The sequence below is a fragment of the Diceros bicornis genome, chromosome 23, assembly GCF_020826845.1.
Source record: "Diceros bicornis minor isolate mBicDic1 chromosome 23, mDicBic1.mat.cur, whole genome shotgun sequence".
Taxonomy (NCBI): domain Eukaryota; kingdom Metazoa; phylum Chordata; class Mammalia; order Perissodactyla; family Rhinocerotidae; genus Diceros; species Diceros bicornis.
The window spans coordinates 55,290,249-55,434,427 of NC_080762.1; the positions used below are offsets into that span (position 1 = coordinate 55,290,249).

General features: G+C 40.5%; 1 protein-coding gene and 1 long non-coding RNA gene across 2 annotated transcripts; one reads left to right on the forward strand and one right to left on the reverse strand.

Moving 5' to 3' along the window:
• Nucleotides 1–18,780: 18,780 nt before the first annotated feature.
• Nucleotides 18,781–114,779, forward strand: FILIP1 (filamin A interacting protein 1). Its single transcript, XM_058566760.1, has 5 exons — nucleotides 18,781–19,056; nucleotides 61,259–61,432; nucleotides 69,133–69,311; nucleotides 108,093–110,898; nucleotides 113,868–114,779. The coding sequence occupies exons 1-5, from the start codon at nucleotides 18,781–18,783 to the stop codon at nucleotides 114,069–114,071; spliced, it is 3,639 nt and encodes a 1,212-aa protein (XP_058422743.1). The 3' UTR covers nucleotides 114,072–114,779.
• On the reverse strand, nucleotides 43,739–73,335 carry LOC131420588 (uncharacterized). The gene is made up of 3 exons (XR_009223572.1): nucleotides 73,221–73,335; nucleotides 69,289–69,449; nucleotides 43,739–44,087 (listed from the first exon to the last, which is right to left on the reverse strand). It is a non-coding gene; the product is annotated as an uncharacterized LOC131420588 (long non-coding RNA).
• Nucleotides 114,780–144,179: the final 29,400 nt, after the last annotated feature.

Sequence of the window (144,179 nt, forward strand, 5' to 3'; positions counted from 1 at the left end):
TACATAACCTATGATGAAGGTTATCATCTTCATCTTAGACTAATATTTTCTGCCCAAAAGGATCCACTGGAGGCATACAACTAAGCACAGCTGGAAGAAGCATATTCTTGAGTTCATGACAGTAAAACCGGTTGTCTTTGGACTGTCACTGTGCCACAGTAATAGACTGTAACAGAGATGAGGCAGGAGTTGTTGCAATGCAACATGGTGAGGACTGCTGTCCTACACAGGGCCTTGTCTCTAAAATCTTTCTTTTCCATAAACTAATTCATGAAATCTCATAGTTTACCCCTATGAAAAAGATAACATTTAGTGATCTCCTGCCTTAGATGGAGAAACTGAGGCATAAAGCAGGCAGTTAATTTCTTTGACATGTCCAGTCAGCAGTTAATTTCTTTGGAATGTCCAGTGAGCCTCTTAGCCAACATTGCTGGTGACTAATCCTTGGTTCTTGACAACAGTTCTTCCCCAGCTCAAATATGTTCTCAGCGAATCCTGAAGCTCATGACCAATGAGCATTGCCCTGCTTGTTGCATTCGAGATGCATTAGCAGTCTTCACGGTCACTATTTGTCTGTATATGTCTTTGACGTCATCCTTTTGGACTGTGCTGAGGCAATTACCTCATGGTGAGCACGGCGAGATCCCTGACTGCGCCAACACATCAGGGACTGTTACCGAAATATCGCAGACGTAGGCTCTCCTGTGAGGCCTTTCTGGCCCAGAGGACTGCTGAAATGGGGAGTGTGAGGAAGACGAGGAAGCCAATGTCCTTGTGAACTCAGCTTTATTTCTAATAAAAGAAAAAACAAGAACAAAGTATTGACTTCAGTTCAAAATCTAGCTTCTTTCTTCACAGAGGCCGCTTTAAGTTTGTCCATACAAACTTGCATATTTTCTCGCCAGCTTATTGTCACATACTTTAAGAAGACAAATTCTTTCTTTGTGATTTTTTCCTTTTTCTACCTGCTTTTCTGCTTTGAAACACCACAATCCTGTGGACTGATTAGAACTAATTTAATCAGGCGTGGCTGATTAGAATGGGCTTTGTCCTTGTCAGGCAGACAGAGGGTTAAATGAAGGCAGCAGCAAGTGATGCTAGGTTTATCTGATATATCTGTCTTTCCTGCTTCTGCCTTCACAATGTCTTACGAGGAAAGGAAGGGGAATTTCTCCAGTCTGATTCTGCCCACATGGAAAGGTAAGAGCAGGGGTGGAGGCTGCAGCAGGGACTTGGCCCTCTCTCAGTGGTGTGCTCCAGCCAACCCACCCTGGCTTGCAGGAGCTGACTTCACTCATCTCTTCTCAATTCTGCATCCAGTGATGTCATTTTTGGTAGCTTGAAATTGGCCATGATGGGGGTATTTACACCACGGAAATCTGCAAATGCTACCACCAGGGATATATATTTTTTTCTTTCTCTGGAAAGCTGGCTTACCAGCACATCACTGCCCTTTGTCCTTCTTAACCTATACCGGAAGGATTTCTGCCAGTGTCCAGTAAAACGTCACCAAACCTCTGACATATTGTGAGCACAAGATGACAATCCAAAATGAGTTAGAAAGAGATGAATTCTCCACCTGGGCCTTCATCAAAAGATAGCTTGGGGGCAGGGCTTTTTCTGTCCTATAATCTCCATGAACAACCCTTTAAAGCCCCACCAAATAAGTATCAGTATATGACACAAGTGTACTTTCTAAGCAAATGCAGCCTCAAGATAATCTGTGATCCCTTGTGACTTCTGTGACTCTTGTGGCTTCAGTGATCTTCAGGGCTTTAGGAGCATCAGGAATTCTGGCCGCACCATTGCCTTAAGCGTGTGGGAAGTTAGGTGGGTGTGTGAGCGTTGAGGCTGCACCTTCCTGTTGCACCATTGGGAAGGCTTCAGCACCTTCCTGAGAGCTCTTCTGTGTGGCCTTTGATAACATCTCAGCAGCTTCAATGATGATAGGAGAGGCCACTGGCAGCAAGAGCAAGAGGGAAGGAAGTGCCAGAAAGTGTCCTGGCAGCTGTCAGGACAGCGTTGAGGAGACAACTATTCACCCTCCCCCTTGGGGAGTTCTAGAAATAGCTGAATGAGGGTCTCTGAGGAGAACCTGCAGGTCCCCAGTCATGCTGGGAGCAGAGTTGGAGAGGCCATCATTTTACTTCCAGGTTACTGTATTCCAGGGGACCTGATTTTAAGTCCTCAACCTGTGAAACGGCAGAGGCACAAAAACGTGGAATCTGAATTCAGTCAGACATGATTTATCTATTGATTAAGCCCCTAACAATCACTTATCCATTCATTCATATTCCAAGGTAAAAAAAGTGAAGAAATCCCTCAATGACTCAAAATCCTCCCCCGAAGAAAAGTAAACAAAGTCGAAGGGTCCTCTGAGTTGCCATTGCACGTGGTATAATTTTGTGCTTTGAAAAAAATCAAGTGCTAGAATACAGAGTACTTTTTCCATTTTTTTAGAGATCACATTAAACATTCACCCTCTTTGAGCCGTCGTGGATGAAATCTGTGCCGCTGTGCAGAGAGAAGGTGCTCGGTGACATTCTTGTGGAGTTAGCTTTGAGATAGGAATATCAACTCATTTTATGTAATACATTTTTAAAAACTGATCTGGAAATAACTCATTCAGCCCATCAGCTAGCACAGGCCAAAGATGTTACCAGCTTCCCCAGCTCCCTCCGTGACTTATCCACTCACCTGAACCATTTTACTAGACTGTGAGGTCCGTGAGGACGCAAACCACCTTGAAGTCTTTTCTTTACCCAGTCCTCTCACTTTGAAATCACTTAATAAGTATATATTGAATGAAAATAATAAAGTGGATCCTGAAAATAATTTCACTGATGACAGTAACATGAATTCTATCTTTAAATTTAGTTTTGAGCAATAAATTTGAAGTGGCAAAAAAAGGTTTATTCTAAAATTTATTTTCAATGATATATTCATGTATAGGGTATGATATTTATAAGTATATAAGTGACAAAACTGTTTAATGAAAACAGTGGGGCTGTTTTGGTAAAATCTAAACAGCCTACCCAATGTAGGGTGTGGCTGATTTCTAACCTAAGTGAAATCTGTAGAGAAATAGAAAACCTTTAAGTCTTTGGTCCTGGCTAGGACTTTTGTTTAAGTGAAATCCAGCTACTTATAATCCTTAGGAGAGAAACTCTATTTTCACACAATTCACATATGTCAATATCTTTTGCAATATTTCTCACAATATGTTATTGTGAGAGATTTTTTAAAAGTAGTTCTCTATCTTCTGAGGTTTCGATTTTTTTGGTTTTTCTGTTTTATATTTCTTCTTATGCTCCCACTGGTCATTGGGCACCTTTCCTCAAAGCAGAGGTGTAGACAGCACAGAGGAATGTTTAGTCCCATTACCTCAGTCAGCCCAGCAGTCCACTAGTGCCGGCCCCTTCCCTGCCTAGGACAGCTGGCTCTGCACCTTGTTGGGGGAAACGCTTTGTTCACAGGCTACGCCACCTCTGGTTTGTCAGCTGCCTGGCAAATCTTTGTCCTTGGCCACAAGTGCCATTTGGTGAGAGAGTATGGATGACTGAAAGCAAACACATCACCACTCTGAGAAAAGCAGTTCTCAGTTTGTGTTCTATGGATGGTGAGTCACGCTAGCATGCTAAGAACAGAGGAGGATGGAAAACAAGGGGAAGGAGGGTAAAGGACACCCTCCCTGGTTACAAATTTGGAAAATACTCACTTTGGGCATTTTTGTTGGCTTGAATGGCAGCTGATGAAAATGAAACGTCAACAAAATAAGAAGGTAGTATTGAATTACTGGGAAAGTATTTTTTCTCATGGCTACATGAGAAACAGACTTTACTATTTATGTACATCTTAATTTTTAGACATTAAAATTATAGGAACATAGCCAAAATTAAAAATAACCTGTGTTTTGTACTTTCTTGATGTGTAAGTATAGAACATTCCTTGACCTTCCTCTGCCCTCGCTCCCACTATTTAGTTACCGTGGCGACCACCAAGGTTCACGATTTTCTTTTTGTGTCGTGATGTGAAAGGATAACAGCGCCATATAAAGGACAAACTGAAGGTTGGGCATGCAAACACACAGTTTGGTTTCACTATAAGACGCAACTTGCCTGATTAATCCATTTTGTTTGGTTACACACATAGTATCTTGCTGCACTTATCCTCCATTTTGAACTTCTCCTAAGTGCACATCAGGCCACTGAACAGCTATGTACTTTTGTTTATACTCTTCCCTCTGCCTGGAAGGAGAGTACTCATCCCCAGGGCCCAGCTGGAGTACCAGCATCTGAGAAGTGCTCTGGCCTCAGAGCTTGCCCCTCTGCCCTAATCTACAGCCATTTGTCTTTGCATGTTTCCAATTTTTTATGATCTCAGGAGTTATTCAGGATCAGGTCTAGTTAATCCTCACATCCAAGACTGCTATTAAAGCATTTCCCAAGCTTACTTTTGTTTTTAAAATCTGTTTAAAAGTCTGTTTTGTAGACCAATTGTCACATGAGAAGTCGCTGGGGAATGAGCTTCCATTATATTTATTTATAATGTTTATCATTATTTATTTAGTTAGTTTTTTTCTATTTTGGGATATAATTTGTAGTATGCCTAATACATTAGGAGATTAGCATAACAGTTATAATTTATAAATAAATATACAAATATTGGGATAAGTGATTATATTTTAAAATAATGGATTGAATTGTCAAAAAAATTTAGAGATCACTATCTTGGACTATGACATTGTTGAGGGAACATTTTTTATTTTTGTGTGTGTCCTCGCGCCCAGCATGGTTCTCATGCACTTGGTATTTGGTATAGTGGTGCACAAAAAAATCTGTAGAATGAACTATGACCCACAGTTTTCAAGCTGAGAAAGCCAGGGGGTTAGTAGTAAGAGATTGGTGTGGTATTTCCTTGTCTTAGCTTCTACCTAAGAAAGTCCTCCTACTAGAAGGGCTTTATCAGGCCCTCCAAACACTGTCCTGCCCCTGAGCTGGCTTGAAGATCTACTGATGCTCTGCCACCTCTGCTGGTTCCAACAGTGACCACACAGAAGTTCTCCATATCTGCCCCCTGCCTCCTGAGTGGCCCATTCTCAGAGCAAAAGCCCTCACAGAGCCTCTCCTGCTGCATCTCTTTGTCTCCATTTAGGGCCTTAGTGCAGGCCCCTGTTGGTGGAGGCATCCCCAGGAGGACGCTCCTGCTGTGCACGACATCCCTGCTTCCCTTGAGAAGCGACCTTGTGCTTGGATCAAGCTTGTGACGGACTGCAGCTTCTTCCTTTTGGACAATTCCTTCCCAGGAGGTTTCTTTGACCACCCTGACACAGAGTCTGCCTCTTGCCTCTTACCCCCTGCCCCATGCATTTCTGCTTGCCATCAGGCACGTCCAGACTGGACCCAAACTCAAATGGTTATTACAGGCGGGTAATAAAGAGGCAACGCCGGCAGAACGTGCGCATTAAGACTGCGCTGATAGTCAGCACTCAATATTCTCTCCTTTTTCTCTTGAAACACTAAACTCTCTTGGTGTAGCTTTTGTTTTGCCCCTTAGGTACAGAGAAGAATTTCTGTGCAAGCAGAAAAATGTAGTGCAAATGTAGTAATAAATACATGGCAATTGACTCTTGGGTCTCAGTGCTCAAGCGATAACAGAGAGTGGTAAGGACAGGTGGTGAACTAGCGAGTAAATGCTCCGTCTACACGGGTCAGCGGGACTCAACTCCAGCTAATGTAGCTATGTGAGAAGGTGGACTCAGTAGTTCCAGATCTTCTGATTTTTTCAATAAAATCTGAAAATCTAGATTATTTTGTTAATTTTCTGATAAAAGAAAAGTCTTGTTACACACACACACACACACACACACACACACACACACACACCCCATAGCTGCAGAGAGGTTTTGGCATGTAGGGCATCATTTTGTAACCTGAACGTCTAAATCCCCAAACAGGGCCCCTGCTGGAGGATGAATGACAATTAGGCATGTAACAGTCGCGTAAGCAGTTTCAATTAATATTATTTTTTCCAGCCAAGCTAAGTATTGCCAGTTTAGTTATGGGAAGGGAAGAGTTTCCAGTTGAAATAGGTAGATATTCTGAGGCCTCTTTGCAGTTTTCTAGACCTAACTTTGTCCTCCTTAGTCCAAGAGCAGTGGCAGCAGCAGCACCTGGGAACTTGTTAGAAATGCAAATTCTCCAGCTCCACCCCAGACCTCCTGCCTCAGAACTCTGGGGTTTGCCCAGCAATCTAGGTGTTCATAAGCCCTCCAGGTGATTCTGATGCTTTCTGAAGTTTGAGAACCACTGCCCTAGGCTTTCAGAGGAGCGTCTCTGCCTGCATTATGCTCCTAGAGCCCTGGCAGGTTGGTACAATCCTGGTCTTCCTGCTCCCCTTTCCTCAACACTGGGTTTTGGGAGCCAAGAGATGTCTGCTGTGTGAACTCTGGGTTCGTCTTGGCTCTCCAAAAAAGGAATATTGGACCGAGACACAGCAGAGGATGCTGGCACTTAGCAGTGCAGTAAAGGGGAGTTGGGAATTAAGCATGTTGAGAGGGAAGAGGAGAAAAAGATTTGTTCCCAGATTTCTTCTTGCCCTCCTTCTGCCGTGGCTTGTTTTGCATCAGAGAATAGCCCAGTGGTATGAATTAAAGAAATATTGTCCTTACCCTGCCTTCAACCCAGCCTCTCAAAAATGACTACTTCTGTTTTAATTTCAATCAAAGACTCACTAGGGTTAATAAAGACCGAGGTGGTGATGCTGTTATGTGATACAAGTTCAGCCGGGTTGATTTCTTAACACCGTCCTGAGATTCTGGAGGAATCAGTAGACGGGTGAGGCCATGTGTGGGCTTGGGGCACACTTCAAGCAAGTCCAGGCTGGGAAGGCCCCTTGTGCAGCAGAACGAGATCGCTGGGATCTCATTTTTATAATTTCAGGGAAAGGCATAGGTGAGGCAGACGGGAAAACAGAAAAGGTGCCTAAAAGAGGGCGACGAGGAGGGACAGAGACAGGCGACGGAGAGCTTTGGGGCATTGTACCATGTCAATTCCCTCATCAGCCTCCTGTCAGAGGGGCTGCAGAATTTCATTGCTGGAGGTTCTCTGAGTGCTGGTTGTCTTCAGGCCCCATGTATGAGTCTTATTTTTTGCGTTTCTTTTTCAGAGCTAGAGCAGGAGCAGCAGTGATGCAATTTAAAAGAAAACCCTTTTACATATATTGCCTGCAAGTCCTGTAGTGCTTTATGGCTTCTAACACTGTAGTCAGTGTTATAGCTCATAGTTAAGACACCCTGTAACGTTCGAGGATGTAATTCTAATCCTTCATTTCTTTATGACTGCGTTCAACTCTGCTCCTTAGTTACCTCTCCTACACTCCTCCCCTCCAATCCCCGCCTCAGGTAGAGGACTTAACCCGGGTAGTTCCTGGTAAATTCAATTTTATCTGGTGATTTTTTTTTTCAGTTAAACTCAATATACATAGCTCAATCCTAGAACAAATCAGAATTCCATTTCAGTCTTTCTTTTCCCTCCTCCCAAGCTCTTCTTGTCCGCATTTTGGAGGTATCACACAAACACTGTGCCTCCTCTGGGGGTGGGTTGGGGAGTTTGCTAATGTGACTAGCCTGGTGGACATGGCAGGGTGGGGGCACCTCCAGTGTCTCGTTCGGATTGACTGCCCTGCTGCTGTCAGGAGTGGCGCTTCACTTAGGGGGCCTAGTGTATAATGGAAATGTGGGGCCTCTGGGTCAAAAATAATTAAGAGTTTCAATACAGCAACAGCAGAGCATTACACTGAGTGCAGGGCCCTGGGCACCCACACGGGTCACATGCACACGGAGCTGGTCCTACCTGTGTTCTCTGCTGTCATCTCCCAGCCTGGCTCTTGGAAAGTGGTGGCTGTGGCTCTTTCTGGGGAAGTGCCTTGTCTCTCCTGCTGTCTTGGAACCCTACGGTAGCTCTCACAGTTGCCGCAGATTCCCTGCAGTGTGCTGCGCCTTCTATTGCATCCTGGATTTGGGTGCTTTGAAGCGCTGTGCTGTGGTGACGCTTCTACTGATGGCGTGCTGGCCTCTCTCCTCGCTGCCTTCCACCCTCGCTGGGCACTTGGCCTCTTCTGTATCTCCTCCACATAGTTGGTGGACGGCAGTCTTCATTGCTGCCTTTGTACAGACTCATGCTGCTAAATCTCTATTGTCTGCACATCCCATGGCATGACTAATGCCAGCGGGAATCCTACTCTCCAAGGTCGTCTTTCAACTTATCTGGAAGAGAAGAGGAGAGGTGGGTAGATGGCATAGCTACTACATTATCTTTTCCCTCATGTTTTTCTTCTCTCTTATTTTCAGCCACTTTTTGAATTACTGTAAACTGGGTGGGGGGTGGGGAGCGGCAGAAACCATTTCCGTGTCTCCAGTTTAAATGCACCCATCCATTGTATTTGTTATACAGTCTAAATCAGGGTTGGCGAGTGGAGCGCTGGGGTCAACTCTGGGCACACCCATCCCTTTATGTATTGTCTAGGCCTGCTTTCCTGCTACAACAGCAGAGCTGAGTAGAAGCAGCAGAGACCACATGGCCTGCAAAGCTCAAAATATTTAATATTTACCCCTTTACAAAAGAAGTTTGCTGATCCCTATGCTAGACGGTCACAGTTGAAAGTAAGGTGTCTTTGTCTCTGCTGGTACCAACCTATATGGGGGTGTTGGGAGGTGTTTGATGAACCCAATAGTTAATTTGCCACAGATTAATGCTTCCAGCCTTACTCTTGCAGTAAATACTCTCACATACACACAGGGTAGACAGGTGTTATGATTTCACACACACACACACGGGGGGTGGAACAGGCGTTATTGTTCTCATTTTACAGATGAGAAAACCACAGTCAGAGAGTTGAAGTAACTTGTCCAGGATTACAGAATCAGTGAGTGTGGGTTTAGCAGTGGGGACATGGCTCTCTGCACTCCTCAGGGTTAACGGCAAACATCTCCAGGAGGATTCAGCCTGTCACGAAAACAAATGTTAGAGATGTTGAGGTGTGAGGCTGTAGGACACCGTAGGTCCACGTGGGGCTGGGTGATGTGCTGAGGTAGGGTGGCTGGAGGGTGTAGAAGAGAGGTGGCTTACTCCGAAAGCTGATGACTCATTTTCTTACATAATTCCTGCCCACACACTGAGTCTGAAACTTCTGCATTGTGGTAGCATGGCGTTGTAGATGAATTAAGTTCCTTATGTACCTTAATTAGCTAATCACAAAGTTCTCCTCTTTACTGTTAATGCCAGCCTTTGCATTCACATAGCAACTATGTTTATGAAGATTGGTTGATTGATATAGAATTCATAGCCTCTTCACACAGTGTCAGAGTGATAAGTCTTTAAACATCAGGTAAACATCTTTGACAACCATGTTGCTTCAGTTGCATTCATAGAATGTGTTTCAACAGGAGTAATTTTTACTTCTCTCCTTGCTTGGTTTATAAAGCTCTGCTCTGCTCTGTTTTCTGTTTTCGATTTAGACTTCCTATATTCTGATCTAACCCAAGACAAGGGATGCTCAGGGACAATTAGAAAAGACAGAAGTCAGGAGGAGTTCAAAACAGACACAATCCAGTACTCCCTATATTACAACTGACTTTAAGTTCTTTAATGTTAAGAAATGGTCTAGAGATTTAAAAGAAAAGGCATTTAAAGGACGCCTGAATACAGGTGACAAAAGGGCAGGCAATTAGAGCACATGAAGTCATTGTTAGCACACAGCCGGGGTGATCTGTGTGATACCGAACCAGGTGGGCCCGCCTCCTGGTGAGTCAAGCAAGACTCTACACCAGTGGAAGCTGTCTCACAAAGTAAAGTGTATTTGCAGCAAATAGGAGGCCATGAGGAATCATTTCCAAAGTCATGGTGTCCCCGAACAAAGGGAAGGAGGAACTTTTATTTGGTTGGGGAATGACTATTCAAAAGGGAGAGGCGGGTATTCACTTGCACAGGCTCAGTTGGAGAACATGCTTCCACATAATGAGGCCTAAGCTCCTCCTGGAGAGATCTTTGCGTTAAAAATAAGGCAAAGGTCATGGGCGTAGCTCTTGTGGTGAGGCTTGGTCAGTCTCAGGATGGCTGGTGGTTACATCTCCTTAACATACAAAGGAAAAGAAACAACTTAGAAAAACAGTTAATTGCTTCCATACCCACCTTTGAGTTTCTCAGGGCACCTAATTGGTGACATGAGCAGCATTTCATCTTGTCCCTTGTCAGCGTGAAGCAGTGATGTTGTCGGGGAAGAGGGAGAATCTCCCTCTGCCCTTTCCCTTAAGGTTCTTCTGGCTGGCCAAATAATCAACAAGACAGGTTAGCAGGAGAAAATAATACCAAGTTTAATAACATGTATACATGGGAGAAAGCAGGAACACTGCGTTTCTCAACACAATAGCAGAAATTCTCGTCTTAAATATCATTTTCAGCCAATGACAAAGGAGGATTTTGGGGGTGGGGGGAGTCAGTTACAGGAGATTACCACTAAAGCACAGTAAACAAGAGTAAGGTTTATTATGTAGCTCAAGGCCTCACCTTCCACATTGATAAGTCACTAGAAATGAGCTCATCTTCCTCTCTTCTCCAAACAGAGAGGGAGATACCTTTACAAATGGAGATTTCCCTTATAAATGTAAATGATTGTCTGGAAACTCTTCGCAGGGTCATCCAGAGAATGTGGCCAGAGAGACAGAACTTCTGATAAGAGGGGCTTGTTGGTGCCTTTCCTATTGTAACATTTACCCTACGTTATCTTTACAGCCATCATGATAGATCTGTTCCAGGAAGGAGCTACAATGTCAAATTCTTTAGGCAGTTAGTGGGGGAGGTCAAATGTCCCTAGAGAAAACAACCAAGGTAAAGAGATAGATTTCAGGGTGGCCAAATCTTGATCTCCCACAATGTCATGCAAACCACTGCTGGTCTTTCTCCTCGACGAGGTTAACCTGTCTTGTTAACGTTGACCAGCAATTGTGATTTGCCTCACCTTTCTTGAAAATGCAATAAAATTATTTGAGAATATTTGCTGCATAAAGACAAACTTTTTTCTAAGGGAAAATTTTGTGCAGTTGGCTTATGAAAATAATTAGCTACTACACAAACGGGTTTTTCTTAATTTGCATAATTTTAAAAATCAGTTCAGTTCATATCCAGCTGCATAACAATTATGTTTCTGGAGTGTTAGTGACTTTTCCAATTCAAAAAATCAGAAGTCAAAGCTGCGAGGGCAGTTCCTCTTCAGCCCCTTTGGAAACCTCAAGCCCTGAGGAGTAGAAGGCAGTGTGAGGGGGCAGTGGGGGCAGAGAATGTGGTCTTAGAAGAGTTAGGTATCACACAAGTAGAAATTAGAGAAAGAATCTCCTGGAATGGTAGAATTCTATATGGATCATTGTAGTTTGAGACTAGCTGGTGGATGCTATACTCCATGACTAACCTTATTTCAGCCCATGAAAGGGTGATGATGAATTTGTATTCAGCAGTTCTGATGAGGTGGTAAAGCTTCCATTCGGATTTCTCCTTCTACACGGAGAATCCAAATAGGCCTGCTAGTTCTAGTTCAGGCTTTCCCAGGTACTGGCCATACTATTTTAGCAAATGTCTAAATATTTCTAAGCCTCACTTTCCTTCACTTTATAAGAGGAATAATTATAGTACCTGCTTTATGGATTGTGATCAGGATTTCATGAGATGATCCTATATATGTCAGATTCTTAACCTAATGCTCAGAGCATAGTAAGCTCTTTAGTAAATGTCAGCTGTTATTATTGTGAGTAGAGGTAATATTTAAGAATAATTCATGAAATATAGACTGCTGAGATAAAGTCTAAGGTATTTGTCTTTCTGGCTACAGATAGGTCTCTTCTGTTAGTGGAAGGGAAATGACCGATTCTTATACAGTTCTGGGGCTGGACCTTTTTAGGAGTGATGAAATACAGGAAGGAATTCTAGTCCCGGCTAGCCAGGAGTCTGGTAATTTTCCAGAGATGTTCTCTTTGTCAGACGATAAAGCACATATTTAGTAACTCTAAGTAAACTGAATGGTAACATTCTTCAGGGGCCACAGGTACTACCAAAATGTTTGAAAAAATTATAATGGTAAAGTAGAAAGAATATGAGTAAAATTTACCAGAAAACTAGAGCATTGTCTTAATAACTTAAATTTGAGGGCCTTACTCTTTTTATGTAATCAAAGACTATGTATTATATACTACATCTAGCAAAATAGTGACATCAGAATTACAAGAATAAAGTATTATAAATATAAAAATATTTAAAATGTATCTGAGATTCCAGAATGAGTCATTGATGTTGAAAATGCCAGAAAAAACTGTTATGTCATTATTACTTGATATAATAGTATACTTCTAGATACTTAAATGCTTTTCTCTTTTATATAATTGATAGTAGCTTTATTTCTGTGAAGGAAGTGAAAAAGAAAAAAAAACACCCCCAAACCCTGTTACAGATGCTAGAAATAAGTTTAAAGAGGTAAACTGATACCCCTTTTTATCAAAATGTTGGTAAGAGAGGTCACCCTATTTTACATTCAAAGTTTTAAAACCCTCAAATTGTACATTCCTTCAGACCCAGGCATCTAATCTAAAAAGATATCTTATTTCATGGCAGTTCTCTGATCCATTCTCTTGTTATTTGTTTATTTTCTGGAAACCTTTTCCAGGTCTGCCATTATCTTCCTTGAAGGATATTAAACAGAACTTCATAAAATATTTTACCATAGTTTTAGGCTAGGGTAGAATAATATTTTTCTATTTTGCCACAGTTATAATATTTTCCTTGAATTTAGATTACAACATCACTGCAGTGGCTCCAGGAGAATCCCCTTTCTTGAATTCTAACATTCTGTGAAATGATTAGAAGAATTTCAGTTGGTCTGGATAGATCTATCCTAATAGAATGAAAATGCCTTAAATAAATAAAAACTTTGGTTATTTTGAGGATTTTATGAGTGTAGGTAACAAGAAGTGGAAAATCATTTAACATGGTTTGTTGCATAAATGGGATGAAGAAAATGAAAGAAAATTGTAAAGAAAATTTAAGTGCAAACCTGGGAACATTTATGGACAGCCTGTGCTATTAGAATGAGTGATAATCTCATGAGAAATGTTTGAACATTTCATGAGTTGAGATATTTATAACTAGACTTAACCAAGTAAATAAGGTATGCAGAGGGAATAATCTGGCATTGATAGAGAATAATTGATTTGATTGGTCTTTTACAGCTTAAAATTCACGTAAAACTAGAACAGATGTTTTCTTTTGCCTTTAGTTGCGGGTGCTTTGGGTATTGTTTGTGCTTAAAAGAGAGAATCAGGACAATTCCAGGCTCATGTTCTGAAGCCACACTGGCAGCAGGCCTTTTGCCAGGCCACACTGTAAAAAGTAGGCTTTCTGTAATTATGTGCTTTCCTTTTTACTATGTACTATAATTTTTCCCTATAATTCTATAAAGTAATTTAAAAATAGAAATTATATAAATAAAATTATTCTGACATCTTACTTTATACACTAGGTAAGTTCTTGAAAAAGTATGTAGATAAAATAAAGCCAGGAACAGACAGGGGTTGGGTACTTAAGAAACATAGGAAAGATGCCAAAACCTAATTTATGCAGGAGAGAAGTTTTTGTTGGTGGTAGGGACGGGAAGTATTGTGACCAGTGTGGAGTCATAACATGAGGAGACAAGTCTGAAAAGAGGCGGGAGCAGCAGTGCGAGTGGTGGGAAGTCAAGGTGAAGTTCGTCAGCCGGAGCTGACAAAGGTGGGCGCCAGAGGGGGTATTTGATTGATGTCGACTTCTGTTTTTGTCCTTTTCTCTTTGCTTGTTCAAATGCTCTAGAAATACTTGTTAGTTCAGCACAAGTGACTCAAAGTCTTTATAAATGTTCTTAGGATATTATTCATCTGACACTATGCTCTGGTTATTGCCCAATATATGCGGGAAAAAATGAAGAGCAGAGATGACCATAGATAAAAGAGAGAGGTTTGGAATAACATTTGGTCTTTCCTTTCTTCACACCCTAGTCAGCAAATTCCATGTAAGTACTGCTGACTAATTATTACAAAAGGAAAGGTAAGTGTTTCATGAGCTATGTTAGGATAATTTGCTTATTAAAAAGAATCTGTGCCCCGAATAACATTGATCAAAAAAGAAAAGTTTACAAATCTCATATGAATGTTCAGTTTATTTACACCTTTTTGTTGAGGAGAACTTTCTTTAAGGCATATACACTGAGATGAAGCAAAGGCATTTTTTGCTTCTTTCAGAAAGTTTGTTATCTGCGTGTCCTAAACTTGCAGCCGTACAGTCAACTACTGAGAAGCCTGCAGAGGAGCAGCGGGGTTGCCTGGTACCTGCCTGGCACCCCTGTCAGCAGAAGCTACCGCACCTGGCCAGCTCTGCTGAGATGTTTACTGCTGTTCGGGTCCCGGGCTTCTGACACAATAAGTCTGTGAAGGTCCTTGTTCAGATTTTGCATCCTGTTTTCATAACCCATATCCTTAATAATTGGCTAGGTTGCTTCTCAGGAACAATTTTAAATGACTCATCATTTTGCAAGTTCTGAAGCAGGTTAATGATTTTGGAAAAAGTATTTTTGCTTAGCAACCTAATTTCAATTGTTGTGTGAGTTTTGCAAGAGTGTCTATGGAGGAAGACACATGAATGGATTTCTCCAACTCTGTAGTATGAAGTGAAAAAATATTGTCTTAGTAAGCATTTGTAAATTTTTCTGGATCATCTGACTTATGGGGTGTTCCCCCTGCCCCCCTCACTCCTTCCAACTTGCATGTGTTTAAGAACTTAGAGGAGGGCCGGCCCCGTGGCTTAGCGGTTAAGTGCCCGAGCTGCGCTACTGGCGGCCCGGGTTCGGATCCCAGGCGCGCACCGACGCACTGCTTCTCGAGCTGTGCTGTGGCCGCGTCCCACATACAGCAACCGGAAGGGTGTGCAACTATGACATACAACTATCTGCTAGGGCTTTGGGGAAAAAAAAGGAGGAGGATTGGCGATGGATGTTACCTCAGGGCTGATCTTCCTCACAAAAAAAAAAAAAAAGGAACTTAGAGGAAAGCTATATACACAGTGAACAGGTATTTGGAATCAGACTTGGGTTCAAATCCTAGCTCTTCTATTCACTAGGAGGAGCTGTGTGATCCAGAAAAAGATATTTAATCTCTTTAAAGAGAGGCCTCACCTCAGTGGCCTCATCTGTAAATAAGGATAATAGCACCTACTTCATAGGCTTGATGTGAATGTTAATTTAAATGAAATGCTGTATGTAAAATGCTTAGCACACTGTGTCGTGCTTCAGAAACAGTGTGAGAGCTGTCAGAATAACGAAGAGTTGAATGGCACTGAATGTGACACACAGAAGTCCGTTATTGTCTGGACATTTTCTCCCTACAAAATAGAATCAAGAGACTCAAAGTGGGCTTCACTGATGGCAGACTTGGTTACACTATTGAGAAATTCTGTTTTTTTCCCTCATACGTGTTGTCTAACTCCTTCCTAAAACATTTCTTGACTAGTTTGCTGTCTCTGCTTACTTCTGCGTTCCTGAGATAGAACAGGCACTGACTGTTGACTTTGCTGTGTAGACAAAGACAGTAGACCCTATTTGGATCACTGAGAAAGGACTAAAATCCATGTGCACATGTCAGAGGAAAAGCAATTAATGGGAAATTTCAGTGTCACAGAGGAAAAATATTTGCTAAGAAACAATTAATATCATGGGTCTAGCATATGAGATTTTCCATCAGCCAAAGTGAATTAATGTGGAAGAGAATAGGGAACTCACGCTTTCGACCTGATTAGTGATAGAAAATAATTAGATAATTCTAAAATGTGTTGTTTTTCTGTAATTAATTAAAGTAATAAATTCTGTAATTAACTGTAATTAATGTTCATTAATTAATGTAATTCTGTAAAAGCTATTCATACTACAATAAAATTTATTTCAAAATGTTAACATCAGACTGAAATTTTTAGCAAGAACTAAATATAAAGAGTTGGTACTAAGTAGACTCCATTTTCTGTATGTTTGCAAATACAATTGATTGAGTAAATGCATGTAACATGTAGATAGCTATGCATTTGTCCTACTTTAGGAGTAGCCTAATGCTGTAGCTGCTGTAAAAGGTATAGAAAACAGGGAAACAAGACACAAACACATGATACAGTCAAATACGAATGCTGTGTATGATTCAGGCTGTGTTTGATTAAGTTTAAAACATTACCACTTCACTTCCTGTGCTTTGGTGTCTGGAATTTCCATTAACGCATGATCTAAATTGAAGTTGTCAAATCAATATTTGATGTACCATCCCAAAGAGCCTTAAGATCTTGTAGAGAAAATTATTTCAGATCAAAAGAATTCACATGTGGTATGGAGTTCCAGGGAGTCAAATTCAATCTGGGAAGCCCATGTGTCTTGCTTGTGATGTGTTAACAGGTCAAGAGTTAAATCTGAAACTTTCTATCTATTACCTCTTTTTTTTTTTTTTTTTTTTTTCCTGACGTGGGGCATAAGTCAGCCCACTCTGCCCACAAACAGGCTGTGATGAAAGACAGTAGGACTGCTCTGAGGTGCTCTGGCTTCCACTATAAAGAAACATCCATTCTTTGTTCACCAGAGAAGCACAAAAGATGCTCTAAAATCCAAGAAAGAATCACTGAGTGAACCAGAAAACAGGGTACCAGTGTCAAGGACCACTTCTCCAGTTTATGTTGTTTGAAGTTAGGGTGCTGTTGAAAGTTCGCGAATACACTAAGGGTCCATTTGGTTGTAAGAGTTCAGTTCAAAAGGAGCATGCACGAATGTAGATTTCAATATTTGTTGGAAGAATTAAATATTCACTATCTGAAAGGAAACATCACACTGTATTCATTTTTCTATTATAAATCTAGTCTTCTGAAAGCTTTCCTTAGTTTCTTAAGTATTGTTGGGTTCATAAAGAAAATTTACTTTCAGAAAACAAAGTCCCTGTATTTTATCTGGAATGACTAATGAAAATCTTGCTGGTTAGCTGTTCAAGGAACAGACTGTTTATACTGTGAGTTTTAAATAAGCCCATGCACTAAGCTACTATATTTAAGGGTTTAGACGCATTTCTGTAGCACAGCCCCCAGGATACTGTAGCTCTCTTCACAGAACTTGGAGGCCCAGCCCTTCAGTCTGGTGTGTTTGCAACCTACCTGCTGGTCACGTTCTTTTGCTCAGAGACGGACAGAGTCTGTAGAGCATTCATCCTGCAATGATTCAAATGTGCTCCCCATGGGACAAGTTAGCTGTTGCTTTGCCTTTTTTCTTTATTTTACCTTAAAAATATTCTTTTAAATTTTGATTTTGAATGGATCTGTTTTCTCCCATTCTTTGTTTGTTCTTATTTCTGTAAATGACTGACATAAAAAGACCTAATTTTGAAAAAAAGGCTCTGGAAAAATTCCATATCACTAAAAACTACACCACCCTCTTCCCTTTGCTTTTCCCTTTTCCTCTCTCCATTTCAAGCCCCCTCCACCTTATGTGGATTTTTCTGTACATTGTGATTTCCAGCTGGTTCCTGGCAGGGTTTGAGGTTTGATTTTTCTGATAGACTTAATTTAGAATCACTTTTTAAAAAATAAACTTTTAATTTTACAACTGCTTTAGATTAACAGAATTATTGCAAAGATAAGATTGGGGGTTCCCATATACCCCACAGCCAGTTTCCTCTATAATTAACATCTTATATTAGTATAGTACATTTGTTATAATTAATGAACCAACATTGATACATTCTTATTGACTAAAGTCCATGCTTTATTCATATTTTCTCAGTTTTTCCATAACGTCTTTTTTCTGTTCCAGGATCCCATCCAGGATACCATATTACATTGACGCATCGTGTGTCCTGAGGCTCCTTTTGGCTATGACAGTTTTTCAGATTTTCCTTGTTTTTGATGACCTTGATAGTTTTAAGTATTACTGGTCAGGAAGTTTATAGAGTGTCTCTCAGTTGGGACCTGTCTGATGTTTCTCTTGTTGTTAGACTTGGGTAACGTCTTGGGGAGAGGAAGACCACAAAGATAAAGTGCCATTCTTGTCACTGGTAGCAAAGATTCACACCATCAACATGACTTAGCACTGCTGATGTTGACCTTGATCATTTGGCTTGAGATGTTTGTTAGGTTAAAATCACATTTTCACTTTTTTTCCTTTTTTATATGACAATGATGGGTGGGACCCTCGAATCAGCACATTTAACAAGCTGGTAGTTGATGTTTTTTTTTTGAGGAAGATTGGCCCTGCACTAACATCTGTTGCCAATCTTCCTCTTTTTTCTTTTTTTCCTCCCCAAAGCCCCAGTACATAGTTGTGTATCATAGTTGTAGAGTTGTAACTCTTCTATGTGGGACACCACCTCGGCGTGGCTTGATGAGTGGTGAGTAGGTCCCTGCCCAGGATCCGAACCGGCGAACCCCAGGCCACTGAAGGGGAGCGCCTGAACTTAACTGCTACGCTGCCAGGCCGGCCCCACATTTTCACTTTTTCCTGAGGACCATCAAAGCATTTTCCTGAAGATTTTAAGGACACATTCATTAAAGCTATAAGGAAGCTAAGTGGGACTGATCTTTTGTTTTTTATTTAGTGGTGGTATTGTAAAGCTTCTATAAGTTTGTAAATATTTAGACAAAAATAATTTCAGTGGTGGTAAAAACATCTTATCTTTTTCATGTGTTGTAGGTGGGAATGAGATCCCGAAACCAGGGTGGTGAAAGTTCATCCAATGGGCATGTCTCCTGCCCCAAGTCCTCCATCATCAGCGATGCTGATGATAAAAGTCTCTCAGAAGATGCAAAAAAGAAGAACAAATCCAATAGAAAGGAGGATAATGTCATGGCCTCAGGAACTGTCAAACGACACCTAAAACCATCTGGAGAAAGTGAACGAAAGAATAAGAAATCCTTGGAGTTATCCAAAGAAGACCTCATCCAGCTGCTCAGTATCATGGAGGGGGAGCTGCAGGTAGAGTCAGATTTTCTCAGCTATTGTGTTTCTAGCTTCAAGGCTGTAATATAAGAGACTGTGAACCTGTCTCCCTCACGGGATTGTGAACTCCATAGGGAAAAGGGGCTGTTTTCTTACTCATTTCTGAATCTCTAGTGCCTGGCACAAGTTTGCACTAAATAAATATTTGTTGAATGAATGAAAAAATGAATAGATACTGATTCCAACTTCAAGCTTCTCTAGAAGCAGAAAATTTATGATATTATTTTGGTAATAATTTAACACAGGCCTCTGTATTTAGCGGTAGGTAATGAATGAGGTTATCTAATTTAGCCATTGACTGTGGTTGAAAACTGTGGAAAATCATGATTATTAGAAGGCAGAGTTAAGATCAATTGTTACTTTTGCTTTTTTCCAGAAGGTAGAGTAAAAGAGAGAGAGAAAGAGATAGAGGGAAAGAGAGAGGGAGAGAGAAAGAGAGGGAAAGAGAAAAATGCTTTGTTAAAACCAGCCTTACTCTTTTCTCGTAACTTTCAGCTTTAATTTTTTACAACATCGTAGGAGTTGAGACGCACACAAATAAGCAGAGCATTGCACTGTGGAGAACCTAATACTTTCACAGAGTGTTTTCAAGCATATGATCTATCTCATTCCATCTCAATAGAAGTGTGGGTATCGTCTGTATTTTATAGTGAGGAAACTGAGGCCCAGAAGGACTAAGGGTGTGTCCAGATCTCATGTTGGGCCTCCTGATTCTTGGTCCACTGCTCTTTCCACTGACCACCATCACCAACCTTCTTTAGCTGCCACGAGCCAGGTCCCCCATTCAGTGTGTTTTTAGGGATCCAGGAGAGAGTTGGGATTCTTCTGTGTTTCTGAGCCCTGGAGAGTTGTATTTCTGGAAGTGGGAAAACAATAACTTTTTTTTTGTGGAGGAGAGGCTGACTTAAAAGTGAAGTTGCTGTTTTCCTTTTTATTTTTGTTAGGTTCTCAGCTTGCAAGAGCCTCTAGGGGAGACTAACAATAGCGTGAGATGAAATGTTAGCTCACTGCTGCGCTTAGCATCAGAGATATTATTTGCAACCGACCCTACACTAGGGTGGGCTAGCCTGATCTGTTCCTGTTCTCATCTGTGTGTGCATGCATATAATGAAACCCTTGGGGTAAAGAGAAATAGAAAACATATGAAAACTCAAATTTAAAAAAACAAACAAAACATGATTGAGCTTACCATTTACGGGCTGAGAAAAATCACGTTGCATTTCACAGCAAAAGATGAAATTTTCCAGAGCACTACCATTACAAAAATAGCTTCACCACTCACAGAAATGTAGTTAATGTTTTGTCTGTTAACAGTTATTGTGCAAGGAAGTAGAATATATTACTCCAGCTTTTTAAGCTGCCCCCAGCCAACAGCTATTGACCTGAGCGGAAGGTCCAAATGGTCGCCTTGGAATCTTCACACAGCAATGCTATCAGCTCACTTCTCTCCAGCCATGGTGGCTTGTGTGAAGCCCATGGCTCTTCCAGACTCTAATTTCTGTAGAAGGCTGTTATATCATGGTGGATTCTGGAAGGTATTTAAGGTTCATGTGACTTTTATGTTCATGGTGTTGCGAGGTATGGTTCCAGAGCCTAAGCATGCAAAATATAAGCCTCACACACCGAGGCCATTAAAGAAATTAGCCAGAAGCCTCCAAAGAAATGCATTTTGCTTTCCATTAATCTTTATGAATACAGGACATTTCACCTTACACAATGAGGGTATTCCTGAATAGCAATAAATAACTAAAAAGTATAAGATATTTGGGGGTAAGGCAGTGATGGAAAAGAGAAATTAAGAACCTGGTATTTTAAAGAATTCCATGGTGAATTCATTTGCAAAGCAAATAACCCATCTCCATGTATTTATATGCACACACATATACCTGTAAGTATATGTACTTATAAATGCAGATTTTTCAATATTAGATTTTTAAATTTTTTAAGTTTTTTAAGTTTTTTAATTTTTTCCCCCAAAGCACCAGTAGATAGTTGTATGTCATAGCTGCACATCCTTCTAGTTGCTGTGTGTGGGACGCGGCCTCAGCATGGCTGGAGAAGTGGTGCGTCAGTGCGCGCTGGGGATCCGAACCCGGGCCGCCAGCAGCAGAGCGTGCACACTTAACCGCTAAGCCACGGGGCAGGCCCAGTATTAGATTTTTTTAAAAAGAGAGTGTACCTGTGTTTAGAGCTGTAGATATTTATTCTTGTAGCAGACACCTGTCTTTTATTAGCATTGTCACATGAGGGGTTGTAGTAAGAGTGGGAGGCAGTTGGCATTAGCAAATGTGAGTGGGCTGGTGAAAACGTGGCAGCTATGTGCCAGGTTTCCCAGACTAGAGATAAGGAAGAAAATCTATCTAAAGATCTGGTGCTGAGAGGACAGGCAGGAACATGCCTTGTGAGGTAAGTTACCTCAGCTCAGGCCTATATACCATTCAGCTCGACATGTATGAGCATTAAGTGAGGCGTCTCCCAGACCTCCGAAGGCCACCTATTCCTCTCTCTTCAGGGAGTGACCATGTGACTCAAATACCTTACTCTAGAGATGGTGTTCCAAGGTTTTATCAAATACTGGCACAGACAGGCATCTTTGAGCTGTCTTATCCACCTCCTTTATATTACAAATGTGAAACTGACATTCAGACAAGTTTTGTGACTTGCCCAAAGTTGCATGGCAATTTAGTTACATTTGCTCTAGACCCAAATTCCCTGTCTCTCAGTCCAACGTCCCTCCCATTTTATCATTTACACTCTGGAGATGTTCAAGGGTGGGCTCCAGGACCTTTATATTTATTCTTCATCTTCTGAATTTCTTTCAAGTAAACTCACATTGCGAACTCTGGGACCAAAGCCATTTTGTGAAAAGATGAAACTTTTTAGGTAAGAGAAATTGAGTAAGGTTTCTTTCACATCAAGAAGATGGAATATGATCTGAGCCTTGAAGTTCGGTGTGATCTGGATAGTGAGAAAAATGAGGGAAGGCAAGGGTGCTACATGGCCATGGGCTAGGTGCTACACAGCTCTGGGTGTCTTCATATTCACTACTCTATGAGGGTTGTGCCCTGGAGTTGTGCAACAGCTTAGCTGTGGGGTGGACTGGAACTACTGGTCAAAAGAATTAGGGTGACACCCAGAGAAAAAGGGCTTATCATATTAGGGAGATAAGACTGAGATCAAGTCTGCCTATAGGAGATGTACCCTGGACGTGCCTTGGGGAAAAGGAGGAGATGGAGGCGCACCCAGGCTTTTCGTGCTAATTTCCTCTTTCTCTGACTCTTTTTTGATCTGTCTCATTCTCTCCAACTCCATATCCAAGGTTTTGGACAATGTAGACAGTTCTGTGTGTTTTCTGGTACCAGTGGCTTGCCACCTTTGAAATATGTTGTGTGATCTCTGGGAATTGGTCAAACCAACGTTGTAAACAGCATGACCTTTATTGTTAGCGTTGGCTCTTTGCAAGATTTGCAAATTGCTGTTATGTTTGCCAGTCCAGGTATTCAGTGAACCCTTAAAGTGCACCTTTAATGGACATGTACTAGAAATGGAGTTGCCCTTCCCAGGGATGTTTGTATTTTAAGAAGTCTTGTCTAGAATTGGCGATGTCGTGACCCTTGTCTTGGAGAGGGACACTTTCCAGACTTTTCAAGCCACACCTCAGCAGATGCAGGCCTGTTGTTTCAGCACAATGACTGGCCAGCATTGCCTGCATAGAAGTAGCTGGAGTGGTTTCCATGATTACACTTCTGTCGCTGACTGCTTCCAATAACAAGTGCTTTCTAATAAATTGGAACATTTTTACTCTCTGGGTGAAAAATTGGTTACATATTTCCCAGACTAAACTGAAAATAATGAAATAGGACACCCAGACCATCATTTGGGCACCATGATTAATTTCCCCTTGTATTTGTCCAAAAATAGCACTTTAACGAAGCCAGTCAACTTGGCTGTACTAAAAACGACAAAAGTTCAAAGGAAATGGTACTCACATCAAAAAGCCATAGTACAGAAAACCTGGCAGAAGGATATTCTTGTAAAATGATTCAAAAACAGGATACAAATTAATTCTTTTTCTTCATCCAAAAGAATAAAAGTAGCTATTTTTTATAGTAGATTGCCTTGATATAGCCACTTGAATGCAGTTTAGAAAAACCAACCTCATATTGGGTTTTATCGTTTTTCCCTTTGTCGTTATAGTTAGTTCTCTTCTACCTGTGTGTAAGGAGGCTCAGAGAAAGCCAGATAATGTAACTAGATAATGCACCCCCATACCATTTGGCATTGGTGTTCTCCAGGCTGAGTCAGAGACAGTGTCATGGAAACATTGAGAAATCTACCTTCGTCCTGTGTGACTGGCAGAAGAAGGTGGTGTATTTCAAAGATAATTTAAAAAATAGAAAATATGCCTGGTGGATTGTTAGAAGTTTCCTCTATTCTCTCCTTTTGGGGTTCCTAGCCATCTTCTTTAATATTGTTCACTAGTTTCTCTTTACCTCTCTACCACCTACTATGAGTGAGCACTCTGTCTGCTCTTCTTTCTTCCCAAGAGATTTCATTCATTCTTAGGACATTAATTAATTAATCAATTCTAAATTGATTGATCCTACAATATTTAAGAAACACTGCTGTGCTAGAGGGCTGAGGAATGCAAAGATGAATAATAATAATAGTTGTTTAGCTTCTACTGTGTGCCAAGCATGGTTTTGTGCACTGGGTATCACAGCAGTCATGAAGAAAGAGCTCATGACCTGGTAGAATAGATGAGAACGTACAGGAATGAATATTCTATAGGGTAATTGCAATGCAAATTATGAGAATACAAAGGAGGGAAAGATTATGAAAATCTCAGGAGATGAGTGAAAGCTTCACTAAAGACTTGGACGTTGAAGAACTGGTGGGTTTGGACAGGTAGAGATGAGCATAGGGACCAACGTGATCAGAATCAAACATAGGGTGGGAAAGTATGAGCCATGTTCTTCAGTGAATGGTCTTGCTTCAGTGGAGAAGTATGTAGTGGAGGTCAAACTACACCTCCATTTGGAGATGACAAATAAGACATCTGAAAAAGCAGTTCAGAAGGTGTGAAGATCCCGGAGGCATGGAGTGATGCAGAAGCCAAGGGAGTCAAGCCTGTCAAGAAGAGAGAAGTTGCATCAGGCAAATCAGCAGAAAGTTCAGCTGAAGGGTATTCTTTGGGTTTGTGAATCTAGAGGTCATTGTGTTTTGAGAAGTGAAAGGAAGTTAAAGAAATAGACTAACTTGTTCTGTTGAAAATCCAGGAATTTAAAAATCTTTTTTTTTTTTTTTTTGGTAAGAGTTAATCAGATTTTCTGGTTGTTTTGGACACAGCCAAAGAAGCCAAATTTCCCTTTTCTTTAGCATAGCAGTAAATTATTTGTCTGGCACAGAGTATGTCCTTAGTACACATTTATTGACCTCTTGCTTTGAAATTACCAGGTTGCTGTCCTCTACTTTTGGGTTTTAAGTGAAACATAGGATTATTAAAAAGTAAAAGGCCAAAACAGTGTGTCTCAAATGCCAAGTCCTATGGGAAAGTGTTGTAGAATCTGAAAGATTGGTAGTTGACCTTATTAGTGTTGACCGGGGGCCCAGCTTACTCCCTATCTGTAAGACGAGTATACCTTCTACCTTCTGGCTTGTTGTGACTACCACACTTAGCCGGCATAGATGTTATTTGGGGAACTTTGGATGAGAAAGGAGGAGAAAGGTAGGAGAGTAGCTAAAGGAAAATTCAGGTCATGGGAGGGTTTTCAATGAGCAAAGAGACTTTAGTGTGTTCAGGGTTAAGGGGTTGGGGACCAGAAGGGAGCAGGGTCAAGGATATAGGAAACAGCAAGGATTTTTGATGAATCCCTGTCTTGGAGGAGGCAGGAGACGAGGAATCAAAGGTATGGTTTGGGGCTGGCCTTGGGTTTGCCCTTGAAAAGGAGAGAGACCCTTCATCTTCTGTGACAGAAGGAGAGAGAATGGATGGGGGTGAAGATAACATTTGTAGCGGAGGGTGGGCAGTGAGGAAGATCTCCCTAAAGCCTCAGCTTTCCCAGCAAAGAAAAGACAAAGTTATGTTCTGCTGAATATGAGGAGACCTAGGCCAAGTGGTAGTCTTAGGGATAATTATGTGCATGCCATCATTGCTGACGAGAGTGTTAGAGGAAGGTGATAGTGGACAAATAGGAGCAACAATGAGTGGAGTCTAGGATTCAGCCAGCAGAGACCATGTGTTTGCAGTGGCACCAGTCTGTTTAGAAGCCTGAGCATCAAAGGGGAGATATATTTTATAGCACCGGATCTAGGGTTGCAGTTGTCCAAGTGGGCGCAGTGGAAGGAGAGAAGTGAAGGACAGTGCGGTGTGTTGGTGAGACAGCGCCCAGCAAGGAAAAGGTTTCAGGAGGAATAAGCAGGTCACAGGAGGAGGGGCATGAAAGGTCTGGACAGACTTGAAATTGGGCCATTTTCTATGTAGTGTGGTTTTAACCTACACAAGGTCTTGGGTATGGTCCTTGGAGTGGAAGCGAAGGCAATTAGAGTTAATGAGGTCAGGGAATGGTAAAGTTAGGATAGTGGCTAAATCTTCTACATGAATATTGAAACCTCCTGGGATGATGGTAGGATTTGGAGTGGAGAGCAAGTCTGCGTCATTTAAGAAATATGACAATTGGGGACCAGAAGGTCAGCAGATAACTGCTGCCAGAGTCCTTCCTCTAAAATGTTTCTCTGATCATGGCAGGCTATTGCTTAGGAATTTACAAGAGGTCTCTAGACCCTATCAGATTGAAATCTAAATTGCTCAGACAGATCTGCAGAAGCTTTTATTAACAGGCTCCCCCTTAGCTATTAAAGCTCGTCTTTAGTGTTCCTTAACATGACCATTGCTGTCCAATCAGACAGTCTGTACATTCTTCCCCAACCCTGACACGTACACTCACACATGCAACCTCAAACACTATCACCATCCCAGTGATTTTTTTTCCTTATGTTTTCCTTATGTTTCTTTATATTTCTTCCACCTTACAAGAACTTACAAGACAGAAATTGGGGCTCTTTAGGAAAATTCAGAATATGTATTTGTCCGTGTTCTAACCCATACTTCCCTCATGTACCAGTCAATATTTCTTTTTTCTTTTTTTATTAAAGACTTTATTTTTTTTAGAGCAGTTTTACGATCACAGCAAAATTGAGAGGAAGGTACAGAGATTTCCCGTATATCTTCTGCCCCTACACGTGCATGGCCTCCCCCATTATTACCATCCCCCACCAGGGTGGTACATCTGTGACAACTGATGAACCTACACTGACACAGCGTAATCACCCAAGGCCCGCAGTTTACCTTAGGGTTCACTCTTGGTGTTGTATATTCCATGGGTTTGGATAAATGTATAAGGACATGTATCTACCATTGTAGCATCATACAGAGTATTTTTACTGCCCTAAAAATCCTCTGCACTCCACCTGATCATCCCTCCCCCAACACACCACAGTATTTCTTTTAGAGACCACTGAAGACTTACCTCCTCTGTGAAGTCTTTTCTAGTTGCTTGCTCTCCAAAACACTTTCACCCGTCCTGAAATCCTACATTATTTTGATACAAGTGTAAACCACAGCATCCCATACCCATACATACACATTTCCTAAGCGTTTTAGGTACTTACTTATAGCTGTTGGCTGAAACAACTTGAGAGAAGGGGTCGTGACTTCTGCTTCTTTCATATGCCTCATTGCACCTAGAAAAGGGCTTGGCATTTTATTGTTAGTCTGTTGGTAACTGATAATTAATCTCAGAATGTCCTAATATTTATATATCCTATGAGGCAATCATAAAATTAATTTTTTAATGTCAGCAAAAGACTTTGAACTATATAGAGAAAGTATAATTATCACAGTATACATAATGTTATTGAATTAACAGTAATGGTCCCAAATATTTGCAACGATATTCCTACTATAATACTATTATAATACTATAATACTATATTACTTTTCTGTCATCTTTAATAAGGGATATCATAACTCCATTGGGGATGGTGATGATCAGTTCAGATGGAATTACCTAGTGCAATCTGGCACAATAGGTTTATCCTACAGGGGTATCATTTATAACTTTTTTCTTTAGAGATGGCTTTTCTTTTCCTATGTGAGTTCCATTTGTCACATGGTAAGGCCTCCCATGGAATCTCCATGCTTCTAAAGAATGAGGCTTTTAGTTACCCTGTATGACTTTTTAAATTGATGACTCATGTGTACTTAATATGCTCCATCTTTAGAATCTCGGGCTGAGGTCACCCTAAGCAAGGCTGCCCAGTGAAACCTCACACCACGAAAATGGTCAGCGTGCTGAGAATGGTATGTCTTTGCTAAGTTTAGGAGGCAGCAGAGAGACAGGTTGCTTTCCGATTAAAATCAGGGCCAGATCTGATTCTTTGTTGAATACGATGCTTCAGAGTCTCACGTGTCCAGGAGTATCGTCAATATTTTGGCAAAGAGTTTTGGTGTCTGATTTTCATCGTTCAGGTGGAATATTTGTAGTGCTTTTAATAGAATCAGAGGTTGCCTTCTCTGCAGTAAGAATAATGTACTCGTTGGCGCTATAGGGGAGAACCTTGGTTTTACTGAGAAATGTAAAAAAAATATATTAATAAAGAAAATGTCCCATAAAATAAATCTTTTTATTATGTTATGAAACTCTGGACATGGGAAAATACTATATACGGGTAATATGTGAAAGATGGAGATTTCCCCCTAAATGGCTGTAGCCTATATTTTTCTCAGTGAAAATGGTCTCTGTTACTTTCATAAACAAAACTGTATCTAAATATCTAACTTACCTGTGTAAATATTTCTCAATTATTCAGACATATGCTCTTGTTACATGGAGCCAACTTTTTTGAAGTCTGAATATTTCTTTTATTTTTATTGAGGTAACATTGGTTTATAACATTATATAAATTTCAGGTGTACATTGTTACATTTCAATTTCTGTGTAGACTACATCATGTTCACCACCCAAAGACTAATTATCATCTATTACTGTACACATGTGCCCTGTCACCTCTTTTGCTCTCCTCCCTCCCTCTTTCCCCTCCGGTAACCACATGGAGCCATTTATAAGTAAAACTGGAGTTTATACAGATAACTCTTACGAGAAATATATGCTAAATGGAGTAGGGTTTGGGGCATAATGAATTTGTGATTCCAGAAGGGCTTCCTGGAGAGATGTTAGGTAGAACACTGCTAGGCGTCAAGCTCAGGGGAGAGGTGGGATCTAGGGCTCTGTGTCCAAAAGAACTTTCTATGAAGGAAATGTTTATATCTGCTGTCCTGTATGGTAGCCTGGTTGCCACTAGCCACATGTGGCTTGTGAGCATTTGAAATATGGCCAAAATCCTGAAGAACTGAACTTTAAATTTTATTTAATGATAATTAATTTAAATTTAAATAGCCACATGTGGCTAGTGGCTGCTGTATCAACATCACGGATACAGAGACACAAACACAGCACTCGTCTAAAGAGACTGTAGTTGAAGCCAAGGGAGAGAGAGTAAAAGGAGAAAGTCAAGTCCACAGACAGATGGTTAGAGAATGCCTGTGGTTAAGAGTGGGAGAGAGAAAAGAACTGGCCAAAGATGAAGAGAGGACATTGCCCAAGAGAAGGGAAGACAGATGAGAACGGGGAGTGTCACCAGCGCAGGGGAGAGAATTTCAGGAAGAAGACATTTGTAGTCCCAGTGGTGCTGCAGAGCTGCAGGATGAAAACTGAGAACAGGCCATTTACTGAGCTGCCATTTAAAAGGTGGAGTTTCAGGGGCTGGCCCGGTGGCGCAGCGGTTGAGTGCGCGCCCTCTGCTGCGGCGGCCCGGGTTCGCCGGTTCGGATCCTGGGCGCGCACCGATGCGCTGCTTGGCAAGCCATGCTGTGGCAGCGTCCCATATAGAGTGGAGGAAGATGGGCATGGATGTTAGCCCAGGGCTAGTCTTCCTCAGCAAAAAAAGAGGAGGATTGGCAGATGTTAGCACAGGGCTGATCTCCTCACAAACTAACAAACAAACAAAATAATAATAAAATAAATAAATAAAAGGTGGAGTTTCAAAGGAATGCTGAGTGTTGATATCAGGTTGTTGGTGTCCAGAGGTGCTTGGCCAAACTTCACTTTTAAGAAGTTTGTGGACAAAGACGGCAGAGCTGGATCTAAGGGAACAGTGGGGCAGAGGGTAGGTTTTTTTGCATTTTTTTTTTGGAAGAGGACAGTAAACAGGCCTATAGATGGAGATACACACTTCTCCTCTCATAACTCCCGGCCTGCCCTCGCTCCCTTTATCCCCGATAGACGCTTTGATCTTCCATTTCACTTGGGAGATTGAGGTCTTCTCAACTTCTCCCCATCCCCCAAATCTCCATTCCTTGCCTTCCCTTTCTCCCCTTTCCACTTCACCAAGACAGGATGCCTTTCTATTAAGATTCGTTCTGTTGACCTGATGCTACCACCTTCCCAGACTACCTCAGACACCTCTTTACTCATCCCTCCCCCACCCCGGAATCACCCTCTCTCCTCCCCCTGCTAGCTCTCCCAGGCTCTTTATCACCAGCTTCATGGGGCCTGGAAACTTTCCCATAGAAGGAGGTAGGTTGATCAAAGTTCCTGGGGTTCTTTAGATATGGAATTATTGTCAGCAAGGTCTTGAAATATTTAGGACCCATTTTTTCTAATCTTCTCCTGACTACACACCTACTCCCCTTCTCTCCCTCCACCCTGTTCAGGTACCTATATCCTCACATAAGTTAATTCATCTCCACCATTTTCTATATTGTTTGACTATTTTTATTTTTTATTTATTTATTTATTATTTTTTTTTGTGATGAAGATTCACCCCAACATCTGTTGCCAATCTTCCTCTTTTTTTGCTTAAGATTGTCTCTGAGCTAACATTTGTGCCAGGCTCCCTTTATTTTGTATGTGGGTTGCTTCCACAGCATGGCTGACAAGTGGTGTAGGCCTGCTCCTGGGATCTGAACCTGCAAACCTGGGCCGCCGAAGCAGAGTGTGTGAACTTAACCACTGTGCCACTGGGCTGGCCCTTCCGTGTCTTTCTTTTTAAGAACTGTTTTAAATTACACACTTCCAGAGGACAGACTCTGTCTATGAGGCACTTGATAGATGTTTTTTGAAAATTACTTTGTAGTTCCAATTAGTTAATAGAAAGGTTTTTTTGTTTTGTTTTAAAAAGTGGATTACCATTTAAATATTTTCTAAAAGTATTGAATGTTAAATCCAGAGATTGGCTTTGCAGACCCTTCAGCACAGTGACTAATACATAAATGACTATGAGTGAGGATGTTCCAAGGAAACATCAGGTGACAGTGAACGTCCTAGCTTCATTTTCTGCCTGTCCCAGTACCTTACCGTGTGTCACTTCATATATTTTCTTGTTGGATGTGTTAGGCCAATATTAGTGGCAGAACTGTCTCTCAACCAGGGACCAGACAGTATCCTGCCCTGAAAACACTGTCATTGTGATCTCCTAATTGCTGGGTGAAATGTTAGGGTGTCTGGAATTCCCTTTAAAATGCTCCAGCATCTCCTCCCAAAAAAAGTATGTGAGGAGGTAGATAGGTGGTTCGTTAACACTAGTTTATTTGGGGCCGGCCCCGTGGCTTAGCGGTTAAGTGTGAGCGCTCCGCTGCTGGTGGCCCGGGTTTGGATCCCGGGCCCGCACCTACGCACCGCCTCTCCGGCCATGCTGAGGCCGCATCCCACATACAGCAACTAGAAGGATGTGCAACTATGACATACAACTATTTACTGGGGCTTTGGGGGAAAAAAATAAATAAATAAAAATTAAAAAAATAATAAAAAATAAAACAACAGTTTAAAAAAAAAATACTAGTTTGTTCACTTTGGTGTATGTTTAAAACTTTTCCATAATGCAAAGTTAAAAAAACAAATAAATGACAAAAGAAAAATGATAATGTCTATATTGACCATTTGTCCTTCCTGTGCTGCCTGCTATCTGCCAGGATCTTCATTATTTTATCTAATAATCACAATAGCCCTAAAGAGTTAGATGAGGGGTAAGTGGAGGCTTCAATGGCTTAAGTAAACTCCCCTGAGGACGCCCCAGTGAGGTGTGCTGTGCCTGTCTGGTCCCCAGAGCCCCTGCCTATTGTCTGCCAGGAAAGTGATACACCGCAGCTGTGCTCCTCCAAACGGAGGAGCAGACTCGCTGAGAAGGGAAACCTACTCCACAGATAAGGAGAAGAAGCATCTACTATTTGCCAACAAAACTGTTTCCATACAAAACAACAAATATCGAAATTTACAACTTGGGATCATTTTTTTGGTCTCTAAATCATGGCTTGAATTGATGTTTAGGTTCCTTTCAGGAGACTGCCTCCTCTCCTCACCTGTATCTTGCTCTTTTTTCATACTTTTCAGTAGGATGATAACAAGCTGAAAAATAGAAATCACTTGTAATGGATCCAGCCGTGACTGACGCCAATGTGATTGTTGGACTGGTGATTGAAAACTAAAGTCAAATCTTCACTTTAATTTAGGTACATTTTTCTGGTTTACACTATTAATTCATACAAAAAATTTTTTAGTTATTAAATTTTTTAAAGAGTAAAATGCAGAAGTACCTATCTAGACCATGGTGAATTTAAATTGATGGTGTACAAATTAGTGAGACGTCACTGTCCGGACACTGCTTACAACCGCTAGCAACTTGGTATTGTTTACTAACTCCCATGCCAGCCTCTAACCTCTTTTTTATTCCCTTCTCTTTTCTGAGCAATTCCGGGGACACTCCTGAAAGTCACTGAGCAAAGACTTGCTAGATCAAGAATTGCCTTTTTTAGGCACTTCCTTTCTCGTGATCTTCCCTTGTTTCAGCCCCAGTGATCCTCAGGAAACCTTTCCTGATGGTGATGGAAGATTTGTTCTGAACCTCGTGTGACCTGTGGCATCCTTGGGTTTGCACACAAGTGCACACAAGGTGTGGAATATTTTTCTTTGCAAAGCTAACTGGCCCAGGTAGGACTTGAAATCTGACTTCATAGGTATGACGTCAACCAGTCATAGACCAGCCTCAAAACACATGAAGGGCTCAAAGAGACTCACGTCATATGGTTGTCCACAGAGAAATATTTTTGTCCAAACCGTCTGTACTTAAAAGAGAAGCAGGGCGCTGATGAAAAGTGCTGAAATCATTTCACTGTGATGTGCGTGCGTTATTGAAAGAAAGGATGGAAACTCTGATTTGAGAAGAGCTTTGTCACTCGGGTCTTTTCAGCTAACATGCAATCCTATCCATGGTCTTGTGCTTTGACAATGTATGTGTTTTTATTGGCAGGAAAGAACTTCTATAGACCTTTCCAAACAGCAGCCACTGGTCTCTAGCAGTACTTACTCCCATGTTAAACATTTCCTGATCAAGAGCCTGAAAGGAAACAGGAAACAATGTGCACAAATTTAGCAGACTCTGCTCTCCCTCTGCCTTTTTAAAGTCATAATAATGAAAGCACATTTGCGAGTCTGGGCTCTGTGGGGAACAGCTAAGTTATGAGGAAAACAAGCGATAAACCAAGGGTTTGTATGTTCCTAAACAGTTGTAGGAAATGGTCTCATAGGCTCAACACCAACACTTGCACGGATAAGAGTGAGGGTCCGTTGAACAGTGGTGTTCTGTTTTTGGACCTTAAATGGTCCGTCCTGAGATGGCACATAAGAGCCCCTGCCATCTTGGAATAGTTCAAAAAATGTTTTATATGTTATATATATGTGTGTATGTGTGTGTATATATTATATATGTATACACATACCTATATGCATATAATTTTTAAATTAGGAAACTCTTTTTTTAACCTGAAAACAAGCAATAAGTCAGATGAGCTGTGTTTTGAAATGGTCAAAATGTGCATGCCTTTTTTCTTTAATGGAATGTAAATTCCTGGCTTTGAATTTACAAAGGACAGTGATTTGAGTGCAGATAAGATCACAGTTGCATGCAGAGCATGAGCCCTGAATGTTTGTTGTCTTTGCAATATCTGACATGACTTGTTTATAGGTGGTTGTGGCACAACATGTCAGCCTGAAGTGCCAGGTTTGCTGACTGCAAAATACCTGGGCAAAGACCTCTCCTGAAAAGAAGCTTGCACATCCTGACTGGGAGACACTTCTGGGGTCACTGAAGAATTGAGCACAGGAAGCTCTGAACACTGCACTTCCTTTCTTCCCTCCAGAGCTGTAATTGCTAAGTGGGAAAGCATACAGGCTCCCCCCTTCCCCTGTGAGACAAGACGCAGGTGATTGTAAGATCCCATCTCCCTGAGTTGCACCATTGTCTACTATAGCAGAGGGGTCAACAACCTGGTCATTCTTGTTGATTATCTGCCACCATATACCAGTGGCCCCAACTGACAAGAGAATAATTGACAAGCAATTAGGAATGGTGGCTAGGTGGTGGAGGGAATGTGAGGGGGCAGAATAAGCCACAGAGGCCCAGACCTCACGTAGCTGGAGAGACATGATCTCCACAGTCACCACTTCACTCAGGCATCTCTGCCACCTTTCACATGGTTTATTGCAATAGCCTCCTAATTGGTATGCCCTTCTGGCAATCTTTTCACCCATAATTCTCCATATCTCGGTGACATTGAGCTTTTTAAAATTCAAAATTGACCAAGTCTTTCCTCTTCTTAAAACACTCAGAGGCTCCCTATTGCTCTGAGAGGCTTCTGTGGATGGCCCCTCCTCCCCACTCGAGCCTCATCTTTCACTGCATGCCCCAATCTATGTTACGCTGACTTGTCTGCAGTCCCTTGAACATTTCCTCTCTTCAATAGTGTTGGAAGCCTTTTCTTATTGGGGACTATTCTCTTTCATTATGTATTCTGCAAATGATTTGAAAGAAAGGCACTAATATTCCACATGTTCAAGGTTGGCTGATGGGAGCAGTGCATTGATTCTATTCATTGATTTTTGTTCTACTTTATTTTTAATGTTGTTTCTACATCAAGTAAAGGTCGTTAGGCCGTACACACACCTCCTGTTAGGCTAGTGCTTAAAAGCTTATTGCATTACTTGTTATAACTTGCTCACGTTTCTTCAAGGACTTCATGGGAGAGCACTTCCGTTCTCTCCAGGTGTTCAGAGATTTTTATATTTTGATAGAGTGTCATTCCTGTATCTCTTCCAAGGTGGGGTCTTATTGTAATTACATGCTCAGGAATCCTGTTGTAATCATAGGACAAGACAAGTATATAGAGGGAGCCGTGCTCTGATTCAGTAGTAAATCTGAGTCCAAAAATAAGGTCAAACATGAAAATGTAAGTCTAAAGGTAAAGTTTATATATTTTTAAAATTTTGTGTTATAAATATTTTATTTAAAATTTTGAATGGTTAATTCACACATATGATTGAAAAGCTAGAAAAGGGATAATGTATGCAAGTATGTGTATATTCTTTTTGTTTTTCACACAAATGGAGCATATTATAGACACTGTTCAGCAGTTGGCCTTTGTCAGACATCAAATATGCCTTGGAAATCTTTCCCTATTAGAACATGGGGAGGGGCCGGCCCCGTGGTTTAGCGGTTAAGTGCGCGCACTCCGCTGCTGGCGGCCCGGGTTCGGATCCCAGGCGCGCACTGACGCACCGCTTCTCTGGCCATGCTGAGGCCGCATCCCACATACAGCAACTAGAAGGATGTGCAGCTATGACATACAACAATCTGCTGGGGCTTTGGGGGGAAAAATAAATAAATAAATAAAATCTTAAAAAAAAAAAAAAGAACATGGGGAGATTTTCCATGCTTTTTAGTGGCTTCACCGTACACAATAAGTGGTGTACCCTAGTGCCGTCCCCTCTTGATGGACATTTAAGCTGTGGCTGGTCTTTTGCTATCCCAATCCGTGCTGCACGAATACATTATACACACATCTTATCACACATGTGAGAGTATTTCTCTTGGTTATCTTCCCAGCATTGGAACTGCTGAGTCAAGTGTATATAAATTTGCAGTAGATTTTGCTAAGTTGCCCTTCATTGGTCTGTTTTCTCACACTCTTGCCAACACAGTATATTATTGATTGTTTTGCCAATCTGATGTTTTAATTCCTTTGCCAATCTGATGGGTGAAATGGGTATCTCCTTGTAGTTTTAATTTACATTTCTCTTATGAGTAAGGTTGAGCGTCTTGTCAAATATATATATATATATATATTTTTGTGAGGAAGATCAGCCCTGAGTTAACATCCATGCTAATCCTCCTCTTTTTTTTTGCTGAGGAAGACCAGCTCTGAGCTAACATCTATTGCCAATCCTCCTCCTTTTTTTTCCCCCCAAAGCCCCAGTAGATAGTTGTATGTCATAGTTGCACATCCTTCTAGTTGCTCTATGTGGGACACGGCCTCAGCATGGCCGGAGAAGCGGTGCGTCCGTGCGCGCCAGGGATCTGAACCCGGGCCGTCAGTAGCAGAGCACGCGCACCTAACTGCTAAGCCACGGGGCCTGCCCCCTTGTCAAATATTTTTAAAGATATTTGTGTTTCCTTTTCTGTGACTAGTCTGTTCGTATTCTTTGCCTGTTTTTCTGTTGGATTGTTGGTTTTTTATTGATTAATAAAAGCTCTTTACATAGTAAAGAAATTAGTTCTTTGTGAAGTGAGCTGTAAATCAAATATTTTTCCCTTCTCATTATTATTATTTTGCCTTTACTTTTGGCATTTCTTGCTATACATTATTTATTATTACTATTATTAGTCAGACATCAATCTTTTTTTTATGGCTTCTGATTTGGATCTGACTTAGAAAGGCCTTCTCACTCTTAGATTATGAAAAATTTCTTTCAAATTTTCTTCTAGTACTTTTTTCCCCCAGTTTTCCCACTTAAATATTTTCTCCATCTGGAATTCAAATTCATCTTTGTTTAAGGTGAGCCACTTTGGCTTTTTTATAGATGGCTGTTGAATCAGTCAGGGTCCAGTCAGGAAGACAGACACCACTCTAAATATTTCAAACAGAGAGGAGTTAACAAAGGGATTTGGTTACACAGAGGATGGAAAACTGAAAGAGTCAAAGGAGAATGCTGAGGTAACCAGAGACAGTGACTCCAGGAAGCAGCTACTGCCTCCAGAGCTGGGGACACGGGGGCAGAGGGATAATTACTGGACCACAGGCGTTCAGGAGGCAGCTCCTGCTGTACCTCCGAGGGAGCTTGACGAGGCCAGTTCTGGAAGGTCTGAAGAAGCTGGAACCAGAATAACTGCTACTGCTAGAGCAACACAGTCACAAACAGGACAAAACAGAAAGGGACTCCCTTTCTCCCCTTCCCACCTTTTCATATCCCTCTAATGATGCCTATTGGCAGAACCTGATAGGAAGCAGCAGGCACAGGAGTCTGGGAAATGCAATTTGCAGATTTCCAGACTCAGTATCACAGAGTAGAATAAAGATAAATGGTTTTACAATTGAGAGATAATAAGTAAATAACCAGTAATTGAACAATCAGTTTTTCCCTATGATTTGAAATGTCATTTTTATCCTATAATATAATATTTGAGTCTATTTCTGGATTATAGTTGAGTCCATAGATTTCTCTATTTCATGCTCTAGTACCACACTGTTTTAATTATTGTAGCAGTATAATATACTTTCACATATGGAAAGGTCAGTCTTTTCTCATTACACTTTTTCTGAATTTTCCCAGCTATTCTTATTTACTTTAGAAAGAGATAACTTTATACTCACAGGATCTTTAAAGGAATTTAAAGATCAGAACCGTTTTTTAAAAAAAAAGACAGTTTTTTTTTGTGGACATTTTTCATTTTTCATGGTAATCAGAACCTCCATATATTTGCAGAATAACTACCTAAAAATTTTAAATGTCATTATGTCTTTTTAAATTCTATTCCTGTGAACTCCAAACCAGTTTTAGTGTTATTGTATTGACAGTGGTTGAGTGTGTAGAGAAAGTGCAGAGATCTTTTCCTTTGTCAGCAGTTCTTTCTTTACTTCCCTACTTCTAAGTTGATGTGAATCACGAGAAACAGGGACCCAGCTACGAAGCTTTGTGTAATCCAGGTGAGAGCTGGTGATGGCTCGAAGCAGGGTGGTGAAAAGTACTCAGATTCTATACAAATTTTGTAGGTGAGCTGATGGTATTTGATGGCGGGCTGAATGTCAGTATGTGAGAAAGAGATTAGGTCAGGCTGTCTCTAGTTTGTTTGACTCAGCAAATGGAAAACAAGGGTTGCCATTTACTGAGATGGGGAAGACTACAGGTGGAGCAGAGTAGACAAGTGGAGACCAGAAATGTAGTTTTGCACGTGTTGTGTTTGAGATGCTGTTAGACATTCAAGTACAGAGAAATATCTAGCAGCATTTGGATATGAGTCTGGAGTTCAGGGGGAAGGTCTGGGCTGGCGTTATCAATTTGGGAGTCACCTGTATGCAGATGGTATTTAATGCCATGAAACTGGGTGAAATCATGAAGAAAATTAATTTAGATGGAAAAGATAAGAGGTCCAAGGACTGAGCCCTGAGGAATTCCCTGAGAGGTTGGGAAGATGAGCAGGATTAACAAAGGAGAAAAAGAATGAGCAGCTAGAGAGATAGGAGGGAAATTAGCAAACTAGATGTTCTGGAATCAAAGTGAAGAATTTTTCAAGGTGGAGAGAAAGATTAAATGTGTCAGATGCTGCTGATGGATCAAAGAAAATGAAGAATGAGAATTGGCCATTGGATTTAGCAACAGCAAGGTCATGGTTTACCTTAATAAGAGGTTTCAGTGGAGTGATAGGGGCAGAAACCCGATTGGAGTGGGCTCAAATGAGTCCTACTCATTTGGCGGAGAGAATATTGGAGGCAGTAAGTATAGGCAACTCTTTCAAAGAGTTCTGTTTACAGAGAAGGAGAAAAATGAAGTGGAACCTGTAGGAGTCAAGAGAGGGTTTTGTTATGATGGTAGAAATAACAGTATGTTTGTATGCTGATGAGGATGAACTAGTACGGGAGGGAAACTTTGATGATGGACAAAAGGCTGGAGCAATGTCTCAGGTAGTAGAGAGAGAATGGGATCTAATGGGTAAGTCAAGGAGTTAGTGTTAACTAGAAGCACAAACAGTTCACTTCTAGTAACAGAAGAGAAGATTATGTATATGGACAAAGTGCAGTAGGGGTATAGAGATGGTGGGAGATTGTGGATGTTCTTCTATAGTTGTTTCAATTTTCTTGGTGAGCAAGATAGCAAGAGGGAAGATGTGTGAAATATTTGATAAGAGAGAAGTTATAAAATGGTAGTATACGAGAGTAGACTAGAGGAATATAGCGTGATTTTTGGGTAGCATTAGTAGCCCAGTTAAGGTTAGTGATCATGAATTTAAAGTGAGATCAGTTGGCATGATATGTTTTCTCTACCTATGGGTCCAGGCATTAGAGTTGGGATTTAACCAAGAGTTAGATTTAACCAAGGCGGTGGTTTGACCAAGAGTATAATCAAGTGAGAGAAGGGGCATGAAATTGAGGGTGTATGCAACTGAAATTGAAGCTCAATGAGAAGGAAAATGAGCACAGGGGGGAAGGGAGGGTGAAGGCCAGTGAAAATACGGTAAAATAAATGGATTGTAGATTCTGTTGCCATCCAATGATTGTTAGTTTGGGTTCTAGAAGGGAGTGAGCTAGAAATAGAGGAGGTGGTGGTGGAGGGTTGAAATTATAGTTGGTTGCAATATTTGGTAATAACGACAAGGACTAGAGTATGAGCATAGCAGTGAGGAGCTGAAGTAGCATGAAGGACAGAATAATTAGAAGAGAGAAGCTCAGGGAACTGGGAGGTCAGGGCATCAGAATAATCGTCCAAGGGAATATTGAAATCACCAAGAAATTTGACAGATGTAGTGTTAGAGAGCGTAATGGCAATCCAGGAGCTAAAATCTTCAAGAAAGGAAGGGCAGTGAATGACCCAGGGATGTGAATGGCACATGACTACAAACAGAAAGGATACAAACTGATATTGTCATGAGATTCAAAGCCAGGGCATTTTAGGGAAGAAGAAGAGAGAATGGTGTGAAAGCAGTGATGGGGAGCAAGGTGGAAATCTGTCCCACCTCCAGGCCCACTGGGACAAGGACAGTGGGAAAGAAACTATCCATTCCTTCTTCTGAGGGCTCTTGGAGAAAGTGGTTCTCAAACTTGGCTGCAGATGCCTGGGCCACACCTCAGACAAATTAAATAATAACCTCTGGATGTAGGAGGTAGGCATCAGTATTTTTTTAAAGGCCTCATATGAGTCCAATGTGCAGCCAAATTTGAGAATCACTGCCATAGAGCAAGGTGGTGAAGGGAACATTCTCAGAAGAATTTGTGAACTTAGAAGAAGTGGCTTATGGTTGAATGTGAGTTTCAAAGAGCACAGTGAAAGAGTTTCAGGAGGTGGGGATAGGGGAGATAAAGGATTAGGAAAGATAATGGCAGGACCAAATGCAGATTTGAGTCTGGGAGATGAGGGGGATGTGTTTTCTCTGGGTTTTACTTGGGGTACCTAAAGTACCAAGTCCCTCCACTTCAGCAGCTGTAATATCAGAAGTACATGATCATTTTCTTATTTATGGCTTTGGTGAGTCCTTAGGAGCTGTGGCTAGAAAAAGCAACGTCAGGAAGAGATATTTCAAATGGTTTTTCTGTGGTTAAGTCATCTTGGGATATAAGCCTTCAGAATTGATTCCCATGAGTATGACACCATTTATGAGATGGCCACTAGAACTTCAGCTGGAAAGAGTGAGACCATGTTGCTGTAGCTCCATGGTGTCTTGCTAAATTAGCTCTTGGGATTTAGCATGTATGAAGAGTGGCTGCAGAAAGAGGGTATTCAGATTACATACTTGTTGGCCTTGAAGGTCATAGAGAAATTGAAAGGAAATCTAGGGATAGTCTCATAATATTATTTAAGACTGGCCGCTGTTGAACATGAAATGATGAGTTCAGCATTGAGAAATCTGGTAACACTGGTTGTCTGACCTCATCCACCTACGTCTTGTGTTTAGTCATCTTCACCATGCTTTCATCTGACCATTGGCTTGTGGATGATGAAGCATGATGATGACAGCTCAGATAAGGTTCTTAACCACAAAAACCCAGTAGAGGTCAATGCATATCAGTTGTCTGAAACAACAATGTTTGGCAACTTGATAACTACAAATAAGCAGCAGGAGTTTGAAATAAACTGGGGGGACCATGAGCCATTTTATTGACTCAATCATAATCAAGAAAGTTCTTTCCCTGAAAGTTCCCAGCTATTAATATGAATCTTGGCCAGTGGTTCTTGGTTATGGGAAAGCTTTTGCATTGGGAACATTATACAAGCTAGTAACGCAGAGATTTTTAAACATCTGAATCAACATCGTGCTATCAGATAGATTAGCTCAGGCTTAGGCTATCATGAAAAAATTCCTAAGGAGCTGTAAATAATGAGACCATGATATGCAACATGCTTGACCAGAGTGCTCCCCACTTTGAATGATGATTGGTTATTGAGAGTAGTTATTGATACGCTTATAACAAAATCAAGTTTTTCCAACATCTTCCCTCAAGAAGACTATAAAAAATTGGTTGACTAGAGGAACTGCATATGGGAAGAAAGCATGCTATAAATAATACTTTACATATGCACTGATCTGAAAATTAAGGTAAAAATATTGAATCAAATATTTTGAGCTCAGTAACCACATTCATTCCTATTGCTAATGGACAAGTAATGTATTTGAATACACAGTCAAATTTCAGTAAAATGTCAATTACTGTTTTAGAACATTGATTTTATAGCATGTCAGGATTCCCTCACCTGTGCCCAATGGCATTCAAATGCTTATTTAAAAAATTGATCTGGCAAAAATTATTGCTCATTTGCCATTTTAAATACTAATTAGTTAGCATACGGATTAATTCCTACTTGAGATTGTTGCAGTGTATTCACTAGTGATTTAATATAATGGAGATCTCTGGTCTGGTCTGAGAATCATGAGACCTGGTTTCTAATATATAATCAACAATCAGTTGTATCTCTTTGGAAAATCATTGGCTTGTCTGGACCTCTGTTTCCCTAGCTGTAAATTAAGGGGTTAAAGTTCTTTCCTACTCCAAACTCCTATGATTCTATGAATCAAATGTTCTGCTAAGGCTTGGAGCCATCTAGGTTGGCCAAAAAACTGGAAGCAAAGTTAATCATACCTCATGACTTCTCTGTGCTATCCCATGCTCTAGAACTTTCCTCCTATCCTTCCTTCCAAAGGTGGCTTGATGAATAATTAGCTATAGGAGTTACCTTTCCAAATCTCATTCCTACTGGATTATAAAGTCATGCAAGGATTGTGCCTTACTCATGTGGGATCCATCACAACAACTAGCAGAATAGCAGCTTTACACATAGCTGCTAAATGAATAAATTAGTAAAAAGAAGGAAGCAAGGAATGGAGGGAGGGAAGGAGGAAGGAAGGTAGAGAGAGAGGGAGGGAGGGAAGAAGGAAGGAAGGAAGGAAGAGAAGGAGAGAGAAAGGAAGGGAGGAAAGAAGGAAGGAGGGAGGGAAGAAGGAATGCAATAACTAACTGCTTCATCCGTGGTGTGTGCTGGTGCCAGTGGAAATAGAAGCAGTAGCCAGGCCCTTCAACTTTCATCGAAAGAAGGGAACAGGACAAATTAAAGAGATGTTTGGTAAAGATTTTATTTAATTACTACAGGCATAATCACAGTAGAGATCTTTATTTTAAACAATAAATTCAACACAATGGAATTCTAGTCCAACACAATTATTTAATCTTTCCCTTGGATTTTTTTTTTTGGTATTAGAGTGTGATCCAAACCTTGGGTCACAGATTCAAGTAAGAAGAATTGGGAAAACTGAAAAGACTCAATTGAAAGATGGGACATGTAAAAATAGAGGAGACTCGATCAATTTATTGAAAAACAAGACATAACTGTTAGTTCTAGTGAAATGAGTATTAGCATCAATAGAATTTCATCCTTCTTGAGCTTTCCATTCTACGTGAATAAAAAAATAAAGTGGTACATATTTGAGAAGTTCTATATTGATAGGTATATAGAGAATTCGTAACATATGATACTATTAAGAGTGCCAGCTCTGGAGTTAGACTGCCTAGATTTCACCCTGACACCACCAGTTATTAGTTGTCTGACTTTGGGCAAATCACTGAACTTCTTTGTACCTGCCTCAGATCCCTCATCTGCAAAATGGTGATAATCATATACCTATCTGATAAAGTTATTGTGAGGTTTAAGTGAGATCATGTTTGAAAAGCACTTTGCACATTTCCTGGCATATAGTAAGGGCTCAATAATATCAGACACAGAGACAGAGAGAATGTGTGTGTGTTGACTTCTGTATTTATGTGTCTATTGAGAAAAACAATTCTGAAAAGATCTACTTCAAATTATTAATAGAATTGGCCCTGGGGAGGGGAATTTGGGAGGATGTGACATATACCTTCAGTTTTTCTTTAATGTTGATTCTGTAATGTTATTATTTTTTTTTCTGAGGAAGATTTGCCCTGAGCTAACATCTGTGCCAGTATTCCTCTGTATGTGTGTTGCTGCCACAGCATGGCTGCCAACAAGTGGTTTATGTCTGTGCCTGGGAACCTGACCCTGGCCGCTAAAGTGGAGTGCCCTGACCTAAACCACTAGGCCACGGGGCCAGCCTGTTGATTTTTTTTTATCATCATTTATTACATTATAATTTTGAATCTTCAAAAATTTTGATAGTAGATCTAAAGAGGTAATTTACCAAAGTAAATTGATCTGGCGAGAACACAATTTAAACTAGTTTATGCAGGATCATGGCAGCAGAAGAGGCCATAAATAACAATTCCTTTTATGACAGGGCAATATTTATATGCACCTTCAAATCTCCGGTCTCAGTTAATCCTTTGGGTTAGGACGCTGCTGTTTCCACCAGCCCAGCGCGGGTTGAGCGCGCGCCTGGCTCCTGCCCTACCCTCACCTGGAGAAGGGCGGGCGCAGCTCACACGTGCCGGCTGCCGCCAGCGCCTCACGACTCCGCCATGTGGGTCCTTCCCCGCCGGCCCCAGTTTAAAAGAGACAAATAATAACTTATTCACATAAGCTTGAAACCCAGTAGAGTGGAGAGGGAACATTTTCTGATGAACTGGCTAATTTGCTTTAGATTTATATACAGACATGGGTGAAAACTCTCAAAATACGTGGTATCCATTCTGGTAATTTCTTATATCTTGTAAAGTTTAAATATATTGATGTTTTAGGCTTTTGTGGCTGGTAAACTAAAGCTTTTCACCTTGTGGGTAATTGAACATGGTTAGCTGTGGTTGAGATCTCATTTTCTGGCTGCAGATTCACAAGATCCCCGTCACTAACTGTGATGCATTCCTGTAGCTTTAAGACTCAGCCCTGAAAGCTGTGCTTTGTGTACTTGGTCTGCAGCGACCTTGGGAGTGTGCTGCCCGGTGAACCAAAGGTCTTCCTCGTGAAATCATGGAACAGTGCCCCAGTTCACTTTCTGTTGCTTGATATCACTGAACAAAAATACCATTATCAGTGTCTGAGGGAAAAAAAAAGATATGGTACCCTGTCTCTTTAAACGTTGAAGGATAGCGAGCACAGTAGAGTTCATTCTGTTGGGGGCTTGTGCCTGGAGAAGTTTCCGGCCCAGAATCAAGCTAGTATCAAGCTAGATAATTAATTATGTCAGTGAAAAGCTCTGATGGTCTGTTCTCTTCAGAGAAAAGTGACGTCATCCATAGAATTCTCTGGTAATAGAGAAGCACAAAGCTGCGAGTACAGGAAATAACAGACAGATGTCCACGAGCCCATATTTTATCCATTTCAAAGTGCGTTGCAAGAAGTCATGCTCCAGGCTGTTTCCGAGTAGCGGTGGCTTGGCAGGGGGCTTGGAGAGTCAGAGAAGTAAGTTCACAGGATTGGGGTCACTGCCTCACGTGCTCTGGGCTGGAGATAGAAGCAGCATTTTTAGAAAGTTATGAAAAAGATGACAGCGCTCAAAAAATGTTGGCAAGACCATACAAACCAGTCAAGCTGGGGAAATTGGAGCAGATGGTAGCGGCGCCGTTAGTGGATGACTGTTAGCACAGGAAGCATTACCCAGCCAGTGTCATCCCAGGGCCTTCCCTTGCTTTGTGCTTATAATCAGGTTTTCACAGAAAACTTGTACTGAATGCCACAGCAACTTGTAGTGGAAAGAATAAATATTTTGGAGTCAGATAACTCTGTTTCTTATGAATCATGTGACCTTGGGCAAGCTATTTAATGTCTTTGAGCTTTATTTTTTTATCTATAGAATGGAGTTGAGAAATAAATTAAATAATACCCCTGAAAAGAATTTTGTTCACACTAGCATACAATGTAAGTATTGGTTGTTATTAAACTCAACTCTGTCCTTCCCTGAAAAATATGTTAGTTTCATATTACACATAGAGAACCAGACATATTAGTTGGAATAGATGTTTACTTACACAAGCAATTTTAGGCATGGTAGAATAATCATTGTTTCAAAACTTCAGGTACCAGAGGACCAGAAAATATACCATTAGAGATTTATTCCTCTGAGTTGAAAATACCCATTCCAGAACTTTCTTTTAAAAAATATTTTATCTGATTATTAAAGTAAAGCCAGTTCAATATACATCATTTAGAACATGCATTCTCAGTGAGAGCACTGCTGTTCCCAACAGGGTGAAAATTGGTTCTCAGAAAAAAATTTTAGATGTTACAATGGTTTGTGGCCGTCGAGAAGACCACAATACTTAAACAGTTATACAGTATATCTGTATAAAATTTAAATTTTTAAATTTTGTTTTAAATGAAATTTTTAAAATTTCTTAAGGGGGGATGATTAGGAAAATAAAATCTAAAAAGTCTCCTTAGGAGGGTGAAACTGAAAAAAGTTTGAGAAACACTGATTTAGAAATATTAAAAAATTACAAAGAAAAATATCAATCACCCATAATTCTACCAATCTGAAAAAACAAAAGTGAATATTTTGGTGAGCTTTTTTCTTCACATATATTTTTTACGTAATTGCAAGCACAATATACATACAAATTTGAATATATATTTTTATAAGCATTTCCCATATCATTCAACATCAGTTGAGATATAATTTTTTTTTGCTGAGGAAGATTCGCCCTGAGCTAACATCCATTGCCAATCTTCCTCTTTTTGCTTGAGGAAGATTGTCCCTGAGCTAATATCTGTGCCCATCTTCCTCTACTTTGTATGTGGGTTGCCACCACAGCATGACTTGACGAATGGTGTAGGTCTATGCCTAGGATCCACACCCGAGAACCCAGACCACCGAAGCGGAATGTGTGGAACTTTAACCACTTGGCCACAGGGCCAGCCCCTTAAAATATAATTTTTAAAGTCTATAATATTTTATCCTATGGATGTATTATATTTTACTCAACTATTTTCTTATTATTGAATATTTAGGTTGTTTACAATTTTTCCTGTTATAAATAACATCATAATGAACATATTTGTGCACCAATCTTTGTCTTTCTTGTTAAACTCCTCAATTAAAAGGTATGACTATTTTTAAAGTCTCTTGTGTGCTTCTGTTGCCAAATTGTATTCCAGAACCCATATATCCTGCTAACAAAATTATGAGAAAGCCCATTAATCAAACTCTCACTTGTAATAACTATTATAGTCCTAAAATGTGTCCTGATCTATGGGGGAGCAATGGTATCTCATTATTGCTTTAATTGACATTTCCTTGGCTGTGTCGAGGGAAGAGGGAGAATCTCCCTCTGCCCTTTCCCTTAAGGTTCTTCTGGCTGGCCAAATAATCAACAAGACAGGTTAGCAGGAGAAAATAATACCAAGTTTAATAACATGTATACATGGGAGAAACTCAGAAATGAGCAACTCGTCCCTCTGTCTAAGCTGCTTGCTTAAGTACTGCAGCTAAAGGCGAGGAGCGTGTTGGGGGTAGGTAGTGGCTTGGGACTTCAGAGGGCAGGAGGACAATTCTTTTCAGGGTCATCTATAGATAATGTGGTCAGGGAGAGACAAAGTTTTTGATAAAAGAGGCTTGGTGCCTTTGCTATTGTAACCTCTATCCTACATTATCTTTACAGCCATCATGCTAGAAGATCTGTTCCAGGAAGGAGCCACCATGACAAATTCTTTAGGCAGTTAGTGGGGGAGGTCAAATGTCCTTCAGAGAAAACAATCAAGGTAAAGAGATATATTTCAGGGTGGCCAAATCTTGATCTCCCACAGCTGTTAGTTAAGTTGAACTGTTTCCTAATGGACACTTTATATAACAGCAAATTGTCTATTTGTACCTTTCGTACATTTTCCTAGTGAGCCTTCAGGTCTTTTTCTCTGATTCGTGTGAACTCTTCATAGTTGAGGAGTTACCCCCTGTCTGTCATGGTTGTTACAGATATTTCCTTTTTCTTGCCATTTAATTGGCTATAATTTTTTTTTACACATAGGCTCTCTAATCTTTTTCTTTGTCATTTCAAAAAAGTCTTTCCCCATGCAGCAGTCAGATAGCTACTCGTGTATATTGATCCATTCATTCATTCATTCGTCTTCAAACAGAAAAACCCACAAGACAAGGTTATGTGTTGATGGGCTGGTGAAGGTGCTGTGAGGAGCGGCTGGTGAGAGGCGACTCTGAAGCCCCGGAGCAGTGCCTCAGTGCTCTCTAATGCAGTGCTTGTGGTGACCTCACAGGAAATACCCGCTGCGGATGATGAGAACCCACTGTCGTTCATTTCTCATATACAACAAGGAACCTGAATCATGCGGAGATTTGACAGGGATTTCATGAACATAAATGAAAGTAATAAGCCAATATCTTTTGGAATCTAAACTTTCTCTAGTGAAAGGTAAAAGGTAGATTTTTAAAAAGCTGTTCTGTCCTCAAATGAGAAAATGTACATGCTTAGAAAAGGCGAAAAAAAGGCCGTTCTCAAATCGCAGAGCATCGCGTAGCTCCTATAAACTCCAACAGTATTAGATGCAATACACACAAGGTTTTCTTGTTTAAAATTTTTTGAATGTGCCCCATCTCTGGTCCATAGAGTGAAAAAGCAAGATAATTTTATGAGCAGATGTAATCACCTGCATTTTTCTCGTTGAAAGGGTAGTTTTGGCATTCCGAACCCAGACACGGTCCCAGAAGGCCCAGTGGTGACCGTGAAAAGCAGTTGGCAAATCACAGATAGCTAGAAGTCTGTGGCTTTTTCAGGGACCTCCCTTCTGTGAACAAGGACATTCTAAGTAGGAGCTCTTATAAGAATTTTATTAAATATTAAAGATGCAATGTTTAAAAAAAATTATCATTTCTACTTTTTGTACTTTCGTTTTCTTTCCCTAAGTCGGAGGGCTTGACTTTTGTTCCACCTTCGTTTACAGGAAGGCCTGCTTTCAGCAGGAGTGCTAGCGCAAGCCGCTCTCTGTGACATTGTTTCTTACTGACGCCAGGTTTTAAATAGAATACTAAGAAAAGTTTAGAGAAAATGTTAAGTCATTTCTGCTGTAATATAATCTTTTGACAGTGGTGATGAAGGAACTGCAGACTCGAGGGTAAACAGTGTGGTCCAGGTTCTTGAGTTAGAGAAGGAGCTGCTCCTTCAAATCTCATCAACAAACAGTGCAGCCCGAGCAGGAAGAAGCACAGGCCAAGCGGGCGGGGCCAGGGGGCCTCGGGGCTGTGGCGTGGGACTCACAGATGTTGTTAGGAGTGGTTTGGGCAGTCACGGGATATTGAGAGCAACGGGGACAAGAAAACTGCCTCATCCTTTGACTTATTCGTCAGTCTGTGGAAAGGCTTCTGGTTATGTTGCCCAGTCAACCCCACAGTTCCACCTCAGCCAACTCACTCTTACAAGAAAAGAAAAGAGAAAATTGCCTTTTATTAGGCATCTATTGTATTCTAGGCACTATGTTAGTCACTTCACATATACTTCATTCTCCTACAGGTGGGAGACTGAGGTTCAGAGCCCTGGCCCAAGGTCACATAGCTATAGTAAATGGCAGAGCCACAGTTTGTCTGACTCCTAAAGTGCAGTGTAACCAACATTTGCCAGGTACCTTTATACATCAGCTCACATAAAACCCGTGAGGTAGCTACTGCTGTGCTGGTTTTACAGATGAAGAAACTGATTTCAGAGAGGCTGACTCACTTGTTCAAGGTCACACTAGCAGTAGTGCTGATGTGTGTTTCTAACTCAAGATTCCTAAGCGCATGCTCTTTCTACCACATTGCTTCTCTTGAGGATGGGTAAAAATAAGAAAAAACCAGCTCTAATTTACCTCAGGAACTTGTTTAAAGAGAAAGACAAAAATCAAGTCGGTTTAGGAACTACATAACAACATACATCTTCAGGACATCAGAACAATTGATCCTTAGAATGGCCACTCTGAGTTCTCATAAAGACATTTACTTCTGTGCTTGATACTCTTTCTAAGAGAAGGGACGTTACAATACATTTGAGGATGTTCCTTTTCCCATCCCCTCAAAATGAAAAACTCTAATGTTTAAAGTACTAACTCTCGATTACTTATAAAAGTAAATATCCAGTGTGACATTCCCTGTAGGTTCATAATGGCTGAGATATTCTTGTATTTTTGTTCAAAAAATTAAACTCTAGCTGTTTTAAGTGGGTCGAATGTATGTTATAAATATAAAATTCACTTTGGTCAGAGGCTGAAATGAATACATCAAAACCCACAGCAAATCCAAAGGAATTCAATGTTATGTGATTCAAATAAACCTCACGTATAACTTCCCTCTGGACGATGTAGTCCTATCTTGTTTGATTGAAATATTTTCCCTTTTGAAAAAGTATTACTCATGTTTCCCAGGCCTTACCAGTCAGGGGATAAAAACAAGATCAAAGAAACTTCACCCAGCTGTCTCTCCCTCTCCTGCCTCTGCGCCCACCTGCTCTGTGGATGCCAGGCTGCCTTGGTTCCTCCCGTAATGGCCAGAAGTCCCCAGAGGATGACCCACACATGTTCCACACCCTCTTCGGGACTGCCCTTTGCCATCCGCCATTTTGCCATTTTTCCTCCTCCAGCCCGCTGTGGTAATGATGGCTGCCCTGTGCGTGCCTGCTGGAAGCACGGCCAACACTGCTGTGTGCGTCCCGAAGGCTTGCTCTTCTGTTTATGTCAGTTGACGTCTACTTGGAGGCTGCTCTGGCTGATGTCTACTCTGAGAGCAGGATACAGATACGGAGAGGGCTGCCCCTCCCCACTTCGCCCCTTGCTACTGAAGCTGCGATGCCTTGAATTCTAATTTACCAATTCCTCCAGTTTTTATTTGGGTCTTTTATGGCAGTCCCTCACCCTGGGACTTAGGCATGGATCAATGGGGGTGAGCTGGAGGGGGGTCTGAGTGACAGACACTGTGCTGCCCTCAGACTCACCCTTCCCCTCTGACCCTGCACCGTTGTCCTTCAACCAAAATGGTGCTGTTCCTCCCTTGGGATGAGTTCTTTCCCAGGAAGAGCCTTGGTGCCTCGTGCAAATAGCCCTGTGGCAAGGCCACCCTGCCAGTCATTTCTCCAGTCGGGATTACATGGAAGGATTTCACTCAAGCTTGAAAAATAACTTCCAGAGACCATCTGAAAAGGAGATAATCATAGGAAAAAGTAAGGTGGTGAAGAAAATTTAATCTAATAAGCTGAGTTGTACCAGGGATGTCTGTACAGAGCTGTCTGGTACCAGATCTGGTACAGATGCTCTGTCTCTCTCCGGTCTCATCTAGATGGTTTATGTTGAAGGGATTAAATTTACGGAGCTGTATAAACAATTACAGTAGGAAGATAATCATCTAGTTGTGCCTTAGCAATGGCTTCTCCCATGTTCTAAAGAATTCAATTTCTCCACTGGTTCGCGGCAAGCTGGACCCATCTGCAGGACCTGATACGTACAGAAGTGGGCAGTTTAGGGGCTCTGCCCAAGGCCTTTATTAACACAGGACAAAAAGCTTGTAGTATTTTGGAATTTAAGAAATTATACACTGTAGAGTCAGAGCACTGCATAGGGGCACCTGTGACCTTATCTAATTTCTACTCTGGGACATGGCAGCTGTCATACTATTAATAGCCCAACATGTGTAAAAAAGAAAAAAGAAGAAAACCACACAAGTAATGAAAATGTATTTAAATCCATGGATGACTGTGATGTTTAGCTAACTAATCTCAAGAAAAATGTGACTGTACTTTTGTAATTTATTACATGGAATTTTACTTTTTTTTTTAAGTGGTAATCTCTAGATAAAGGATAGGGGATGATTTTTATTTTCTTTTCTTATTTGAATTTTTTGGGGGTGAACAAGATACTTCTAATTTTTTTTAAAAAACTGTGGTAAAATATACATAACATAAAATTTACCATTTTAACCATTTTTAAGTGTACAGTTCATTGCCATTAAATGCATTCACCTTGTGCACCATCACCACCATCCATCTCCAGAACTTTTTTCATCTTCCAAACCTGAAACTCTGTCCCCGTTGAACACTAACTCTCCATCCTCCCTTCCCTCTGACAACCACTGTTCTATTCTCTGTCTCTATGAATTTGACTATTCTAAGTACCTCATATAGTATTTGTTCTTTTGTGACTGGCTTATTTCTCTAAACACAATGTCTTCAAGGTTCATCCATGTTGTAGCATGTGTCAGAATTTCCTTCCTTTTTAAGGCTGAATAATATTGCATTATATGTATATACCACATTTTGTTTATCCATTCATCTGTCAGTGGACACTTGGGTTGCTTCCACCTTTTGTCTATTGTGAATAATGCTGCTATGAACATGAGTGTCCCTGCTTTCAATTCTTTTGGGTATATACCCAGAAGTGGAATTGCTGGGTCATATGGTAGTTCTATTTTTAATTTTTTGAGGAACCACCAGACTGTTTTCCATAGTGGCTGCATCATTTTACATTTTCACCAGGAGTGCAATTTCTCCACATCCCTGCCAATGATTGTTATTTTCTGTTTTTTTTTTAATGATAGCCATCTTCATTTTATTTTATTTTTTAAATTTTTTGTTTATTGCAGTAACATTGGTTTATAACATTGTATAAATTTCAGGTGTACATCATTATACTTCTATTTCTGCATAGATTACATCATGTTCACCACCCAAATACTAATTACAACCCATCACCACACACATGTGCCGAATTATCCCTTTTGCCCTCCTCCCTCCGCCCTTCCCCTTGGGTAACCACCAATCCAATCTCTGTCTCTATGTGTTTGTTTATTGTTGTTATTATCTACTACTTAATGAAGGAAATCATACGGTATTTGACCTTCTGTCTCTGACTTATTTCACTTTGCATAATACCCTCAATGTCCATCCATGTTGTCACAAATGGCTGGATTTCATCATTTCTTATGGCTGAGTAGTATTCCATTGTGTATATATACCACAGCTTCTTTATCCATTCGTCCCTTGATGGGCACTTAGGTTGCGTCCAAGTCTTGGCTATTGTGAATAACACTGCAATGAACACAGAGGTGCCTGTATCTTTACGCATTGGTGTTTTCAAGTTCTTTGGATAAATACCCAGCAGTGGGAAGGCTGGATCATATGGTAGTTCTATCCTTGATTTTTTGAGGAATCTCCATACTGTTTTCCATGGTGGCTGCACCAGTTTGCACTCCCACCAGCAGTGTATGAGAGTTCCCTTCTCTCCACATCCTCTCCAACATATGTTGTTTCCTGTCTTGTTAATTATAGCCATTCTGACGGGCATGAGGTGATATCTCATTGTAGTTTTGATTTGCATTTCCCTGATAGTTAATGATTTTGAACATCTTTTCGTGTGTCTGTAGGCCATCTGTATATATTCTTTGGAGCAATGTCTGTTCAGGTCTTTTGCCATTTTATGATAGCCATCTTAATGGGTGTGAAGTGGTATCTCACTGTGGTATTCTGTGGGTTATTTTTTTTTTTTCGGTGAGGAAGGTTGGCCCTGAGCTAACATCTGTTGAGAATCTTCCTCGTTTTGCTTGAATAAGATTGTCCCTGCGCTAATATCTGTGCCAATCTTCCTCTATTTTGTATATGGAATGCCACCACAGCATGGCTTGATGAGCGGTGTGTAGGTCTGTGCCCGGGATCTGAACACACAAACCCCAGGCTGCCGAAGCAGAGTGCACGAACTTAACCACTATGCCACCAGGCGGGCCCCTCACTGTGGTTTTGATTTGCATTTCCTTAATGATTAGTGATACTGAGCATTTTTTCATGTGCTTGTTGGCCATTTATGTATCTTCTTTAGAGAAATGTCTGTTAAGTCCTTTGCCCACTTTTAAATCAGTTTGTTTGTTTTTTTTTTGTTGAGTTTTAGGAGTTCTTTATATATTCTAGATATTAATCCTTAATCACACATGTGATTTGCAAGTATTTTCTCCCATTCTGTGGGTTGCTTTTCACTCTGTTGATTGTGTTCTTCAATACACAGATGTTTTTTAATTTTGACGTAGTTCAGTTTATTTATTTTTTCTTTTGTTGCCTTTGCTATTGCTGGTGTCATATCCAAGAAATCATTGCCAAATCTAATGCCACGAAGTTTTTTCTCTATGTTTTCTTCTAAGAATTTTAGCTCTTGCATTTAGGTCTTTGATTCATTTTGAGCTAATTTTTGTATCTGGAGTAAGGTCAGGGTCCAACGTCATTCTTTTGCACATGGATATCCAGTTTTCCCAACATCATTTGTTAAAAAGACTGTCCTTTCCCCATTGAAGGGTCTTGGCATCCTTGTTGAAAATCATTTGATCATATACTGGAGAGTTTATTTGTGGGTTCTCTATTCGATTCCACTGGTCTATATGTTGTCTTCATGCCAGTACCACAATGTTTTGATTACTGTAGCTTTGTAGTTTGTAGTAAGTTTTGAAACCAGAAAGTATGAGAACTCCAGCTTCATTCTTCAAGATTGTTTTGGCTATTTTGTGTCCCTTGAAATTCCACATGAATTTTAGGATGGACTTTTTTGTTTCTGCAAAAACATCATTGGAATTTTGAGAATTTTACTTTTAAAAATTCAAGCTATGATGGTGATAATAAAAGCAAGTTTTAACATGAAAAAATAGCATCTGCTTGTGATATTTTAATAAAAGATTTCTTTTGGATGATATTCAGTCTGAAGTGCTAGAAAGGAATGGTCTTTAATGAAAAAGATGTATAGAGACTTTTAGGCTACTATTGACCCTATGGTTGTGAAGAGAAATTTCTCCAGAGAAACCAAAAGACACATTTTTAGCCCCAATGGCCCTTTAAACTAACCGTGTCTGAATCTTCTTCTTATATGTTGTTGTATTACTAATCATGTTAACTTTGCTTTCTAAAATTCAGGAGAAAAAAGTGGGCTTAATTTCTATAGTAATAGCTAATAACATTATAAATTACGTAGGTTTTTTTCTTCCACTACATTTATAACATTTGTATTTACCTAAGTAGGGTAAATAGTATAATTCAATTTGTATGAGTTTTAAAGATAGTCCATTTCCTGTTGCAACATTCTGGTGGAATGAACTGTTTTTCCTTATTCAGTTTACATATTTTCTTTTTGGAATAAACTTAAGAAGAACAAAGTGACTCCTAAATTGTAGACAAGAATGTCAGATGAAAGAGTAGAAGTTGACAAAATGTAATTGTTTAGATCTTTTTAACAAGGCTAAGTAGTTAAGGTTGTTCTGAGATTTTTAGTGCCCTTTTATGCCTCTCTGACTTTACATCACTTAATTTTACTTTTCTTTATTTCAACAAATATTTACTGAGTGCCTATCATGTGGGCAGGCACTCTTAGTAGATATTGTAGATACACTCCCTGTCCTCAAAACAGCTCACAGCCTGAGAAACAAATAGAGAAGTAAGCTAATAAATTACCATATGTAAATAGATAAAGAATACTGAATTGAGTTCCCAGAATGGGAAAGCATTCACAGAATGGGCATGCAGTGGTCTTCCAGGACCATTTTTTCTAGGGCTTTTTGGTTCACTGCAGCAAAAGGACCATATTTAGGTAGTTCACTAAATAAGATAAAGAAGTGATAGTGTTTAGGAATTGTGACATTCTGGTTCTTCCATAAGCATAGAAATGGATTTACTTTTTCCTCAACGTGCGTCCTCCATTTAACGCCAGCAGCTCCTAGCAGAGAGTGCCTTGTTTGAGGTGTGCAGTGTCAGTAGGTAAGGGCAGGCTTCTCAAACTTCCTACTGGATGTGCTGCCTCTCAACCTAAGTGAGTGGACCACCATGCTGGCGATCCTGGCAGCATCACCTAAAAATCTGTCGCAAGCTCTCCGCCTCAAGCAAATGTTTTTTAAGTCTTGTGTTTTGTCCTAAACATAAAAGTGAATATTAAATTTGTATTAATGTTTTGAGTTTTAAACTACTTATCACCCACCGCCTAGTCTTTAGGTAATCTGAGTGCTTCAGGAGGATGCACCATGTTTAACTGGAGGCTCCAAGGCTCATTTTGACTCCATCCTGTCCTCCCAGAGTTAGACACATAGCCATTTTAGAAGTGTGGAAAAAACTATGTCACATGAGCATAAGAACTAAGCATTCTTTCCTACTAGTTATGGCCTTTTCCCCAAACATTAAAAAATCCCACAACTTTAAAAAATATTTAAAATTGTCATCAGGCATAATCGTCAATAATGTCATTTTGCTTTTAAAGAAAGTTAAGTTTTGGAAACGCTGTCAATAATATTCGGTTCCTAAGTATGGTAAGTCCACTATGGCTTCCCTGGACATTTTGGAATATCCAGTATCCTGCCTACTTGGTGTTTGCCCCAGGATGACAAACTCATCCCAGTTTGCCTGGGACTGTCCTGATTTTGAAAAGTCCAGCTTTGTGGGCCCCTGCTCTTCTTAGTCTCAGGAAAACTGGGACAGTTGGTTACCCTGCTTTGTCCAGAACTGGCAATCACTTCCAACAATTTCCAGGGACGCTCCTGGTATAGGCTGCTGGTCTGAGGCGACCAGGACTTCTTGCTGAACTGATAAGACAGCGAGAACACTGGGACACCTGTGGGGTCAGCAAGTCCCTGGGAATCAGACAACGCTGCCGAGGGGGCCTCGAGCGGACACAGCAGCCAGTTCAGGGCTTTTGGTGCTCAATCAGTTGGTCTGCCTTAAAGCCGTGATTCCCAAGTGTGGCTGCGCTTGAGAATCACCTGCACAGGCATTTTAAATAGCAATCCCTGGGCTACACCAACAGGCCTGCTGATTCAGAATGTCTGTGTTTTCAACACAGCAGATGAACGATCTTTCCACACACACGTCTGACCGTGTCGCTGTCCTGCTGCGCAAGGACTCCAAGGCTTCTTGCTGTTCCATGATAAAATGCAAACTCACAGCCTCGGTTCCAAGGCCTTACATGAGTTGCCCATTGTTTTATCACGCCAGCCTCATATTGCCCCAGCCCTGCATCTAAATCTGCTTGGCCTTTGACGCAGTCTTCTTCTGGCCTAGAACACTCTCTCCCTAACCCCTCCCCTCTTTCTCTGGCTCCAGCCCTCACTGGGAGATTTAGAGTCACTTCCTCCAGGATACCTCCTCCGTTGGCTCAGATTTCAAGTCCAGTGTGCTTCCAGATGGAGATCTTAGCCCCTGTGTCTCCTCCATCCTAAGGCTTATCATGTTATATTGTAAATGCGTTTCGATCGTTTGTCTGTATCCCTCTAGATTAATGCCTGAGGATGCAATTATATCTCTAATACTGAATGTAATGCATTGCACAAAGAAAATGTGCACAAATATTTATTGAACGAATGATTGAATTCAGCCCTCTTTTGAACTATGCCACCTGTGTGGGCTTTACCTGTCCTGTGTCTTATCCTGTCCCCGCTGATCCCTGCTCTTCTGACGAAGCCCAGATACCCTCCTGTGACTTTATACGATGACTCACACACGCACTTGTTGGCCCTGGGCTTTGCAGAGCAGCTCTTTGCTGCCCCCACATGTTTTGAGTCACCTCCTTGTGAAGCCAGTTGAGACAAGCCCTTGCCCCACCTGGAGCGGTTTCAGTTTCGCAGGCACGTCTTTGTTCTCGGCTTCCACTTGCCTGCCTTGGCACAAAGAGGAACCATGCTGGGTGGACGAGAAGGATGTGATCCCTCTTTGTCTGTTTCTATACTCTAATCTCATATTTATTCTCCTCCATCATCAGGATTAATAAATTGAACATTTTTATGAAAGCTCTTCCTCCTGTGACTCCCTTTCTCCCCCTTTCTGGAGTCCTCTTCAGAGCACTCGTCCTCCAGGTCCTTTCACAGATATTTCAAGGCAGTGGTCTACTGAGCAGCTCCCCAGCATCCCGGGACTTTAACCACCTGCTTCTGATAAAACTTCTGTGTGAAAATAGCAATGTTCAAAGACAGGAACTTCTTACATTTTGAATTTCATTCTTTTATACAAAAATTAATATGGTTCTCAAAATGGAGATGTAAAGTGTTTTTATCCCCCAAATGTAGGATCTTATTTACATCAATTCAATCATATGTTTAAAGTAGTGAAAAAGCTTATTGTGATCACATAGTCATCTTGGTTAACCCATTAATTAAACAAACACCACAATATTAATGATGGATTTACTATATTACACTATTTTAAATAACAATAATTTAAAGGCAACATTTGTATTTCTTCCATGCTTATTATGATAGCAATGAAAAAGCTTTTAGTAAGTTCACGATGAACGTGTGGGTCTAAATACATGACGCACAGTGTCACGTCACCACGGCCTCTTTCCTTGCGTCATTAGTGTCTCGTAATTAAACTCAGAATGAACGTGTCATATGTGTAGCATCTCACAACTAATACAGTTCAAGTATAAGCACACTTTTAGGGAAAGAAGAAATAGGTGTTTTGCATCAGTTGGAACAAAAGAAGCTGTTTTCTTCTGGGAGAATTAGGAAGATTTGGTCAAGAAGATCAAGACCGATAATATTTACGTATTTTTAAACTGAAACTGAAATAGCTACTTATCTATAGTTTCAAAAGCTCTTTATTTACATTATCTGGTTAGAGCCTTGCATGGTCCCTGTGATGTAGAGTGGTTGGCATCCCCACTTTACAGACAAGGAAATTGAGTCAGGGAGATTAAGTAACTTTTGGAAAGAGGCTGCTCTGGATTTAAAAATTCCTTTTTGAAAGAATGTTAAGGGCAAATTGTGAAATTTCTAGACAGTTAAACTTTATCAGTCTTAAATGTTATATTTGGTTAGGGAGAAATATATCTGATAAAATTCCTTTTCTCCCCATGCAGCAAAAAGGCATCTAATGATGGGGACCTAATAGAAACTGTTGTAAATTGTCATTATTGACTCGGCACCTACTCTGTGCCAAGTTCTATACTAGGGATGTCACATATTTATGTCTGATTTCATCCTAACAACAATTGTATAAGAGAGTTATTATGATCCTATTTCAGACAATAAAATTAGGTCAAAACAATGTCAGCAACTTGTACAAATCACATAGCACCGCTGGGATTGGAAACGAATGCTGAGTTTCTTCAAAGCTGGGCTCACTCTACTATTTCATGCTGTGAATTTTGTTTCCAGGTTTAATTCAAATTTTTATTTGCCTGATAGCTTTAAGATTTATTTCATTTCCTTTATGCTCAGATCATATAAACTTAAGCTGACTAGCAATGCAATTTATGCACTCAGATTATTTGATTTAGTTTACATTTGAGAACCTCTTTCTGATTACCTTAATCCACAATTAGGGACAAACATTTTTTCAGAATGTCATTTGTGGAATGCCACATGGAAATAGTTCTGCTGTGATTCCTTCAGCTGTCCAGTTGGAATGTGACTAGCCAGAGAAAATACTAGGTGGGAAAACCTGCAATCTCGACACCACCCTGCATTCAGTTCACTCACTTGGCCCAGCAGCTGTTCTCTGTGTGGCTCCACTGCTGTGTTTGAAATAATTCTAAAAGGAATCAAGACAGTGTCAAAAACAGAACATAGGATAATCATTTGGGCAGTTTGGGTTTTCCGTCCTCCTTTGTTTTAAGCCCCGGAGCCACTACGCATAGGCTCGTCTATAACCAGAAGGAAGGCAGCTTTCCCAGCACTGGGTACATGAGGAAGAGAGAACTTTCTGTTACATTGTTCTTCTTTATTTCATTTATGTGAAATAGGAATGATGAAGTATTTCTTCTTTCTTTATAAAAGTACAGCTTTGTTTCTCTTTATAAAATTAATTACGTGTTCACCGTAGAAAATTTAGAAAATATATATAAGCAAATAGAAGAGAATAAAAACAGCCCTTCATCTCACTACGCAATATTTTAGTTCCTATCTTCTAAGCCATTTTCTTTTGGTCTTTCAATTTTTTTTTTAATTACCCAAGTGCTATATGATCAAGTCTATTTTCTAAGCCTCTGTAATGATTTTCTTTCTGAAGATTTTGAGTTCTGCTTTTTTTCTACTCCTTTCTTAAACATCGACTGTAATCTGTTTCAGAGAGCAGGGGAGCAGACGATATGAAATATCTACATTTCATGATGAATCAGTATCTCAATTTATTATACAAAAGACAATACATTCTATGTCTGCCCTCCAAGTCTTTATGTTTCACATGTTAAAATGAGAACTTTAGAAAACAGGCTTTACTTCATCTGATTTAAAAACGGAAAAGAGACGGTAGCCTGTTATGGAGATTCTAGCTCACCAATCTTCCATTGTCACCATTTTTTTCACTTCCAAATGCAATTCTAAATTTCCTTCCTGTCATTCTGTAAGTCACTACATTCACAACCCTGTGTTTCTTCTTTCAAGACTACTCTTTCTCCTTCAGCTTTGGCCAAAGCACAAGGTTGACCCCAGGTGTGAGTGTGATTTAAAGGAGTAAGGTGATGACACCCATCTATGAACAGTAAAAGGAAATGCACTTGAAGATGGGGAAGATGAGAAATGTACTGAAATGGGGACGTTTAGATTGGATAATGCCAAGGATTTGTCTTCAGTGTGGTTGCTAGGTCTCTCAACTGATGAGTGTGCAACAGTACACTCAACTCTGGAATCACCTGGAGAGCTTTAAAAGTTCCTTCTCCTAAAGATTTGGATATAATTGGTCTGGGATGGCCTGGGCATTGAGATGTTTTAAAGTTCCCCAGGAGATCTCAATGCAGTCAGGTTTGAGACCCACTATTTTAGAAGATGCTATGTATATTCACCTGTGTAAGGTGAACATAAGGAGTACTTCCTGCCTGAAGACCAATAACAATTGACATACTTAGGCCCCTTCAGTACAGGGCCACCATATACAGATGTGGGGTTATGCCCTGCACAAGGGTGCCTGGGAGAGAGGATAAATAGGAGCTGAAATACGCCCATTCTTTGCTTGCTAGGCAATCTGCACTCTGACTCAGGGCTGTATCTCCTGGATGAAGTGAGCACCCTTTACTAATTTGCACAAAGAAACTGTACAAGCTAGGCTGACACTGCATCTGTGCTATGTCTTTTTGCCCTGCTTGGAGACACACTGCCTTTCCATGAAACTATTTTCTGACTTTAACTTTCTTGCTAATTCCAAACCACTAGTTTCTTCAAAATTAATATTTTCCATTTTTGTCTTGAAATGAGCACATGTATATGTGGCAGAGACAACATGGGAAAAATCCGCAAATTCCAGTCCATTGACGTTTCTGTAATAAATTAGTTTTTAGCCATCTGGAATTAGATTAATTTGGAGACTATGAAAAAGCAATAAAAGTGAGAAACCTCAAGAAAGACAAACTTTATAATGGTTCTATCTCAGGGCTAACTGGTTGGCTCCCATGTTTAGAAAACCATGATAATGAGCCAGATTTATAATTACAAACCCATAGTTTGCATAACACAGGGGAAAACTATTCCATTGTCACAGGGTGAAACTCTGTTGCCAACCAGTTTGTTCTTTAGTACAAGTTGGAATGATGTCAGGATACTTCATACTCCTCGCCATTACTGGAAAAACAAGTATGTGACGGGATGGGAATACATTTAGCAAATGTCAGGTCCATCATCATTAGAAAGATCATCACAACTAACCAATAGTAAGATACATCCAGGGCCGGCCCCGTGGCTTAGCGGTTAAGTGCGCACGCTCCGCTGCTGGCGGCCCGGGTTCAGATCCCAGGCGCGCACCTACGCACCGCTTCTCCGGCCACGCTGAGGCCGCGTCCCACATAACAGCAACTAGAAGGATGTGCAGCTATGACATACAACTATCTACTGGGGCTTTGGGGGGAAAAAAAAGGGAGGAGGATTGGCAATAGATGTTAGCTCAGAGCCGGTCTTCCTCAGCAAAAAGAGGAAGATTAGCATGGATGTTAGCTCAGGGCTGATCTTCCTCACAAAAAAAAAAAAAAGATACATCCAGATGAATTTGCATTATGTGATGCGGACCATAGTCAATAAGACAGAAAACCTATAATTATGTGGTTTTCTCAAGAGCTTCAACAAGATGCTAAAATTTTGCTAAGAAATCAGAAGAATAACTCTGACCCCACCAACCTGACTCATCTAATTGGCAGTCTGTATATTAACGCAGTTCAATTTCACCCTCAGTGTGAGTACATTAGATTGAAAAGCCCAGCCCAGCACCATGTGAGTTCCCAACCATGTGTTTCTGTGCAAAATGAATCACTTGGTGGGAAACAGGAAATCACTAATAAAGCCTGTCTTTGTTAATTACACATAGAGTTATAACTAGAACGGGGAGAGCAGGGTTTTATTTTAAACCAGATTTGAATACTACGTTAAGAGCATAAATAGAAAACTAGAATCATCGACCCCATGTGCACTGAAACGGGGTAAGTATCCCAGGAGCAGTCCTACTCCCTCTCAGAATCATTGCTTCTTAGATAAAGCAATTTTTATGTAGTTAATATTAGCACAAACTCTTTTTCTGCTTGCCTGCTTCCTAGCAACCTGAAGGAGAGTATCTGCTTGCCAATCTGCTTTTGGTAAAAAATAAGAACAGAACACCCAGTGAATTTGCCAATAGCCCTAAAGAGACACGGATGTATTCAATAAGCTCTGTGTTGATTTGTGAGCCCAGCACATGATTTCTGTTGTCAACCCTCTGACCTCACTGCACTCTCCGCCACAGGCCCGGGAAGATGTGATCCACATGCTGAAGACAGAGAAAACCAAGCCTGAAGTTCTGGAGGCTCATTATGGGTCTGCGGAGCCGGAGAAAGTGCTGCGGGTCCTGCACCGAGACGCCATCCTAGCCCAGGAGAAGTCCATAGGCGAGGATGTCTATGAGAAACCGATTTCAGAGGTAAAAATATGACACCAACAAGTCCCCCTAGAAGGGACCCTCAGAGTAATAGCTGCACATTCTTCCACTTTACATGCTTTAACATTTTCTTTCAAAAGCAAAATTTTTATGATACATTAATATAGAATTAGTGTAATTAAATAATTCATGAATTATAGTGCATACATTTCAATGATAAGAATTCTAGAAGCATTTCCTTAAATATACTTAAAGCCCAAAATATATTTCTCATTTGATTATGACAGTTACGTTCTTTTGCAGTCTTTGTTTTATTTCTCTAAGAGATGATGTGTGTAAAAATTTGAAGTGTTTATCAGTTTTAACATTGAGTTGTCAGGATTAATATCGAATTGCTAACCTAAAATTAAATTGATTTTATGATTGATATTTATGGTTATATAGCCACTGTGTTTTGCTATCTTATAGATTCTGTCATAATTAAAATGGTCTCACATGAGTAGCTAAAATACAATGGTTGAGGCAAAATCAAGGAGAAAGGAAATCTAATAGGGCTATATTTCATCATTTTTATATAAGATTGTATTAGGAACTATTGACTACTGTTATTAATTACCCATGATACTTCATGTAAAAAATACTGTCACATTGTAGTAGAATTTCAGTGCTGAATTAGGGAACCAGTTGATGGATCTAGCCATATTGACTCTTCAAAATTCATGTAAAAAAATTCATAGAAGTGAATATTAGTATAGACATGTGTCACTTAAAAATGGGGATATATTCTAAGAAATGCTTTGTTAGGCCATTTCATTGTTGTGTGAACATCATAGAGTGTACTGAAGAGGAACAAAACTTGCCACTTCAAAATGTGTCTCTTTAACATGAGGATATTTTAGGCTGGCTATTTTTAAGAAACAAAAGACTCAGAAAGTTTTTGTTACCTCCCACTTAACTGCTTAAAAGAATTCAGATAAAAGAACCTGTCTCAGGAAGTGAGCTATCACCTTAGGATACCATGAACTAGGCGGTAGACAGGGAGGAACCTAGAAAAGCCTGTTTGTTGGGCTCCCCTCTGTGTTCTTCTGTTTCTGTGTGGCCAAACACTTGTTTTCCAAATGTTTGCTACTTTGCACCTACCTGTGAATTGCCTTCCTTGCCTTTGAAGTCCCTGACTCTCCCCACCCTCAACATCTTTTGTCTTTAGCTGAGGATGGTATTTAAGGTGAGGGCTTCAGCCATTTTGGTGAGTTATTCCGTTTTCCTGGGTTTCTCTCATGTACACATGTTGTTAAACTTTTGTCTGTTTTTCTCCTGTTAATCTGTCTCATGTCAATTTAATTCTTAGATCAGCCAGAAGAACCTAAAAGAGTAGAGGAAAATTTCATCCTCCCCTACAGTACTTACACTAACCTAAATGGTACAGCCTACTACACACCTGGTCTTTATGGTACTAATCTTATGGGACCACCATCGTATATGCAGTCTGTTGTTGACCAAAATGTTGTTATGCAGTGCATGACTGTATCATAAGTGAAAGAACACAGAAATTAAAAGTCTGAACAATTTATTATAATTTAACTTTTAATTTATGTCAAGCCTTTGCCGTCGCTCAGTGTGACAGATCTCAGATAAGATCTGCTTTAGACAGTATTCACAATAGACTGATGGTGCCATAGTTTTCTGATTTCTGCAACAAGGATAAACTGGAGCTCTGTTCTCATCTTTTAAAATGTTAAGAGATAGTTATATGATAGGATGCAGTCAACAGGCTGGATCCACTTTCATGTCTGAGATCCACGGTTACTAGCTGCATGTGGCTTTGGGCAGGTCCCTTCAGCTCTTTATGCCTCAGTTTCCTTGTCTGCCAGGTGGGAGTAACAACAACGCACCTCTCAGAGTTGTGAGGGTTAAATGAAGCAATGCTTGAAAAACTCTTGATACAGTGTCTGGTACATACTATGTACTCAACAAATATTAGCCATTAGTATTTTCTGGGATATGAGGGTGATAATTGCTCACACCCTAATTAGTTCCAAATTTGGAGGGTTTTTAGCAGTAAATGACATATGCAGGCCAAAATATCAGTTACATATTATTATTATAACCACCTGGAATGGAGAACTCAGTTTGGATAAATGGTATCATATGGGCTTCCCAATTCTTTTCTGCCAAGTTAGAGCTCGGGATGACCTCTTAACAGAGAGGTAGGTCTGCAGAGCACACACATGTACCCAGAATCACTGCTTGCACAGAGGAGCAGAGCAGAAAACACCCACCCTGTGGGTTGTCCATTTAGAATTGGCTAAGCTGAGCATGCTTACTGGTTCCTTTCTCCCTTCAACTCAACAATCTGAAGAGTTATTTCTCCCTTGGGGAGGAGTGAGTGAGGAGGTAGAGAGAAAGACAGAAGGTACTTTTTCTAATACTGGAAAAATGGTGAAGTCCTGCTCTGAGAGAGAAATAGAATGGTAGAAGGAGAAAAGATTTGTCTTCCACCATCTAGAGATTTTTGGTCTCTTAATGACCAAGTTCTTGTTACCCAGGAGCAGGAGTCCTACTTTCCACTTGATGAGGCAAGAATCCCAGTATACCACTGGTCTGTTAGCCTCCTGGAACCGTGAGCAGATAGTCTGGCTCTCATTCCTAGAAGCCATGCTGCACCTCAAGCCAAACACTCACTGCTCATTCTCATTTCCACGGAACATCGGTCCCAGCTAGGCTGTCCATCAGAACTCCCCGGAGGTCAAGCAGTGAACCCAATGTAGTGGACCCACCACCTTGCCAAATATCTGGGGAGAAATTAAGCGGCAAATATTAAATCCCCCTGAACTTCCTTGTAAATTAAAGTCCGGGCTATCAAAGTTCATAATTCTTAAGCAAAAGTCCCAAGAACTTAAGGTTTCAGTTTCTTTCCTTCCCAAATTCTTATTCTGCTTAGCCTTGGCCAGAGAAATCTTAATCTTAAGCATTTTTAAAGTTGAAGTATACACCCTGAAGTCCCTCTGTTCCACTTTTTTTCAAAGAGTCTAAAGAATTATTAAGACACGTGCTGTCATCATAATACCAACCTCATACTCATGAATTTTGAGAATACAGGAAAATCTCTAGCTCCACAGTCAATTTATCTCAAGTGAAATGTTACTCCTTGACCCCAGGACTCAGCACAGTGCAGGCCTATGTTACTCTTACCAAGACCAAAGCAGAGACTTAGGGACATCTAAGGAAAGGGGGGTAGATGAGAAAATCTTTAGCTACAACAGGATCCTGGTCTGTCTGGGGCAGTTGCCTATATCGGACAGAGCCTGTTACCGTTGAAAGGTTAATGATTGTGGGGAAGGGCGCACCCTAGGTTGGTGGAGGAATTGTTGTGCATGCACTCTCCTTGTCCTCAGTGTGTGGCATTTGAAACTTACCTGTCTTTTGGCAAAGTTTAGGGATTTGCAGTGGTGACATCCTCCATGTCTAGGTCTTAATTTTAGGTGCTCTACTTTTCCACCTGCATATTTAAAACTTCTCTAATCTTTTTTTTTTTTTTCAGCCCCTGTGCCCAGGCCTGGGAAACCCATCTCTTACCAGTGATTTTCCTTACTGTCCCCTTGTTTCAGCTGAGTATCACCCCCTCCCCCAAGTGACCCTTCTGAAGCCTGTGTACCTTGGGGGCTAGTGGGAACCATACCATTCCTTCCCTCATGTTTGAACTTTCTAATCCTTGAGTAACTCGTACTACTTAAGGCAACAAAAATATTTTCTTGTGTCACACTTTTTCTTCAGTAAGAAGGCTCAGCTGAGTTGTTTTTTAACATTTTGACCGGTTTCTTTAAGTGGTCCCCTTCTTTCTCTATCACTATTTTGTGGATTTCAGAGTTTTTGATTTGTTTGTATGCTTCTACTTGCCCTATGCTTTCATTTGTTTTGCTACCTTCAATATTCTGTATTATGTGGTCTTCCTCAGTGGGAGAAGCAAAATCAAGGAGTTATAGGTCTGCCAAGAGGACCCTTTGTTCAACACAAATCTTATCTACTTGTATGTCCTTGAGTTGGATAATCCTCACTAAGGAGCCTTGCCCATCACACCACATCCATATTTGGACTGTTTCTGGTGCTGTTTTGCCTGAATCCTCTTTTGTTTGTCTCATCTTTCCTTCATACTCTACGTCTCCAAGTTTCTTGAGCATATTCACTCAGGGCCCATTTACAATAGTGGACACCCTGAAATTCACCAAATAATGCTTCAAATAGCCTACCCTGATCTTCTCAGACTTTACTTCTGAAATCTGTCTGCATTTTATGTAACTGCTTTGAATAGCTGTGGCAGTCTTTAAGAGAAGGGCTCCCAACTGATCCCATGAAGAACTCTCTGCAGTTTTACAGCATGCTCCTCAAACATGTCCTGGATCCCAACACCCTCTTTGTGGGAGGAGTCACATTGCTCTGTTCTCTGTGCTCTCCTGTCTCTACCTCCTCTGGTCACTCATTCTGATTCAACAATGACTGAAATATCTCCCTTCTTTATAGCCATATCTTTAAGAGCACTTAGATCCTTCTTCCTTTTGTGTAAATCCAGTTTGGTCTTTAAGACCTCATATTTCCGTTTAAGTAGATTTCTCTCCTCCTAAATTCCTTAATACTTCTCCACTTGGCCCTCTGCTGATAACAGAGCTAAAGTTATTTCCTGAACCATGATCCTTTTGTCTAAAACCTACTAAAATTTCTCCCCATCTCCAGTCTTTGAACTTCTCCACCAACTTGATTTACTAGAATAGGACTTCCAGGTACACTGTTTCCTTAGTAAATTTTGGCCTTTGGCATTATGATGATCTCATTCAATTTTCCTTCTACCTCCATCCAAGAGGGAGCTATATTTCCAGAGTAAGCTGTGCCCATTTCACTTTCACTGTTCATTAATAAGAGCTACCATTCCTCTGTGGTTGAGCCACAGTTGGGATCCTGCCGCACAAAGGTCATGGACACAGTCTACATGGTTAGTGAACCTACAGAGCCCAGAGTTACCGGAGGCGGTCCTCAGAGTCTCTGGACAAGCCACACAGATTCCAGAGGTTAGCCCACCTCAGTTCTCTCCTAGGAGTTAGATATAGTTCCAAACAAAATAACAAGAAACAGAGTCTGGCACAGCTGATCTATTGCTACCTATGTTCTTACATCCAGAATTTAAAATTGAAGGCTAGATCCTCATATGCTAATGCTTTATTGCTAAAGAGGAATTGACTACCTCTGCAGTTTAAAGTCTGGGTCTGCAGTTCTATGTGAAAAGTGCAGTGCACACATCAATGTCTTAGCATCCTTCCTATGCTTTAAGACACAAAAAAACTGTCTTCCTGATTATGTCATCAGTACTGAGGTCCAGCTGTGTTAGTGTAGGTGAGGTGGACATTGCCCACAGAGACCCCAGCTACTACTCCAGTGGCCTAGCCTCAGAACTGTAGCTGCTGAGAACAACCAAGCTCAAAGGCCCACATGGACAGAACATGTTAAAGCTAAGGCCTATCTCCTGCCTCGGCTGTCCCAGAACACTAATACCAACATATCTGTTTTTCAGATGCCCCTACAATGTCTATCTCTCTGGATATATCAGTCAGCTATCCAATTAATAATGCCCCTCCAGAGTTCCTTGAGTGGATTGAGGGATAACTGCAGGAGTCTGATAGATGACTTAAAACGTTAGATAAATGACCACCACTGGGTTTTCTATTACTTTCCATATTAGACTCTGGAGAAATCACTTGAGGGAGAGTTTGGGTCTTCAGAACACAATGTACTATCTTATGGCAAGCAGGGTAAATAGTAAGAAATGAAAAGGCTGGGCTGTTCATGCCCAGTTTCCTATCCCAAATACAACCTTCACATAAGTCACCCTCTTCCTCAGGAAGGAGTGGGGGAGAGTATGAAGAAAAGGCAGAAGCCATTCTTCCAAATACTTTCAAAAGGAGGGAGAGTCCTACTTTATGATAGAGTGGGAAGGATCAAAAAAGGGAAAAAGTTTTTCCTTCTACATTTCTGATGATGATGGTTTAGCAGTGCTTGACCAATCTATAATATATGGTGAAAATCACATTTGTAGAAAGGTAGGTGAGTTCTTGGGGAGAATATTTTGTAATAGAGAGATATTCCACTGAGAAAATCTCTTGTATAGATGGTCCCTTTAAAACTACAGAAATTTATCACAACACGTAAACATACAATTTGCCAGTGCCTGAGGGTCTCAAATATTATCAGCCACTCATTAACCTGGGCTTTTCCACCAGTCTGTCTTGTCACCTGTGCCTAGGCAAAGAGAGGGGAGATCTAGTCAGAAGACACTGAGGAGTAGGGGGCAGTATCTCTTTTATTTTAGGCCCCAGTAATGATTCATTCACAGTGAAGATATCACACAATTGTGGAGGGGACCTCGGATCCTCCTTAAGACTGAGGGGCAACATGGAAAGCCCGGGGCGACAGCTCTGATGCTGACACCTGTGGAGCCCCCCACAGGGAGCTGCCTGTGGGCTTGAGAATGGATTTTAAATAGATCTGTTTCAACTAGAGAAGCGATTTTTCCCTCCAGGGGATATTTGGCAATGTCTGGGGCCAGTTTTGTCACAACTGGAGGTGGTACTACTGGCATTTAGGGGGCAGGGGCCAGGGATGCTGCTAAACATCCTCCAATGCACAGGACAGCCCCCCAAAATAAAGAATTATCTGGCCTAAAATGTCGGTAGTGCTGAGGTTGATTAACTCTGAACTGTGGTTTGAACAGGAGAGGAAGATGGGGACCAACGATACTGTAGGGTTTGTCCAACATAACAACATTCACCGAACACTTAGCTCCACTCACTGTGCTGGGCCCTTGGGACTGAAAAAGCCATCAAAGCGCGAGCCCTTAAAGATCTCCGAGCCCGGCCAGACAAGGCGACACAGGAGGCCTGTGGTAATATTTGATAGTATTTCTTCTAGTCTGAGATACGGGCTTTCTACAAGTTCTGAAATTCTCCCTATATTTAGCATCTTTTGAAAAAAGAGGACTATGTGTCCTTCATATTCTTTTCCTAAAGATGTACATAACTGGAAGTCTTAAAAAAAACATTGTGGAGCCGGCCGGTGGCGTAGCGGTTAAGTTCGTGCGCTCTGCTGCGGCGGCCCGGGGTGCGCAGGTTCAGATCCTGGGCGCGCACCAACGCACCACTTGTCAAGCCATGCTGTGGCGGCGTCCCATATAAAGTAGAGGAAGATGGGCACAGATGTTAGCTGAGGGCCAGTCTTCCTCAGCAAAAAAGAGGAGGATTGGCGATGGATGTTAGCTCAGGGCTGTTCTTCCTCACACACACACAAAACAGATTGTGATGACGATAATTACTTCCCAGGGGAGGAGTTTGTACATGTACATGCTGAGCTCTTACTTTTTCTGAGATCAGCAGGGATGGTAGCCTCTTTCTTTTCTGAGCATAGAGCTTTGTGCCATCTCATTAAAACAGAGAAAGAGTTTGTTCTCCTGAAAGTTTAGGAACCATATATATGTTCACAGAAAAAAGCCAGAAGGCCAGAAGTTACTGCAGCCTTATTATGGCTAGTTTATAAAGCCAAAGGCCTAGAGAAAATGACGGAATGGGGAAAATGGCAGAGAATACCAGGCTCGATGTTCTCCCTTTCAGGTAAAAAATCACTGGACCAATGAAAACAAATTATTTAGAGTCACATGCAAATGAAATAAAATATTAAGCTCTTTCCCATGTTTGCTTACTCAGCTGGACAGACTTGAGGAAAAACAGAAAGAAACCTACCGGCGCATGCTGGAGCAGCTGCTGCTGGCCGAGAAGTGTCACAGGCGCACGGTGTACGAGCTAGAGAATGAGAAGCACAAACACACCGACTACATGAACAAGAGCGACGATTTCACCAACCTGCTGGAGCAGGAGCGGGAGAGGTAACGAGCAGCACCCCCGCGGGAGGCCGCAGGCCTCTCTCCTCTGTTCCTCCTGTCAATTCAGTGACACCACGGCCAGCTGCCCAGCGTCGAAGTCCCATTTCTGAGTGGTTTGTAAAGAGTGAGACAGACTTCTACCTGGAATTATGAATGTGAATATGTTAGGGGGTGCATATAAGTAGGATCCCACATTCCCACTGGGGTGTTGAAAGCCATAAAACCACAAAGCTGGAAACAAACCTAGGGAGCTTATATTTGAACTTGATCAATGAAACACCTACATTTGAAAAGTCTCTCTCCTAACTGCCTTCTATTGGGAATAATCTAGTTTTCTCTTTGAGGTTGAAATCCACTTATTCAGGAATGCAAATTATTAAACTTAACCATGTAAAATGAATCCTATTCATTCTTAATGCTACTAGAGAAAATCTTAATATTTGGTTGTGCATAAATTACTTAATGACTAGGACTATCTGCTTAACTTTCCAAGGGTTGCATAACTGTTAAAACTCAATGTGAGGGGCCGGCCCCATGGCCTAGCGGTTAAGTGCACGCGCTCTGCTGCTGGTGGCCTGGGTTCAGATCCCGGGCGCACACCGACGCACTGCTTCTCTGGCCATGCTGAGGCCGCGTCCCACGTACAGCAACTAGAAGGATGTGCAGCTATGACATACAACTATCTACTGGGGCTTTGGGGGAAAATAAATAAATAAAATTATTAAAAAAAAAAAAAACTCAATGTGAAAAAACAGAAACAAAACCAAAGTAAAACACAAGCTCACTGTGTTGAGCCTTGATATCTATCCTCGCGGGTAATTTTCCCAGACCAGGGATCACCACATTTGAAGTAGAGACTCCAAATTGAAAAGCTTTGTAATTAACTCTTCTACACTATCTAGCCTTTTCCAGCATCTTCTTTTTAGCTTGTTCTCTCCTTTCCTTCCCTCAGCTGAATGGTTATGTCTGTGAATTCCACAGTCTTTGAAACCAATGACACTGAATCCCGCCCGATGCTTTGACTTACCAAGTGTGTCTGCTTCTGTGTTTAGGACTTGCAAATTAAGAGCCACTTGGGAACAGCTTTACAAATCCCAGCTTTGTTATCTATTTAGTTACAAAAAAGAGATCTAGTTTTCCCAGATTAGTTTACTTATAAGAAAAAGCTGTCACAATAAGAGAGTAAATAAAAGCATGAAACAGGACAGGTTCGTGTTAATTTTTTTTAAATTATTGGTAATGTTTACTTATTATTGGACTTAGCACATCCCTTGGGGAAGGAGAAATGGAAAAGAGAACAGTGGCTGGAGTGTTATGTACCATACTCTCAATTTATTATTTTTTTAAGCCTGTCTTCTGCTCCTGTAAGCTAAGGTTTATCAGCTTCATGTTTGAACAAACAGATGATCTAGTTTGACATTAACCAAAGAGTGAGGTTAAACTCCACCTCCTCTGTGAACTTTCCAAACTTGAGAACTGATATTGCAAAGTTCTAAGGACAGTATAAATTACGTATATCTATAGCAGCCCTCCGGTTAGGTGTGCTGTGTTGGAATGTGGTCAGGAAAAAGAGTAGCAGTTTGCCTGGTATTGACTTTTTAAAAGATCTGAAATCAAATAATTTTAAAGAACACCTGTGTGAATTAATTATTTTAAGATCACTTTGTAAATTATTTGATTTAGAACCAGACCAGGTATGTCTTCTTTTGACAGTTTACCCCCTAAGCGAAATGGCTGAGGGGCACCAGTCCACTTACAGAGTTGTTGGTTTAAATGAAATGTGTGGATGGAGAGATGGTACTTATCTAGGCTGTTTCTTTTTCTTTCTTTTTTGTCTTCCTAATTTTTGTGTTCTATGAGAGTCATTGAAATAGTAATAGAGGATGGAGAGCTTTATAGTTTACGAAGTACTTTTTTTTTTTTTCTTTTTTTTTTTTTTTTTTTTTTGTTTTTTTTTGTGAGGAGATCAGCCCTGAGCTAACAACCGCCAATCCTCCTCTTTTTTTTTTGCTGAGGAAGACGGCCCTGGGCTAACATCGGTGCCCATCTTCCTCCACTTTATATGGGACGCCGCCACAGCATGGCTTACCAAGCAGTGCGTCGGTGCGCGCCCGGGATCCGAACCAGCAAACCCCGGGCCGCCGCAGCGGAGCACGCGCACTTAACCGCTTGCGCCACCGGGCCGGCCCCTACGAAGTACTTTTATGTTCATTACACAGTGAGCCCATCCCAGATGTGTTTATTTTCTAGCTTCATGTGATTCACTCTAGATGAGCAGTTCCAATGCCCTGCCTCCTTTCTGGAGTTGTTTAATTTTACTAAAATGACTACACCAACCATTTCTCCGGAGCAAAGTACTATGTAGGTTTTTAAAATCAAAGTAAAATTAAGAAAAAATTATCTTAAGGTGCTTGTGATAGTTTGACCGGCACCACTGGGCTACGTCACCAAACTTTCATGCTTCAGATAAGAATTCACTAAGAGACCTTTGACTCTCATTTAAAACATTAAACCTCTTTAAGGTTTTGAAATAGTATTTTTGACTCAACAAGTTGTACTTTAGTGCTTTATATTTTTTGCTGTCAGTGTTTTTTCCCAGCTCCAGTCCCCTGTCTGACCGCCAGTGCACAGTTGCCTGGGCGCACCCTGACCCAGGCTTTCTGCTAAATGAAACACCCCCACTCGGACCCTGATAACTTAAGTTGGCATCTCTGAGTATCTCTGCAATCTGAGGCATCCACCATGACCGGCTCACCTCCCGGGGCAGGGAAGCCTTTAAGAATTTTCTCAAAGGTCAGGTCTGGTATTCCTGCTGCCCTTTGGAAACTTCCCTGCTAAATCTGCTTTGGGTTAGATCCTCTTTTTGAAGTAAACGGTCACAATTAGATCTACTTATGGGGGCTGGCGGTTTGCTGACCCCGAGGCTCTCTTTCCCATGGGCCAAGTGGCCCAGGGGCCCCTTGGCACCAGGAGCCGAGACTGCAGCGGGCGCCGGTGCCTCCAGGCGGCCCTCTTGGGCGCCACGTGGCTGCAGCTTTCTGAGCACAAGTGGGAGTCCTCGGGCAGGCTGTTTCAAGTCCTTTGTTTGCTTCTTTGTTTTGCACTCCCTTCCCCTTTTCCGGAAAGGTCTCTTTTGTGAGGGGGAGAAAAAGGAGCCAAGAACTTTCCTCAGGAAACATTTCCCTTTGTTTCTACCGGGAGCACGAGTAAAGGAAGGAAGGTAGTGAGACTTGAGATAAGCCTAAGTGGTTTGCTTCTTATAATCACCCAGCTTCTCCCACTGAGCGTGCAACTCTGCAGGCTGTCTCCACGCCGGGCAGCTTGCCATTTGGTGCAGTGGGGTGAGGAAGGGGCGCACAGCCAAAGGACCGTCCTGACACTGGGGGCATCTAGGCTCCTTTCTCTGTAATTATCCTGCTCTGTAAGGGTTTCTTATGTTCTCGGGGCAAAATGGTTAAAGATAACAAGAAGGAATCCAGGTATAAAGGATCTGTAGCAGGTGTTGGTAAGCAATCCAGATTCAGATATTTGATGAAACCAGGAATCCGAGGCTCTCAGCATTGGAAAGGACTTCTGAGATTAGCCGTTTCAAGTCCTTCAAAAGGTTGAGAAATTGAGGCCCAGAAAAATTATGTAGTTTAACTAAGATCACAGTGCAGGCCACTGGTCTACCACTTTTGGGCAAATGAGGCCCTTGTGCAAAATGGCTTGTTTTCTTTTTATGTGTGTGGGCTCCCCACCTCCATGCTCTTATGCCCAAACTATGACACAAAATCTTCAAAGGCAGAAAGATGTTTATCGAGCGGATATGAACACAGAGACATTAGGACCAGTGGTGTATCTAGACCGTCAAGACAGGAGAAGCTTGGAGACAGCATCTGTTGGGAGGTGCGGCCTGGGAACTTGTCTCACCTGAGTTTGAACAGCACGCAGCGTTCTACCTGGGTTGCATTCTGTTTGGGGTAATTATGATGAGAGGCTGATGATGGTTATGGGGGTGCTAAATAAAGCCCCCCTCCAAGCTACCGCCTTGCTATGGCCACTGACCCAGAACCTGCAAGTGAAAAAACTACAGAAGAAGAAATTATTTTTCACTTTTCAGGAGTTGTTAAATTCATCTTGAATAAAAATTCCACAAATTAAGTACCTAAAATGGGCAGGATATTGTTTGGGGCTTCCTTTATTCTAAGTCAACAGACTATGATTATAATTTGTTGCCATCTTTTACCGCATATTTTTACAAATAGTCATATTCCCAAACTAAAAAGAGGAAATAGCGTGAAAAACTGCATTGTCTTAACTAGCATTGTTAATAATAAAGATGAAAATATTCCTCATTGCATTAATTAAGATTGGGTAAAGAAAGCTCCCTTTCTAAACGCTATATTCGTATTTTAAGTCAACGTGACCTTTAAAGGCATAATTCTGAACACATGAGATCACCTTCAGAGTTTATACTTTATTCCCTGTCTGGACTACAAGACTTGTGATTTTAATCTTAAGCTTCAAGAATGTCAAAATAGAGAGAACACAGTTACATCAAAAAGTGGTCTGGAACTTAAAGCAATATTTGAGGGGGTGATGTGTGTGTGACTGACGGAGGGGAGTGCTGTCTAAATCTATAACTGTAGATATAGATTTTAAAGCTTTTGGACTCTATAGGCTCAGCTGGGACCACATAAATAATTACATCATCATATAATATTGCAGCAAGCCTTCCAAGTATAAGTTCTTTTATTTTTCAGTACAAATCAGCATCTCAAGAGAAATCTCTTAGCTTGTGAAGCAGAGGGTGCAGGAGCAGGGGCTTGCATGGAAGGAAGCTCTCCAGCCCCACTTTAGTGGTGTCTGTTTAGGTCAGTGTGAACGGAATGGGCTTTTGCCTGCTGGCCCTGGGGATGGGCTGTGATGTTACACTTGCCCGTGTGGGGTAGTGACCAGTCCGTGGCTCTAGTGGCTTGGGATCCTGGGAAATATTCTTGGCCCACTTTATACAAAAAGATTCATGTCTGGTTCCCTGGCATAATATCCTGAAGCTTTTTAGACTTAGCTACCTTATCTCTAAAGTATGGCAATAAAATTGACTTTTCTCAATAAAGTACTTTGTAGAAAAAGATTGCTGATAATGTGTAAATGATCAAGTCTTATCAAGCAGAGAGTCATCAAGGTGGAACATAGCAGAAAACAACGGAGCCTCTTCTGCAGGCTTATCCCTCTGCTAGACGCTGTTCAAAGCAGCGGTAGCTTTTATTGACCTTCCCCAGATGCTGGACACATATGCAACCTGTGTAATTCTTCTAAAACTATGTGATGCATCATTACTATCCCTATTTGGCAGACAGGGAAGCAGACACGTTAAGTTCCTTCCACCAACGTCACTACCAATAGTTAATTGGAAGAATCAATGTTTGAGTTTATAGTAAAAAAATAACCATTTCTACCTCCAAGTTCTTACCTTCTGATTAAAATGAATGCCTCGTTTCCCCAGTACATGGAGGAAGAAAAGATGATTTGGAAGGTTGGCCAGTGACTTCTCGGACTGCACATCTGTTCTGTTGCAGGTTCAGGATTCAAATTCACAGATCTTAACTTAGTCACAAGATACACCACTTACAATCCTACCAGTATCCTACTGGCCAAGAAAACTGCTGGGAGTAGACAGTTTTTAAGAAAGGAGAGGAATTAGAATTCAGAGACTCAATCACAGAAGGAATATGTTTTACAGTTGATTTTCTGAAAGAACACCAGGATCAAACTCCACCTTCCAATTCCTCTTTACCCTTGCAATATACAAATCCCACTTCCTACTGGAAAATGTGATTGAGGTGAAGGAGACTAGGTGATGCAGGGTCACCCCTAGCACACAGCTTGGGTATTTGTGTTCGAAGATGGAATGGGCAGGGATAGCGTAAAGGAAGTGATATTAAAGGGACCAGGCAATCACTGACTCAAAAAGACAGCTTTCCAGTGTTGGAAGTTTGGAGTTAGAAGAGGAGTTGATCTTCTTAAAAGACCCAGGATATTAATGTATCTACTAGGAGCATGTCACTCATCTTTAGGCACTCCCTAGATTAAATATGAACAAGCCCATTAAAAATGCCCTTGAGATTCAGTTCATCAGATCCCACCTGTACAGAAATGCTGGGTCTTGGGTGGATGTGATCATTTCCCCAAGCTTCATAGCACCCTCATTCTCAAGGTTGAGATTGAGTTAGCAGCCTCTGATCTAAGACTCTTCAGTCTTAGTAATATAACTTGAACAGACATGCCTAGGAAAATAGGTTATCTGATCAAAATTTTATGATTAATCAAAGGTTATGATATGAATTAATTTACTTCTACTGTTACAGGAAATATTTCTCAAGTGCAGTTTACTTTCCTTTAGAAATTTTTTAATATACCATGGAATCCAGTTAAATCATATTTGACAATTCAGGATCTTGTGGTGCTGCTGGCTGGGTGACTCTGTATCCTACAGCCTCAGCCTATTAGATTATATGCAAATCTAAATGTCAATTAAGCTTGCATTTTACTGTAGATAAAGATGGTGAAGATGGTTTCCAGAGTTTAGGGCTTAGCCTGACTCATGGAGAGTTTTAGTCAATTAGATTCAATGTATTTGGACTTTTACAACAACAACAGAACTTGAACCGGGAAGGACTCTAATATTATAAAAGGGGTGGGATAATAATCACAGAAAACTGGCCACAAGAAAGGAAAAGCATTGAGAAGGAGGACTTGAGAGACAATGGGCAAGAAACACACTTGACTGTTTAAGATTTTAACGCATAAGAATGCCTCAGTCCTGGTATTTGAAACCCCTTATTCTGGAAAAGTCCTACCGAAGGTGGGGATGTTGGGTGGTATTTGGAATTTAAATATGAGAGGTAAAGAGTGAGAACTCAGGGGTGGCAGGTATCAGGTGGTCAGAGTCTTTCTGGATCTGAACCAGTCATCGAGTTGTTCTCTTTCAGAAAGCTTTCAGAACATTGCTAGATATGTTCTGAAACTCTATGTACCTGGTTCACTGAAGGGGCCTCTTCTGAGAGAAATAGAGGCAGTTCCTTTCACATAACTGTTATTCTTTCTGTCATATGACTCTGTAAACGCTGGTCACAACCAATTAGACCAGAAGTAGACAACTGTCCTAGACAAAGTTCTCAGAGGTCCCAAACTCGAAAGCTGCCAGGGCTGGGCAGTAACTGAAAGAAACAGATCCAGCTCTGTAGCACACTCTGCATGAGTGGCAGGGACTTCGAGGCTGGAGATAGTAAGCTCTGATACCAGGGAAAGTCACCAGTCAGCGCAGGCTGACCCCATTTTAGACTGGGGGCCCAGTGTTGCCAATTCTGGTTTTTCAGGAAAAGACGGAGCTCTGATTTTAGTAAGATCTAGTTTTTCAATGTTGTCTCAAATTTATAAAACAATGTGTGGTGAGCAAAACCCATCTCTTGGCTATTTAGTTTCTAATGTGACTAGTTTGTAAACTTTGATGGAGCACACAGTGTGCTCTGTTTGACAGCGACCAACTAATCTGATGAGACACTTTCTTGGGGGATATGAAACAGACAGAATTAAAGGCAACAGAAGCCAAGAAAAAACCAGCAGAGACATAGAAATTCTGAGTGAAAATAGCCACATCAGAGGTCTGGGGTTTCAATGGACACCTATTTCTGAGGGGATGACAAGCACTGGGTGGCAAGCATTGCTGTTGGGTCACTAGAACTGTAGGTGTGTACTATGCAGTGACGACAGTACTCCAGTTCTCCCTGGGCTTGTTTGGCTGTGGGGACAGTTTTCTGCATTAATTTACTCGGGGTATTCTTTTTAGGAAATGCCATCATCTTAGGTAACCTGGGTGACCCTGTCCCTTACAACCTCAGAGACTAAATAACTCAATTATGATATTGTTACAGCTTTGACATTTTCATTTGCCCATGCTCAGTTATAAAAATTTATTATAGTATGATAATAATTGGATTTTTTAACCTAATATTTTCTGTTACCCTATGACCTGTCCTCATTTGAGCAGCCAGCCAAAAGCAATCTCTGCCTCAGGGAAAAGTTGTCACAGCTAAAGGAGAGAAGTCAATATGTTGTCTTTTGGATTTCAGAGGCGAGGATCTAGGTATAGCTTTAGAAATAATATATAATCAAGTGGATCCAATTTTTATCACCCTCTTTTTTCCTGTTTAGATAAGATGCTTCTCTCAGAGAGAAGCAAGAAAGCAAGTGAGGTCTATGTTGTGGGAGGAGGTAGTGCAAAAGAAGAGGCTCTGTATGAGCTTTTTGTGGGGGTGGGAGGTGGTGAGTAGTATGACCCTAGGTGGATGTGATGTGGAGAATTTGAGAAGGAAGAGATTATTAGGTGGAGTCCAGGGGTGGCTTAGTCTGCTTGGGTTGTCATAACAATAGATGGAGAGGCTTAAACAACAGAACTCTATTTCTCACAGTTCTGGAGGCTGGAAGTCTGAGATCAGGGTGACAGGATGGTTGGGTTTTGCTGAGGCCTCTCTTCCTGGCTTGCAGACAGCCATCTTCTCGTTGTGTGCTCACGTGGCCTTTCCTATGTGCGTGTACATGGAGAGAGACAGATCCTTTTATAAGGTCTCCAATCCTATCACATTAGGACTCTACCCTATGACTTCATTTAACCTTAATTACCTCCTAAAAGCTGTATCTCCAAATACAGTCACATTGGGCGTTAGGGCTTCAACATATGAATTGGGGGGGGCGGGGGATGCAATTAAGTTCATAGCAAAGGGCATAGCAAAACTTGTGGTTCTCCCTCTAATAATTGAGGAGAAATAGAGTAAAACTTGGTGTCTGATATGTCCAGTTGGAGAGAGCTTGATACAGCTTCAGTATCTTGCAACTCGAAAAGAATATTTAGTCTTTTCCCATGTCCCTGAAAGGCCATGGGAATAGCTGAGGCAGGGCTGGATATGAGGACAGAACTGTGACCCACTTGGATCAGCAACCTGAGCAGATCAACACCTGAGAGCAGAGACCACGGTATGCATCTCCGAGGATGCCAGTGTGGAAGGATGATGACCAGATGACCTCCCATCTGCCTTCCTCATGGGAACAGAATTTGGTCCCAACTCCAGAAATGGGGTCCTGCAGCCCTAGAATTAACTCAGGAGACCCTGTCTTGACTGAGGAGCCTTTAAATTTACTAAGGGAAACCTGACTTGACTGAGCTTGCCTAGAATTAACTAAGATAAAGTGGAAAGGGAGCCTATAATAGAAAAGATAGGAGATACAGAGAAATGACGATAATTGTATTTCTTGCACACATGAGTTTGAGGCCTGCAAATAGTATCACCTTCATTAGTAAAATAATCCATATGTGTGCTAAGGAGAAATAATGTGGTATTGTGGCTGGTTCCAGAGTACTGATGGTGTGCTTATAAGTGTTTTCTGACCTTCAGAGGATCATCTGAGCTAAGTCTAACCTCTTCAACTGTGGTCAAGTCGTTCCCTGGGTTACTCCAGCTCCATGGTGCCAGACTGTCAAAATCTGTAAACACGAGACAGCTGTTTTCTCAGTCTCCTGAGTTTCCTTTGGAGGCAGATAGCTCTGAATTCAAATTCTGACTCTGCCACTTATTGGTCTGTAGCCTTGGACGGGTTCTCTAACCCCTCTCATTCTTGGTTTCTTCATCTATAGAGCAGGGATAACTGAGTACCAATCTCAGAGTCCTTTATGTTCATGAGATAATGAATTGAAAGCCCCTTCCACAAGGCATGGCATGTAATACCTAAAAGTGACCATTTCTTCTGCTCACCTGTGTATTAAACACCAAGAGGAAAACAATGCAAGTTTCACTAAATCACAATTTACATTTTATCAAAGTAAGACATTTTGAGAACAGTGCAAAGTAATTGGAAAAGTAAACTTCTCTATTGTTTGCGGGTCGTCGTTTTTGTATCTAGATTGTAGGTGAACTCAGGAAAACAGAAAACCTACTACAAACAATAAGAGAATTCAGTAAAGTGAGTTGCCAAGGGACAAAACTACATGGAGTCAATACCAAACGTTTCCAAATGACAAAATAATATAAACTATATTAAATACAAACTATCTAGGACTAACCTTAAGAATGTGAAAGATCTACATAGAGAAAAATTTTAAAATGGTATTACCTAAAATTTTAAGAAATAAAATAGGTAATTTTAATGCTACCTAGAGATATGAAAAAGACTGAGACCAATTGAAAGGCTTACCGTACTCTAGGGCTGGAGAACTCAGCATCATAAAGATGTTGTCTCCTTATATTAACCCACGAGTAGGGCTGGCCCCGAGGCTTAGCGGTTAAGTGCGTGCGCTCCGCTACTGGCGGCCCGGGTTCGGATCCCGGGCGCGCACTGACGCACCTATTCTCCCGCCATGCTGAGGCCGCGTCCCACATACAGCAACTAGAAGAATATGCAACTATGACATATAACTATCTACTGGGGCTTTGGGGAAAAAAAGAGGAGGAAGATTGGCAATAGATGTTAGCTCAGAGCCGGTCTTCCTCAGCAAAAAAAAAGAGGAGGATTAGCATGGATGTTAGCTCAGGGCTGATCTTCCTCACAAAAAAAAAAAAGGAAAGAAAAAAAACAACAAAAAATTAACCCACGAGTTTAATGTGGTCCTCATAAAAATAGCATCAGGACTTTTTTTTTAAATATGAGAACTAAATGAAGTGATTCTAAAGCTCATATAAAAATATGAATTTTTTTCATAGTCAAATATGAAAAAGCAAGAATAGTCAAATTTTGAAAACAAAAAGTAATAGAAAAGTTCTATTTGAGAAAGAAAAATTCATTTTAAATTTACAATAAGTAAAATAGCATGGTATTGGTACATGAATAGACAGATCAATGGAGCTGTAGATTATAGTAGATATGGAAATTTAAAGACAGCATTCCAAATCAGTTGGAAAAAATTGGGACCCTTACTGATGGCCGTTATTACAGTCATTCTGATGTGTAGCACAGGTAATTTACTTGTAAACATGGGGGCAACTGACCATGTTTTAGTCAGGGTCCTTTCCCTCTGGTCTGGCCTGGTTTCTACCATCTCAGGAGAACCATCAGTAGAACAGTTGTGGTTTATGTCAAGGGAAAATTTAGCATTTACTCTTTAAATTTACAAAGGACAGGTAAATCCCATGTAATAAAAATGTTATATTTGAGGAGTAAAATAGAACTATGAAATATATAGCTGGAAAATGATGACTTACTTTCTATAAAATAGCAATATTATGATTTTTAGCCACATAAAATTTTATGAGAAGTAAAATATGTGGTAACTATATTATCCTTTAGAAAAAAAACTGCTATAGTAACTTTGCTGAGGTCATAAATTGACTGCTGTATTTCTATAGCTTTGTATATTCAAAAAATTAATAAATTAAAAAGAAGTGACCGAACAGATTTTTTATCTTGAAAAGAATAAAAGTTTAAACCCAACTTGGACTGACTTATTAAAATCACCTGGGGAATAATTATTTTCTTTCCCAACAGCTGCGTAAAACAAACTGCTTTAAACACGAACAAAAGTGAATCTAATGACTTGTACCCGATAGCGCACCAGATTGAGGGATTTAAGTGCCTGTGTTCTTCACGGGAATTATTGTGGGTTATTAAGTGGAGTCCAGATAGAAACTCACTTATTTAGAAAGTCTAGTGCAGATTTACCTTATAATTTTTGGATAAAGAATTTGATTATGATTGATATAGCATATGTATGCAAATAAAAATTCGTGCCTATTTTCACTGTTAATCAGTGAGCCCTCGGGAACTACAGCAGATGGGAAGTTTTAAGAAACACACAATGAAAATCATTAGGAAATAACAAACAGTCCAGCTTTTATGGTACTTTAACAGGCAAATTTTCAATCAATAAGTACAGCTTCAGAGTCGACCCAAGTGGCAAAAATACGGTGAATAACTAGTGCTTTGTGGTGACCGATTTTTTTTTTATTCTTCCTGCTCTATCAATAAGCTAAAGCTATCAATCGTACTCTGGGCAATTATAATGCCGGGCAGTTGGTCAATTCTGACGGGTATTCTGTATGTCAGAAAATGCAAAACTAAAGCTTCCTATAGATTTTTTAAATTAATTGAAGCATTAGTGATAAGTTCCAGATAAAACAGCTGAATGCAGGTTGCAAAGGCAACTGCATTAAAAGTGAAAATTTCCAACAGCTGGTGGGGAGTTTTTGGTCCCGCAATTCCAAACTAGTTGGATTGAGTTTTTCATTGAGCAGATGGTTTGTTTCAACATTGTGGACAAAATCAGGTATTGAAGAGTAATAAGTGAGATTCTTCTCCTGGAAGGAAAAGCTCTGGGAATGCTGCCTTAAATTGGCAGCTGTCACCTCAGTAAATACCAGACAAATGTTTTTGCATAAATTCATACACCAAGAAAGAGTTAAGAAAAGAAAGTGCTGGAAAAATATGTGTCTCTTAGCATCACAGTGAATAACTCCATTACTTTGATATTTTTCCTTTTTTTCCAGGATGGAAGAAGGTACTCAGATTAGCATTACAAATCCTGGACTGGGAGTTGGAACTTGGAAAGATGGTGTTTTCAGTGTTTAGAGGTTGTCCTTTCTGGCTCCTTGACTGGGTGTGCACTCTTTTTCCAAGAATGCCTGTGTTTGGAAAGTACTTCATGGTGGTGAAAAGCTTGAACAGAAAAGATTAATCAAAGGTTCGGTCTTTCAAGCTCAATGCGTAACATATTCAGCTCTTGGATGTGAACTCTTAGCCAAGAAACTATTCAAATAATATTCAGGGGCTGAATATGAGCTTCAACTGCATACAAACTAGAAGTCAACTTTATTTAATCTTTACTCATTCCTCTTAAATTCAGAAATGCTCTACTGTAAGGATTTTCTTTATATTTTCTGCATTACTTCCAATATCCTATAGGAGTTCACTGAGAATTACTTTTATTTATTTTATTCTTAAATGCTTAAGGAATTACATTTGTCTGATGTGAAATGGGAAGGAAACTGAAAATGGTGGGCTGTGACTGCTCCACATCCACTGTGCTGTTAGAAGGGAAGAATGCTTTGGTCTCCCTACTCTTTGTCATTTATTACCGTGTCACCAAATCCTGTATTCTAATCACGGAAATGTTCTTACTTTACCCACTTATCTACATCCACCATCCCCTGCTCCAGTGCTTTCTGATTTGCTCAGCTTTCTAATGCTCACAGTTTTATCTCACTTCTGGAATCTGTAACATTTGAGAAGTTTTGGATTATATTTCTCCCAAGGAAGGAGACATAGCTGTGTGCAGAACTACTGCCCAGACTTAATACACCATTACAAAACCTCTGTGGAGGGATCCTGGAAGAATGTTCTCTTGCCCCAACTGAGGAATGCAGGTGTGGGGCTTCTAGCACATCCTCTGACTTTCTTCCCCTTGCCTGCCCACTCCAGTGCCCTAGTGTATCCGTTTCTCAAAGTTCTGGAGCACAACCTCCTGTGCTGCAAAAAATGTCTCCTGAGATGAAAGCACATTGAATTGGCAAGTACAGTGACGGCCCACACATCGAGCAACTTCCCACTTGCCATATGCTAAACTAGATCTTTCTCAGAAATGTTCAGGAAATATGTCCTCTTTGTCTCTTCTTTTCATGTCAATTGGAATAAGGAACAATTGTGAGAAGACTTGGTTTTTTTTTTTTTTTTTTGGTGTGGAAGATCAGCCCTGAGCTAACATCCATGCTAATCCTCCTCTTTTTGCTGAGGAAGACCGGCTCTAAACTAACATCTATTGCCAATCCTCCTCCTTCCCCCCCTACCCCAAAGCCCCAGTGGACAATTGTGTGTCACAGCTGCACATCCTTCCAGTTGCTGTATGCAGGAAGCGGCCTCAGCATGGCCAGAGGAGCGGTGTGTCAGTGCGCGCCCGGGATCCGAACTCGGGGCACCAGCCGTGGAGGCCGAGCACTTAACCGCTAAGCCACGGGGCCGGCCCAGAGAAGACTTGGTTTTGAGAGCTGTTTGTTTAGGGGCCGCTCCCGTGGCTTAGCGGTTAAGTGCTCGCGTTCCACGGCTGGTGGCCCGGGTTCGGATCCCGGGCGCGCACCGACGCACTGCTTCTCCAGCCGTGTTGAGGCCGCGTCCCACATACAGCAGCTAGAAGGATGTGCAACTGTGACATACAACTATCTACTGGGGCTTTGGGGGAAAAGTAAATAAATAAAATTATAAAAAAAAAATTAAAAGAAAGAGTATCCTTCTCTACTTAAAAAAAAAAAAAAAAAGAGCTGCTTGTTCAGGTCATGGTGCTCAGTGGCAACCAGCTGCTTAAAGAATGATGGTGTTACCAGCACCGGTCAGCTGGGTTAGGTAGGGTCCCAGGTTCTTGGTCTACAGACACAACAGAATTTGAGAGTGGACACACAGCAGAAGTTTTAACAGAGGAGGATTTATTAACAAAGTGAAAGTACTCCCCCAAGGGGAGGGGCGGGCAGGCTCAAGGGAGCAGCTGCACCAAAGTTGTGGTGGTCAGTGGTTTTGGAATGTTGGTCCGGGGGTGGGTGTGGGTCTCAGAACATGTGCCAATCTCGGCATTGTCTCCACCTTCACGTGGGGAGGGGGAGATTTTTCCCTTACATAGGAGTCTCTGGAACTGTCGTGGCGGTGATCCCCTGCGGGGGGTGGTGGTGGTGGTGGCAAAACCACAATGCAAATAAGGGTATAATGAGGCTTGGGGCTACTCTCGGACAGGGCTGGGGGGGAGTGCTGCACCTCAGAGGAGTCACTGCCCAGCAATTAGGATGCTGCACCTGGTGGAGTGTCTTTGCTCCCAGCTCATATCTAGCTTCCTGCCTATCTCAGTGGGAGCCTGGATAATGTGTCTCTAGGATCCAGTCTAAGAAGTTATGATCTTAGAAGATCCCCGCCCACAGTGGACTTAGGATGTGACCTGGGGACCGATAATCACAGTGATAGTTTCTACGTGCGTTATATTACTTTGGAGTACTCGTTTCAGTTAATACACGCTAAGAAGTTTGAGAGAGAGAGCCTCCATTTGGCTGTATGTCATTTGCAGAAAAGAAAATTACTAATCCTTTTTAAATGAAAATGTTTATTTAACTTATTGAGTAAATGATAATTGAGTGAATGTCCATACTTGACCAACCTATTTGGATGTTTAATAAGCTTCTCAAACTAATGTGTCCAAAACAGAACCCTTGGTTACTTCCTATAAATCCATTCCTGCCAGTTGTGTCTATCCCAGTTAATAGTACTTCCATGTAATCACTCAAAGTAAAAAGCTAGCATTCATCCTGAATCCTTCTCTTTCTCTCAACCTTCTAAATGTAACCACCAGAAAGTTGTATTGATTCTGCTTCCAAATTATATCTGGAATTTGTCCATTTTCCTCCAGAACCATTGCCACTTCCCTAGTCCAAGATAAAGTCTTATCAAACTACCATCGCATTGCTTGTCTGGGCTAGGACGACAGCTTCCTTTAGACATCTTGTTTCTACTCTTGTCCTTCCTGCCGCCAAGTACGTTCTCTAGGTACTAAGTCATATAATCAGATTCTTTAGAATAAAATCCAACTCCTTACCATGGTGTGGCAAATTGGGCCACGTTAACTTGCTTTTTTCCCCAATTGTCAGATCTTATTGGAAAATATTGGTAACTCATGACAAATGACATGTCATGATGAAAGCAAGTTTCCAACTGAATCTTGCCACACATACAGTTATTAGTAAGCAGTACTTGTAAGCTTGGAGTTTCAGCCCCCTGTCCTTCAGATATGTGACAAATTCCCCACATGAAAAGTTCAGTCAGGCAGATGTGACAACATTCTAGCTGTAGGATCAGCTAATTTTTGGTTAAATTAGGTGATGGAATCCTGTGCTGCGTTTGGGGGACACAGAACCCAACAGAGGCCTGGGTCTTAGAGCAGCATTCCCGAGGACGTCAGGCCGCTGGGCTCACCAGGTTCCTATGTCTCATTTATACAAGGATGGAAGACCATATGTCTTGAATCACTCATTTTACAATAAAAAAAAATAATTTCTGATGTTCCTTATGCTAATTAGAAAATCTTCTAGTGCACATTGAAGCCCTTGTATCTTGTCAGAGCTACCTCTGGAGCACATATTCCTTATAGGGACACTTCAAAATGTTAACTAACTGCCCCTGCCAGTCATTCCAATGGGCCTTGTACGTCCTTCCTTTGCTCTCCATGCTCTGGTCACACTGGCCTTCTTTCTGTATCTGGAACCTTCCACACTCATCCCCACTTTAGCATTTGCACTTGCTGGCCCTGCCTCTGCTCTTTGCAGGGCTGGTTCTTTTGATCCTTCAGCTTCAAATGTCACTGCCTTAGGAAAGTCTTTATAGAGCAGGGACTCTGCCCTCAGTCACCTCCCTTCAAAACACCCTGCTCCTCTTCCTCAGGGCACTTATTGCTAGAGTGTGAGCTCCATCAGTATAGGGACCTTGTCTGTCCTGTTCACACCATATTCCTAGTGCCTAACACAATGCCTGGTCTTTGGTGGGCAGCCAATTAGGAATGAGAGAATACAATAATCATCAGGGAAATGCAAGACAAAACCACAATGAGATATCACCTCACTCCTGTTAGATTGGCTATAATCAAAAAGATAAGAGATAATAAATGTTGGCCCGGATGTAGAGAAAAGGGAATCTTTGTGCACTGCTGGTGGGAATGTAAATTGGTGCAGTCACTACAGAAAACAGTATGGAGGGGTCTCAAAAAATTAAAAATAGAACTATCATATGATTCAACAATCTCATTTCCGGCTATATACCCAAAGGAAATAAAAACAGGATATCAAAGAGATATCTGCACTCCCAAGTTCATTGCAGCATTATCCACAATAGTCAGTATATGGAAGCAACCTGAATGTCCATCAATGGATGAATGAATAAAGAAGGTGTGGTGTATATATATACAATGGAATACTATTCAGTCAAGAGAAAGAAGGAAATTCTGCCATTTGCAACAACATGGATGGACCTTGAGGGCATTATGCTAAGTGAGATAAGCCAGACAGAGAAAGACAAGTACTGCATGGTATCACTTATATGTGGAATCTTAAAAAAAAAAAAAAATTCAAACTCATAGAGAGTAGAAAAGTGGTTGCCAGGGGCTGGGGGGTGGGGAAATAGGGAAAGGTTAATAAAAGGGTACAAACTTTCAGCTTTAAGATGAGTAAGGTCTGAGGATCTAATGTGAAACATGGTGATTATAGTTGATAACACTGTATTGTATAATTGAAATTTACTAAGAGAGTAGAACTTAAATGTTCTCACCAAAAAAAAAAAAAAAAAAAAGTGAGGTGATAGATGTGTTAATTAACTAGATGGGGGAATCCTTTCACAATGTATATGTATATCAAATCACCACCATGTACATTTTAAATATCTTATAATTTTTTGGTCAGTTATACCTCAATAAAGCTGAAATTAAAAAAAAAAAAAAAAAGAATGAGTGAATACCGGATACTCCTGAAGATAGAAAGATGTGGCCCTTGCCCTTGAGGATCTAATCGTGGGACAGTTCTAGCTACTATGACTCTAAGGACGGTTCCATCACCCATTTAAACATCTCCTCTAGGTTCCAGGAGGCTCCTAATAAGTAATGTCCTTTAGCCAATGAATCTTGATTAATTATGATAAATTCAGCTATTTTAAGTGAGTTTTAATAGCAGGACTTAGAGTTAATTTTGAATGTATCTTTTCAGTGGTATTAAGCAGGGAAGAAAAAAACATGCCTGTGATTGACATTTATGGTATTTGTTTTAAAGATTTTTCAAAAGTAATAAACCATTTCCTCTTGCTATTACCATTAGTCTCTAATATTGATTTGATATGATTTTGGACATAATGCTCCCTGGGACTATAACTCACGCTTGTATCACCAGAAGCAGACTGAATGCAAGATGCCACTTGACTATATCATCAATCCTGACCCACTGATTCTCTTTTTCAACATGGGTTTATATTGTCTGTGTCAAAATGAGACCACAAATTTGGGTTTTTTTGTTTTTTTGGTGAGGAAGATTGGCCCTGAGCTAACATCTGTTGCCATTCTTCCTCTTTTTGCGTATGGAATGCCACCACAGCATGGCTTGATGAGCAGTGTGTAGGTCTGCGCCTGGGATCCGAACCCTCGAACCCCAGGCCACCAAAGCGGAGTGCACGAACTTAACCACTATGCCACTGGGCCAGCCTCCACAAATTTGTATTTTTGAAAAGTGCCTACCATCATCAAAATGAATAAACTGTGCATAACATATTAATTATTTATTGTGGGTCCACTATGTGTCAGACTCTGTGGCCTTGACTCATCTTACTTAATTCTCATAACAACCCTGCAAGTTAAAATCCATATCCTTGTTACACAGCTGAGTAAACTGAGACCAGAGGACTTATAAAACATCCTCTTGGTTATCTACCCAGTAGGTGCCAAGCCAAGATTCAGTCTTGGGTCTGTTAATTGCCAAGAAGCCCCTTTCCCCCGCACCAGGGCAGCCTTGCATACAACAGGTGGCAGCAGTAGTTTCTTCTGGAATTTCAGTTTTTCCCGTCCATATTAAAATAGTTGCAAAAAAAACCCTCCAAAAAACCAAAAACAACAACTAATTCGTTCAGTATCTGTAATTTTACCTCAACCATGAATGTTGCTTTATGTAACTTCTACCAAAATAATTCAATAGTCCAAACACATTTATTCATAACTGCAACTTGGAAATGTGCACTAATCATGATAGTAAGTTCATGCCATTAAGAAGATATGTTTTTAAAGCAAAAGGCCTGATTGGACACTAGGAATGTAGGAAAGCAATTATCTTAAACTTATTTTTCCTTTGTATTCTTTTCTATGCCATAACATAAAGGCTTATATTTACATAATATGAAAGATATCTAAGGACTTAAAAATGCTGTCTGAACATTCAATTCTGTTAACTTTAAAGTTAATTTGACTAATTTATCTGATGTGCTTTAATCTGTAATTAAAATGGAATTTCTGCTTTGTGTGTACAGCACTTTGCCATTTGGAAACACTTTTAGGAAAGAAATAAATTTGGGTAAAAAAATTTTTTTTAAGACACCATGATCCTTAAACTAAAGGGTACTTGGCATTCTATAGCCCACACTGTGGTGTTTTCATGTAGATAACGTGAATTAACCGGCACTTTGGTTGAAACGGGAATCCCTCCTGTTGGTGGAATCAGAGATGAAGCTCCAGTGGGACCCCTGGTTAATTCCAGTGAGGGTTGAATAGAACTGTGAGAGCTCAGCTAGTTTGAAAACTCAGGCGTGAGGCCCATTTGACATTTTATGTCTAGCTTTTTTTTATCTCATTCTCTCTCCCCAACTTTCCCCCTCCCCAGTGCGTTTTCCTCAGCGCAGAACACAATTCCTGTCCACTTGCTCTGCTGCTTAAGCACTGCCCTCCCTCCCAGTCCTGGGCAGCTCCACTCCCGTTCACAGACCAAAGTAAATCTGCATAAGAATGAACCGTAGAGGGGAAGAATGGCATCACCAGTTCGTGGTCCCAAGCTGTTTTGCACAACATTCACCTTTCATTGTTCTGATGACAGGGCTGGAATGTGACGGTTAATCCCTGTGGAGTGGGGGCTGAGCAGGGCCTGCTGCTGTGGAGCAAACTTCAGTACCCCCTTACAGAAAACCAAAACCAAAACAAAAGCTACCTTGCTTCCTAGTATTAAGGTGAGGAAGTCAAGATCTGTTTTGATTTAAGCATCGTTGTTGCTTTAGTCCATGCGCATTTCATTTGTTAATAGGCTGACTTGGCAGTAAACTCATTTCTAAATGTTACTGCAAAGAGCATCTTGGAAGCTGGGTTTGGGCATTTGGAGAGACTTGACTGATCTGACAAGGGCTGAGAGAACTCACAACCTTTCAGCTTTCGGCTACAGGTTTTACTGAGCGTGGACTCTGACAAACCTTGAAAATGACCATCTCACTGCGCCTTTCCTTGATACCTCAGAATCCCTGACTGGAACTGGCCGAGATGCACCTTGTTGTGGTATGAGGCGCGCTCCTGTTTTTCTATGGCGGGGAAAATAATCTCATCCTACAGAAACTTGGGGAGTTTGTATACGACCAGAAAAATCTCCTATCTTGCTGCCATCAGTCTTTCTAATGTGTTCTGAAGGCTTTTAACAGACAGCCTTTCCATGTATTGTACATGTATCTCCTAACTTATGATTTCTTGATGAGCAAAAAACTAATTTGAGGTAAAAATGTTTTTCAAAGTTTGTCGTTGTTGTTGTTATGTGGATTTTCTGCAGATCTCTCCTTGCATATGCAGAGAAGGCTTGTAAAGTTGGCAATGAATTAGAATGCACAGTGATCCAGAGACAGCTGTGTTTTCTGAAACAGTGTGGCAGTGATATCAATAATAAAGCAAAGAGGAGGTTTGACTTCAAAGTGGGAATGCGATTAAAGTTTGGACTATGTTAAACAAGTGTGTAAAAAGTTCAACTTTAGTCATTTTTCAAAATGCCACAACAGCATTGTCTGAGTTGAGCAGAGTGTACCCAGATCAGTGGCTGGCCTTGAGCGCTCGGGAGGGCTGGAGTGCAGAGGGTCTTTCGCAAAGGAACTTCGCGTGGCCCAAACCAAATCTTTATAGTGTGATTTCAGATTCACATGACCTGTTTTATAGAAATTGAAACACAAGGGCAGATGGCAGGTTTTCGTTTGTGTGACACTGAGTATTCATAACGTTCTGTCTCTGTGTTTAAAGTGACGACAATCTTGAGTTCGACTGTGATGAGATCTTGGGTTCACTGCGTTGGTCTGCCTGGATCCTTACGTCCATGTGACTGGGGGAACTTGGTGTACGTGTAGAACCTAAACATCCTTTCCACGACAGAAGGGTGCTCACATTTCTTCTTCTCCAGATTGATAGGATCAATACAAAATTAAATCTGGGGTTTTGGAATTTTCTTTATTGTTTTGATTTTGTGTTTTTTTGCATTAGCTTTAAAGTTGTTCCAAAACTGGATAAAATAATTATTAGATAAATGTTAACATAATAATTTTCAAAGTATTTAGTGAAATTTCGTGTACACTTACATTTAAAAGTTATTTTTAAAACATTTAGATACAATGGCAATAAATTCTGTTGCCATTTCAAGGAGGGAGAGAGTTATTTTTCTGAGTAAATAAATGCGTGGGAATGCACTAATACCAGTGATTTAGGTACTTAATTTAATTTGCTACTTATTTCATGTCTATATTATTTCAAACAAATCTTATTTATGAAAATAGATTTACCCAAGAGACAAATTAGCTTAATAGTATCTTAATAAAACGCTTTACAAAAGGAAATGTTTTTATATTGTGAGCTCCCATATTTAAGCTTAACACCATGATATATAAGATTAAAACACGGCTTTTGCCCAGCACTCTATGGAGCAGAGTATGCATGTGTGGAGTAGAATGAGGTACATCTGTACCTTTGTGGATTATCTTCACCTTGTTTGCATAGTCTCAGGAATCTGGGTCAGGCTCCCAGCTCCTCCCCTCACCTTCTGTGACCACAAGTGCAGCCCACAGGGGAGAGGCCTCTCTCTCTCCGGAAGTACATGGAGGACACCCTCACACTGTGGTTGCAGGGACCTAAAAACCCACCTGCCACAAAATATCCTCCCACTCTCTTGCTTCCCTGGGGAAATCTCTCCAGTTAGCTTAACTTCTGAGGGAGAGAGTTTCTCCTGATAGTGCACAAATGTTACCTAGATGGAGTGTCTGGTAATCGGGTGTGATGGACTGGGTGACACATTTCTTGGGAATGGGATAGGAAAGGTCTCTTTGGGTTAGAGTTAGGGAAGGTGAGGGGCCACTTGAAAGAAAGAGCCCAAGGCCACACATTTAGGTGGCAAACTTCTCTGGTTCATGGCTTTTTCTGTTCCTCATGAAAATTGTTAAGTAAATTTATTCACCTGGCTGATTCTTTGTAAACAACATCAAAAAAAAAAAAAAGGAATAACATCTTCCTTCCATTGTTTTAAAAATATTTCATCTGATCATTTTGAGGGTGTTTGAAAAGTACTTTGAACCACTTAGGAAATATGAAAACACAAAAGAAGGCCTATTATTGTGGGTAGAAATTACTCATCCATGCCCACAAGGTAAACAACAACATTTTCAAGTCTCGAGAATGAAATTCTATTTTCCATTGTAGGAGTAGATGCACCTCCCTCCCCATTATCTTTGAAGAATTCATTCTCATTGGAAGGGAAAGATACAAATTGGCAGTTAAGTTCCAATTTAGCATTATTCCTAATATCATCTAACATTTATTGAGTACTTAGCCCTTTACAGATAATAATTCATATGATTCTGACAGCAACCCTGTGAATAGATACTATTACCCCACTTTTATAGAGGAGGAAACTGAGGAAGAGATAAATTCAGAAACTTGCCCAGGTGAGTAGGAGGCAGAACTAGACTCCAAGCAGATGGTCTGGCTCTAGAGCACATACTCTGATCTACTACACTGAGCACTGACAGTTGGCTTTGAAATGACGTGTCAAAAAGATATACATATATTTTCTGTCAATGAGCATTATTGGCATGATTGAGTTTCATAGAGAATAGTTTTCTACACATATTACTACATATGATTTCATATTGGGTCCTCTATTAGGGGTTATCCATTTTTTTTTCTCTTGAATATTCCCATTCATCTTTCACTATTTGCGGTCTTTCTCCTTTATCAACCAGCGATTTTCTAGTTCTAAAGAACCTACAGTGCAAAATGAAAACAGTAGAGAGCTAGGCTTCAGGCTTGCTGTCCCGGGATCCAAGGCAAGGCCCTTGCCTGCTGCCTGGCCTTACAGCAGGGACAGATGAACCCTGTTGTGTCTGGTCTGAAGGGGAGGGAACACCACCCTGCCTCCCCCTCTTCTTTCTTCAGCTTCCCTTTTGTTCTTGTTTCTGCTCCCCACCCTTGGAGTATGTACATGTGGCTATAAACCTGTTATTCTTTCTTTTTCCTCAACTCTTCACTGACCCACTCTCAACTACTACTATCTGTGTCTCATCTGTACTTTGGATTTGTCCTTGTACCCCAAGCTCCAGATCTGTGTCAGGAGAAATTATAAAGTGTGTGTTGGGTGTAGAGAAGGGAGGTGATCCTGAGCCCTGAAATTTACATATTGTATGATCTGGTCAGGGTTACAGCAAAAAACCAGGTGACTCAAATAGGGTAATTTGACAACGTTATACATGTGTGGGTAGAGAGTAGGAAAGCTAGTAAGGGACACTGCAGTTCCCTCGGGCTAGTAACTTGGGGGAGGGGAGGAGTGCAGCAGTGTATACTTCTTACTACCCATTAACTTGGAGGAGGGCATAGTTACCAGAGCCCTCAAGGGTAACTGTATCTATAGAAGAGAGCTGCCTAACAGACTGTGGCTCTCAGTAGAAGAAAGAAGCCAAATATCCAAGACTCAGGAGGGAATTGATACCCCATTCTCCAGTCTCCTGTCAGTGCCTCCTATTGACTAAACCAAAATGGATGGAAGCTAGAAGGAGCTTTTAATACAATGCCTAAAGGTCAGCCTACCGGGCAGAGAGCAGGATTGAGAATGTGGAGAGTGGAACAGGAGAGGTAAGTGGAAAACATGTAACACAAAGGATAATAATTAGAAGTATAGAATTTTGTTATTAAATGATACATTATACAAGTTAATAGCTTGGTATTTTAGTAACTTATTAATAAGTTTTTTCTACAGCCATATATAACATTGATTTCATAAAGTGAGTTGATGTTCTCATTCCAAAACACTTCCCACCAAGAGGTTCAGAGTCCTGATTTGCTTCCCTCACAAATTTATAAGAGAAAACTATACTTATTTTTCAAAGATGAATAAAATTGAGATCTAAAGAGAGCATTTCAAAAAGTCATAATTCTAGAGAAGACCTAGAAATTTATCTTGCCCATGCTGACTCAACTGAGTTGAGTTTTTCAAAAAGATAGTTTTGGCCTCTGCTCAAGCCAGTAGAGTCTTGAGGAAAAATTAGGCAATCATAACCATCTCCCTAAGATTCCACATGGTACCACTTAGAACAGTTGGTTAGATCATGATGCAAATGGGGCCAGTATGGTCAAGGAATGGCAACCTCATTCACATCGTCACCCACGTCAAAATGTAGGAATAATCCTATATAATTCTTTCTACTTTACCTTCACATTCAATCAGTTACCAAAACCAGACAGTTCTACATCCTAATTATTCCTATAATCTCCTTGTCTTGTATTACATTTGTGATGTTAGTCTAGGCTTTTTTTGGCTTAGAAAATTTCAATACTTTCGTAACTGGTCTCTGTGCCTCTAGTCTTCCCCTCTGTAATCCATATAGCCACATCGTCATCAGAATATTCTAATATCCAAATCTGATATTATCACTGTTCTTAGAGTCTTTCAGGAACTCTGTGTAACTCTCAAGATGGAGCCCGGCTCCTTAGAATAACATGCAAACTGCTTGATAATCTGACCTCCATCTTCCATTGGAGTCTTATCTCCTGACATCTTCCCACCTCCAACTGCACTCTGACGTTGACTCTGTGCTGTTCTGAATGAGGCTCTGTTTTCTTGCATTTGCATGCTTGTTTCCCTTTACATGGTGTGTCATTTCCCCATTCTTCATCTGGGTAACTTTTGTTTATTCTTTCCTGGAACAAATATTGATTGAACACCTGCTGTGTGTCAGGCACTGTGTTTGGGGCTGGTGTTCAGTCCTGGACTCTGCTCTTAGGGAGCTTTTGCTCTGTGGAGAGGTGGGAAGACAGACAACATCTAAGTAAACTGATAAGTGAGCCAGATGATTTTGGGTAGTGAAAGAAATAAATAGAGTGGTATGATGGAGAGTGGCTGAGCAAACTATTTTCAATAATCTGGTCAGAGAATGCCTTTCTGGGGAGGGGACATGCGAACTGACACCTGCTGGATGAGAAAGAAGAGCCAAGAGGACTATGGTGTATGGTTGTGCAGGTGGCAGCTCACGGGAGCACCTGCCCCATGAAAGAATGGGGGCTGAAGTCCAGTTCTCGTTCACCGTATCAAGCACCCCAGCACGAGACTGGCTCCCTAGAGAGGAGGAGGACCCTTATCTTGTTATCCCAAAGGACCATATGGTCTGCACCCCTGATAGCAGGGAACAGTATTGGGAACAACAATTGCAAAAGCCTTGAGTAAATACTTCCTCCAGTCACATCCTCACCCCTGGGTGTCCCCAAGCAGCTTATATTTAAAGCAGAAATGGCACTTTTTACATAGCATTGCAATTTACTTTTTTATTCTGAGTATCTAATACGCTATCTGACAATGGCAGAGCATTCAACGCATCTTTGTTGAATTACTGAGTGAATTAATGAATCGTGGTTATATTCCTGTATAAGTCACGGAGCTTCATACTAGAGCGTGTGATCAGAGAGCTTCCCAAACAGTGATTCAAAAATATGCGCCTACTGATAGGCAGCAAATGATCAAAAAACCCCAGTCATTTCTATGGTTTTTATGAGCAAATGACAAACGATCCTCTAGATTTTAATTTCTGCTGTGACTAAGGGCTATTTACTAGCAATATACTAAGTGATTTATTTTAAAATGTAACATTTGTAAATTTAAATTGGTATGTTAGGAGATTTTCTTAAAGACTAAGTCAGTATTTTACAGGGAGGTCTGGCTGTCACCAAATGTCGGCAAACACTGAGCATGTGGTCACCTGGTAGTAGGAAACCCCGTAATCTTCATGAAGAATAATTTGTTGTCAGCCAGGAGCTCGTCCTGGTTTTCAGCTGCTGTCATCTATGCCTTTTAAAGATAAATGACTACTGGTTAAACTTCATCATCAGCTTAGTTGGCTGTGGGTTGTGGGGCTAACCCACAGAGGGTCAGTTTATAATTTTCAACAACTAGACTTCAAGGCATGCCATCAGTGTACCCATTCTAGAGCAGAATCATACTTAATCCTCTCAAAATCTGATGGAGAGTAAAACTTCATTTGTGATAATCTGCCTGGTGTGTATGTGTGTGCTATTTGAATTACTTGGATTATACTATCAAAGTAAATGTAGTAAGATTAATTTTTAATTTATAGGATATGATTTTATAATATAAAATCATGTGTATAACTTTAGGATCTTCTCTTGTGAAGTAAAAGCAGTTCAGAAAAGATGGTTTACTAATTTTATTTTCTTCTCTTTCAGTTTTTTATCACTAGGTTCTTTTTGCTGTGAGGATAGGTGAGATAGGCCTCTGTCCTGCTCCACGGGTCAGGGTCAGAAAGTTCGAGAGCAAACGCTCCACAATACTGCTGGGCTTCACAATAGGAGAGAGAAAAAGTGCACAAGGGCTTAGTAAACTCATCCCCAGCACTAAGAAACACAAGACAAAAACAAAGCTTAAAAGTTTGCGTCCTGATATGAAGGACCCAGCATTTCTTTGTGTATAAAATGATTATCCAGCACTCAGGGCTCAGGGCTGGGACTAAGGACGGGCACAGGGGTCTCTCACCTTGGGCAAACAACTTAAAGGCATGCCAAAAAACTCATTGATCAAGATACACAAAATTTTAATGCATTTTGAAATATCAAAATTAATGCAAAAACATCCATGATGAACAAAAATATCAAAATTTCAAATGCAGACAGGATCTGACTCTGTAGCCACATTACTCAGCCTCACCTTCCTCACCCTAATCCCAGCCCTGCACAGCATATGGGGGGACACTAGATTAATTCTGGATAATTATTATAATAGTCACCATCCTGAGAAACTGAGCTAATTTATTAAAAAGCAACACTTCTTCCTGAGTCATTTGGTAAAACCATGTCCTATTATGTTACCGTGCTGCTTAGCTCTGTACCATGCAGTAGTTGGGAAAAAATGCATTGTGATTAGACTTCTAACTGCAAGCAAGCTTGACTCTTTTGAGGTTCATTCATCTTTAATTACCATCAAGCCCTTGCCAGTTTTAACCTGCCTTTTCTCTTGAAAGACAGAGCTGCATACACACAGGGAGAGTTGAAGAATCAAAATGGTGAAAGGGAAAGGAAATTAGCATGGTCTGGCTGAGAAACAAACCTAGGTGACCTTAAAAGGTGACACTGATGCTTCAAAATGAGATCTGATGGATTAAGATGGTGACAAGTAATAACATCTAAAGGAAGCAAAGAGAGAATTGCTCTCTGGAGCTGATGCTGATAAATTTGGAGAAATGATTGAAGAAATGGGAGTGTCAAGAAAATTAGAGAAAAGAATGTGTGAAATCTTACATAGTTACTTTCCAAGGAAGAGAAGTGAGAATGGACATCGGCAGGTGTGGCCGGAGTCGTTAGGAGCACAAATTGGCAACTGTTCCAGGAAGGGTGTTTATCTCAGGGACGAATAACTAGGATAAGGTTAAAAAAATCTCTCGCCTCCCCTTTTCCCCCACAATAAATTTATACTCTAAAAGGAAAGATAAATTAACAAACATCTGTGGAACAGAACAGAGTGAGGATGCTTTTTCTAGCAAAAGTTTGACTAAGCATCAGCTGGATCCCAATGAGGAAGAAAAAGTAAAAGTTTCAAACACACTTAATTTTACAAACATGGAAAGGAATGAAAGAATCACCCACACTCACAGACAAATATGAGAGTCATATGGCACTGTAAGGAAAGTAAAAATACGTCCAGACATCAAAGGAGCTGAGATTTCTCGGCGGGGGGGGGGGGGTCGATAAAGATTACAAAAGGGGGTTAAAAAACCTTTATTATGGAAAATTTTAGACATTTACAGAAATAAAGAGAATAGTAGAATGAATACCCATACAGCCATCACTTAGCTTTAACAATTAATCCACTCATGACTAGTCTAGTTTCATCCATCCCCATCCCCTGGATTATTTTGATGTAAATTCCAGACATATCATTTCATTCATAAATATTTCAATATGTATTTGTAAAAGATAAGGATTTCAAAAAAATTACCAAAATCCTTTATCACACCTAAAATTTAATAATAATTCCTTAACAACATAATTTTTCCAATTGTCTCATTTTAAAGAATGAGGGGCCAGCCCAGTGGTGTAGTGGTTAAATTCACACTGGGGTTCGTTGGTTCAGATCCTGGGCACAGACCTATACACTGCTCATCAAGCCATGCTGTGGTGGCATCCCACATACAAAATAGAGGAAGATTGACACAGATGTTAGCTCAAAGACAGTCTTCCTCAAGCAAAAAGAGGAGGATTGGCAACAGATGTTAGCTCAGGGCCAATCTTCCTCACTAAAAAAAAAAAAAGTTTGAATAAGAATCCAAATAGATCACAATTGGTTGATATGTCTTCTTTAATCTATAATTTCCCCTCCCCCAATTTTGTTTTTCTTCTTGCAATTTATTTATTGAAGAAACTAGGGTTTTTATCCTGCATGGTCTCCTACATTTTGGATGTTTTTGATTATAGCATCACAATGTCATTTAGTATGTTTCTTGCCCCTGTCTTTCCTGTAAACTAGTAATTAGTTATAGGAGTTTGATCTGATTCAGGTTTAATTTTTTTGGTAAGAATATTTCTTGGTTGGAGGTGTGTACATATGTACACAGTATCTGGCTGTCTCTCTTTTGGGAGACATTGATAAGCATTGCCTATACCCCTTATTCCATTGGGGATTGGAAAATGGTGGTATTCTATAATTACTTCTTTATTCATTAATAGTGGCATTCTATCATTTATTTATTAACTGGACTATTTCTATAAAGAAAAACAAGAGCTGTAAAGTTAAGTAGGAACATGCTACTATCTCATATATATATAAAATACATAAATAAAAAATACATATATTTTTAAAAGGTTAAAATGTTGATCCTGCCATACCTTCTCCTTTTTCAATCAAGAAATTTCTTTGATTGGTTTCTCCTTCCTTTTATAATCAAGATCTCAAATCATTAGTGTCAGACACTTGTCTCCATTTTTTTTCCTCTTGGTTTTTCTTCAGCTAAGCTGTAATCTCTATTTTGTTCCCTAACTCCAGTAAAACTGCTCAGATGAAGTACTGATGATATCCACATTGATATATCCAATGAAAAAGTTTTAAACTTGAATTTATATAAAAACAGTGGACATTTTCCTGTTCTCTCATTTGATCTCCCCAGAGTATCTGGCATTGCACATGTGGCCTGTTCCTTATGCTTCTCTGCTCTCTTGGCGTCTGCGAATCCACTGTCGCAGAGCTTCCCTCCTGTCTCTCTGGCTATCCCTGCTCAGGCTCTCTCGTCAAGCTCCTTTGTGCTTTCCCATCTCAGTGTCTTTCTCCTGCACTTCTGGCTGTTTCCTTCGTATGTCTACACACCTCCTGCTGAGCTCCTCCTCTCTCACAGCTTTAGATGCACCGTCACTGGAGACTTCACATCTGTATTTCCTGAACGCCAGGCCTACCAATAAGCATTTCACTTGGAATGTGTCTTTTTGGAACATCGCGCTCTTCCTCTCCAAGTCTGTTTCTCCTTTTATGTTACCCTATATGTGATAGCACTGATGTCAAACTAATAACCCTATGCAGAAGCCGGAGAGTCGGCCCAAGCTTCTCCCTCCCCGTCCGTGCTCAGTGTGTCAGCAAGCCCTATGCCTTCTGTCTCCCAAAATCATCGTGTGCGCCCCTTCTCTCCTTGTTCAGTGACGCGATCTTAGTTCAGACTCCACTGTGTTGCTCATCTCCTCTTTTCGTAGCTTCCTAACTGGTCTCTGGCTTCCCGGCCACATTCCTGCATCCTCCACACAGCCGTGAAACTGCTTCATATTCTGAATCCCAAGTTTGGATTCATCCTCTTATCACATGGGGTGCTTTGTCTGGCTTTCCTGTTTTAGGCTTTGAAGGCCACCTACAGTGTCTGCTGCACATTTTTCTTTGTTATGTTTTACAACCCTTTAAAAACGTAAGAGCCATTTTTAGCTTGAGGGCTGTATAAGTACTGGTCTTGATCTAGATTTGGCCCACAGACAATAGTGTGCTACTCACTGGTCTAGAAGGCCATTTCCTTGCCTTCTCCACTTACCTAGCTCCTACTTAGCCTTTGAGACTCAAGTTAGGAGTCACCTCCTCCTGGAAGCCTTCCTGATTCCCTTCCCCTGGTGTGACTTAGCTGCCCTTCTTGGTAACGCCACAGAGTTATATGCTCCCTGGGATGTCTTTATCTCTATAATTGTTGGTTTAATTGTCCCCTTCTTTGGAGACTAAATGCCCAGGGCGAGAACTGTGTCCATTTCTTTTTCTTTATATGCCTAGCAGAGTGCCCAGCACATGGCAAATGTTCAGTAAATGCCTGTTAAGTGAGTAAACAGGAAGAGGCACGCTGCTTGGCGCTACTGACAGTCCTGACTGGTGTTGACTGCGTGTATTCACGGGCTGGCCACTGTCTGAGCACCTCACCGTGTCATTTCATTTAGGCTTCACAACAGCCTCATGAGGAAATGCTTTCATTTCCTCCATTTTGAGGAGGCTGAGGCACAAAGAAGGAGGAATTTGGCCGAGTGCACTTGAATTTCAGCAAGACTGAGAAGGCCTTTTGTGATAGCCTTCATCAAAGATGTAAAGAGCTCACCAGGGGTTATGTTCTGGGTGCTAGGGCCCCAGCAGTGAATAAAATATGCAAAAATCCCCCTTTCAAGGTGCTTACATTTTAGAGAAGAGAGACAGTCAATTAAAAAAAAGAATGAGTAAAATGTATAGTGTATTGGATGGTAGTAAGTGCTGGGGAGAAAAAGAAAGCAGGAAAAGGAAATGGAAGTTCTGCCATGAAATGCACAGGATCAAAGAGGGTGGGCAAAGAAGGCCTCCCTGAGAAGGTGATGTCTGTGCAAAGGTCTGTAGGAAATGAGGGAGTGATACTAGAATATATGAAGGGTGAGAGAGAGAGTTGTAAGAGATGAAGTCAGAGAGGTAAGGGGAAGGGGTGATACTGTAGGGCCTTGTAGGCCAGTGTGATGATTTAGCTTCACTCAGATTCATGGGAAGCTCTTGGAGGGCTTGGAGCAAAAGGGTGACATGATCTGAATGACCCTTTTCTTATGATCACTCTGGCTTCTGGGCAGAGAACAGACTGAGGGTGAGCAGGAGTGCAAGCTGTGAGTCCAATTAGGCGGCTTTGCAATAATCCAGATAAGAGATGATGGTGGCTTGGGTGGGGTGGTAGCCATGAAGGAGGTGAGAACTAACTGGATTTGGGATATATTTTGAAGGTAGAGCTGAAAAGGTTTGCTGAAGAATAGAATGTGGGGATGAGAGAGAAAGACAGGACTCAAGGATGACTCTAAATTGGGGCTCAAGAATCTGGTAGAATTTGGCTATGGTTGACTGACACAAGGAAGATGTGATTGGAACAGGTTCGTAGGGGAGGATTGGGAGCTCAGAAGAGAAAGGGAATAACAGCGCAGTGGGCTCTCAGGTAATTAAGTGACAACGTCCATGCTACTGAATATCCGATTGATGTCAGCAGGAGGGAGATCTTGAGGGAAGAGTTCTGTGCATTGACCTGTTTTTTAATTAATGATTGGGGTCATTTTGCCATTGACAACGCTAGACATAACTGATATACTGGGTGACAAAACAGAGTCTAAGAAGGATCTTGACAATTCCAGAAGGATAGGCTGAATCAAGCAAGATGAAGTTAACCTAAACAAACACAAAGTCTTGCAAATTTGAGCTGTTCAAGAAATATCTATTTGAGGAATGGCATTGTTGTTAAAAGCACATTGTGGTGAAACACATCTGGTCCAAAACCCTGACCTGCCCCTTCTTAGTCCCGTTCCCGTTCCCTTGATTAGTGCCTTGCCCAAGTGTTGTTACGAAAATGAAATGAAATAATGAAGTCCTTAATACAGTACCTCGGATGTAATAGGTAGTTGGTAAGTAAGATGTTTTATTATCAGAGACTTTTTCTATCCTTCATTTTTTTAAAAATTAGGTATTAGCAAAAATTGGAGTTTGGGGTGGGCTTTTCCGAGCCTCTTGAAACAACATTAGGACTAGAGGTTTTCTAGTACCTGAAACATTATCTCCCCGGAACAAGTTTTCTTGCCAGCCTCCCCAACTCCACCTGAAAATCTTAGCCCTCTTCTCTTTATTTTCTGACTTCTGCTTTCACCTCTTTCTGCCTTGTTTTATGTTTTCTATCACACTTTAAGTCACTTTCTTATAATATTTGTTTACAACTTTTCTCCCTTTGTCTGACATCTTGGAACACTTTCCAGGGCTTTTTATATTATTTTTCTCACCATATTTTTTTGAGATATAATTTACATATGATAAAATTCACCAATTTTAATTATACAATTTGATGTGTCTTGACAAATGTATATACCATAAACAATAAGGACTTTTGAGCCTGCACTTTAAAGTCTTCTAGTTGAAAATAATTGAATTTCTGAACATGTTTATAAATGACAAATTTGTAAGTTAAAAAAGATAGTTTAATTCAGTATGAAAAGAGAAGTGAATACATTTAAGAATAGTTATTAAGAAAGGCAAGAGTATTCTGAAAAATCTATTAGATCATTTACTTGTTTTCCTTTTGTCGTCTAAATGAGATAAAATGCTTACAGAAAATTAAGAACTTGCCAAGAATAAATTTGATTTCACGATACTTAGGGCTCTGCCTGTAACTGCTGATGAGAATCAGGGTACTAATTCATCTTCTTAGTTTCGTCTTCTGGTTTGTTTCCTTTTTGTGCTAATATGTTTAGAATCAGGGTGTGGTTGAAGAAGGTCAAGATGGGCAGAGAGGAGAGTGGAGAGGAGGTAATAAGACCAGTTGGCACAAGCAACACCAAACCCTCTTATTCTGCTCCTTAAATAGCTAATTACATGGAAATGGCGCCTGGTAATGTAGAGCAAATTAGTTGTTTACAGCACAAAATGAAATTGTAACTATTAGGAAATTGAAAAAGAGACAATATGCTATAGTCATTATGTTTTGTGAATAGTTACATGATAATGCTTCTGAATGCTTTTTTAATGTAAAAATGAGGATTTCTAGATACGGAGGAATTAAAAAAACCACCTGAAAGTAGAATGCTGAATTGACTGGGAGGAAGATAAATAGAAGTAAGTGCCCTCTTCCTTCTGGCCCTCCTGGGCTGCTCCGTGCATCTCTCTCGACAGGCCTTCACGCTCCTCATGCTTTTTCCTCTTATTTTTGGGCATTTCTCAAAGTTTTTTTTTTCCCTCTGTACGTAGTTTCTCCTTTGGAGATCACATTTACTTCCATGTCTATGGAAATATCATCTCCCTTATTGAAATAAAAATCCAAGAATTACCCAGTGTTTAGTGCTTGTGAGAGTTTCTATGTAGGGAGGGATGGCTGACAGAATAGCTCTGGGATCTCCTAGACTTTCCTCCTCCTGGGACTTCTCTCACTTTAATTACCACTCTTCCTCCCGCTGGGCCCCAGATGTGTGCTGCTCCAACATTAGCGTTCTGGTCCAACTGTGGATAAAATCCTTTCTCTTGTTTCTCTGTAGCAGAGTTTATAACTTTTTTTAAAAAAAAGAATTAAAACAAGCAAACAAAAAGAACACTATTGCCTATGAGAGAGACACAAAAGCTTTATTTCAGCCTGGTCTACAAAATATTGTTTAGGGTTCTAATATTCCCATAAGCCTTTATAGGTTATCTAGAGGTTGTTCATCCTCCAGGACTAAAAATAGACACATAGGAAGGGATACCTTCCCAGTCCCTGTAGAGAGGGCTCCCTCTCTCATTTGAGCCTTCCCACTTAAGAAATGCACCTCTTCTCTGGGAGACTGGCGACTAGAATGACCACATTCCTTAAGAGAGGCCATTGCTCACTACATCAGAGACACTCGTTGTCTAATAGCCACTATTTTTTTGTGTGTGTGAGGAAGATTAGCCGTGAGCTAACATCTGTTGCCAATCCTTCTCTTTTTTTTGCTGAAGAAGACTGGCCCTGGGCTAACATCCGTGCCCATCTTCCTCTACTTTATATGGGACGCTGCCACAGCATGGCTTGACAAGCGGTGCATCAGTGTGCACCCAGGATCCGAACCTGCAAACCCCAGGCCGCCGAAGTAGAGCGTGCACTTAACCGTTGCGCCACTGGGCCAGCCCTGTCTGATAGCCACTATTAATGTCAAATTCCTGGGCTAGTAACAACCACAGTATACCTTCAACAAAAGTTTATACTCAGCTCAGCACTGTGAGGGACTTTAGTTCACACATCTCCACAGTGACTTGAGCTATATCTAGCTTAAGCTTATTTATTTGTTCTTTCCTTTGTTTATCCATTCAGTCAATATTTCTTGAGCACTTGCTGTGTGTCAGGCATTGTGCTGGGGGTGAAAAAGACAGACATGGCACCTACCCTTATGGAACTTGCATTAATGGAAGTAGGCAGACATTAAATAATTATAAGTTGATAAGTGTTATAAAGGAAGACTGCAGGGCATTACAGGACTCTATAAGAAGATCCAACTTAATCAGCTTGATCAGGGAATGCTTCCTGAAGGAAGTGACATCTAAGTGAGACTTGAAGGTATATTCATGTATGTGTGTCAGATTGAGGGACTAACAGGGAGGAAATATACTAAGCAGAGGGCACAGCATATTCAAGGAAGGTTAGGAGCTTAGATAACAGGGGAGAGATCAACTTGAGATGAACCTGCCCGGGTGGTCAGGGATCAGATCATGCTGGGCCATGTTATGGATTTCACTCTCTATTCTAAGAGCAATAGGAAGCCATGGAAAGTCAGGGAGTGACATGATTACATTTGAATTTGGGTGAGAGTAAGTAGTAATAATAATAATGATAATATAAGGAGAGCTAAAACGACACTTACTCTGGGCCAGGCAGTATTGTAAGTGCTTCCCACATATTATCTGATATGCACCTCACACAAACCCTATGAGTCAGGTACTATTTTGATGCCCAATTTATAAGTGAGGAAACTGAGGTATACAGATAGATTCTATAACTTGTCCAAGATCATACAGCTAACCAGTGGCAGAGCTGAGATTGTGAGGAGACCAGGGAGGAGGCTGGACAGAATTTTGCAGAATTATCAGCAAAAGATGGGCTTGGATGCTCAGGGCTTGGACTGGAGTAAAGAAAATGGGGAGGCATTAGGGTAATGGGTTAAGATACATATGAGCTGCAAAATTTATAGGACTTTTCTCCAAAGCACTACATTTATAATTATTGGTATACTTTTTAATTAATTAATTTATTTTATTATGGAAGGAACACTTAACGTGAGATCTACCCTCCTAAAAATTTTTAAGTGTGTAGTACAGTATTGTTAACTATTACCTGGTATACTTTTCAACTTGACTATCTTGCTGTTGCCTCAATTTTCTACCAATACCCTTTCTCATCTGTTTTTCCCATTCCTGTTAAAGGTATTATTATTTGCAATTATTCAGACCCAAAGCATTGAAGTAATTTTTTTTTCTCTCTCTCCCTTCCTCCCAGTGAGTGAGCAGTCACAAAGCCCCGGCCAGTTACCTTTCGCAAAGTCTTCACAATTTGTCCCATCCTTCGTATCCCCCGTGCCCTGCCTGCGGACATTTGAATGCAGGTCTGTTTGCACAGAAGACTATGGGCAGGCTGTCCCGACCGAGCACCGCACATTCACCTCTGTCCCAGATCTAACCCTCAGCTGCACCAACTGGGAAACTGGATTTTGGGAGCATGCAGAGAATGGGCCGGGTGTTGCTGTTAGGTCCACTTTAACTAGAAGATGAGAATGGTTTAAGATGTGATAGAAGAGGGAAAGAGAGAGAGTTTAATGGGGCTAGAAAGAGAGAGATCACAGCTAGGAGGACCTGAAAAGTGTGGTTTCCTGGAAGCTGAGTCCCTGCGGCAGTCACGCCATAGCTCCCACGGTCTCCTCCTGACCAGACAGCAGACCGCTTCTCCTGGACGAAACATCAGTGCCCCAGGTTTTACTGTCAAAGACAGGAAAATGACATAAAAATGCTTAGGATTAAACACAAAAACCCTTGGACTGGGGCCAGCCCCGTGGTGTAGTGGTTAAGTTCGCATGCTCCGCTTTGGCAGCTCGGGGTTCGTGGGTTCGGATCCTGGGTGCGGACCTACACACCGCTCATCAAGCCAGGCTGTGGCGGCGTCCCATATACAAAATAGAGGAAGATGGGCACAGATGTTAGCTCGGGGCCAATCTTCCTCAGCAAAAAGAGAAGGATTGGCATGGATGTTAGCTCAGGAACAATCTTCCTCAAGCAAAAAAAAAAAAAAAAAAGCATTGGACAGACTTTTCAGATGGAGGGAAGAGCATACTCTCTACTTGTTATATTTGTTTTTATGTTTCATTATATCCATGTCTTGAGTCTATGTGTCAGTCACTTTACTTCTACTATCTCAGTCTTCAGAACACTCCTCTGAGGGAAGTGTTAATTAACATCCCTCCCTCCTTCCTTTACAGCTGAGAAAACTGAGGGTCAGAGAGATTCACTATCTGGCCGGAGGTTACACGGCAGGAAAACAGCAGAGCCAGAATTCAGTTGAGCTGTGTCTGCCTCCAGAGCCTCCGTGGTGGCCACTCCAACCTGCACCTCCAGTAGCAGAGAGGCCCAGGACGCCTAAACAAATATCTTTACAAGTTTAATGCTTTAAGCTTAGAGTTGAAAGCAGTGATGTTTTCAATGAATTCATCTCTAACAGTCTAGTTAAGGTCAAGGAATTTGAAAATATACCCCAAAGTCTCTCCTCCTCTCTAGTTCTGTGACGTTATTTCAGTTGTTTTGACTCCAAGTAAAAAGAGAAGACGATCAATATAAATGCCCTTTTACGCAGGGAAGAACCACGTTTAGTGAAGCTATTAATGGTATTGCTGTGAGTCTGTAGGATTTGAAAAGAATCTTTTTTTCCCATTTTAGGAATAAAGTCATAATGGGTTTTGGAAGTTATGCATTTAGTTAATAGATGCTTAGACACAGGGTATGTTGTATAAAAATAAATTCTATTAAAAAATCTTAATGACATCATCAGAGCCATTTCTATAGTAACTGACACTGGATTTGATTATAAATATCTCCTGTGTGTATGTCCAACCATTCCTTGCACAATGCAGTGTGAAACTGTTAACTTCTGTTTACTTGGCTAACAGCTAATCTAGTCATAAATATAAAATAAATCATTCAGAATAAATAAGGTGCAAAATATATTGAAAGAAAAAACGTACTTAAAACAAATACATGTTAGTGGTTGTTTATAACTTGCCTCGCTTTTAAACATAAATTACTAAAATGCATTCTTACACTACATATGCTGAATATGATTATTATTTTAACTTTGTTTTTATGGGTAATTGAAATTAACTATTAAAAATTGGGGCAAGTTAACTGACCAACACAAGGATGGTAAATAGTTATGCCAGCATATTTATATTCCTACTTTTTTAAAGCTCTACATAAACCCCATTGAGAAAAAGCATTTCCTCCATGGAAGCACAATCACTCCTGTGGCTGCCACATTTTGTGTTGGTAGTAATTCATATTTCCTCCCTACCTAGTTCTCTATTTAAAAAATGGTTTAAATCAGCAAACTGAGACAAAATCCTGTGCCACTTCTGGTGTTAACTAAAATCAGTTTATGTCGATCAGCTTTCTATCAGAAAGCTTGCCTTGCCTTGTCCCCTTCAGGTGATAGTTGCATACAAAATAAGAAAACCCGAAGATCCTTCTTTTCTGAGCCTTCCCTTTCATTTACAGTAAACTTCTCTTCTGAAGTCACATGACACAGAGGCAAGGAGCTAGGTTCCGGAGCCCAACCACCGGGGTTCGAATCTTGGCACTGCCGCTTCCTGAGGGGGTGACCTGTGGCAGGTGCAGGGTCTTATGTTCCTCATGAGGATGATGGTAGCAGCACATGTCTCATAGGATTGCCATGAGGATAAAATAAACACTAGTGTCTAGAACACAGAGAATACTATATAAATAGTCATCATTATTGCACAACCTAAGTTTTATTCAATGGTTATGTTACTGAAGTACTGTATATATGCAGAAAGGTACTCGTATCATAAGTTTTCAGCTTACTGAAATTTCATAAGCTGAACAATCCTGTGTAACCAGCACCTAAATCATGAAACAGAAACTAGTACCTCAAAAGCCCTCTTCTTGGGGCCGGCCCGGTGGCGCAAGCGGTTAAGTGCACGCGCTCCGCTGCGGCGGCCCGGGGTTCGTTGGTTCGGATCCCGGGCGCGCACCGACGCACTGCTTGGTAAGCCATGCTGTGGCGGCGTCCCATATAAAGTGGAGGAAGATGGGCACCGATGTTAGCCCAGGGCCGTCTTCCTCAGCAAAAAAAAAAAAAAAAAAGAGGAGGATTGGCGGATGTTAGCTCAGGGCTGATCTCCTCACAAAAAAAAAAAAAAAAAAGCCCTCTTCTTGCTGCCTTCTAGTCACCACCCCTCTCTAAGAGTAACCAGTATCCTGACTTCTGATTAGTTTTGTTAATGGCTATTTGTTAAACTTTGGTATTGCAGCAACTAACAAGGGATTTATTATGACAGCATTTCATTTTTTATTTAATATCTAAGACAAACCTATTTGCTGATTAATCTTTTAATATTTATAAAATGAATATAATACACATAAATATATATTATAATATATAATACACATAAAAATAATATATAATACACATAATATAATATATAATATATGAAGTATAATATATAATACAATAAAACATAATATTTTAATATATTTTGTTTTCTAGGTTGAAAAAGCTCCTTGAACAAGAAAAGGCTTACCAAGCCCGTAAAGAAACAGAAAATGCTAAGCGGCTTAATAAACTAAGAGATGAGCTTGTGAAACTCAAGTCCTTTGCACTCATGCTGGTGGATGAAAGGCAAATGCATATTGAGCAACTTGGCCTGCAAAGCCAGAAAGTACAGGATCTTACGCAGAAACTGAGGGAAGAAGAAGAAAAGCTCAAGGCCATTACTTTCAAGTCAAAAGAAGACAGGCAGAAACTGCTCAAGTTAGAGGTGGATTTTGAACACAAGGCTTCAAGGTTTTCCCAAGAGCATGAAGAGATGAATGCGAAGTTGGCTAATCAAGAGTCTCACAACAAGCAACTCAGACTCAAGCTGGTTGGCTTAACTCAAAGAATCGAGGAGCTGGAAGAGACCAACAAAAATCTTCAAAAGGCAGAGGAAGAACTTCAGGAATTAAGAGATAAAATTGCCAAAGGGGAATGTGGCGACTCCAGCCTCATGGCGGAAGTGGAAAATCTCCGGAAGCGCGTGCTTGAAATGGAGGGTAAAGATGAGGAGATCACTAAAACTGAGTCCCAGTGCAGGGAACTGAGGAAGAAGCTGCACGAGGAAGAGCACCATAGTCGGGAGCTCAAACTGGAGGTGGAGAAGTTACAGAAGAGAATGTCTGAACTGGAGAAATTGGAAGAAGCATTTAGCAAGAGTAAATCTGAATGTACCCAGCTACACTTAAATCTGGAGAAAGAGAAGAACTTAACCAAAGACCTGTTAAACGAATTGGAGGTGGTCAAGAGTCGAGTTAAAGAACTGGAATGTTCTGAAAGTAGATTGGAAAAGGCTGAATTAAGCCTAAAAGATGATCTTACAAAGTTGAAGTCATTTACTGTGATGCTGGTTGATGAAAGGAAAAATATGATGGAAAAAATAAAGCAAGAAGAGAGAAAAGTGGAGGGACTCAATAAAAATTTTAAGGTGGAACAAGGAAAGGTTATGGATGTAACTGAAAAACTAATTGAAGAAAGTAAGAAGCTTTTAAAACTGAAATCTGAAATGGAGGAAAAGGTATACAATTTGACAAAAGAGAGAGACGAGTTAATAGGCAAGCTGAAAAGTGAGGAAGAAAAATCCTCTGAATTAAGCTGCAGTGTTGACTTATTAAAGAAGAGACTTGATGGGATAGAGGAAGTCGAAAGAGAAATAACAAGAGGAAGGTCTCGAAAAGGACCTGAGCTCACCGGCCCAGAAGATAACAAGATTAAAGAACTAACACTTGAAATTGAGAGACTGAAGAAACGTCTCCAACAATTGGAGGTGGTCGAAGGGGATTTGATGAAGACGGAGGATGAGTATGATCAGCTGGAGCAGAAATTTAGAACCGAGCAGGATAAGGCTAACTTCCTCTCTCAACAGCTGGAGGAGATAAAGCACCAAATTGCCAAGAATAAAGCAATAGAGAAAGGCGAGGCTGTGAGTCAGGAAGCGGAGCTGAGACACAGATTTCGATTGGAAGAAGCTAAAAGTCGAGACTTAAAAGCCGAAGTGCAAGCTCTTAAAGAGAAGATTCATGAATTAATGAACAAAGAAGATCAACTTTCTCAGCTCCAAGTGGATTATTCTGTCCTTCAACAAAGATTTATGGAAGAAGAAAACAAGAACAAGAACATGGGGCAGGAGGTCCTCAATCTGACCAAAGAACTGGAGCTTTCGAAGCGGTACAGCCGAGCTCTTCGACCCAGCGTGAACGGGAGAAGAATGGTGGACATTCCCGTGGCGTCGACCGGAGTGCAGACGGATGCCGTCAGCAGCGAGGCAGCGGAGGAAGACACGCCCGCGGTGTTTATCCGCAAATCCTTTCAGGAAGAGAATCACATCATGAGTAATCTTCGACAGGTGGGATTGAAGAAACCTACGGAAAGATCCTCGGTTCTAGACAGGTATCCTCCAGCAGCAAATGAACTCACTATGAGAAAGTCTTGGATTCCATGGATGAGAAAACGGGAAAACGGGCCCCCGGTATCTCAGGAGAAAGGGCCTCGAACAAACTCCAGTCCAGGGCACCCAGGAGAGCTGGTCCTTTCGCCAAAGCAGGGCCAGCCCCTGCATATTCGAGTGACCCCAGACCACGAGAACAGTACTGCGACTTTGGAGATAACGAGCCCAACATCTGAAGAATTTTTTTCTAGCACCACCGTCATTCCTACCTTAGGGAATCAGAAACCAAGGATAACCATTATTCCATCACCAAATGTTATGTCTCAAAAACCAAAAAGTGGAGACACTACTCTTGGCACAGAACGAGCCATGTCCCCAGTCACAATTACAACATTTTCCAGAGAGAAGACCCCAGACAGTGGAAGAGGTGCGTTTGCGGACAGGCCCACATCCCCCATTCAGATAATGACAGTGTCTACGTCAGCAGCTCCAGCTGAGATCGCAGTCTCGCCCGAATCCCAGGAAATGCCCGTGGGAAGGACTGTCCTCAAAGTCACCCCAGAAAAACAGACTGTTGCAACTCCAGTGCGGAAATACAACTCCAATGCCAATATCATAACCACAGAAGACAACAAAATTCACATTCACTTAGGTTCTCAGTTTAAACGATCCCCTGGGACTTCAGCTGAAGGAGCAAGTCCGGTTATTACCGTCCGACCTGTGAACGTGACAGCTGAAAAGGAGGTTTCCACTGGCACCGTCCTTCGCTCCCCCAGGAACCATCTCTCGCCACGACCTGGCGCGAGCAAGGTGACGAGCACTATCACCATAACACCGGTCACCACCTCCTCGACCCGAGGATCCCAGGCAGTGGTGAGTGGAGCAGGCCCCACAGTGCCGGCCGCGGGTGGGAGAGGGCGTGGTGAGAAGAGCTCGGTGCCCAAAAGAAACAAAAGCACGTGCCTCTGGCTCCCCTAGCCCGCTGGCGGATGTTTCCTAGGGGACTGTCTCCTCTGGGGAATGAAAATAAAAAGCGGCCTAATATTTTAATAAGTTGAGCTAATTTTGAGAGAAAATTTCCTTTATTCACGTAAATTATGGAGACCCCCAAAATACTTGCAAAGATGGCCTCTTTGTAATGTCAGCATACAGTAATAATGTTTAAAATTTGAGTTTTATGTTTAAAATGCTTTTAAAAATGGAAACTGAGGGCAATGGTCAATATGCAGGAAGAATTAGAACTGTTCCCGGGTTATATTTCTGTAACCTAGAATATTCGACACGTGGTTATGTATGGCCATAGTCCTACTGTATTCCAAAAATAAGATTGAAAGATTTTAATATCAAAAGCTTTTTTAAAAGTAAAAAACAAGTGAGTTTCTATGTCTAAACACTGTATTTCATTAATACAATCCTGCAGAGAGCAGGTGCTTGATAAATATTTATTTAATAACCAGCTAGAAGGCTAAATGAATGATTATCAAAAAGCGTATCTAAAGTATAAAAACCAGAGCTTAAAAATAAATTCTATTTTTCAAAATACCTTCAGTGATTGTCTTCATTTACTTGGAACAAATTGGTAAATGAAATTATAGAAGAGCATGTACTATTTAGATGTTAATTTAAACTAATAGATTAGAAATTATGATTCCTAGACTCTGAACAAATTCTACAGCATATGTTGGAAACTCTTAAGAAAGACAGGAAGCTTATTATTTAAGTATACAAACTGTGGCTTATTTTCCCATATCTTCAGTGTAATTTACTTTAATTCCCTGTGCACCAACATAGACTCAAGCGAGACTTCAAAGTGTGAATTACTAATTGCTTTGCCAGTAAAGCTTTTTGTTCCTGGCTCTGTAGGAGCTGAACAGCATTCAGAATTGCTCACCCTTCTTAAATGGTTCAGTATGGCTTTGTAGACAACACAGAGCACATTCTGGTTGTGCAGGGTTGCTTCTCTCTGATGATTTTTATAAAAAGACACTGGAGGTGTAAGTGGTAACTCAGAGCAGAGTTTCTGCTGGAACATCTTATTCCCATTTTAAGGGTCAGATCAAGATAACATCCTTGATCTTCTATAGCAACATTTTTGACTACTGATTAAACTCCATACACAAATAGGATTTCAAAACAACTGTCTAAGATTTCTAAGGCCTGAATGATGGCCCCCTTACTTCAGATATATCAGATCCCATAAAATCAAGGACAACCAAAAGTTTGGGACACCCCTCTTAGAAATCGAATAGTGAGGCTAGTTCGTTTGTGCATTTATTCATTCAACATTTATTGAGTGTTAGCTACCCTGTTGGCACTGGGTTAGGTGCCAACTGCGAGGAGGACCTTTAGAAGTTCTCTGCTTAGTAGGAAAGGCAGGATTGGAACCTACCTGTGGTTCTATGGTAGAGGTATGTACAAAGGAACCACCAGAGAAGGCTTCACAGAGGAGGAGGTTTTCACAGATAAGGAAAGGTTTTCAAGAAGGGAAAGGGAAGGAGTATGTGGAGAGAATAGTGTGTGCAAAGGTCTGGCAATGTGAAGGAGCCTGGCTTGGGGGGAATGGTGAGCAGTCCCACTGTGCTGCAGCAGCTGGGCATGGAGAGAAAATGGAGAGGCAAACTGGGGCCAGACATTGAAGAGAGGTGCGTGTCTTATTATGAAACTGACATTTCATCTCATAGGTAGACAAAGGGAGCCACTGAAAGGATAATGATGATTTAAAAAGTACATTATTGGGCCCGGCCCTGTGGCCCAGTGATTCAAGTTCGGCAGGCTCTGCTTTGGTGGCCAGGGTTTGCGGTTTCCCATCCTGGGCGTGGACCTACTCCATTCACCAGCCACACCGCGGGGGTGTCCCACATATAAAGTAGAGGAAGGTTGGCACAGATGTTAGCTCAGGGCAAATCTTCCTCAGCCAAAAAAAAAAATTATATTATGTTTTAGAAAGATATGTCTATAAAACAGTTCAAAAGATAAATTAGAGGGGACAGAGGCTGAGGACAGGGATACTGTTGCAATTCTCCAGGCTAGGCTTGAACTATGGTAGAGAAAATGAGGCAGAGTTATATTGAAGATAGAATTGAAGATTCCGTGACAAAGTGAGTATAGACGGCGGCTCTGAGGTTTCTTGCCTGGCTGTATGGGTGCATAGGATGAGAAAAAGGGGGACTGCTGTTTGGGGGAGAAGATAAGTAGTGTTTGGGGCGCGTTATATCTGAGATGCCCGAGGGACACTGGAATGTCTAGCAAGTCGTGGGAAATACAGGTCTGTATTTCAACAGAGTGTTGAAGGCCCTAGGCCCTGAGGCTCATCAACACATGGGGTGACAACTGGGGCAATTCTCAGGGTGAATGTGAAAAATTAAAAGAGGGCTGAGGCTGGAACATGGTGACACCCACCTTTAGAGGGCAGGCCAGCTAGAACGAGAGCCGGCAAGAGACTGAAGAGAAGTGCTCAGAGACAGGAGGTGAATGGGCGGGTCTCGGGTCAGACACCACCGCAGGAGAGCCTTCGTTGGGGGGGGGGGTCAGCAGCGACAACAGAAAATGAGGCGAGTGTGGCGTCGTTGGGAGGTGAGAGGACAGGGCGTCATCTCAAGACAGCGGGAGTCTGGAGGGCGGGAGTGCGGGCCGAGCCTGCTCCGTGAACTGGGAGTGCAGGCCGTGCTCAGCCAGGGCGCGGCGCGGGCGGGCCGGGCTGCGCGGGCGCGCGGGCGGAGTGCGCGCGGGCGGAGTGCGCGCGGGCGCCGCGCCGCCCCGTGTGGCAGGGCCTGCGGCTGCGCGCCGTGCCGGGTGTCCGGGAACTCACCGCTCTCCCCGTCTCTCTGTTTTCTCTCGTGCAGTCGGCACAGGACGGGTCATCCCAGCGGCCTGCACCCACCCGCATTCCTATGTCAAAAGGTATGAAAGCAGGAAAGCCAGTAGTGGCAGCCCCAGGAGCAGGAACTCTGACCAAATTCGAGCCTCGAGCTGAGACTCAGTCTATGAAAATAGAGCTGAAGAAATCGGCCGGCAGCGCCACCTCTCCCGGCGGGGGGCAGGGCTGAGGGCAGTGGCTCAGGGGGTATGTTGTGCGGACGCCGCTGCTGCCTGGACACGAGCCTGCGTCTGTTCGTGCCGACTCTTCACATGTACTAACTTAAGTTTTATAAAATAATCAACTAATAGCCATGTGTCTTTCCTATTTTGTGAATCTGTTTTGATGCCGGGGAACAGAACTAACTTGCAAAACTACTGTCTGCCATGTGCGTTGTTGAGGATGCTGGGCCTGAGGCAGGGCCTGACTTGTAGTCCCACTTTTGCTTCTAGAAAGTGGACCCATCAGTCAACCCATATGAGCCTCAGTTTCTTTGTCAGTAAGATATGGGGGCTGGATCGCATCCTCTCCAAAGCCACCCTGTATTTCCTAATTGTAAATCAAATTTAATAGGCCTTGTTCCATAATAATTGATTTTTCAAAAATTCTATTATGAAATAGGAAATAGTTTAACGATTTTCATTTGCCTTTATCAAATCCTGAATTTGCTTCATGTGCTGGAAAAAAACATCTCGCTATCACAGGGCCTGGACCCCTCAAGTATTGCAAATACAAAAGCCCCTGAGAGGATTTCAGGAAATAATTTGAATGTGAAATAAAATGGAAATGAAATATGGAATCCTAACAACAGAGTTTGACTTATTTGTGTGTGTCTGTGTGTACTGTAGAGGTTTTGGCCATCTCCAAAACATTCCCAGATTTCATAGACAATGATTTTAGAACCATTAATGTCAGACTCATGCCCATTCAAGTGTGCAGTTGATTTAAACTGTGCAGCAGTTTGAACAGAGCTGCCAAATGGCCCATCATAGCTCCACAGAGGTTGTAATGGATAGAAAATAGCAGAAAGTAAATTCTGATGCATTAATGCCAAGGAAAAAAAGTGACATCATGCATAGCTTAATTGAATTCCAATATTTTCCTCAGTTAAATGTGGACTTTACTTGCAAATATAGAACCAGTTCATGATTGTGTGTGTGTGCAGTGTGGAAAAGTGGATTATTATTCCTGTCAGTTTTACTTGTGTTTTTATCACTTTCATTAATTTTAAGCATGTTTTAATAAGCATGAAATAGTGTGTGACAACTGCACAATGCCAGGTGTCTTGGTGAGAAGATTAACTGTGTTAAAGTGGACACTGCCTCGTGGTGAAATAACCACAGATGAGCTCAAGGCCAGTAACCCGAAGCTTAGCATCTGAGGGCTCATGGAGGCAGCACCTTCCTTGAAATTTTTGAGCCAATTGAGTGAACTTTTCGGGTCATTTTTTCACTTCTGAATTGTGAGGGTTCTGAAATTATTTGATAGTCCCTGATCTCGATATTTGGGAAAAGGCAGATTTTTTAAAAAAGATATATGATTAGTTTTTAGCCTGTGAAGCATCAGCCTTCATGATAATGAGGCCCTTCTCTGAGTTCTCTCCGCACCAATTTCCTGTCCCTGCAGAACTGGGGCTTGAACTGTGTCTGACGGTGTAGACACCTCCAGCATTCACAGCCGCTTCAACCAGATCTCTGGTGCCTGCAGGTCATCGGTTCTCAGTATATGTATTAGAAATTGTTGACCAACCATGGTAGACACACCGTAATAATGGGATTTCAAGGTAGGAGAGAGAGACTGAAAAAAAAAGACTATGAAATACGAATTTGAACAAGTTTAAACGAGATCTTGCCATTTCGAATACTGACTTGTATTTTTTTAAAAGGGAATTTTTCCCCTTTTGTAAAGTGGATATCCATCCCTTTTAAAAACAACGACATTTACTGTTCTTCAAATGCCTCCCTGGCAGTTACAGTATTTAGTGTTACTGTACCATAACATACTGTATTTGAGCAAATGAAGGTGTCAAAAGAAGAAACACTCCATTCCTTTGGATTCTACCTGCCATTCTTCAGTGATTTTTATCATAATCTTATCGTCACTGCTGCTGTTTTTGCTTTTACCTGCTCACTCAATGCTTAGGTCGTTTCTGCCTAGAAGTCCATGCCTTCCGCAGGGAGAGGCTCTGAAAGGCTTAACGGTGCATGTACAGGGCTGTTCATACATCTGGATCTTGGAACAGAGCCACCACAAAGTACAACTGCTAAGAGAACTTGGCAGAACAACACATACTCACTTTTCAGAAATGATAAAGAGCAACCGCTATGGCAGTTTTTCTTTGTAATTTTAGAACCAACTCTACATTTATTGGATAGCTTTGTTTTAAACCACATATTAGAAATGAAATCTACCGGGGATAGGAGGAGGAGGATTCAATGCACTCCAGCTCCAGCTTCCAGTTGTGAGTATAATGTTTTTAAGATGCAGTTTAATGTGCTTTTATAAGAGTGAATGGGATTAAAAGTTTAGAGTCTTTTCCCTGTCCTGGAACATAGTGTTATGTAGTAAAATAAAAGGGGTCTCGCCAGGGCTGCTGTGTACAGCTGCTGCTCAGGTCCCACCCTGGGGAGGGGAGGGGGTGCCATTTCCACAGATTTCACTGTGAAGGCGCCCCCTGGGGATGTGCAGGGCACAGTCTGCAGCTATAGAGGAGGCCTTGGTCTTCCCCTTCTGAGGATGATTTTCCTGTGCTGACTATTTCAGCACACTATGATGGTGGCCATTTAGCAGGCATGGCACCAGAAACGTTCCTGTGTGGGACACGGCCCTAAGGGTATTTAACGTTTCTTGAAAATCACCTTCCTGTCTAGGTCACCTGCTTAACAGAGTCATTTAGTTTCTACTGGCATTTTTATTATATTTTAAGTGAGGACACGTTAATGGGGGGCAGTGGGGCTCTCTAAAGATTTTAGTGCATTCATTAAGGTAGGGTGTTACCAGATCTCTTGCTTGAATGTCTTCAAGAAGTCAAGAAATAGCTTTGATGTGTAGTGCGGGAAATTTCAGGGAAATGAAAACATGTCCAAAAATGTAAGATGTACAAAGATTTGAATTTCTCATTCCCTCACGGATTCAGAATACTGGGGAAAGAGTAAGACACTCCTGACTGGGAAGACACCAGGGATATCAGATAAGAAGAGCACATTTATGTGGAAGGCTGGAGGGCAGAGAGAGGGGAGGAGGTAACAAGATGGGCACAGAGAGGGTTTCCCAGTAAACGGGAACATACGATTCCAAAATTTCCCTAGCTGAGGTGAAGTTCAGTGTTTCCCTCCCACCTCGTCCCCAGGGAGTCATCATTGGTTATCTCCTCGTCCTCTGCTCTGTCAACTTCTTTTCCCGTTGCCTCCACACAGGATATGAATGTGCTCGGGCCTCTTCCGTTTTAGCACAGGTCTTCGTTCAGCTGTGCAGTCCTCTACAGCTACGCCCTCTCTCCTTCCTGCCCAGTTCAGCCACTGACAGCACACTCAACCTTTGCTGCCTCCACTTCCACACTTCCCAGTTATTCTTTAACTACTTTTTATTTTGTTAAAGTAATTCGTATACATAGTTAAAATATCAGCCAGTGCTAAAAGACAATGAAAATACAGTTTTGTGCCCTGGAGAAAGTCATTTCTAACTCTTAGCTATTTCTTCTGGTATTTATTTCCATATTTCTAAATAATGTGCTTGTACTCTTTTTTGTTTCTCAATTTTAGATATCTTTTGTCTTCCCATGGTTGCTTGATTGTTGAGGATTTGGTCCTTTCTCATACCCGCTCACTTCCCTTTTCCCCATCCTCCCAGTATGATTACGTAACACATTTTTTGACAAATCAGCAGTCAGCATTTTCATGTTTATTTATTTATATGTTTACAGTGTACATTTAAACATTGTTCCTTGCTGAGCCAAGTAGTATACTATGATAATGTTTCCTTTCTCTTACTGCTTTTCCCCCTTCAAAAGAATAATTGCTTTAATTTTTCATCTGCTTGGCTTTCTATGTGTCTATCTTTGTTTTTTCCAGATGTTCCAATAGATCTGCCAAACACCTATAAGTAATTTTTCCAAACACTTAGACACATCAGTTTCATATTTTTCGCCAGAGGCCTCCCTACTTCAGCCCTCTGCTTCCCTACTTAGTCTGGACTGCTTGTGTCCTCCAGGCCCGCTGCACAGCTGTTGTCCTATTGCCTGTGTTGAATCCTCTGGTTCCTCGATTTCTTATCTTCTACTTCTTTTGCTTACCCATCTGTCTGTCTGCCTTTCCATACATCTACCTGTCTGTCTGTCTGTCTATCTATCTATCTATCATCTATCTATCTTTTGAAGTACATCTTCCAGTAGTTTCTACAGAGAAAAAATCCTCCAGTAACCTCCTGGGGCCAGGCTACTTGCATTCTGGGAACAGATCCGGGGAGTTGAGATGGAGAATCTCACAGTTCAGTGTGTAGACTTCTTTACTCCCCTGCATTCAGTCTGTGCTGCCCATTCTCGCACCAAGGTCCAGAACTTCTTAGTTTTTTCAGAAAATAAACCTCAGGTGTCTGGTTGGGGTGAACACAGACTGGAGTTATGCTCTTCTCCCTCTGTGACCAACACATCGAATGTCCTTTGGTTTTGCTCTGCCCTCTCTGTTTCGTCTCAGTCTCCCTTGCTGGCTCCTTATTTTATGCATACATCTTAAGGGTTGCTGTTCCCCTCATCTCTATCAACAGCCATCTTCCTACACTACATGCTCATTCTGGTTACTTTATGCACTCCCATGGCTTCAACTGTCACCCAAATGTGGATGACTACCAAACCTCTGTCTCCAAATGTCCTGTATGTCTGCAACTCACCTTGTCTAAAGCCATTCTCAACACCTCCTCCCTCCCTCTTCCAAGTCTTCATCTCTTATTATTCCCCACCTCAGCAGGGGTATCCTGACCCACCCAGTCACCCAAGCTAGAAACCTGGTAGCCGTTTTAGGCTCCTCCTTCTCCCTCACCCACCAAGTAGACTCACGCAGCAAGTCTCTCATATTCTAACCCCTAACACCTCTAGCAGCTGAACCCACATCTCCATTTCCCCTGCTGATGCCTGAGTTGAGGTTCTAATTACTTCTTGTCTGGATTATTCTGGTACTCTGCTAACGGGTCTCGTAATCTCCAGCCTCAAAATCTGATTCATTTTTCATTTTGTTTTCCAAAATGCAAGTTGATCATGTGGCTCCTCTATTTGAAAACCCTCCAGGGGTTCCTCATTACCTACAGAACACAATGTCCACTCCCTGATGTGGCACTCGAGGCTCTCTACCCCTCTTTTCTGAGCATCCCTCCCTTTCCCTTGTCTGGACTCCTGCCCCCAGGCCCACAGAATGGCTTGCATAGAAGGCCAGGCCACCTTTTCTCGACTTGCTCAGCTTGTTCCTTCTCCCTGGATTGCCCTTTCCTCGACTCTCCCTTCTGGTGGTTGTGTCTTTCTCTGTTCAAAATCTCTTTTAAAAACACTGCATCCACCAGGAAGACGAACCGTTATTTCAGAATCTAACCTGGGGTTTAAGGCTTGTTCATTGCTGTAAAAAACTTGGCACTCACTGTAGAGAAGGAAAACCAGCAGTTGAAGGCTGGCTGGAAGTTGAGGAAGAAAGAGGTGTCCTGCTTCCTCCCTTTATCTGCAATGCACACCTGTGCAGGTGCAGTGGAGGGAGGTGACAAGAGTGTGAGAACACGGAGGTGAAGAGATGGTGGAATCAGGGGGATCCAGGTGCCGTCATTCTGGATAGTCTACGTCACTTCTGTTTCCCTCCAAAGGCACCATGGCAGGTAATGGATGCAAAACAGCTAGAAGTCCTGGACTGGGGAGTTCTCACCTCTGAAGCCATCACATGTGTGGAGAACTAGGGGGACCTGAGAGCTTTCCATGAAGTATAAACATTCTTGACTGAATTACGAATGGCTCCTGCCTCACCCCCTCTGACCCCCCCAGAGGAGCATGGAGGACAACTTCAGGAAAGAGAAAGTTTCAGGGGATTTGTCATGCTCTTCAGGTTCATGAAGGACCCTCTAAAATAGGTCAGAGAAGCTGTCATTTTAAAGGACCAAACACCACCACCAATAAGCAGGATTTAGATTTAGGATAGATATCAAGGTGAACATCCAGAGAAGGTAGATTGCTGAACAATGAACTAGAAACCTGAGATAGGACTGGGAAAGCCAGGTGACCAGGGTAAGGCGGTGTAACCTTTGGCAAATCACCTTACCCTGGCTTATGGTTTAGCATTTAGCTATAATCTTTTATGATTCTGGCGTTGCTCCTTATAATATGATATGCTTCACTATTGTTTAGCAAGCAACTTAAAAGATTCTCTCATAACGCTTTTCCTAAGAACCAATGATTAACTGCTTATCTGGCAAAAGTAGGTTTGGCTTCTCTACTTGTGCTAATGTTATGTATGTGTGATGGACAGAATTAGAAGTCAAGGGCTGGTTGGAGCTGAACCATACTTTAGAGGTCAAGAAGATAATTATCTGTTTTATTAAAGATGAAAAACAAAAACAAAACGAGAAAAATGCCAAGGCTTAGCTATGTCTAACCTAAGATTAGGCATCTCTAATCTTTGATTTGGATCAGTATATCAGGTCTTCAGTTTCTCTCAGTACCTCATTCATTATTTCATATGATGAAACTACTTCAAGTGAGCAAAGTGCATATTCATAGATAGACTAAAACACCCACACTCATTGGGCCAAAATAATATTGCCAAAGGAGTTTGAGATATTGAGATATCTACACAGAAACTATATGTGTAAAAGTTCTCATAATGGTGCTTTGATGAATATTATTGTCCTTATCTAAAAAGCAATATTCACACATAATGTTATTTTCTATGCTATTGTGTGACCAGCCTAGACTTACATCAGCCTAGGCATTTGCATCTGCGTCCAAAAAGGTAGAACCTGAGCATGCGTGGCTCAATACTTACCTATTTTTCCACTGTTCCGTTTTCATTTACCATTAATTACAACATTAATTAATTACAACATTAATTGTAAATGGGAGAACTAGTTTCACTTTGCTTGTGTCTGGGAAACAGTAATATATGTGAGAGACAAGGATTAGCTTGCCTGAAAAAGAAGTTACCAGTCACAACTGTGATTATCAGTAATTCCTATAGCTTGGGGAGTAAGGGGATGATTTGGGCTGATGATGGAGTGGGAAATGTTTTGGAAGGAAGCAAATAAACTATTAGGTGGTTGAGAAACCCCTAAGAGAGTTTCTATCATCTCGTTCAAAAGTTTCCTGAAGCAAATGACAGAACTGATTAGCGGAAGTATTTTTAATTTGCTGAACTGAATCCAAAAGAAGGAATACAAGTCCAAGTCGACAGAGGAAGTGTATTGGACTTCCTATTTAAAACAGATGTTTTATCAGAACTCTGATTAATTTCTGAATGTGATAATAACAGGCCTGAACCCTGAAGCAGTTTATGAAAATGAAAACCCTAAAAGTCAATGATATCCAGGCACTCCCTCTTCTAAAAGGTGTACAGAATGTAGGACATTTTGGAGGTGGATCAGTCACCCTGTGGGCAGCAAGTCCAGAGCTGGGGTTTGTAGCTGGTAGAGGGGAAGGGCTCTGAGGCAGAGCCCCTGGGAAGCAGGGAGCCATCGAACCTGGGAAGCAGGCCATCAGCCAGCAAAACTGATGCACAATCCAGGAGGAAATGTCTGCTGTGACTTGGCTCAGTTTCCTGTAGATGAAGCAGCCCCCTTTGCTGATGCAAAGTCCTGTTATAAACTGAATTCTACTATGTTTTGTCTTTGGTGTGTGAACTTCCAGGCTACCTATTAAAGTGATTTGGCCTCATTTACCAGAGTAGATTTTTAAACTTCAGAGCTCAAGTGTTCCCTTGCAGAGAGTTTGGCAGAGCATAACCATATGCATTGCCTGGGAGGAAGGCACCGACTTTCCAGGGAGTACATCTGTCCTTCTCCACAGCCAAGGAGCTCTCCTTGAAGGAATCAGAATCCCAATTTGTTGCCAGTTTGTCCCACTGTAGCTCTCAAGAGACAGTCTTTGCCCAAATTTCTCCCCAAATCCCTTCTTGGGTATACAACTCTGGATCTCAAGTCATCCGGCTGGCCAGTAGTTTCAAGATACCACCCAACGAGGATGAATAGTAAGGTTGTAAGTCAAGTGTAATTAGGAATTGATAGTATGTTGAACTTTCTTTCCATGCAAGTTATCTAATAGCTAGTGTAATAAAAGAATGAATTCATAAGCCACATCATTTCACAATAGTATCGTAATAACAAATATGTATTTAATGTGTTAGCTTAAATTTCTTAAGGAAAAAACATCAAGATAGCATTTAAGAGGAATACATAGAGGAAAATGACTGTAAGTGCATTTTGGTAAACTTAATGTCAAAAATATATAAAAATCCAATGTCCCCATGTGTATATGTTGATTAAGATTTAGAGTTGTTTTTATTCTTCCAATTAGAAAAAAGAAATTATATTATTAAATGTCTGCACATCAGAGGACCCCAAATATAAGTGCTTTGCTGTTTTGAGTTTGCTGATAGAGGTTGTAATTAACTATGGCTGGCCTTTTGTCTCAATCTGCCTGTTATATACTCTACAAATTACTAATGTCAGAAAAATTACTATAGAATTATACTTGATTTTACTGAAGTCACTTGAGAAGCCTCAAATGACCTATATTTGGGTTTTATTCTGAGATGAAATTAAGAAAGAGTAGAAGAGGGAACAAGATTTGCTCACTGACTTTGTAACTTCAATAAAATTTATAACATTATATTGTACTAAATCATAAAAAGACATGAAGAGACTTGGGAATACTGCCTTTTTCTTTTTTTTTTTTTAAACAAATAATGGCATTAGTCCCCAAAGGATTTTTTTTTTTTTTGCTGGCAACCATGAACTCTGTATGCATCAGATAGTTTTCTGTGTAATGAGTCACCTCAAAATTTGATGGCTTAAAATGACATTTTTTATTTCTCACAATTTTGTGTATTGGCTGGGTGATTCTTATCTGAGTCAGTTTATAGCTTTGGGGAAAACATAGATAATAAACAAACATAGATTTAATAAATATATTGAATAAGTTTCAATTAGTAGACCCACTATCATATAGATCTTGTCTCACTATATCTAGAAACAAGATGAACTATGTCTCCTTGTATTTAAAAAAAAATAACTTGGGCTTAATTGTATTCTTTTAAATAAAGTTTATGTACATAAATATTAAACACCATCTTTTATTATTAAAGTAGAATTAAATAAAATCAACTCTGTTATTTGGCATTGTCAAGTATTTTTGAGACATTCTTTTTAATATCATAATCTGATTTACAGCATTAGTATATATACCATGCGTGGATTATCAGTTTGCTAATTTAAATATAATAATAAAATGTAACGGTTTGACCAAGAGATTGTTTCTTCTATGTATGGACCCTTTTGCCATATGTGTTTTCACCAAATACTAATTCTGAAAAGCTATTATTATTATGGAGATTACAAATGCTAGGAGTAAGAGAAGGCTACTCTAGGACTTGAGAGGTCTGCACACGCAAGGTGAGAGAGGCAGGTACGGTAGTGACACAAACCTTAGCCCCAGGAGGTAATCTCTAACACCCGCATTGTGTAGTGAGGAAACAAAGGCAGAGCATTCTGATTATGTCCACAATAAGAACAACTCTGGATTCACTCTTTTAAATTTATGTTTTCTATGCTTTCTTAAGGGAGGAAAAGGGGGAAGATACTTTAACTCTATGAGGGAGATTTGAGACCTAGTCTTTTCACTCTTTGAAACCTACTACAGAAATTACAAAAAAGAAAAAGTGTTGAGTGGGAAATAACATTTTGATCTTAGATCTTGATTTTTAACTACATAATATTTTAATTAGCATTTTTAGCTTTTGCCTAAGGAATTTGATATATCAATTTTTAGGCATTGAAAAAATTTGAAGCTACAATTTTCCAGTGGAAAAAAAGAGATAATTTTTAAGGATTTCTGGTATAGTGAGAAATTGTATGTATGTCTTAAAAGCTTTACAAAACCTTCATAGCTAAATATTATTAAGTATATAAAAAATTTATATATTTCATTTTACTTTGCTTTCATATCTGTTTTATCCCAAATTCAATTTGAAAGGTTGAGGTAAGGAATGGAAATATCTTCAGCTAGTGGTCAGTATGAAGTAAAGTTAATGAAACCAAATTAAGAAAAGATTTTCTTTTTGACAGAGGATCATCCACTGTATATAATTAATACAAACCTATAGGTCTGTGACATAATGTACTTTAATTAACGTTCACTTAGATGTTAATTAACTAACTAAAAATAAAATGTAAGTAGTAAGTGTTTGAAATTAAAGTGAAAATAATAGGCGGCGATTTCCTCATGCTGTTGAACACCGTGACGTTAGTTTCTGCACGTACAACATTGCCGCATGTTGACAGGGAGGTAATACATCTTTCAGGGTGAGAAACTATTTGAGGCTTAGTCATTTCTTTCCTTTGGTCTTTATGATCTCAGCAATGCAGGACTCTGTCTCATTTTGCTCACCAAGGTATTTCCATGCCTAGCACGGTGATGGGCACATGGCGGGCCTCAATAAATAGTCTCTGAATGACAGAATGAGAAAAATGATGGCATAGGTTCATGAAGGCATAAAGGTTAATATAAAAGTGAAATTGATCAAATAAATATAAATATGACACACCCATAATGTGGCTGGTACTGTTCTAATTACTATCTCAATCTATTTTTTATTTACTTTTATAAGGATGAATTTAGAGGGGCTGGCCCCGTGGTGTAGTGGTTAAGTGCACGCGCTCCGCTGCTGGTGGCCTGGGTTCGGATCCTGGGTGTGCACCAACGCACCGCTTGTCATGCCATGCTGTGGCAGCGTCCCATATAAAGTGGAGGAAGATGGGCACAGATGTTAGCCCAGGGTCAGTCTTCCTCAGCAAAGAGAGGAGGATTGGCATGGATGTTAGCTCAGGCCTGATCTTCCTCACAAAAAAAAAAAGAAAAAGAATGAATTTAGAGTTAAAAGCACTACTTCTTATGCAAAAAGAAGCAGTCAGAGACAAAAGTGAGTCATCTGTGTTTAGTGAATTCTTAGCAATAAATAATGAATATTTCCTTATTAAAAATTAAATCCACACATATAAATTAAAAGTATGTGAATATTGTTCAGAACAGAAAGAGAAAGGCTGGGAGAACAGAGTTACTTCTAGGAAATAGTTTGGTGTCCCACTATGGGACTTATATATAGTAATTATTGTCTTTGTGTTCAGATCTTTCCTTGGGTAAAATTGATCTAATATTGTTAAAATATTAGACACAGTTTCTAGAAGGCTTTAAGAATTCTGGAGGTAAAGCACATATGCCAACATGAAGAAGTTACCAAGAATAGTAAAGAACTGCAGGAGAAGCTATTGGGCTCACGTACCTGTTTTTGTTTGTTTTGTTGTTTAACGTCTATGGTTTTTTAGTGAAATGATGTGGTATTGATCCTCACATAAACTACTGATTTGAGTTTCAGTTTAATTGAAAATGCTGTTATCTTTCTTCTCTTTATAGAAAGCATCATCATTCACCAGTTACGTATGAACTCCAGATGAAATGGTAAACCAAGCGCACACGGGGTGTGTACTTCCTCTAAATCCTTGTGGACTGGACAGTATCTCTACATCCCTCCATCGTCACTAAGGTCCTCCATGCTACTGATCACTACTGGAAATAATTTTCTACTTCCAGTGAATTTTTTTTGAGGATATGATGTAAAAGCTGAAAATGATGTTGCTGATAATATGAAAACAGGTAGCAAGAGCAATTCAATCTTTGTGTCAAAAGAAATTTCTCTTCCTTTTGCAAAGCTTTCATGTCCATGGGCACATGCTGTGTAATTTATTTTTATAATACACTTTGTAATGTGATTTTTTTTCCTAAAGTGTTTCCTTTTTCATAGTCTAAGGCACATATACCTGTAGAATACACTGTCACTTCGTCAAAGTATTCGTTTTGGTGCATTCAAAACGGTAAGCTATTATTATTTTCTTTTATCAATTTGTTATTTCTGAAGAAAAGAAAGTGCAACATTCTGTATATTTCCTGGGGTAAATAAAAGAGGTAAAGCAGAAGTAAGAGATTTTGGAAGGGGTTTTATTATTGCTCATACAAGGCTGTGGTTCTGATCATGGTTCAACACTAACAAATAACGCTCTGATTTAAGAGTTTAATTTTAAATACTTAAAGCCAGTTTTTAAAGTTGCTCTTTTTAGTGTTCTGTGCCAAAAACCCTGGATGAACTGATTTTCATATGGAACAAATTAATAAAAGGAGATATATGAGTTTAACCAGTAAGGGATATAAAAACAGCTTTGACTGACAGTTCAATTATATTTCTGTTTGCGTTATTTACTTATATGTACAGGACTTATAATTAAGGACTGTGATACCAAGATATTTCTCACAATCTACCCAAATGAAAGCCTGAAAATAAAAATCGACCTAGATAATATCAGCATCTTTTTAAAAGATGGTAAGAGAAATCCCAAGATAAGTAACTTTTTTTTTCTTTATCAATAGGATTTGGACAGATTTTCATAACCACACATAGGCTGGAGAACATATTCTTTAATGATAAAAAGCACAACATGCATTACTCAAAACTCAATGTTGGAGCTGCTGTTGAATTTAGTTTTATGTGAAAAAGTCTACTTGAAACCCTAATAACAGGTTTTTTTTAAAGACTTTGTTAATGTGGACATGTTTTCAAGGTCTTTAAAAAGATTATGTAACTTTACTGAGATTAAAGAAAGAATGCTTCTCAGTGTCACGAGGATAACTAAAAACCATACCCGTAATACTGTCGGCCCCTTTCTCCACTCCACAGGGTGTACCCAGGTTTACGTGCCCACAGAGGGCAGTCTGCATCAAGTCTCTGGAATAGAAAAATTAATGTTGGATTTCCTCCCCTATGTAATTTTGGAAGGTTTCAAGCTATACCTTGTGGACTTAGCAAATCATATCCAGTAGGTATTATAAATTAAATAACTATATTGTATGTAAAATTAGTTCCGATTTTTCTAAGTACAAGAAATGCTGCAGTAGGTTAGCCCTAGCGTGAATGATTGTGAACACATCGCACACCTGCAGGGGTTTTGATTCCTGATTAAGAAAGCTAGAGTGTGTCTGTGTGAGGATTTAAAAAATTGCTGTTATTGGTTTTGTTTTCTGAAAATGTTTCTGAACTGTAATGACATTTTCAATTAGAAAAGGGTATTATTTAATATTCTTATGTTTTTTGATTCATAGTTAAGTTCCCCACTTGCCAATGTTTAGACTTCTGATGGCAAAAATATTTTGATACATCACAGATTAGCACTTGAAGCAAATAACTTTTTCCCAACTTGTGGGAATTTTATTACACTAATAGTGAAAAGGCTAGAGGATAAGACTTTAAATACTTCTTGATTTTAATTTAAATTAGTACAAGTAATTTATGTATATTTGGATGTGAAGTTTTTCTTTCTCCTGAATTTATAATGCAATCTGGTCCCTGCAGTGCAGGGTGAGGACGATGGAACAATCAGTCACTTAGGTGGATGCCGAGCTCTTTTCTGCTCATGCTTTAAGTCCTCTGTCTAAACCCAAATGGAATCTGAGTGACAGATGAGTAAAATTAATAAAAAAATTAATTGCTTTGAAATAAAATAGGATATTAAAAATTAACATAAAATAGAAAACACCAAATAGTCACATTTTAATCTAATGAATAAACAAACAAGATCACAAATAGTCATATCCCAATATCCACATCCAATTGAAAAAATTGTCCCCAGATGCAATCCTGGCACCATCCTAGGCTCACACATAATTTCTATATCTTTTATTGTATGTAACTCTTCACTCATTAATATGAATGAGAATCAGTTTTGAATGGAATATGAATATATGAAATATAATCATAATCAGTGTTTCCAGTCTAAGGAATGAAAATTGAACTAACCCATTATTTTACCCTTTTCTTTTTAATTATAGAGTGTTTTTTGAGGGTATCTTCTGCAGAGATTTTTTTTTCAAGTATTTCATAAAATATTAGGGTTTGATGAAGATAGTGGATACAGTAAATATTCTAGATATTAGATGCCTGGAATGTTCACAAAATGTAAAGAATTAACTGCATTTTAGGACAACTGTAAAAAAAAATTCATGACGTGGAATATCTAGCTTAAGCATTAACAGAGACACCAACACCATTGAAATAATTTACAGCTTCTAAATATCAGTGGCAGAGCAAGAGTAAATCGGGTATCAGACAAGGTAATATGTTTGTGTCCTTTCTCTTTATGCTGTGGTTGAATTTTCCTGGTAATAAATAAAAAACATAGCAAAAGTAGGATGTGTTCATGAATTTGATGAGCAACAATTCTAAAAATAACAAAATGCAAAATGGAAGTTTAAAAAAACATAACTGGCACCTGCGGCATATGTTCCTCTCTGGACTCCAGTGCTACACCTCTGCTCAAAATACTGCTTAGAAGGCAAAGAGGAAAAACAAACATTGTTGAGTTTGATGGAATTAACTTTGCTTAGTGATCATTAACATTTTGTTTTCTTAAATTTTCAGCATTTACTCCATAACTTTATGATGACAACTGTGCTTGTTACGTAGGGAAAATGCTGTAGATTCATAAATTTGAAAAGAAATGTTTACAGGTGCCATGACATGATACATTTATTTTCTGGCGTTGTTTTTATGTTTATGTTATTTGGGTAATTTTACTTTACCATCCACAGATTTTGTTATTTTAACATTGCAGATTTGTATTTATTTAATCTAGATTTTGTTTTAAAATATCAGATGTTATCTTCTCCAATATAAGAGGCTTACAATGTGATCAGATATTCTTAAAAGTCTTGCAGGTTTAATGGATTTTCAAAAGCAGAAGAGTGCATTGAAAAATTATGGAGTTACAGTCTATTTTCACAGCATTCTCAATTTTGTCTTCTTTAAGTTTTATTAAGTACATGAGAAGTTTATTATTTCCACTACAACCAAGTGCATTTACGGATATGTAGTTGTCTTTTATATGAATGTAATATCCTGCTTTCAGTGCTTCACAGGTTATTGAAATTATTTAACCAATGGAGGCATTCTCTATGTTATTTCCAAAGTCAACTATGTTTATCAAAATCTCACCAGAGAGTGAGAAAAATAACGATTGTGATATAAAAGTATTGTGCAATACTCTTTTTTGAGTTGGAACATAATATTCATAAAATTAAAATCATTTAAAATGAGTATCCAACCTTCTTTTTATTTAAAATTGTTTGCTTTAAAATAGTTTTCACTTCTACACTTCATATTTTCTTAAAAATATGGTGTTAGTGTTTGTCACTGAGAATAAGCAGAAGTGGTACAGTAGGTCTGCCAAAATGAGAGATGCTTTTCCTCTGAGTTACATCATAGTTTGATTCTTTGGTAAGATGAAAACCGCAAGACATCAAGAGATGGAAACTGGTTACAGGGTTTTCCTTACCCCTTTATCCTCAAATGCATTGTCAATCAGATATTACTCCACTGCTTTCTGCTGTCAACCTAAAAGCAGATTACTTGGTAGAGCAAACACCTCTGCAGTTTGCCAGCCGTCCAGGGGCCAGCCTCCACTGAGGCACTTGGGTAATGGTTTCAGCCACGTGGGATGGGGTGACAGTGGGGCTGTGCTCTTACTTCTTTTATTTATTAGCCTTGTGCCAGAAATGATGGTCCAGCCAATCCTAACTTACCTTTGCCTTATTTGGGACAAAGGAATGGATTTCACTTGTTTATTACTTAAAGATATACATATCAAAAAAGCAGGCGAGGATGATATCTAAACAAAGCTTTCCACAGAAAAGTTGCAGATGTTAGGGGTCTTGCCCACAGGGCAGCTCTGTGGCCTCTCTTGGAGAAGTGGACCCCTTTGGTGCACATGGTTTAAGAGCACTGCCAAAAGTCATCGTTCATTTCATGACTTCCGATGAAAGGCAAGGGGTCTCAGGCTTTCCACCATATTTGCTCAAATGGATTTGCTCCCCTTGAGTCCTGGGCTGGAGTCACCTTTAATGAGCACCAGCCTTTTCCCTTTTGTAGAGAAACTGGAGCAACTTCCCTGGGCCCCATGCTTGTTGGCAATAGGGCACGTCGCACAATACTCTTCTTTTTTTTTGGAATGTCCTTAAAATCTACTTTTGAAATTTGTATTTAACAATACCTCAAGGAACCTATGAAAGATGTCAAACACTGAGGCCTCCCTTCAACTGGGGCAACCCGCACTGACTATGTAGTTCCAGGTATAGTAACCTGATGCACAGATAATGGTTGGAACCAAGTACCCTGGAGTTCCCAGATAATATATATATATATTTGAACGATAATCAGTCTTCCTTTAGCTTCCCCTGGCATTATTTCCAGCATTTTTTTTTTTAGAGATAAGCCTCTTTAAGGAGAAAATCTTTTTTCCTTTCCCTTCAGCAGTCCGTTTGTCCCATTCTGCCTTATATTGACTGGCGTTGGTGTACAAAGCTGTCTCCCCCGTGTGACTGTAAGCTTCTTTTTTTTTTTTTTGTGAGGAAGATCAGCCCTGAGCTAACATCCATGCTAATCCCCCTCTTTTTGCTGAGGAAGACCAGCTCTGAGCTAACATCTATTGCCAATCCTCCTCCTTTTTTCCCCCAAAGCCTCAGTAGATAGTTGTACGTCATAGCTGCACATCCTTCTAGTTGCTGTATGTGGGACGCGGCCTCAGCATGGCTGGAGAAGCGGTGCGTCGGTGCACGCCTGGGATCCCAACCTGGGCCGCCAGCAGCGGAGCGCGTGCACTTAACCACTAAGCCACTGGGCCGGCCCTGTGAGCTTCTTAAAGGCAGGGCTTGCAGGGGGCTGGATAAATGTTTGCAAAGGGTACTATAATTCCTTCTAGGGAGAGGCCTTTCCCACTCTTCTTCCAGCTGTCCTATCGCCTTCCTCCAGTCCTCACAGACTTTTTCCATGACTGTAACCACACTCTCATTTTTGGCCTTTCTCACTCCCAGTGGACATTTCTTTCTTCTCTTTGACAGCAAGGCATATGTTTAGTCAAAATGGCAGAGTGTTTTGTAGGCACCTACTTATTTACTCCTAACCCCAAAGGGTTGCTCCTTCAGGAATAGTACCTCAGCCAGGATATTCTGTGCCAGATCTTCCTCACCAAATCGTTCTGGTCGCTGATTCTTCCCTTGCAGAAACCTCTGTCCACTGAAGGATTCAGATGCAGAATATTTGGATTAAACAAGAAAAGACTCTCAATAATCACTGATTCTAAGGGAAGATATGTCTCAAAGACAAAGATGTCTGCTCAGACCACCAGATAGTCTGTGCTACCTTAACAAGAGAAGTGTGTTCAGTCATTTTTGATTCACAAAGTGGCCAAGCATTGTTCCCTATGTAGAGCATTGGTGCAAGTAGGTAGTGGGACAAATGGACTATATAAGCTTACAAACTGATCATCTCCCAGAAATGGAGGGTACCAAAGATCTCTGTTTCCTGGGCAACAACCAAAGATCTTGCTTGAGAAAAAGAACATGATTAGCCAGGGTCTTGTAAATCATTAATAATAAGTGTAGTACAAGGTTCAACTTTCTTTATGTTCCTTTATTTTTGATCCCCTTCTCTCCTGCTTGGAGATCATAATACCATTCTCTTTTTGGTGTTCTGAGACAAATTCCAATGTGTGGGGAGGGGGTCCCCACCCATACAACCAAGCAATTCTTGGATACTAGCAGGGTGTCAGAGAATTCAACTCAATTCTGACACTATCTACATGGAGATAGCACCAGATTCCACAGTTTGAGGGCTCAGTCCTACCAGACCGCCCCTTGCCCTCCCTCTCCTTCAGATGCCAATTGCAAGTCCAAGTTGTTACCTGTACTTCTGACCAACTAGCTGTAAATCAGAGGTTCCCATGACCCTCTCCTTGGGTTTGATTAATTTGCTATAGTGGCTCACAGAACTCAGAGAAACATTTTACTTTCTAGATTACCAGTTTATTATAAAAGGATATAACTCAGGAACAGGCAGATGGAAGAGAATGCATAGAGCAAGGTATGGGGAAAGGACATGGAGCTTCCCTGCTCTCTCCCAGTGTGCCACTTTCCCCAAATCTCCCCGTGTTCACCAACCTGGAACTCTCCAAACCCTGTCCTCTAGGGGTTTTACGGAGGCTTCATTACATAGTTGTGACTGATTAAATCATCGGTCATTGGTGATTGATTCAACCTCCAGCCCCTCTCCCCTCCCCAGTGGTTGGAGGGTGGGACTGAAAGTTCCAAGCCTCTAATCACATGGTTGGCTCCACTGGCAACCAGTCCCCATTCTTAGGTGTTTTCCAAATATCACCTCATTAACACAACAAGAGGTACCCTTACCACTCTCATCACTTAGGAAATTCCAAGGGTTTTAGGAGCTCTGTGCCAGAAAGGGATACCAAGACCAAATACAGCTGTCCCTCAGTATTCTTGGGGGATTGGTTCCAGGACCCCCTCTGATACCAAAATTCATGGATGCTCAAGTCCCTTATATAAAATAGCATAGCATTTGCTAATAACCTACGCATATCCTCCTGTGTACTTTAAATCATCTCTAGATTACTTATAATACCTAATACCATGAAAATGCTATGTAAATAGTTGTTATACTGTATTTTTTAGGGAATAATGATAAGAAACAAAAAGTCTGTATGTGTTCAGTACAGACACAACCATCGTAGGCCTTTCGATCTGTGTTGGTTGAATCCGAGGATGTGGAACCCACAGATAGGGAGAGCTGACTGTATATATTTCTTATTATAAATCATGTGGGGGAAGAAAAACTATTCCTCTATCCCCTAGGTTTTTCTGACTGGTCTAAGAATTAAATTGACATGAGATAAAATAACAGGAGAAAATCAAACAAATTTAATACCATGTGTACATGGGAAAAACCCAGGAAAACTGAGTAATTTACCAAAATGGCCAAACCCACCACCTTAAATACTGTCTTCAGCTAAAGACAAAGGAGAATGTTGAGGGTAGTGGTTTGAGACTTCAAAGGGGAGGCAGGCAATTCATATGGAGATAAAAAAGCAAATATTTGGTAAACAAATGTTTTCTGGTCATCTATAGACAATGGGACCTGAGAGAGAACTTTGATAAAATAGCCCTTGCTAGGTGCCTTCCTGTCTACCACACCTGGAAATTATGTATGGTGATAGCTCCTTCCTGGGACAGGCCTTGTATCTTAAATTCTTTTAGGCAGTTGGGGGAAAGTCAAAGTTTCTTTCTGAGTCTTTTTTTGTTAAAAATAATCAAACCAGGTGACGTCAGCATCATGGCAGAGTGAGCTTTCCTGTAAACTCTTCCCTCGATAAGATACAAGAAAAGGAACAGTCACAGACCAGCAACGGACTCCTAGACAGTGAAAAGCAAGATCGGAAAGATCCACACTGCCGCACATCTGAGAGTGGAAATGTGCTGGGACCCCAAAGGGCGTGGGGAGAGGTAAGGAGAACTCCTCTCCCTCCCCATCAGATCAGCGATCCCGGTCCTCCAGGCTCCCAGAGAGCGGGGAGGGGCGGCCCTCTGCGGGGAAACTGTAGCTCTTTGGGCTTTCTCAGCCAGTGGGAAACTCCCACACAGAGCACTCAGAACTGCTACAGGGTACCATCAACATCTGAGCACCCCAGGAAAGCGGATAATGAGGGGTGAACGAGAAGCCCCCATGCCAGGGACCCAGCGGGCAAAAGAGAGAGGCCCCCCCCCCGCCCCCACCGCAAGCCAGACCAGCAGCTCAGCTGACCAGACCAAACCAAGTGACCGGCAGATCGCAGGGAACAGATGGGGCAGAGTGCAGGGGATTCAGATTACACAGCCGTTTACCCCCACACAGTGGCGGCAGGTGGAAATTGCAACCAGATATTTCCAGGATGAGGAAAAACAAAGCCAATACAGGAACCACAATGCAAAGGTACATGAAATCACCAGATCAGAAGGAAAATGACAAGCACCCAGAAACCAACCCTGAAGACACAGAAATCCATAACCTAAACGACAGAGATTTCAAAATAGCTATCATAAAAAAACTCTATGAAATACAAGACAACACAAACAATTCAATGAGGTTAGGAGTTTCTTCACAAAAGAGATTGAAATCATAAAGAAAAACCAATCAGTGCTGATGGAGATGAAGAAAACAATGGAGGAGATAAAGGAGAATCTGGAATCTTTAAAGAACAGAGCTGACAATATGGAGGAAAGAATTAGCATTATAGAGGATAGGAATACAGATATGCTCCAGATGGAAGAGGAGAGAGAACTAAGACTAAAAAGAAATGAAGAAAGTCTCTGAGAAATATCTGACTCTATTAGGAAATGTAACATAAGCATTATAGGTATTCCTGAGGGAGAAGAGAGGGAAAGAGGAACAGAGAGCCTATTAAAGGAAATAATAGCTGAGAACTTCCCAAATCTGGGGAAGAAGCAGGAAATACCAGTAAGCAAAGCCAACAGGTCACCTAAATACGTGAACAGGTAAAGGCCCACTCCACGACATCTAGTGGTAAGGCTGGCCAAAGTCAATGACAAAGAAACAATATTAAGGGCAGCTAGACAAAAACAAAAAATAACGTACAAAGGAACGCCCATCAGGCTCTCAGCGGATTTCTCAACAGAAACTTTACAGGCTAGGAGAGACTGGAATGATATATTCAAAATACTGAAAGACAAAAACTTTCAGCCAAGAATACTCTATCCAGCAAAAATATCCTTCAAATATGATGGAGAAATAGTAACTTTCCCAGATAAACAAAAGCTAAGGGAGTTCATGGCCACAAGACCCCCACTACAAGAAATACTCAAGAAGGCCCTCAGGCCTGAAAAAAAGAAGAGAAAGGGAATACAAAGCTTGGAGCAAGGAGAAAAATAGGTAGACAAACTCAGAAAAATAGCAGATCTTTACTGGAATAGGTTAGCAAGCACTTAAATACCAAAATCAAAGATCAAAGGAAGGAATTCACCAAAAATAAATTTAACCTCATCACTGTAAACACACACCCACAACACAAGATAGAATAAGGTATAACAAGAACGACTTAGAAGGGGAAGAGGAAACTGATTGAATTGACTTAGTATAAGGAAATAGGAGGCCATCAGATAATGGACTATCTCATACACAAGATTTTTTACACAAACCTTAAGGTAACCACTAAACAAATAATCAAAACAAAATCACATATGATAAACAAAAAGAAAACTAGAAGAGTCATAAGACAGAATAACCAAACTGAATTGGCAGTCCGAAACAAATGGGACAAGAAACAAAGGAAATGCAAAAGAACCGGAAATTAAGTGACAAAACAGCAACATTAAGCCCTCATATATCAATAATTACCCTAAATGTAAATGGATTGAACTCTCCAATCAAAAGATACAGAGAGGCAGGATGGATTAAAAAGCAAGACCCAACAATATACTGCCTCGAGGAAACACATCTCAGCTCTAAAGATAAGTACAGGCTCAGAGTGAAAGGATGGAAGACAATACTCCAAGCTAATGGCAAACAAAAGAAAGCAGGTGTTGCCATACTCATATCAGACAAACTAGACTTCAAGATAAAACAGGTTAAGAAAGACAAAGAAGGGAAATATGTAATGATAAAAGGGACACTCCACCAAGAAGACATATCACTTATAAATATATATGCACCCAACATAGGAGCACCAATGTACATAAAGCAACTATTAACAAACCTGAAAGGAGACATTAACAACAACACAATAATAGTAGGGGATCTTAATACCCCACTTACATCAATGGATAGATCATCCAGACAAAAAGTTAATAAAGAAATATTAGACTTAAATGAAAAACTGGACGAGATGGACCTAGTAGACATATACAGAGCACTCCATCCAAAAACAGCTGACTACACATTCTTCTCAAGCTCGCATGGAACATTCTCAAGGATAGACCATATGTTGGGAAACAAAGCAAGCCTCAATAAATTTAAGAAGATTGAAATCATAACAAGCATCTTTTCAGACCATAATGCTATGAAACTGGAAATCAACCATGAAAAAAAAACTGGGAAAGTGACAAAAATGTGGAGATTAAACAACATGCTACTGAACAACCAATGGATCATTGATGAAATTAAGGGAGAAATCAAAAACTATCTGGAAACAAACAAAAATGTAAATATGCCATACCAAACCACATGGGATGCAGCAAAAGTGGTCCTGAGAGGGAAACTCATAGCGATACAAGCCCACCTTAACAAACAAGAAAAAGCCCAAATAAGCAACCTCAAATTACACCTAACAGAACTAGAAAAAGAAGAACAAACAAAGCCCAAAGTCAGCAGAAGGAGAGAAATAATAAAAAGCAGAGCAGAAATAAATGAAATTGAGACCAAAAAAACAGTAGAAACGATTAATGAAACAAAGAGTTGGTTCTTTGAGAAGATAAACAAAATCGACAAACCCTTAGCCAGGCTTACTAAGAAAAAAAGAGAAAAGGCTCAAGTAAATAAAATTAGAAGTGAAAGAGGAGAAATTACAAAGGATACCACGGAAATACAGAGGATTATAAGAGAAGACTATGAGAAATTATATGCCAACAAAATGGACAATCTAGAAGAAATGGATAAATTCTTAAACTCATACAACCTCCCAAAACTGAACCAAGAAGAAATGGAGAATCTGAATAGACCAATCACAAGTAAAGAGATTGAAATAGTAATCAAAAACCTCCCAAAAAATAAAAGTCCAGGACCAGATGGCTTTTCCGGTGAATTTTACCAAACATTCAAAGAAGATTTAATACCCATCCTTCTCAAACTAGTCCAAAAAATAGAGGAAGATGGAACACTTCCTAAATCATTCTAGGAGACCAACATCACCCTGATACCAAAGCCAGACAAAGACAATACAAAGAAGGAAAATTACAGGCCAATATTGCTGATGAACATAGATGCAAAAATCCTAAACAAAATATTGGCAAACTGAATACAGCAATACATTAAAAAGATCATACACCATGATCAAGTGGGATTTATACCAGGGATGCAGGGATGGTTCAACATCCACAAATCAATCAACGTGATACACCACATCCACAAAACAAAGAATAAAAACCACATGGTCATCTCAGTAGACGCAGAGAAGGCATTTGACAAGATACAACATCCATTTATGATAAAAACTCTCAATAAAATGGGAATAGAAGGAAAGTACCTCAACATAATAAAGGCCATATATGACAAACCCACAGCCAACATCATACTCAACGGGGAAAGACTGAAAGCCATTCCTCTGAGAACAGGAACGAGGCAGGGCTGCCCACTCTCACCACTCCTGTTCAACATAGTACTGGAGGTTGTGGCCAGAGCAATTAGGCAAGAAAAAGGAATAAAAGGAATCCAAATAGGTAATGAAGAAGTGAAACTCTCACTATTTGCAGATGACATGATTTTATATATAGAAAACCCTAAACAATCCGTTGGAAAACTATTAGAAATAATCAACAACTACAGCAAAGTTGCAGGGTACAAAATCAATCTACAAAAATCAGTTGCATTTCTGTATGCTAATAATGAACTAACAGAAAGAGAGCTCAAAAAGATAATACCATTTACAACTGCATCAAAAAGAATAAAATATCTAGGAATAAATCTTACCAAGGAGACGAAAGACCTATACAATGAAAACTACAAGACATTATTGAAAGAAATCGATGATGACATAAAGAAATGGAAAGACATCCCATGCATATGGATTGGAAGAATAAACATAGTTAAAATGTCTATATTACCTAAAGCAATCTACAGATTCAATGCAATCCCAATCAGAATCCCAATGACATTCTTCACAGAAATAGAAAAAAGAATACTAAAATTCATATGGGGCAACAAAAGACCCCGAATACCTAAAGCAATCCTAAGAAAAAAGAACAAAGCAGGAGGCATTACAATCCCTGACTTCAAAACATACTACAAAGCAATAGTAATCAAAACAGCATGGTACTGGTACAAAAACAGACACACAGATCAATGGAACAGAATTGAAAGCCCAGAAATAAAACCACACATATACGGACAGCTAATTTTCGACAAAGGTGCTAAGAACATGCAGTGGAGAAAGGAAAGTCTCTTCAATAAATGGTGTTGGGAAAACTGGACAGCCACGTGCAAAAGAATGAAAGTGGACCATGTGCTATCGCCATTCACAAAAATTAACTCAAAACGGATCAAAGACCTGAAGGTGAGACCTGAAACTATAAAACTCATAGAAGAAAATATAGGCAACACACTATTTGACATTGGTCATAAAGTAATCTTTTCGGATGACATGCCTACCCAGACTAGGGAAACTAAAGAAAAAATAAACAAGTGGGACTTTATCAGATTAAAGAGCTTTTATAAGACAAATGAAACCAGAATCAAGATGAACAAACAACCAACCAGCTGGGAGAGAATATTTGCAAAACATACATCTGACAAGGGGTTGATCTCCATAATATATAAAGAACTCACACAACTGAACAACAAAAAAAACAAACAACCCGATCAAAAAATGGGCAGAGGAAATGAACAGACACTTCTCCAAGGAAGATATACAGATGGCCAATAGGCACATGAAAAGATGCTCAACATCACTAATCATCAGGGAAATGCAAATCAAAACAACACTAAGATACCACCTCACGCCCGTTAGAATGGCTATAATCACCAAGACAAAAAACAACAAATGTTGGAGAGGATGTGGAGAAACAGGAACCCTCATACACAGCTGGTGGGAATGCAAATTGGTGCAGCCTCTATGGAAAACGGTATGGAGATTCCTCAAAGAATTAAAAATAGAGATGCCCTATGATCCAGCCATCCCACTACTGGGAATCTATCCAACGCACCTGAAATCGACAATCCAAAGAGGCTTATGCACCCCTATGTTCATTGCAGCATTATTCACCATAGCCAAGAAGTGGAAGCAACCTAAGTGTCCCTCGACTGACGACTGGATCAAGAAAATGTGGTATATATATACAATGGAATACTACTCAGCCATAAAAGAAAACAAAATTGTCCCATTTGCAACAACACGGATGGGCCTGGAGGGTATTACGTTAAGTGAAGTAAGCCAGAAAGAGAAAGACAAACACTGTATGATCTCACTCATATGTGGAATATAAACCAACACATGGGCAGAGAAAACTGTATTGTGGTTACCAGGGGCAATGGGGGTGGGGAGTGGGCACGAGGAGTGAAGGGAGACATATATATGGTGATGGACAAACAAAAATGTATGACCCAAAATTTCACAATGTTAAAATACTATTAAAACATCAACAAAATAAATAAATAAATAAAAAGAACAACAACAACAAAATCAAGCCAAAGAGACACATTTTGGGGTGGCAAATTCTTATTCCCCACAATCACAATATCACACACTCAGACTTTAGGACCTATTTCCTCATGGTTTAGTTCTTGACATCACAAAAAGGATGAGGTGTGGTCCCTCCTTGGACTTCCTATAACCTCTTGTGCACACATCTTATATAGCAGTGACCGCATTATATTTCATTTGTTTGTTGGCAAGTTATTTCTCCCACTAAAATGTGAGTTCATTGAAAGAGTAGGTCAGGTTAGTTCGACAGCACTTATTGAATACTTTTTATGTCTTAGGCACTTTGTCAGGTGTTGGAGATATAGAAATGAATAAAAACAGTCTCTGACCTTGAGAAGCTTGTCTCTAGTAGGAAAGACAGACATAAGCAGATATTTTTCAATACTATGGTAAATGCAAGGCTAGAGGTCTGGATAAGTTGCCTTGAGCTCAGAGAGCAGCTCTTAGCTCAGTTGGAGGGACAGGAAAGCTTCCTCAAATTGCCTACTGTTGATGCAAATAATCCATAATCAATCTATAAATTAAAATTGGAGTGAGCCAAATTTGAGGGCCGTATAGCCCGGGGCCTTCCTTTCCCAAGGAAAGAAGGACACCAAAGAAGTGGGGTTTACAGAGCAGTTATATACTGTCAAAGAGCATGATCACATATGATTGCAATGTCCCTTTACACTAGTCACGAGATTGCCCTGTCAGATTGCTCTGCCAGCACAGCAATTGATGGACACAGCAGGTAGCAGGTCTGTTGTCTCAAGTTGGGTGGTTACAGGATGAGTGCAGCAATCAAATCCTAGCCTAGGGAGAAATGCTTATCCTTAAGGAAATGCCAATGTGGGGGAAGTTGCATCCTTATCTTAAGAGCATTTGTTTTTGTCTTTGGGACATGTTAATTGCTTAAAGCAGATACACAATGAATGTTCAGAGGCCACAGGCCCCTTTTGGAAAAAACAAGGTCAGGCTGAATTAGTTTCACACTAAATGGCTTCCTCATATGCTTCAATATATCCTATTGCTTGCCATTTATTTATCACTGCTGACTTGAATCTTGAAAGATGAGTAGGAATGAGCCAGTAAGGCAGTTTCAGTGGAGGTGGGGTCTGAAGTCAAGGAGCAGTGGGTTGCTGAGTGACTTGGTTTAGCAATTGAAGACCATGAGTGCAGATTATCCTGCCCTGTGACAATAAAAACGATTTTGAGGAACAGTTTGTTGGTCTCCTAGCTTGTTCCTCATAGTGTGCTGGTCAGAGGGAAGTCCTGGGATGTCTCAGTCTTTGTTGTCATAAATATTTAGTTCCACTGACTAAAAAAAGTGTTCCCCTTGTAGGGGAGGAAGGATCTTCCTCCACCTTCTAGGTTCTTCTAGCTGGTCTAAGAATTAAATTGACATGAGACAGAATAACAGGAGAAAATCAAAGAAATTTAATAACATGCATACATGGGAGAGGCCCAAGAAAACTGGGTAACTCGCCAGAATGGCCAAAGCCACCACCTTAAATACCTCTCTAGCTAAAAAAAAAGGAGGATGTTGGGGGTAGCAGTCTGGGACTTCAAAGGGGAGGAAGGCAATTTACATGGAGATGAAAGAGCAAATGTTTGGTAGATAAATGTTTGCCATATCTTGCAAAGACAATGGGACATGGGGAGGACTTTGATTAGATGGGCCTTGCTAGGTTCCTCCCTGTCTACCACACCTATTTTGTATTATACTATAGTTATCCTATGGTATTAGCTCCCTCCTGGGACAGGCTTCTATCTTAAGTTCTTTTAGACAGTCAGGGGGAAGTTCAAGTTTCTTTCTGAGTCTTTTGTTCTTAAAAATAATCAAGCCAAAGAGGCATAGTTTTGCAATGGCAAATTCCGATCCCCACACTGTAATCGATGGCACCTATTGGAAAAATACACTCCATGGGATGTAATCAACTGTGAGGTTCTATCCAGTGGAAGTCATGAAGTCTGAGGTCTCTTTCTCTTTCTTTCATTTAAAGAAAGTGTGGAATTATAAGAAATGAAACCTTATTTCCTTCCCAAAACAAAGTTCTTAGGCTGTCTACTAAGGAATTTTGGTGTCATTGCTTATTCCTCTAAGAGACTAACCATTAAAATATCTTGTTTGACTTGAATTTCTAATTACTGATTGTGGTTACTCAAGAACTTGCAAAATCTTTCATCACAACACCGACGACTTCAGGCCAATCAGATAATCTCTCAGTGTGAGAACAAAAGGATTTTCATAAATGCCTCACTGAAAAAGTTTAATAAATAATAATTTATTTATTGTATCAACCTCTGATGCAATAAAAATAAGAAATTAAATTTATTATACAAATTCTACATCTCTCTTTTCCTAAAAATCTTCTCAGATAATTAAAAATGAATATTATTTAGTCCCATTAAAATTCTCTAAAGTAAGCTACCGTGATTAACTGATAGGAAAAAAAAGATTGTTTTCCTCTAAAAATGAACAAGCAAAAATACCACCAAGTCATTGAAAACAATTCAAACCATTTCCAGTCCCTAAACTTTCTCTGACATTCATGCTGGTAAAAACTATGGGACATTTCTAGCTCTCTTCAACTTGCCTAAACATTGTTGAGCTACACATGTGAATGGAATGGTTTGAATGTGGTTAGAAGCTAGAGAGCTAAAGCAGCACCCAGTACTCAAAGGAGTCTCCCAAGCAAATCTGTGCTGCACTTTGGCCAAACAGTAAACAGACCAGTTTCAGTTTCCTCTTCCTAATTCTGTAAGTTACTCCAATAGTTGTTCAATGCTTTTTTCTTCAAAGTTTCTGGTTACCTAGTTCAGTGGCTTTAACACAGCAATTGAACTAAAAAATGAAAATTTATCATAAAACTTCCCCTCCAAAAGCTATTTATATATACCTTTCAGATCGTTGGATTTGCATCTGCTCTGTCATTTTGGATTTACTTTAATGTTTGGGTTCATGCATTCATTTCACACTTACTATGTTGACCTTGAGTCAGCATTAAGCAGTGTCATTTAGCCACATGAATTCTACTTTTACCAGGAATGAGCAAATGAACAATCATTTGAACAATACAAATGTCATCTAAATGTATCAGTGCACACACACCAGTCACTCCTAGCAACCAGTTTAAAAAATGCATATCTTCTGTTGCCCCAGAAATGCTGAACAACATTTTCTTTTTAAAATTCCTACTTCATCAAATTAAATGAAAATCTACCTAGTGAAGACTATGATAAAACAGTGTATGCCCAAGGAATTCATAAAATTCTGAGTGCCCTGAGATAATGATGTGGAAACAAATGTTAGCTGGGTAAAGCAGCATACTGTGATGGCAGAGTACAGCAGAGGGAAAAGAACTGGGATAATACCATCAAGAGATCTGGAAAAGTCATTTCATCCATTTGGCCCTCATCTGAAATTGTAAGTTTTAGATAAGAATCTAATAAAGAAAAAAGAGACACGGAGTTAAACAATCTTTCCTATGAACAAACAAAACTAAAGAAAAAGGAGGCAGATAAATACATCATGATCACTTAGATCACTAGAACAAAAAACTGAAGGCAAAATAATCGACCATTTGCACAGAATGCTGGAATCTCCTAAGGAACTATCACATTTGGTGGGTGTGATGACATAGGCAGAAATGGGGAGAAATAACTTGCCTTATGTTTTATACATTTGCATTATGCCCAATATTGTTATATATATTTTTATCTACCAATAGAACTTAGCAAAATAAAAGAACTCTATGCCTTATCCATTAACTGTGATAGATGAATGTTTTTCATTTGAGCCTGAGGTTGAAAGTAAACTTACATAGATCAAAACAACATATAGACTTACCTATGTTACCAGTGCTAAGAATCTGAGAGATAATGGATGTCATAAAAAAGCAAAACCAAGCAAGTCAGTTATCTGTCAGATAAATATTTGATTGGTTCACATCTTGAGATTTGCCATCATTTAAAAAACATATTTAGTTGTAAATTATGAGACCCAAACATTCTTTCTGTTTCCCTTTCCTTGGTTTCCCTTCCAAAAGGCATAACTGCAGACAAAGCCTCAGTGAAAATAAAGTCTGGGTATTTGTTTTCAGATGATGTGACTTATTCTCTGGTCTGGATTTCAAAGACACCAATATAATGTGGATTGTATATAATTTTTAAAAATTTTTACAAATATATGCTTATTTCAGAAATCTTGGAAAATATTGCAGAAATTTTGGAAAATACAGAAAAGTGCAAAGTAGAGAAAAAATATTCTCCATCTGGTCAACAGAAGATATCACTATTTACTTTTTAGTTGGGCTTTAGACCATATACCTATAGAGTCACTTTTTATACCAGGAGTATTTCCTTGGGTCATTAAAATATTTGGCAGTTATAAAGTATCCACGTAGTGTCTCATTTGATAGTAATGCCATAATTTATTGAGATTTTTTGATTATCAAGAGTAAAATAATAAAAGCTACAGCTTATTACAAGACTTCTTAAATCAATGTGCAAAAGAGAAACACGGACACTGAAAAAGGTAAAAAGTAATGTGAAGACCATGAATGGAGGAAAAATAAGAGAGACTAGCTCAATTAGAGATGTCAAATTAACAAACAGAAACCTCATTACACTGGAGTTGGGAGGCCAAAAGGGGGAGCTCTCACACCCTATGTGGATAGCAGAGACCAACAGGAAGAAGAAAGACTTCCTCTTCTTGACCTGCCAATGGGAGACTGTCACAACTCAGCCAATGAAAAGCCACTACACATCAACCTCTCAACTCCTCCAA

Bases quoted from the DNA above. Each gene is read 5' to 3' on its own strand.
- FILIP1 (XM_058566760.1), top strand. From the start codon at position 18,781: ATGAGATCCCGAAACCAGGGTGGTGAAAGTTCATCCAATGGGCATGTC. The intron at 19,057-61,258 runs GTAGAGTCAGAT...TCTCCGCCACAG, and splicing joins TCATGGAGGGGGAGCTGCAG to GCCCGGGAAGATGTGATCCA. The intron at 61,433-69,132 runs GTAAAAATATGA...TTGCTTACTCAG, and splicing joins ATGAGAAACCGATTTCAGAG to CTGGACAGACTTGAGGAAAA.